This window comes from Durio zibethinus, chromosome 1, assembly GCF_047325235.1.
Source record: "Durio zibethinus cultivar Kanyao isolate XHJ-2024 chromosome 1, ASM4732523v1, whole genome shotgun sequence".
Classification (NCBI taxonomy): Eukaryota; Viridiplantae; Streptophyta; class Magnoliopsida; order Malvales; family Malvaceae; genus Durio; species Durio zibethinus.
In genome coordinates this window covers 7,840,592-7,946,357 of record NC_143162.1, presented here as the reverse complement: position 1 = coordinate 7,946,357, position 105,766 = coordinate 7,840,592, and the positions used below count along the sequence as shown (strand labels likewise).

The 105,766-nt window shown below is 29.5% G+C and overlaps 9 protein-coding genes, 1 non-coding gene and 2 pseudogenes across 15 annotated transcripts; 3 read left to right on the top strand and 9 right to left on the bottom strand.

Moving 5' to 3' along the window:
• The first annotated feature begins 12,261 nt into the window (after positions 1–12,261).
• On the top strand, positions 12,262–16,963 carry LOC111311983 (protein NRT1/ PTR FAMILY 5.6-like). Of its 2 annotated transcripts, XM_022911879.2 has the most exons (5): positions 12,262–12,380; positions 12,531–12,710; positions 14,576–14,793; positions 15,295–15,839; positions 15,914–16,963. In XM_022911879.2, the coding sequence occupies exons 2-5, from the start codon at positions 12,557–12,559 to the stop codon at positions 16,776–16,778; spliced, it is 1,782 nt and encodes a 593-aa protein (XP_022767614.1). In that variant the 5' UTR covers positions 12,262–12,380; positions 12,531–12,556; the 3' UTR covers positions 16,779–16,963. The 2 variants fall into 2 exon arrangements, with proteins under 2 accessions (XP_022767614.1, XP_022767613.1); XM_022911878.2 differs by lacking the exon at positions 12,262–12,380 and having other exon boundaries at positions 12,404–12,710.
• Positions 16,964–17,671: 708 nt separating this feature from the next.
• LOC111311104 (aldehyde oxidase GLOX-like) lies at positions 17,672–19,676 on the bottom strand. The gene has a single exon (XM_022910478.2). The coding sequence runs from the start codon at positions 19,451–19,453 to the stop codon at positions 17,828–17,830; it is 1,626 nt and encodes a 541-aa protein (XP_022766213.2). The 5' UTR covers positions 19,454–19,676; the 3' UTR covers positions 17,672–17,827.
• Positions 19,677–45,157: 25,481 nt separating this feature from the next.
• LOC111311982 (BEL1-like homeodomain protein 9) lies at positions 45,158–50,588 on the top strand. Its single transcript, XM_022911876.2, has 4 exons — positions 45,158–46,589; positions 49,146–49,513; positions 49,651–49,711; positions 49,831–50,588. Exons 1-4 carry the CDS (start codon positions 45,591–45,593, stop codon positions 50,362–50,364), a joined length of 1,962 nt encoding a protein of 653 aa, XP_022767611.2. The 5' UTR covers positions 45,158–45,590; the 3' UTR covers positions 50,365–50,588.
• A 4,878-nt stretch (positions 50,589–55,466) lies between these two features.
• LOC111311981 (uncharacterized) lies at positions 55,467–58,625 on the top strand. The gene is made up of 7 exons (XM_022911875.2): positions 55,467–56,021; positions 56,612–56,788; positions 56,874–57,017; positions 57,169–57,270; positions 57,355–57,425; positions 57,540–57,607; positions 57,958–58,625. The coding sequence occupies exons 1-7, from the start codon at positions 55,773–55,775 to the stop codon at positions 58,197–58,199; spliced, it is 1,053 nt and encodes a 350-aa protein (XP_022767610.2). The 5' UTR covers positions 55,467–55,772; the 3' UTR covers positions 58,200–58,625.
• A 2,304-nt stretch (positions 58,626–60,929) lies between these two features.
• On the bottom strand, positions 60,930–62,203 carry LOC111311103 (dynein light chain 1, cytoplasmic-like). The gene is made up of 2 exons (XM_022910477.2): positions 61,826–62,203; positions 60,930–61,168 (listed from the first exon to the last, which is right to left on the bottom strand). The coding sequence occupies exons 1-2, from the start codon at positions 61,961–61,963 to the stop codon at positions 60,965–60,967; spliced, it is 342 nt and encodes a 113-aa protein (XP_022766212.1). The 5' UTR covers positions 61,964–62,203; the 3' UTR covers positions 60,930–60,964.
• Positions 62,204–62,914: 711 nt separating this feature from the next.
• On the bottom strand, positions 62,915–64,190 carry LOC111311102 (protein MIZU-KUSSEI 1-like). The gene has a single exon (XM_022910476.2). It carries the CDS (start codon positions 64,077–64,079, stop codon positions 63,360–63,362), a length of 720 nt encoding a protein of 239 aa, XP_022766211.1. The 5' UTR covers positions 64,080–64,190; the 3' UTR covers positions 62,915–63,359.
• A 299-nt stretch (positions 64,191–64,489) lies between these two features.
• On the bottom strand, positions 64,490–67,048 carry LOC111310636 (protein NRT1/ PTR FAMILY 2.8-like; annotated as a pseudogene).
• Positions 67,049–68,234: 1,186 nt separating this feature from the next.
• On the bottom strand, positions 68,235–71,736 carry LOC111311980 (protein RETICULATA, chloroplastic-like). 5 transcript variants are annotated; one of them, XM_022911873.2, is made up of 8 exons: positions 71,585–71,735; positions 70,901–71,495; positions 70,616–70,714; positions 70,043–70,263; positions 69,817–69,886; positions 69,658–69,737; positions 68,857–68,921; positions 68,235–68,569 (listed from the first exon to the last, which is right to left on the bottom strand). In XM_022911873.2, exons 2-8 carry the CDS (start codon positions 71,450–71,452, stop codon positions 68,376–68,378), a joined length of 1,281 nt encoding a protein of 426 aa, XP_022767608.1. In that variant the 5' UTR covers positions 71,453–71,495; positions 71,585–71,735; the 3' UTR covers positions 68,235–68,375. The 5 variants fall into 5 exon arrangements, with proteins under 5 accessions (XP_022767608.1, XP_089618090.1, XP_089618083.1 ...); XM_089761960.1 differs by having other exon boundaries at positions 68,431–68,569; positions 68,831–68,921; positions 71,585–71,736; XM_089761964.1 differs by lacking the exon at positions 68,857–68,921 and having other exon boundaries at positions 71,585–71,736.
• Positions 71,737–72,408: 672 nt separating this feature from the next.
• On the bottom strand, positions 72,409–75,065 carry LOC111311101 (putative receptor protein kinase ZmPK1; annotated as a pseudogene).
• A 3,762-nt stretch (positions 75,066–78,827) lies between these two features.
• On the bottom strand, positions 78,828–81,530 carry LOC111310634 (putative receptor protein kinase ZmPK1). The gene has a single exon (XM_089761950.1). It carries the CDS (start codon positions 81,361–81,363, stop codon positions 78,928–78,930), a length of 2,436 nt encoding a protein of 811 aa, XP_089618076.1. The 5' UTR covers positions 81,364–81,530; the 3' UTR covers positions 78,828–78,927.
• A 4,271-nt stretch (positions 81,531–85,801) lies between these two features.
• Positions 85,802–85,908, bottom strand: LOC149520320 (small nucleolar RNA R71). The gene has a single exon (XR_016326698.1). It is a non-coding gene; the product is annotated as a small nucleolar RNA R71 (small nucleolar RNA).
• A 10,463-nt stretch (positions 85,909–96,371) lies between these two features.
• LOC111311979 (serine/threonine-protein kinase ATG1c-like) lies at positions 96,372–103,240 on the bottom strand. The gene is made up of 13 exons (XM_022911872.2): positions 102,707–103,240; positions 101,630–101,747; positions 101,487–101,545; positions 101,083–101,147; positions 100,343–100,436; positions 100,166–100,246; positions 99,895–100,003; positions 99,295–99,367; positions 98,832–99,205; positions 98,305–98,666; positions 97,438–97,732; positions 97,181–97,251; positions 96,372–96,805 (listed from the first exon to the last, which is right to left on the bottom strand). The coding sequence occupies exons 1-13, from the start codon at positions 102,947–102,949 to the stop codon at positions 96,575–96,577; spliced, it is 2,175 nt and encodes a 724-aa protein (XP_022767607.2). The 5' UTR covers positions 102,950–103,240; the 3' UTR covers positions 96,372–96,574.
• Positions 103,241–105,766: the final 2,526 nt, after the last annotated feature.

Here is a 105,766-nt window from a genome sequence, read left to right as displayed (position 1 = left end):
TATTAAGTTATTATTGATTAATTATTAAGTTATTAATAATTTATTACTATGTGATATTTATTTACTTTTAAGCATAGTTATCAAAACCAAACTGGACTGTTGGTTCAATCAATTGAATCAATGAGCCGATGCTAAATCGATTCGATGTTGTAATTAGACCAGTTTTACAATTAAACCGCTTTAAACCATTGTGAACCAACAGTTTACATAATAAACCAATAAATCAAGTGGTTTTTTTTAACTAAATTGGTTCGATACTAACTAATAAGTTTAGCTAAAATATGAAAAAAGCCCTTCAAATATTCAAAATAATTTAATTAAGCACTTATATTACTATTTCATCTAAATAAACCCCTTAACTCTTATTTTCTACTATCAAAGCTTTTATATCCTTACATTAATGATATGTTAGCATACTTTAAGGCATGTGAATAATGAGATTGCAAAAAAACTTACATATGTGTAAAAATAAGCAATTTTCAAAAAAGATGATCTAAAAAAATTTTATTAATTGATACCATAATTTAAAAAAATTATAAAATTAATAATATATAAATTTAATAAAAAATGAAATTTTAATAAAAATGGTTAATTATTTGACCATGATCGAAAATAATTAATAAAAGAAACGTATAAATTTAAAATTAATAAAAAAATTTACATTCATATTAAAAATATAAAAATGATTTTAATTCCCTTTTACTGATTTTCATATAAATATAAATATTTATTTTTTATTAATTATATATATTTCTTTTTTATTACATAAAGATTAATTATTATATATTAATAAATAATATTTATATTTTAATAAATATAAATAATAATAATTTATTATATTTATTAAAATATAAATATTATTTCTTACTATTAAAATATAAAATATGATTTTAATAAAATGTTACGTAATTTTATTTCTAACTAGTAATTAATTATTCTATGAATTTTATATTTTAAATTTTATAGTTTATGATATACCTTAAAATTTATAGTTTTATGGTTGAATTATTGAACTATAACTTGAGTTAAAATTTTGAATTTTAAAATTTTAAAATATTTATATTTTTTATAATTTTTTTATTGAACCGACAATTGATCCAATAATTGAATCATTAACCTGGTGATCCGAAACCTTAAACGATTTAATGTTTGATCTGGTTTTGATAACTATGCTTTTAAGTTTTCAATGATTAATTACTAAATTATCAATTATTTACTATTAAGTTATTATTAATTTAGGAATAAGTTATTTATGATTTACTTTTAACAATTAATTATTATTTAATCGAAACTGATTTATTATTAAATTATTACTAATTTATCATTAAGTTATCATGAATTTATTATTAAATTATTAATTTACTTTTAAATTTTTAATGATTAACTATTAAATTATCAATTATGTACTACTAAATTATCAATGATTTATCAGTAAATTATTTATGATTTACTATTAACAATTAATTACTATTTAACCATAATTGATTTATTATTAAATTATCACAAATTTACTCTTAAGTTATCATTTATTTATTACTAAGTTATTTGTTATCTTTTTATATGAGATGATGATCCAAGAAGGAGGTGAATTTGATATTTTTAAATTCTTCCCAAACAATGAATTTTAATATAATTGAATAAGGAATTAAAACAATACGCATTTTAATGAAAATATGATGCAATCAACAACAATTAATTAATGAACTTGAAGCAATTATAAACAATAATAAATGTAAGGAGATAGAGATAGAGAAATCAAACATAATAATTTATAGAGATTCAATCCTTATCCATAAGGCACCTACATCTTCTCTTCTTAGTTGTTCACACCAATGTTTCAATCTATTAATTGAAAAAAACTCTTGCAAAATATAAATCTATCATATACTAAATCCCTATATTTTTTCTTAAGGCTTAGATAGTGACTTCTATCTTTGTAATATCAAGAGAATACATCATCTCTTGCTTACTTACAAGATAGCCTAATTGATTTTTGCAAACTAAAATACTTCTCAAAGTTGAATGTTGCCTAATAAAGTACAAAGAAATTTGATGAATTAACAACAATAATGATTTGGAAACAACAAATATGAAGATATAGACTTTAAAGCTCTAAAACTCTTAATTTCTTTGAAAGAATAAATATATGACTTGTTTGATCTTACTCTCTTGATTCATCAACTTTTTGGTGTTTTGGAATGCCTAATTTATAGAGGAAAAATGAGGAAATAGCCATTAGGAATGCTTGGGAAATGAAAAACCATGTTTTCCTTCATTAAAATTAGCCATTATAGCTTGTTTAGGACAAAGGGATCGATTGGTTCTTGAATTTCACTCAAATTTTGATTGTTACAACTAAGAAGATCAATTGCTTTTGGTATCCAATCAATTGGGTTAGCCAAATTTTGGATATTGAATAATTCTTGATGAACAGTGCAACTAGTTGTCTTTTGTTTTGCACTTTACTCACTAATTTGATAATATCTTGAGTCAAACAACTCAAAATCAAAAACAATTTAAAGATTTAGAAACTAGACTTAAAAGGCTTTCTATCCATATAAAATTCATCATCTAATTCATTTTATTTGAATTATAGTGAATTTTCAAAGCTACCTCTTATGCAGTTTTAGATAACTACATAGTATCTAGTAAAAATTCAAAATCATTTCTTAAAAAATTTAGATTTTAGTTTGTTTAATCCATTAGAAAGAAGACTCAAAGAGCTTTTCAACCATATAAAATTTAAATATTAAAATTTTGTGAATTAATACAAAAAAAAAATTTAACATTGAAAAATTTTGTTCTTATAAAACAATTTTTTTTAAGTTAATCTATTTCTCAAAACCAATAATATCAAAATTTTATTGAATCCAAAATGAATAAATTCACTTTAAAAACAGTAATTGGACTTTTATCAAAGCTCAAATAAATAATATTAAATATTAAATATAGTTTTGATTTGAAAAATAAGAAAACATAAAGAAAGGCTTGTTTAAACTTTAAAAATCATACTATTTATTTAGTATAAATTTTTTTCAAAATCTTAATCAAGCTTTTTTTGCTTAATACTTTATCATTTCAAAATAAGGATCAATTCAAGGCTAACATTATTAATGATTAACTACTAAGTTATCACATATTTTTTATTAAAATATATTTGATTTACTACTATATTGTTAAGCATTTATAATTATATTATAATTGATTTAGTACTAAGTTATTATGTATTTATTATTATGTTATTATTGATTTGTTACTAAGTTATCAATTATTGACTACTAAATTATCATTCATTTACTATTAGTGATCACTATTTTATAAATAAATTATCTATAATTTACTATTAAGGTATCGATAATTATTATTAAGTTATACTGATTACTTTTAAGTTTTTAATGAATAATTATTAAGTTATCAATTATCTATTAATAGTTTATTATTGATTTGCATGTATTCAAAAAGAAAGCAGTCACAGTATATGTTAAATGATATAATTTTAAGATAGGAAAAATAAAAAAAAAATTTAAGCTTAGATGACTTGAAAAGTAATAATTAATGCTCTTAGTTTGTTATCTATACTTTAACACGTAATAATAAGTTAAAATTATAGCTTTTTATACTAATGCAAGTATCAAAACTAAATTAAATGAATATATACAATATATTTTAAGTCAATATTTTTAATATGTTCTTTAAATTTTTTAGTTCATAGTAAAATAGAATATATTAATATTAGTTTTATTAATGATTTAATTAAGTGGTTAGTGTATTTACATTTTTTATTTATGTTAGTGAAATACAATTTGCATATAAAATATTGAAATTTGAAGTATTTTATCAACAATGAAAATAATAAACTTTGCTTTATATTTTATATTTAAGTATATAATTTTTGGTAAAATTTTTATTATATACATGATAAAAGTAATGAAAAAAAATTTATTAAATAAAATTTATAAAAAATAAATAGAAAATAATTTTAAAAAATATTACGTTTACAATAATTACCTTATTATTCTTCCTAAACAAATTTTTCTACTAAACGAGAGGATAACATATTTCTAATTGTTGCCTTATTCTTATTACCACATTCAAAATTGCTTTCTTGATATTTTGATGTCTAATAATTTCTTCATTTGGAAAGAGTAAAGAATATTTCAATGGTCATAACAATCCAAATAATGCTCAACTATATATTATCTTCTTAAATAAGAATAAACTATAATATCTTTTTTAAATAAAATATTTGAGTTATTTATCTCAATCTATATAACAACAATTTGATAAGTAAATAAAAGATTATAAACTCATTGATATAAATTAAAATTTTTGCAATACAAATATCAAAATCCTTAAAAATATATATATCATTTAATCTCTATAAGACTTGAGTATATATATTTTTCTTTCATAATTATCATTAGTACCTCTATAACTTTTGCGTTTAAATTTTCATTGTGTTATGTTTTTATTTTTATTTTAAAGTTTATTATTGTATCATCAAAGCATAGTTAAAAAACAATATGAATTAATCAACTCAAATTTAAAATAATTTAAAAATCAAATCGAATATACATAAAATTTTTACTCATTTTAAATTTTAATTTAATTAAAAATTAATATAATACTCTTAATTATAAAAATAAACTAACTTAGACTCAATTTCAATTGACTTAAAAGATCAATAACTTAATAGTTATTTAAAATCCGAAATGATTAAATACAAATTTCAAATTGAAATAGTAACCAAATTAAAATCCAAAATTTTTTATTCATCTTTCATAGCAATTTAAAAGTTCTTTATTTAAGGTTTTTTCTTTCATATTAAAGATCTCATTTTTATTGTTTTTGTGGTTAAATTAATTAATTAATTTTTAAAAATATTTTTAAAGTGAAATTAGAATTATAAGTAATTGAATCTATTATTATTTTTATTTAGATTTAGGATGATTTGAATCATTTTTTTAAATAAAGATAAATATACATAAATTATTGAATCAAATTTATTAGGTGCTTAAGTGAATAATTAAGAATACTACGAATAAAAGTATATGATAAAACATGACTTAACCTAATTGTGCTTTGATCCTAAGTTTAAAATTTTACTTGAAATTAAAAAAATTCAAAATTTTAAATTATTAAAATATGAAATACACAATTAAAAAAACTTTACTAAATGAATTTTGTTAATAAATACCAAAACAAAAACATTATAAGTAAAAAAAGGCTATGAAGCAACAGAAAACGCATTTAATGAAAAGGAAGATTCATTGCCAATGCAACACTTTTTGTGAAAGTGAAGTTCACTGATTTTTATGATACGCATTGCTAAACTATTCTTGTTTGACTGTGGGATAAACTTCTATGGAAAATTAGGTTTTCCCTTTCTTTAGTTGTTGTTCCGTGTAATACTGAAATTGCAATCTAAATCCAGTGGAGCACAAAAAAAAAAAACAAAAATGGTAGTGGCTGATGGGACAGTGTTCTTGTCTGGAAATTTTGATGGATAAAGCCGCCCATATACCTTACAACTCTATGGATCAATCTTCTGATTAAAGGCATTGCCGACTCATCAAGCAATTTCTACTTCCTCTTTGACACCTTTTTGGTTATCATAGCGATTTAACAACAACAAGATTAAAGTAGCATTCTTCTTTGTTTGTAAGCAAATTTGCCAATTCCCCTTGATTGTTAATTGATTGCCAGATGATGTTCTCCAAGACATGTTAATCAAACTTTCTCTCAGACTTCCTTTACATTCTTTGAAGATTAAATACAAATATTATAATATTGTTCCTATGCCATAAATCAAATAACTTGTCAGATTTTATACATATATATATCTTAGTATGTGTTTAGGAAATTTAGACAAAATGAGTATATGATACGGACAATATATTTAATTTTAAAACAAAAATTCACATTTTTAAAAAGTTAGATTACTATACCATATCTGTATATTCATAATATATATATATATATATATATATATATATATATATATATACACACACACGCGTAAAATGATATTTTAAAAAAACGAAAAGCCGGAGCACATAAGTACAAAATTACTTGTCTACTCCTGATATTTAGTTTGACTTTGATATACAAATACCACATGTTTATTGCATGCATAAATAGAATTAAAAAGTCAACAAGTTAGTAAACTGTTTTATCAACATCATTTTGAAATCTAATCAACCATATGGATTAAAAAAACAAAAATGAGAAATGGTGATAATTGGAAATTCAATTGCCTGGCACCTTTCTTCCCAGAGATCATCTATTAAAAGTTGAAACTCGTGACAATGTAATCAAAAGCATGCAAGAATATCATATAGCAACACGTGAAGAATCGGAGATTCATATTTTGAAGATCATCCAACTTGATTATTAACTATAGACAAGGCTTGAAATAAATAAATAAATAAAAGAGAAAGAGATCCCGCATTCAGGGTGGCACCCTTTGGGCTGAACCACACTTTTATCAGATATCAGATTACAAAAGAGGCAAAGCAAACAAATCTGCTGAAGAGACTAGAAAAAGATGAAAGGCACTTTGGTTTCAAATCATGGCCATTAGGCATAAAGGAGACGCACATTTTAAAACAGGCAATCACGTTTTAGAAGTTGAATTGCATCCAACTGTTTCAATGATTATTCGTCTCGTTACAGGTTGATCCAGTTTCAAATTTTAGATTGAAGTGATCGGTTCAGAATTTAAACCTTGAATTAGATTGAATATATTGATACTCTCTATAATTTCATTGGAAATGTGAATGCGGCCATTGTTGAATCCCTTTTTTCCTGTGGTAAAGGACAAATTAAGTCTAGGAAGAGAGAGCAGAATCTCAACAATGGGTCCTATATTCCTTGTGAATTTTTCTTGTAGAAAGCAACATCATAAAGCAAGTGGTTCATGTGTAAAATTCTTCCATGCATATATTGAAAGAAATTAAGCCGAATATATCCCTGAAAAATGACATATCCACTTTCTTAAATTCTGTTTTTTTCTTCTTTTGGTATGAACGTGCATAATGTGTTACATACTAATGATCCTCAATCAGAGGTTGAAGTACAGCTAGAATGATCAAATAATGATCAGTTTGAACTTTGAATCGAAAATTTTGAAGACCGAAAGGTCGAGTTCATTTCCAGTTTAGATTGGAGGAAAGAATCTGAAAGAGAAAAGCATGATGATGACCTTCAAGAACTTACTCAAACAAAATTGAATCTGGCAGCTGGGCTAATTCCATTTTGTGCATGTCTATCACTTCTTCTCGTTAAGGGTAACTTTCTGGGGTTTGATTATGAAGTACTAGATAGGTGCCAACAGAAGAAGAGAACTATATCAAAGAGGATAAAAAGTAAATAAAAAATTAAAAAAAAAAAAAAACACGGTTCATTCCATAATAAAAGTTTGCTATAATAACACCCCCACCACCCTCTGCTTCAGTTGAATGAATGGTTCTGGAAAGGCAAAACCCACCAATCTGTGCCCTGAAAGCTTGCTAAATTAAGTTGAACCTTTTGTTCTTGTCAACATCTTTTAGTAGATAATGATTCACACAGTACTCTGTTGTTGTTTTAATCTCTTGATCGAGAATGTTGAGTTATGATGTTTCAATTGAGAGAGTGCTCAAACCACCATGAAAAAAAGTCATGCATTTTATCAACCACAACCACACAAACCCCTTATGCTAATGAGCTTGCTGTTGACTTCAGACTAGAATAAGCTTGTTTAATTCTATCGCCACTTGAGTTTAATTGCAGAGTTGAATCATCTGTCTGATCTTTTTCCCTCATCCTCTAATTTATATTTTCGTTTGTGATTTCTGGTGCCAAGTGTTTGTGATTTAGTATTGTTCCATTTACAGCCTAATGATTCCAGAGATGGATAAGATCACTAGAGCAAGAATATTCTTCTTTTGATTAGCAACATTTTTGGTGGCATGACTTGAGGACCACATTTTTTCTCAATAAAAAAATTGGGAAATGGCTATTCATTAATATTCACTTGTTAAACCTGTTAGAACTTGAATTGAACAAACTAAAACTCAAATTTTCAGTTTTAGAGAAAAATACAAAGTGACTCAAAAAAATTGAGCCTATCGAAAATAGTTTCTCTTCTTTTATGCCTTTAAGCTTAGTCCTTTTTTATAAATATAAATATTTATTAATATTAATTTTCACAAGTAATTTCTCCTTAAGGTGGCCTCCAAACGAATTTAAAATTTAATTAAATTATTTTATATAATTATTTTTTAAAAAAAATAACATTGAAAAAATTTAAAATTTAAATTCCAATATTTACATAATTTCTTTTTTATCTTAAACTGCGAGCTTTAAAAAAAAAAAAATGGCTTCCAAACAATACAACCACCCATTTGGGAGGACTGGGGCCACCAAGGGCATATTGAAATAGATGGATTATAAGGAAGCAATCCATGATCATGTCACTATTTCATTCGGTAGTTGAGAAAACTATTTTAATTAAATTTGGAGGAGAAAATGGACCACTAAGCTTTGGAAATGATCTTAGCTTTATCCTATTCTTTCATTAATGTCTTTTTACTATTTATTAAATAAAAAATATCTACGATCTTGTCAATAAAATTTTTAAATTTTAAAGGAGATTACTAGAATAATACATACTTTTTAAAGTATTTTTAAAAAATTAATAAAAAAGTATCAATCACTTAATTTTAACGGTGAAATTAAAAAATTTCACTGATAGTGATAAGAAAAATTATTTTATCCATTAAAAATAAAATTACTACTTAACACTAAATCAGTATAATTTTTTAATTTTATTTTATAATAATTGAATAAGATGTAACACCTGCTAACTTATGTTCCCAATCAACATTATTATTATAATCATGAATTTAAGACTAAGAATTAAATATTAATGGTCAAGTGAAAAGGGCATAAACTATTATAATAAAACAGACATTCTTTTAAAACAAGACAAAAACGCGTACAACTTTACTGTAACTTCCCACTTTAGACTGTCTATATTTTTGTCTTGAAAGTCACGTAAAGAAGAACGACATGTGACAGAATTAATGGTGGCTGCAAAACACCAAATGATTTTATTATTAGTTTAATAAACAAAAGACAGTGAAGATGCGGTGCCTTTTGTTGTCATTACTTTTGTAAATTAGATAGATAAAGCTCACTTTGTTATAGATTCGTATCAAGGGGAATAGCTATCCAATAAAACATGAATAATGTATTATTAATTTTTCTTTTTCAATTAATTTAAAGATTTCAATTTCAAGCCTTTTTATATATAAAAAGAGATGGATAAACCCGTAAAGGAATTAGAAAGAGTTACTGTTTTACTATATAATAATGTAGCTACTTAATTGAAATTTTTGAAAAAGTAAATTCGGTTGCCTACAAATTAAAAGACCCAAAAAAAAAAAATTGCTAGTATATTAATTCTTTTATAAATAAAAAATAATAATATTCTATTTTGCTCTTGACCTATTGCACATTTTTTAACGTCATATTTAAATAAAAAAATTTTTAATTAGATATTTAAATTATATTTTTATATGTTAATTTTTTTAATTTAAAATAGATAAATTATTTAATTTTTAAATCAAAATAAAATATATCATATTTGATAATTTAAAATAAATAATTACAGATAGTACATTCGAGATGATCTTAATAAATGACTATCAATAAAATTCGAATCTAATATCTCTTTATAAAAAAAAATAATTTTAATTAATTAAATCAATCACTTATTGATATATATTAATTTATTTTAATAATAAATAACAACACTAACTTTAAAAATTAATGTAATATAAATATTTAATAAAATATTTATATAAATTAAAAAAATAAAATTAATGTTGCATCATTATTAAAAAAATTTTCAAAAAGATTTTAAAAAGTTTTAAAATTTTTTGAAAAATTCTAAAAAGTTTTTAAATTTTATAAAAATTTTAAAAAATTTTAAAATTTTTTAAACTTTTTTAAAAATTTGAAGAACACCAAACCAAAAATATGAACACGCCCAGAAACCATCAAAGATCGCCGACATTATCGATCATCAGTTCGCCCACCGTTGGTCTTCTTCTTCCTCCTCCCTTGTTCTTCTCTTTATCCGAAGAACAAAACTCTCCCCTTCAATCCCAAATTAAAACGCAGCTGCAACCCAGAGAATAAAGAGCCCAGATCGCCACCGGAATCTGGCACCGTTCATCGTTTACTATCTTCATAAAAAAACCTAGCTTCCTATGGTTTCTAATTCTACCTTCAAAACCCGAGAACTTCAAAAAAGACGTAAACCGAAATTCACAACCTCGGTCGAAATATTGTGCTTGTCGATTGCTTCTTGTTACTCTAGGCTGTGAATTACTAAACTTGTTGCTATAAGTGCTCTTATGTATGCCCAATTGCTGTTGTTTACTTTTGGTGTAGGATTCACGTGATTACTTCTGGGTTGAGTGGGTTAGCAGGTACAAGGTTGGGTTTTCTGGGCATAGGTTTCTGGGTTTCTCACTGGGTAGCAACTTTTCGATTTTCTGGGATGGATCCCTGTTTCTGATTTTCAAAATGGTTTGCTGTGCTGGAGCTGTTTGTTGAGACTGTGAGTTTTGCTGATCACTCTGTTTTTGCTTCTTTGCCCAAGAATTCCTTGCTTTGCTTCTTCCTTGATTGCTTGATTTGCTTCTGTGTTTGCCAAATTCCTCTGTTCTGTTTGATTTTCTCATTTTTTGGTGGTTTGTTTGATTTTCTCTTGTTTTGTTGGTTCTTGTTTGGCCGAGAATTTTTAGAATTTTAAAAATTTTTAAAAATTATTTTAGACTTAAAAAATATTTTCTTCTAATACTAATATGACATTAATGATATAATATTAATTACTTTTTTTATATGTGTTAATATACTATTATATATTTATATTATGTCAATATATATGATTAACAGTTAAATAAATTAACATAAAAGAATGTAATTTAAATACTTAATTAAAATTTTTTTAAGCATAACATTAAAAATAATACAATAATTTAAATGTCATATGAAACATTATCCCATAAAAAAATGGTGAGGATTAGAACAAATGCATGTGCAAAAATTATCCACATCTTCTATTTTATGTCAATAGTTATTCTACATTTACCTACGTTAGCACGTGATTAATATTATATGTAAATATTATCATTTAAAATGAAATTTTAATTTAATAAAAAAAATATTAATTAAGAAAAGTTTACTTTAATAAAGATTTCAATGTAAATAAAAGAATTAATTAATATTTTAATTTAATAAAAATCATAATTAATAATAAAATAATTAATTTAATAAATTACAAAAAATATACATATCGTTCTCTATATGTACTTTTCAAATCAATGTTTTTTATATATAATATTATGTTGATAATATATACCTTCAATAAATATGACATTAAGTGATTAATTAATTTCAAGAATTGTTTGCTAAAAATGATTGATTAGGCTCGTATTTATTTTAAAGAAATAAACATTACCATTAAACTTCTGAAAAATGGTTGGATTTAACAATTATATCACGTAGCATATATCTTTTTCATTCAAATTATATATTATAATCATATCATTAAAAAGTTAATTATTTATTACACATCATATGTGATAATTAAATCATAAATATTAATTTTAATAAATTAATTAATTACATAATAATAAATAATTAAAAATTTTTAATTATAAAATTATATGATATGATTTGAATAAAAAATATATTTGTTGATACAACGCAATCTATTAAACTTATATATGTTATGGGCTCTTTCACACTATAGAATGAAAATGTATAAATATTAGTTATATAAAATTTCACTATGATTAATTGTTATATAAAAAAAAAAAAAAAGAAGGAAAAAAAGAATAAAGCAATTTCGTTATCCGGGAATGTGTGTATGGGATCCGTTTTCTGATCAAAATAAAAACAATATAATATTGTCAGCGTAAATTCACAAATCAAAAACATGTTATTCTCAATTTTACACCTCATATATGGTATAGCAAGCTAGTTTGGAGCATTCAATTGTGGAATATAAATTTGGAAATGGACCGTCACTAACTATATAGGCATTAGCTTTTTTTTTTTTGACATAATTTGGCACAACATAAAAAAGGAATTCTTCAAAGTTGGTATTGATGCCATTTCCATCTGTAAACATCAAATTTGACGTATTTCAGCTGAAAGGAACGAGTAAATTTCTCTCAAAACAATTATTACCAGAAACATGAACATATATGCTTTTAAAAAAAAATAAAAATTTGGGGGTGGGTGTCATTTTTATCCTGTTCTTCTTTTCTTTTCCCACCATAGTGAATCAAGAAAGCAAATATTTTCCCCTATAAAAAGAGGTACAAGGCTTAGCTCTTCTCCCACAAATCAACTCTTTCCTATATTACAACATACATAAACATAGTACTCTTTCAAATTTCTTATAATTATACATATATCCGTATCTTGTTTATATTATATCTTGCTTTGCTTTTCCTTTTGCTTTACAGCAAGAGATCAGCTATAAGCTGGGAAGATGACGATGGAGCAGACAAAAGGAAAAGAAATTAGCGATATCAATGTTCGTGATGATGAAGAGAAATGGGTTTATGATTCTTCTGTTGATCATAACGGAAGAGTTCCACTTCGAGCTTCCACTGGTGTTTGGAAAGCTTCCCTCTTTATTTTCGGTAAGGAATATATATTAAAAAATTTATCATAAATATTTCATGTCATAATTGATAAAACAAAGTTGAAAGCTAAATTGATTCTTGGAATCCACAATTTGGCTGCCATGAAAAGGGAGAGGAATTGAAAATCATTTGAGGAATTTCTTTTCTTTCTCTTTCATTTGGCTGTTGTTGCTGCTGCATGCTACTTCCTTACCTTACCCAACAACAATTTTCTTATGGCAAATTACACAAATCTAAGTCCTGTTTCTTTGTCACGATGATCACTTCATTTGGAAGAGAAAAGTCCGCCTTTTTTACTTTTACCATAAATTTTTGATACGCTTGGATTTAATGCATACCTTGCTCTGCTTACATGTAAAACCGGATTTTTTGGCAAGTACTTTAGATCACCTGGTGTCAGTTTTCAGAAGAGAATAACTCCAACAGCAGTGGCCGACACTAGTCAGTAGTCACCCCAACAAAGTAACTTTTTCTGATTCTTATTAAATATTCTAAAAAACTTTAGTCTCTAAAATGGAATGTAATAAGTCCAACTGCAGTTGATGACTCTAGGCCCACCAACACCAGAAAACAGAATGGAAAACAAGAAATGTGAAAAAAATATTTTCAACGTTAATGTGTAAAGTTGTATAAATATCAGCAATGTTCTTAAGAAAAAATATATTTCTTACAAAAAAATCTCAACGCTATCGTCTTTTAGACTCTTTTATCTTCAAATTATATAAATATCAGTAATGTTCTTAAAAAAATATATATTTCTTACATTAAATCTTAACATCTGCGATCGTTTTTTAAATTCTTTTATTTTCAAACTATCTCTTTTGTAAAAAAAAAAAATAATAATTTCATGTTGTATGTAGTAATTCATACTCTAATTAAGAAGTTTCCAAACAAATTAGAGAACATGCATGATAAACCATCAATTATAACATGAAATTAGAGATCAAATATATGTTCAAAATTTAGGTATATGGTACTAGCTAGGGTGGATAAATGGAATATAAAACAAAATATACAAGCCATTATTTATATTTAGAATATTAGTACAAGCTAGTAAGAAAGTCAATTTCACATAATTCTCATCCAATTAAGTGGTCCTTATTACAACTAAGAATACTTTTGCAAGTTTCAAATTGGAAAAAGGTAGCCACACATCAGCTTATGGAAAATAGTCTAAATTTAATATAGAAGTGTGTTTATAAGAGGTAATGGGATAATAAGGTTGAAGGTGGGTAGGAGACACTACAGGACTGAATAATTGAGTGCCGCTGTCTGCTTCCAATTCTAGTACGCTGCAGCTCTGCTTACCGCAGAAGCTAAGAAAAGCTAAGAAAAGCTTGCAAGAAATAACCATATCCGGATGATGAATGGAAGTACCACTATTTTTGACTTGCTGCTGCCTTCTCTAAGCAAACGGGTCTCCTGATTTTAACTGCTTTCATGAATTTGGGTTTGAAGAAACTTGTGCCTCAACTTGTGATTCTCTTTTTGTTTAAGCACAGTGCAATTTGATATAATGGTCTTCAGTCATGTCTATAAGTCGACATCAAGAAATCTCCATGATATTCTTTCAAGTATTATTAAAAGGGCCTACTGCTTTTTTGGAGTCAAAGGGTAGCCTTTATTGTAAAAACAACAACGGATGCCAAAGGTCCACAACAAAAGTGCATGTCATATCATTCATGTCCCGATTATCGGATTAGTCGTTACCACAATTATTTGCGTTCTGAATTCAACCCAAATAAACATTATTGTTCATTCATTGAAGCAAATAATAACCAATACCTTTCTTCCCTGATCGATCAACTCAATTATAATGGATGTCATTATTTTTCACTTTTGACTGTTTGATTCCTGGGCAGCAATTGAATTCAGTGAAAGGTTGAGTTACTTTGGGATAGCGACAAGTTTAATCATTTACCTGACCAAGGTGATTCACCAAGACCTCAAGACAGCAGCAAGGAGTGTCAACTACTGGGCTGGGGTCACTACGCTTATGCCACTATTCGGAGGATTCATTGCTGATGCTTACTTGGGCCGATTCTGTACGGTTCTTGCTTCAACCATCGTCTACCTTTTGGTAAATCCCTTCACAATTACATTACATTCCACGCCAAAAGAGCATTGCACAATTTTCTTTTGTCCTTTAAAACAAGAATACTACTTAGCTTCAAAGCCTCCAATCTTTTTCTTTTGACACAAAATTTTAAAAAATTTTGCACTTAGCCTAAACCCCAAAAATTAAAATTTACACCCAAACTCATTCTTTTTGGGCCAGAATGGCCTGGTTTTATTCTCACTTTTTGGGCAAATATATGACATAGTTTTAGTAGGCTCCGCTTAAACCCAAACTGAAACTGGGTTGATGGAGCAATGATTTATTTTTGCATCAATTCCATGAGGCCGAATCTATGCCTAGCCGATAGAAGATGATAGTCGAATAGTTAGTAAATCGCCTAGACAAACAATAACGTTTCTGTTTTTCTTTTTTTCTTTTTTTTCTTTTAGTTTTTCGATTTTCAATCATCATCAGATCTGTTTGAAGATTTGCTTACTACTACTCTTCCTTGGTAAAAAACAGGGCTTGCTTCTGTTGACAATGTCCTGGTTTGTCCCAAGCTTAAAGGCATGCGATGCTGATGTTTGTGCTGAGCCTAGGAAGGTTCATGAAGTGGCCTTCTTCCTTGCCATATACTTGATCTCCATTGGAACAGGAGGCCATAAACCTTCATTGGAGAGCTTTGGAGCTGACCAGTTTGACGATGATCACTCAGAAGAGAGAAAGAAGAAGATGTCCTTCTTCAACTGGTGGAACTTTGGCCTTTGCTGTGGACTTTTATTGGGCGTCACCGTAATTGTTTACGTCCAAGACCATGTGAATTGGGGGGTTGCAGATATTATTCTGACTATAGTCATGGCTTGGTCGTTGTTAATCTTCATCATTGGAAGGCCATATTACCGTTACAGGATGCCATCAGGAAGCCCCTTAACGCCAATGCTACAGGTTTTTGTAGCTGCCATTTCTAAAAGAAAACTGCCTTATCCCTCAAATCCTGCAGAACTGTATGAAGTTCCCAAATCAGAAAAGACTCAGGGGAGACTTTTGTGCCACACCAAGAAACTCAAGTAAGAATAAAAACTTTGTCTAATTGTCTTAATATTGATACTAGAATTGTTTTTCATAATGCTGTGCCTTTCAGTTTCCTTGACAGAGCTGCCATTGTTGAGGACAATGAAAATTCAATCGACAAACAGAGTCCCTGGAGACTTGCAACTGTGACCAAGGTTGAGGAGATGAAGCTTGTTCTCAACATGATTCCCATATGGCTAGCTTCCTTACCATTTGGAATTTGTGTAGCACAAGCTTCCACATTCTTCATCAAACAAGGGGCCACTATGAACCGAAACATTGGTAATTTCCAGCTTCCTCCAGCCTCAATCTACTCTCTAGCCGCCATTGGCATGATAATCTCCGTAATCATCTATGAAAAGGTCCTCGTACCAGTACTAAGGAAAGTAACAGGAAACGAACGAGGCATCAAAATACTACAGAGAATTGGCATTGGGATGCTTTTCTCAATTGCTACAATGATAGTTGCTGGCCTGGTCGAGAGAAAGAGATTAGCTACTCTCAGAAAGGACCCGGTAAATGGCTCCCTCTCCATGAGTGTGTTCTGGTTGGCACCACAGTTCATCATAATTGGTGCAGGAGATGGGTTCGCTCTGGTTGGCTTGCAAGAGTACTTTTATGATCAAGTTCCGGATTCCATGAGAAGCTTAGGCATTGCATTTTACCTGAGCGTGATCGGAGCTGCAAACTTTATTAGCAGCCTGCTGATAACACTAGTTGATGACATCACAGAGAAAGGAGGGAAGAGCTGGTTTGGCAAAGATTTGAACAGCAGCCGCTTAGACAATTTCTACTGGCTGTTAGCGATTATATCCATGGCTAACTTGTGCATCTATGTCTTCCTGGCAAAACGTTACTCTTACAAAAATGTCCAGAGCTTGGCTGTTGCTAATTGCAATGAAGAAGATGATGATGCTGCAGGATCAATGGCTTAACATTATATCTCACTGGTCTTATATAAATAAGAAATTGATGTAATCGTTTAGTGTTTCCTAGAGCAATTTAGTCTTTAATTAAGGAAAATTATGAAATTGTAGCCTATTAGTAAGCTCAATTTGTTGCTTGCTTCAGCTTCTGATATCTTTCTATAGTAAAACACCTTCAATTATATATTCTACCACAGCCACACTGAGATTGAAAACTAGAAGAAACTACTAGTGACCATTACTAAAAAGAATTCATTGAAGTATCAACATGACCAAACTGGGTTTAATCCTTTTTAATAACTATCAAATATAGCTTTAACAGCCAATCTTTATCTCTAGAAATTGTCTATGTTAAGCTATAAACGGCTTTTTTTACAACATTATTAGTGGCCAGCACCATGCTAAAAAACAAGTTGGGAGGCTGGGGTCTCTGCAGGACGTAGGCACAGCAGCGTTTACCATAACGGGGAAGAATTTAGCAGGTCCAGCCATTGATGAAAAGGGCATTTCCATTTTTTTTTTTTACTAAAAGTAACTCAAGCTTTTTATTCAGCCAAAAAAAAAAAAAAACAAACAAACAAACAAAAGGAAAAGAAGAAAGTAACTAAAAATCTAATCTTAATAATTGAGACAAGTGAGGCTCTGAATTGAACACTTGTGCTTGTCGCATGTTAATGAACTTCCATAAATTTAGTTTGACCCACCCTCTTCCCTCAAGTGTCAAATGCTTTAGTTTAACTCTTTTTTTGGTGCATTTAGTTTAAACTTCACTCTTTATTTTTCTATTTGATAAATAAAATTTTTACTTTTTTAATTAAAATTATCTAAAATCAAATTTAATTATTAAAATTAAACATCTAATATTTTATTAACAGATGAATTATAGTGTGACAATTAAAAAATATACAAGTTATTTCATTTTAATTTCAACGACAAAATAGTACATTTGCATATAAACAAATGAAGGTTTCAAAACGTGGAAAAGTTAATACAATTGCAAATCTCTTGCAATATTGGTTAATAATAAGTTTTTTCAAAAACAAAAGGCGTATAAAAATTTAAGGAACCAAATGAACCCAGTGTGCGACACTTGGCACGCCCTGGTTAACCGCAAAAGCCATATAATAACCTGGTGGAGCAACCGCTCCATTTGGCGGCGCCATACACTTAATCCTGTACCGACCGTTATCTGGCACCGACGGTGTAACGGAAAGTTTAACCAACCGTTGACCCTGTGAGAACGAATGCGTAGCAAAAGGCGCGCTCCCAAAATTAACCTCCACAATTCCCACAACCGGCAACGAAACGGATACGAAAACATCGAACCCCTCGCCGTAGCGTACCGTTTCGGGAATTCCCTCGATTACGGGTCGGATATTGGCCCGATCCGGAGATAAATATTCAGGCGAAAATGCTTCGAGCCTTAATTCCGTTGGAAACGCAGCAGCAAAATTATAAAAATAATGCGGGTTACTACCCGCTAATAAAACCCGGCCATCAGGTAACAAGTTGGCGGTTGAATGGTACATTCTGGGAACTGTTCCCGGGTTCAAAGTCATGAACCGTAAGCCAACCGGTTGATCGGGTCGATAAAGAACTGGGTTAAAACACGGGTTAGAAGCCATCTCGAAACCTTGGGTCCCTGCTTGAGCTCCATTGATGATCAAAGAATCACCAGTCGGAAGCATCACCATATCTCCCATGATCCGCCCGAATGGCATATCCTCCATTTCCCAACCCGGATTTGGATCAGTTGCTACAATGCGCCCACAGCTACCGTGCGCGGGCGTATCAGTATTCCTCTCGGTGAAAGCTCCGTATTGGGCTCCACCACATATAACAATCACAGCCGTTGAAAAATCACCTTCAAGTGCTAACATCACCGAAGATCCAGCTGATGGATAATTCCGTGGGCCCCCTGACAATGCTGGGTAATCTCTAATTACTCTATTGCCATCGTGATCGTACATCACTGCTTTGTTATTGGCGAAGATGAAAAGGTGACCGTTGGGGAGAAGGTGGACGTAAGGGTACAAATTGTCCATTTGATTATCTTCCACGTCAGCTAAGAATTTCAGTTCAACGGCGGCGTTTTTGTTTTTCCTTGGTGGATAATATTCAACAGTGTTCGTTCCTCTCCCTCCGACGATAATTACCGTTCCGTCCGGTAATATTTGGTTCGTTGCATACCATCTTCCATTAACTAACTCCACGTCTTTGAGCTCCACCCAATCGCAAAACCCGTCTGGTTCACAGGGTTCGAATTTCCGGATCTTTTTAAACCCGTCCAAGTCTCCTCCTGTTTGTAAAAGTGTCCCGTCGGGGAGGAACTGTCCCGATGAACACCAAGTATCGGTGAGGATCATCAGTGGTCGGATTTGATTCGTTTGTAGATCGAAAACAACGGAATGAGCGAAACAGTCCTTTTTTAGTACAACGTCGTTTCGGTCGTAACGACAGTGGCCTTTGGGTAGCATTTTGCGAGATGGTCCGATGTTGGTCCGGTCCAAAAGAACAACCGTGTTGAAACGAGTAACAGCCGTGTGCATGGAGGCTACGCCGGCATTTGGGACGAGGAGTTCCCAAGTCCCGGGGAGCTGAGCATGTACGGTTACCAGAGTCGTGAAAATCAAGATATTCAGAAGCCATCGAAGAGAAGAAGAAGAAGAAAAAGAGTTCTCCATTGCAAAGAAAAGAGAGACAGACAGTGAACGCTAAAGAGTAACAAAAAGACACTACTTTAAAGCAATTAAGCAAGGCCCGAGAGTATTAAGCGTGGGAAAGTTCATGATAAGCGAGTAAACTTGAGCCGTCGGATTATGAAAGAATCTAATGATCGTAGGGGAATTTATTGTGCAGGTGAGAAAATCAGAAAAAATGGTCGAAGCTTGGGAGTAATGGTTCACTGAATTCAACCGTAACGTTGTAAAAGTGGGTCCTTCAAAGCAGCCGTCGGAATCATATTCGTAGAGAAGGTGGGTGACGTACGCATTGAAATGTATGAATTTGGCAGGTTGGGGATAAGAACACGTGGTGGATCAACATCGATCCTCGAGTGTGATAGTTTCGTTGTGCAATAATACGTTGGTATGAAAACCATAGACGCAAGTGGCTGGCAAGAGCGTCGATTCTTTTGTGCTTCGTACGTAGGATTTTGACGGTGGTCACCACTTCAAAGTGGATAAGTAAATAATGTCAGCAATACTAAACTTTGGAACTCTTAAACTGAAGAAATTACTATATATCTAAAACCTTCGTTTCCCTATCACCACCTTTTAACTTGCTTTGGAAAGTTTAATAGATTGGCAAAGTGGCAGATTAATTTTCTCAAGGTCGATTCCTACCTTTTTCCATATAGTTTCATATTTTCATTTAATTACTTTACATTATGTTCAATTATTTGTTTGCGTTAATGGAATTAATGAATGTAACCAGAGTCATGTTATTTTTCCACCAACTTTGTTTTAAATTTTTGTAATTTGCGATATCTCACATAATTAATTAATTATCAGATAAATTTAAATGTGGAGTCTATTATTAATGCGTAAGACAATTAACTCATAAATGAAATATTACAATTAAACCAATAATTACATGTGTGAATACAAAATTTTATGACAAAGGTAGTGAAACAAATAGTATTTTTCATGCAATAGATTGTAATTTAAGATATTACATACGATAACGAATGATTGTCATTAATTTAGAAAAGAATCATAGAAAGAATTACTCCTAGATGGTAATCATATTTATGTCGACTTCATACCGTAATCATAATGCTTTATATCTCTAATTATAATTTATTACATTAACAGTTTGTCTGTTTAGTTGCTACTACACATTGAGAAATTAAGAAAAATTTTAAATTTGTTTATTTATTTGGTTTGAAATTTTTTTATACATCTTTGACTAAATCATTGATGTGTTCATAATTTTAACACTTGCCAGTTGCTATCAGACTATGCTCGCAATTTAATTTGCACGCTTGATCATAGTGAGTAGGTTTAATAGTTTATTTATATAGACTTTTTACCCTACTCATGGAAGTTATTTGACTTACAAGGCAGTGTAACGTAAAATTTCTTCATTATGATTAAATAACTGTTTTTGCATAATGGAAAAAACAAGTTCCAGGAGCACTTTCTGGAATTTTTTTTCTTAAGCTATAATTTGTAGCAGCATCAAAAGTTTTCTTCACCTGTGTTGGTGAAATCCAAATAAGTTGAATGTCTTTTCCATCAACTTGATTGATATATATTCACCACTTTTTCTAACGTTATCTTTTCGGCTAAGAAATTATAAGCTTCAAGTTATATTGTGTTAGCTCAAAGCGGCTGCTGAACCAACGATCGCCAATAGATATTGGGCTCTCGATGTCGTCATCATCATCATCAGTCAAGCATGGCCCGGAATGGAATTTCAATGAACTGCCAAATTTTGTCTTCTTCAATAATAGAGAGCGATGGCGACCACAGAGTTTTGTTTCCTGTTTTTTTCACATGGAGCTTCAAAACTTACAGAGAATGTTGTATGTATTTTGAGTATTAAAAGCTCTTTAAACAAGGGTAAGTACAAAGTTTATTGGCCTTTGTTTGATTCTTCTGGTCATTTTTTAGATGTTAAGTCCATAAAATTTTTCAAGAAAAGGACGCCCGAGGACAGCCTGGCTATTTTCTAGCCAAGTTACCATTTGGACTACATTATCTGTTCACGTGTATAAAAAAGGTGGGTTGTAGGTGACCTCTGTGTTTAGAATCCAGACCGAATTTAGTGAAATTAAAAATAATGGTAAAGTGAAATTAGTTATTATAATAGTAATATTAAAATTAATAGTAAGATATATATTTGGATATAAAATAATAATGGTATTAAGATAAATTATAGTAAAATGAAAAAAAATCATTAAGCACATTGATTAAAAATTAAATGTAATAAAATTTTAAATTATTTAATATTTACAAAATGAAAAATAATTTAAAAAATTAAATTATTTTTAAATTAAATAATAGTTTATTAATAAATAATTAAAATTTATTTATTCGTCTATTATATAATAAACTTTATTTATTTAATAATAATAATAATAATTTATTTTTATCTTAAATTAACAAAATTACTTTATAATTTTTAAATGAAAAATCAGATGAAAAAAACACAGGAAAAAAAGTTTAAGTTGTATTTTGAAATAGTGGACTGGAGCCTCCAACCTCCTATGGCTAATCAACGTAAATCACGGCACACCAAAATAAGATTTAGATTCACAAATAGATAAGTCAATTTAACCCAAAATCGACGGTTTCGACCCAATCAAACATTTTAGGGTTGATTTTATTTTTTGAAAATCGGATATCATATCGGGTCGGATCGGGTAATATAAAAAAAATTTTGGGTCGGATTTTAGACAAATCCAAACTCGACCTTACCCGACTTGATATATTTTTTTATTTTTTAATTAATTATTTAATTTTATATATTTATATATATTTAATTTTATATTTATATTAAAAAATAATATTTTATTAATTTTAGATTAGGTCAGATTGGATTCGGGTTTTGTATCTATAAAATTAGATTGTGTTCGGGATGACCAAAAACCTGTCCTGACCCGACCCGCTACCATCATTATTCGCAAACGACGATTGACACAATTTTTATAGCAACCACACTTTTACCGAAAGTGTATTGCAAAACCCAACGTAATTAGGTGTCCTTCACGGTTAGGTTTATAATGATCAACTAATTAAAACTTTAATTAATATTTTAGTTTCCTTAAATTATAAATTAAAATAGTATTATCTAACATATGTTAAATTGTATTAAAAATAATTTCAAAATATGAAAAGAATATGATTAAGTAAAGACTTAATTGAAAGAGAAATATATTAAACTATTGTAAAAAGGTTCTTTGTTGATGCAAGAAAACGTTGCAAACAAATAAAACAAAATGTGGTGGGAGACGGCGAAGAAAGGAAGATTAAAGCAAACCCTAAAATATTAAGTGTAACGGCAAATGATGGTCAGTGGTAAAAGACTAAGTAAAAAAGAGAATGAGATTGAAAAAAAGATTTAGAAAGAGAAAATAGTAAAGTAAACTAAGTAAGTTTGGCAAAAGTCTCAAAAATCCCCAGTGATCTATAAAAACTCCTATTTATAAGTCTTCAAGAATAGAAGTTACATATCTTGAATATTGAATAGGAATAATGGTGAATAATGAGAAATTGACCATTACAAAAGATATTAATGTACTGATTAATGAAGTCTAATTAGCTTTTAGTGATAGGTATAATAAACATATAAGTTTACTCTACATTCTGAAAGAAAATGAGAAGCACTCATATTTTAAGAAAAAATTAAGAGAAAACCTCTTAATTATCTCCATATCTGATCTACCAAGCCAAACTCTCTGAAACATCTTAATAGTGAAATTAACCCAAGAACCCTAACATATTCTTAAGTTATTTTCCTATCTTCTGTCAGTAAAGTAACATTTGGTGAAGTATCTTTTGTAGAATAACTTTTAGTGAAGTAACTTGTGCTTCAAAAGTTTTCGATAAAGGTGTTGCTTTTGTTCCTTGAAGAAGTTATTCCGAGAATAGTTGTCTCATAAAAGAGTTATTCTTTGAATAGTTGTTCTATAAGCAGCTTTTATGTTAAAAAGTTGCTCTATAAATAGTTGTTCCCTAAAATAACATTCATTGAAATAGTCTTATCACATGTTTCTTAAAATAACTTTTATTAGAACAGTCTTATCACTTGTTCCATAAAATAATCTTCACTGAAATAATCTTAACACATGTTCTATAAAATAACCTTCACACTGAAATAGTTTTATCACCTGTTTCATAAAATAATATTCACTGAAACATCTTAAATTAGTAACCAAAATCAACTATCTACATTTTGCCCCTACATGAGAATTCTTAGTATAAAAAGTTCTCGTGTACTAGTATAATGAAAGAGTAAAAGCAAAATATATGAAAATAAAATATATTTATTCTTATAATTTAAAGATATATGATATAAGTTTCATGAAAGAAAAAAATTATATATATATATATATATTTGTAATTGCATTCATTGCCCCCTATATGAAAATTGTGTGATGAAATCAAAAAATGTTTCATGCAGATAATAAGCAAATTTTAATATTGTAAATCAAAAAATTACTTGTTAAACAAGTAATGTATGAAAGTGTAGGCTATAACATTAGTGTTTCTCTAAAAAAAAAAAAGAATAAATAGTGAAAGTGATTTCTAGAAAAAATAAGAGAATAAGTAGTGGAAGTGTTTCTTTAAAAAAAAAGAAATAGGAGAATAAGTAATAAAAGTGTTTTCTTAAAAAATATGAGAACTATTAAATGGATTAAGTAAGAGAGTATTTCCCTAAAAAATATAAAAATATATTAAAAGAAATAGGTAATGGGAATATTTCTCAAAAAAATAGAAAATTTATTAAAATGAATAAACAAGGGAGTGTTTCCCAAAAAAAAATTTTATTAAAAATAATAGATAATAAAAATGTTTTTCAAAAGTAAAATAAAATAAAATAACAAATAATGAAGTTGTTTTATTTTATTCTTACACCATTTCCCTAAAAGAAAATCATGTGTAAAACAAATAAATCTTCACGATATATGAAAATGCTAAATCAATGTAGATAATTATTATATGTTTAAGTCAATATATGCCTCAACGTCAAAAATATATATTATATACGTTTTAATGTCCTAGTCAGGATGCTTTACATTGAAACAAAAAGAATAACGCCAATTTTAACTCATTAAGATTAGACTTGAATGGTGGGAATCTTTGACTTCTTTACTTTTATTTATTGTTATCATTATTATTACTTATAATTGATTTAGATTCAAAACTAAGAATATGGAGTATTATGTGAAATCTTAAGGCACATATTTTGAGAAAAAAATAAAATAATTAAAATAATTAAATAGATAATGAAGTGAATCTTATTCTTGAAAGGAATTTTTATTACAATATAGTAAATTATTGTATAAGATATCAAAAGGTGTTAAAAGTTTTTAAGAATAAAATCTAATGAAATTTGAAGAATAAAATTAAAATCTTAAAGATTTTATTAAAGATCTTTTTAAATAAAGAAAATAAATATTTGTTATTAAAAATAATTGATTCTCTTGACTCTATAAATTATATTGAGAAAATTTTCAATTCAAAGTTAAGTGAAAGTTTAATTCCTTTCAAAAAAATTTTGATCTTGTGAACAAGTTAGTATTCATCTTTTTTCTTTTTTTACTATTTGACTTTTTTTAGGCTATTTGATTTTTTATTTTTTTTAGAATAAATAAAAAATTTATTGTGTGTGTGTTTAAGAAAAACTTATATGAATTTTGTTACCAATTTTTTGTAAGTATTATTCACTCTCAATGCTAAGAATCAATTATAGCCAGTCTTCGACTGCTCGAGCTAACGTGAGGAAGAGAAAAAATAGTATTCCAGAAAAAATAGTATTCCAGAAAAAAAGTCTGTCTTCGCATTGGAAAGAATTGTGTATTTCCTTCTGTTCCTAAAGATTGGTTAGATAAAATCATTAAAAAAATGAGAAAAATATCATTTTTGGGAAAAATGCGCAAGACAAAATTTTTTTCTTATTAAATTGCTCATGTTGGCTATTCTTGGCAAAGTATTTGTTTTGAAGCATCGATTTGTAAAGCTTATATTTGAGGCTCCTCTATTCTGAAGTTCAAGTTTATGTATGGAGAATTTTCACTTTCTATTACTAAATTTAGTTTAAATTCGTAACCTGTTCAAGGTTGAAAAGATTAGGTGAACAAAGTAATTGATAAGCTTATTTATGCAAAAATTTTATCTTCAACAGAAGTGCTTAATGCTGTACAAGTTACATTTAAACTTTGTATTTGTAGGGAAGGTAGAATGGATATATGGCATGTTATTCTTGCTAGATGGAGTACTTTTTATCATACTATGATCACTACTCTGGAGAGTTCACTTTTACTCTTGAATATGTATGTGTTCTTCTTGAACTTCCTTATCTTGGAAGACATAATATTTGTACTATTGAATTGTCTGAAGATAAGGTGAAAATTCATAACTTCTTTTGTGATTTACTCCGAGTTTTAGAGGGAGAAATCAAAGGTAGCTCGATTCTCTAATTAGGTTGGACTCTTTTTTTACAAATTCAAACCAAAAAAAGGTGAAAGTAACTCTCTTGAATTTCTTGATATGGCATATCTCTGATTGCGCATGTTCATAAATTATGGTTCTTAAGGTATTGATTTTTCAAAATTCTTGTATGGTTGATTAGTAAAATTAGAAAATTTAGGAATATTAGATATTTAACTTTTTAATCGGATCTTGATTGATGTGTAATTGTGATATTTAACTAGCTATAAATTTTTTATGATTTTATATGCAAATTTTAACTTATGTTTAATTGATTTTAGGTTAGATCTTCATTTATTGTCAATTGATTTTAAATTAGATACTTAATATGATATCAAAATCTAAGTTATGCTTTGTATTTTTCTTAACTTTTACACATAATTCGCATGTAATTTTTTTTACACATGATGAAGACTTATTAAAGTAATAATATCTCATATATATTAAATTATAAGTTTTATATTATTTTATATTCAAGTTTGAAATCTCCACCTATATATTGTCAATTAATGCTTAACATTATAATATATATATATATATATATATATATTGATAGAGGGGAGGAATCAAATTACACTAAAAAGTTTTATATTTTTTTGTCTTTTTTTTTTCACTTGACTCTTTTATTTTTTGGATTTATTAAATTAATAATTAAAATATATAATTTTTTTTAATTTTATATTGGTATAAATTGATTTCTCTTCTATATATATTTTATGATAAATATGAAGTTTGGGGCTTGACCTTATAAATGTTCATTAAAGGAAAGAAAAAGGGGGTTGATGATACATTATTAAGGTCAGCCACAGATGATTTTGAGAGTAAGGTTTTGGTACATCATGTTTATGTAAGTAGGAAGATTGAATTTAAAAACATAATTTTGTATTGTCTCTTCCCGGCACATCCATTGTTTACTGTTTAAAAAACACAGGACTTTTATCCTAGAGCTCTTTTATCAAGTAACATTTCTTTTTCATCTTTTTCATGAACAAAGGTAAAGACAATATGATAAAGCTGAATTTTACTGGAATCGTGACAGGAAAGCGAAAATGATGGAGAATGAGGGCTATACCCTATAGAAGATGCTTTATGTCCAGGACGAATAAGAGCTACTATTTTACATATATATATATATATATATATACACACACACACACTTAACTAAAGTAAGAGCTAATTTAATTATCAGCTGCAGGAATCATATCTTTGACAGAGATGGGCATGTATATATATATATATATACACACACACACACACACACACACTTAACTAAAGTAAGAGCTAATTTAATTATCAGCTGCAGGAATCATATCTTTGACAGAGATGGGCATGAGTGGCCATGGTTTTGCTGGAAAAGGTTTAAAGAAGACATTATAGAACCCTAAGCTTTGGCCAAAAAGAGAAGCGCGGAAGTCCAGACATAATATAGAGTTATCCAGCTCAAACATAACTTTCCAGCCAGCCAGATGCTTGAGCAATGAGCATGCATGGGTGATGGGACATTGCTTTGGGTTCCCAAATCAAGCTATACATACATACATATATATATCTATATATATATATATATACACACACACACACACACACACTCATTTTCCATCCTTATTTGTAAAACCATTTGCGATTTATCATCTGTTTTAGCCATCTATTTTGGACCATGCACATAAAATCTTCAAAACTGGTGAGAACATCAGCAGGATTAAAATTGAACAAATTAAGCAGGTCGCTTTGATGAAAGAAAAGCTTTGGTAATTCAATAGCACTAGAGCAATATAACTCGCGGAATAAGAGGCAGCACCTTCATTTAAAGCCTTGCAAAAACTCTGCAATGAAGCCATTTTCCAATGTTTATGAGCAGTTTCCCTGTGTAACGTACGGGAGCGCATCGACCATAGCAACCTATTCGGTTCACATAATTTCTGGGTTGGATTGGCATTTCAAATAGATTTGGGCTTTGATAATAATGGCAGCCTGGCAGGCATGCTCTTATAACTAGTCATTTGACTTATAAAGCCTAGCTAATCCAAGGATGACAGTTTCTAGAGTCATATGGGTCAGTTGAAAACTCAACCCAAAAAAAACTAATTGTAGACCAAGTTCAAACCTACTTGGCCCAAACTACATAGACTGAGTTATGCAGATTTGTTGATGGCATTTTTCAACTGTCATTTTTCTTTTTTCTTTTTTTTTTTTTTGAAAATTTGTTAATCTATCCTTAAACCCATATCTTTATAGGAGCATTATGTGTATAAAATTTTTTAAATTCGCAACCTCTAAATGCTAACTCTAATATCATGTTACTGATCCAAAAATGGGTCAATTCATATGTTTCCTTTCCTAACATCAGTTATTAACCACCGAGCAGATAAAAAGGATATTTTAACTTGGAATTTCTTTTGGACAAAAAATGCACGTCTGGCTGCCAATTAGGCTATAGTTATACTTAATTTGAGAGGCTTAGAATTAATCACACCGTCGGTGAGGATAAAGCATTCAATTTTTTGTGTTTAAGAACTTCATTTATCATGATAATTGAAGATTGCAACACTTTTCCATAACACTTTGACTGGAAACAGTTTAAATGTTTATTCAAACAAAATTGAATTATAGTGCTTCCAGCTTGCACAACAATTATTTACTCTCTTTAACATATCCGAACCCCTCTTTTATGGGTCCATGTGAGAATTTTCTATTTGCCTTCTCAGATATAGCATGCAATAAATGACATACAACATGTTGTAATATTGTTGTCTATGCTATCTTCTCTTATTGTAGGTAGTTGAAGGATCAATCACTTTCTTTTAGTGGCTTCATCATCCACAAAAAAGTCCTTCATTATTGCATCTAAATGGTGTGTTTTATCTTCTTGATTTGATGCTAACCATTAACTAGAAGAAAAAATCCTCCTCACAGTGACGGATTTTCTTCTTCTTCAAGCCATTAGGGGCCCTGATTAACAGCCAATTAGCTAGACATCACTTTATCATTATTATTTGATATAATAACTAAAGAAATGTACTAGATTGTCTGATAATAAAGTATAAGTATAGGTACTTAAAGACTTCATCTTTTATTATATAATTCATCAACTCTTCTTTTTATGTAAATTTTTTTTATTTGATTAATTGGCTACCTAAAGATCAAAAACCTAGGATATTTAACGTCACAAATCCCATTAATTTACTGCTAATGTCAAAAACAATGAAACTCTCTTGAGAGACCAGAACTAACATGTCATGAAACAACGAAACTCTCTTGAGAGAGAAGATGACCCAGTTACCAAGCAGGACATATATATGTAGAGAAAGAGATATGATTGTAAAGAGAAATAATGCATGATTACAAGTTGCAAGGAACAGTAAAAGTAAAGTTCGAACTTTGAAGATTGAGGTACTGAGCTGGACAGCTGATTCAAATTACAGAAAAAGTTTGAAAGAATTACTGTATTCCGATCATAGTCATTATCACCACAAAAGTCCACAATGTTTTTTAAACTCTTCGAAGTTTCATGTTTTTTGCTGTGAAACCAACTAATGACTCCAAACTCCGAAGGCAAGTTCAATGTTTTCTGTCAAGAGGCTGCCACCCTATTTGGACACCAATGTTTAGTTGCTGCCAGGCGGTCCTTTTCAATGTAGTGAAACTCAGGTCCATTTGCTCTGCAAACAACCAAATATTGATTTCTAGCCTGTCTTTGCTTTGTGATAAATGAATTATTGTTGACAATTCAACTAGCTTGAATTTTAATGCTTTTCTTATATCTCAGGTAGTGTTTGTTAGAGGGAACCTATAAATTTTTCTTCCGAATCGTATCAATGCATATCTTATTTCAATGTTTGATTTAGAATAATCCGATTATGAAAAAAAGTGATAGATTTTCAACAATATTCAAAATTTCAAAATTAAAAAAAAAAATTTTTTATGATATTCTAAGATTTAGAGGTAAAATAATGATATTTTCAAATTTGACATAAATAAAAGATTATGAAATAATCGTTATCTTTTTAAAAAATATATTTGAAAGTGACTAAAATGCCTTAAATAATATTCTTCAAAAAATTAAAGGCGTTTTTTTTTTTTAAATACTTTAAATAATTCTTTTCAAAAAACAATGAAACACTAAAGGGAAAGATTGAACTTAATCTTATGATTAATAATCATACACTCTAACCAACTAAGCTACTTCATTTTTTTATATTTTATCTTATAAATCTTATAAGTAATGAAATAAATTATTAAGGTGTTTTTAATCAAAAACGCCTTAAATAAGGTGCTTCAAAAAATTAAAAGAAAAACACCTTAAATAATGTCTTTCAAAAAATTGAAAATGATTATTTAAGGCATTTCTGAACAAAAAATACCTTAAATAATCCTAATATATTTTAAAGAGGATTATTTAAAGCATTTTTAATTCAAAAATACCTCAAATAATCCTCTTATATTTTTTAAAGGGAATTATTTGAAAAAAACGGCTTAAATAATCTACACATATTTTAAAATGATATTTATTTAAGGTATTTTTAGATAAAAATACTTTAAATAATCTCTTTTAAAAAAATAAATAGGATTATTAGAGGTGTTTTTTAACTATAAACGTCTTAAATAATCTCAACATTTTTTATTTATGATATTTTATAAATAAAAATAACAATCAAATAAAATATTTATCATTTTTATTGTTAAAGATATCATTTATTATTTGAGTATTTATTATTAATAAAAATTAAAAAAAAAAGTTACCATCATATATGATAAAGAGATTATGATAATTATTTAAAAATAAATATATGTGAATTTTTTTTAATCAAATCAATAAATCTGAATACAAATATTTTAAAAATAAAAAAATCTCAAATATCACATTTTCTCAAATTTATTTTTTTTTAATTTAAAATTTCACAAACCAAACGTTCTTTAAAAAGTAAAGTCCAACGGAAGGAGGAAAACAATACTAAAGAAGGAAAAGATTGATTTCAACTGTTAGTTATAGAATTTTCTCGTGTGCCAATTACATGCTGGTGAAAGGAAGTCTCTTGCAGGTTTTCATTAAAGCCGACTGGAATAGGCTGAAAGCCCTAGAGTAATTTGCAAGGCATTGGTAAGTAGTTTTTTTATCTTGTAATTGTAGAGGGAAAGATAAGGGAGGAAGAGTCATGGATGGTAATTGGTAAATGGCTAAACGGGTAAATCTTTCTTTCCAGGAAATTATAATTGATGGTCCAAATTAGGGGTCTAAATGATTTGCAAGTTACATCAGTTCAAAAACATTTGAATTTAATTCGATTATTAATGATTTGAATTTAATTCAATTATTAACGAATCAAATTAAAACTCAAATAATTTAATTTATTAAACAAATTAAATTCAAGTATTTTAATGTCTTCAACCTTATGTTGCTCCGAAGCATAATCAAGTTTTTTTTTTATTTTAATATATATTTTTATTATTTTAATTAAAAATTATTATTTTACTTTTATATATGTCAATTTAAATTTAAATTTAAATACAAATAATTAAATTTAAAGTCAAATTTAAAAATCAAACTTATTTCTATTTAGTAAATAATTTTAATTTAATGAATTCGAATAATTCAATATTTATCTCGAAAAAAATTTAAATTTAAAAATTAAAATTTAATTGAATTCAAATTAAATTTTAAATAATAAATTTCATGTCAAATTTAAATTTTTTACTTTATAAACTCAATTCGATTCAATTACATCTATGATCTTAACTCCAAAAAGCCAAAAATAGTTTCTTTTCTCTATAAAATTGTACGAAAAACATAATCCACATGAAACCAAGACAAGATTTAGTACTAGTATTGTTTCTTGCATATTTACCAAATTTAACTGTATTAACACAATAATTCTAATACCTTTGCACATGTTCAGAGAGTAGGCCATGGTTCAAAATTTTAATATACAAAATACAAACAATTATTGTGCGATCTAGACATCAATCATTGATTAAAATTAAGTAGTTTTGTTATGAGTTTATGTACTATTTTTTTCTCTTCAATTTACCCCTTTGATTTTTTGGTTGAAAGGTTTGAATTCTTTTACCCAAAGTACAATAGGACCATTCAAGTTTGAAAATGGGTTTTGCCTACTCAGGAGTATTAAACTCACTACTGCCTCAGAAGAGTACAAAACGTGTTCTTACAAGCATTTTTGTTCTTTAATCTGGCAATCAGTTTCATACAAAAACGCAGCAGCTAAAGATGGTGTTTTGGGGGCAATGACTGACTGAGTTTAGAAGACGTAAGTAAGTAAGATGGCGAAAGAATCTAGCAAGCGTAGTCCTGCAGTCACAGCGGGGGGCTGCCAAACAGTAGATTCTGTGATAGTAACAGTGTTTGAACAGGACTCGTCGGCGGAACTCAGCCAGAGCCTTCTTTTTGTATTTAATTTATCTGAAACTTTGAACCAAGATTTTTATGGCTCCCACAGTGCTTTTGTCTATTTAAATAAAGATGTTTGGTGCTTGTCGCAATTCTAGAAGTAGAACTAGCAATACTGATCCTACACTTCACGCAACTGCTGACGTCATTACAGTCTTGAGACATTGAATGAAAAAAAAGTACCGAAAATGGTGGTGAGTTAAAGTTTTTTATTTGTAGAATTAATCAAGTGTACAGAGCTTATGAAAGCCTCTTGCTTTTTCTTTCTTTTTTTTTTTTTTTTCTCTCATAATATCAATCCCCTCGACTCAAGCAAAAGATTTTGTGGTTTTTATAACCAAATTAAACAAGGGAAAAAAAAAAGATTTTGTTTTATAAAAGCTCTTAAAAGATAACGTTAGCATGACGATTGCCACCTGAACAAGGAAACAGAAGAGAATGCTATCTATAAAACAAGAAGTAACTCTCAAAATAAGTAGTAGAAGCATAAAGCTTGTCAGAATATTTTTACTAAACCCTTTTCTTCTCATTATCATTGTTTTAATTATGTTTAATAAAAAAATTAATGAAAATATTGTGATTAGTAAAATTTTTATTTTTAATCTCAATGATTAAAATTTAAATAAAAAAGAAAAAAATTTACTTTTTATTTATATTTAGTTTAAAAAAGACTAAAAATAGAAGAGGTATATGTTATTGAAGATAAAGTTATAAAATAATCTTATCACTTATAATTTAAAATTATTTTATTTGATTAACGATTATTATTATTTAGTAATTTTAAATTATTATGTTTGATATTATTAAAAAATTAAAAATTATTTTATTTAAAAATATAAAAATATTTTTATATATTATAATAATTACACAAGTTAATAATTTGAATATTATTTTAAAATAATAATTTATAAAATATTAATAATACTTTATTTATTCTATAATAAAATTATTAAATTAATAACTATATTTTTTATAGATATATTAATTTTTATAATATAACTTATATAAAAAATTTTGAATTAAAAAATAAAATTAATCTATTAAATTTATAATAAAAGAAAACAATAAGTTATATTATATATAAAATCATTATAAAAAGAAAATTATTTTTGAATTTATTATAATGAATATTAGTTTTAAAATATAAAAATATAAAATATAAAATAATTAAAATCTTAAAAAAATAAAATTTTAATTTATATATAATATATTAAATAAATAATATTAATTATTATTAATTTTAAATATAATTTTACCTCACATAAAATACTTGAGTATTTATCAAATATAATAATTTAATCACTATTCATCATAATTTTAGAGTAATTATCCCATACCAAACATTAGCTAAGAGATTTTTATTTTTTTAAACACTTTTTTTTGAATCAATTTAAATAAATTTATTTATATTTAATTCAATAACTTTGTAAAAAAAATATTTTATAATTTTTTTAACAGATTCCAACTTAAAAAAGAAAATTTTATTCTTACTAGAATTAATGCTGTGTTTATTTTACTTTTTTATTTCATATCATTTTACAATAAGCACTGCATGTGGGTAATAACTTCTGTAGCATGATGTCAAAGACTCAAAATCATAATTTAATAATGATGTGTTCATTAGTTTATTCAATTAATTTCAAATTTAATTATTTAAAATTAAATTAAATAAATTATATTATTTTAATTTTATTAATCTAAATCGAATTTATTAATTTTAAAAATTAACCTATTAAATTTAATTTAATTGATTCGATTGATTTTTTTAATTAATCAAATAATAAATACATTTAAATTATATTATATTTTAAACTCTTAATTTTTTATATTTTAAATAAATTAAATAAAATTATTCAATGAAATATTTAAATATTAAAATATTATATTAAAAACTCTAACAACTTATAAAATAAAATGATTAATTTCATATATTTTATATTTAAATTATATTATTTCAATTAAAATTTCATTTAATATAATCAATTGATTCAAAAATCGAATTAATCAAAAATCAAAATTTTTTTAAAATAATTTGCATTAATTGATTAAAATTTATTCCATAATCCATCAATCAATAAAATTAAATCAATTCAATCAATTAATTCAATTAAACTTGAATTATGAATATTGCTAAGCAATAAGGTATAGGGATATAATCGATCAAGTTCAAGTCGACACAGTATGAAGCTCAAGTTCGAGCTCGATACTTCAAATCCGATGCTCGAAATTCGACTTAAACTCAATCGAATTTTATTTTTTTAATTCGAGCTTGACTCGAGATAAAAATCAAAATATTTAAACTCATTCGATTAGACTTGATTAACATATAAAAATAAATTCGATTCTTATATTCGATAAAAACTTCATTATTGTATTCGAGTTCAAACTCGAATTCAAAATATTTTATCAATTAAAATAATTAAAATATATTAAAATATAATAATTAAATTAAACTCGTAAACTACTTAAATCTGATATAAAAATATTTAATTTGATTCGATCGATAAATTAAATTATTTAAATTTAAATTTGATTTAATAATAATTAAATTAAATTTTAATAATTTATGAATATTAATATATTATTTATATCTGTAATAAATTCACGTCGGGATGTTTGTCGCCAGCTTTCATCGTTGGTGATGAAACATATTAAGAAAATTTTAAAGCTAGCATGAGTTTCCTTAAAAGAAATGGGAAGCTAAATCCTTTAATTTAATCTAAAATGGATAGGAGTACTCCTTCACCACAAGGAGAGTAGGTTGATTTGCCATTAATTTGTAAAATAAGTTGGTCCTTTCCTTTTGTCGGTTATAACAAAAAAAAAAAAAAAAAGGAAAAGACCAAATTTAATTTCTGCCACGGAAATTGCAGCGCATACGCTTCGAGTTCAACCAATCACCCCACCCAGCCAGTTGATGGGAAATTTTACGCTTTCCCTCTCCGTACGAACATCTACAGCACTTTCTTTTAATTTCGGCTCAGAGACACCATTGGCAATATATATGAACTTTGCCAGAAAGCTTTTAATTTTGTTCAGCGAACCCCTGCGGTCCCTGTTCATAGGATAAATGAAAAAGTGTACCCTCCCATGAGACTGCAGATGCGATTTTCAATCTTCAGTACTCTCAACAACTCTTTACTTAAAAAATCTCAAGTTTTTTGAATTCAGATTGATTTTTATTATGTACCCAAATTTTTTCTCTTTTAATTAAGCTTTTTAATTGGTATCAAACCTACCAAACTTATAGTAGAATTAATGTTAAATTTAAATTTAAATTTAATTAATTCATATAATTAATTTTAAATTTTTTTTATTCATTAAATTTAAATTTTAGTTATAATACTTAATACATTTTTTTCTATGTACAAACTAAAACCTTCTTCTTAAAAAAAATATATTAAATCTAACGTTTTAAATTAAAGAACGCCCGAGATTAGGGAGAGGAGTGAATTGTTATTTAGCAAAATATGAATTTACAAGTAACTAGAAACAACCATCCTGTTATGTTATGTTGGGATAAACCATTTCTCTGTTAAAATTTATTATTATTATTTATTAATTTTTTTACTTTCAATATATTATAACTATTTTAATATAAAAATAATAAATAATAAAATAAATAAAAATATTATAAAAGTATTATAATTAATATATATAGTATTTCATATATTGCAATTATAGTTTTTTTTTGTTTATTTTATACTATATTTTAAATGTTGTATTTTTATTAATCCTTTAATTAAATGTATGATTTTTAATTTATTTTAATTGACAAACTTTTTTCTAAAAATATTTAAAACAAAATAAAAAATAATTTCATTTTTTCTTATGTCTTTATATATTTATATTTATCACATTACTTTTTTAATTTTTATTTTCTTATAGTAATTTAATACGTAGTTAAGTTTTATGTAATTAATTTAATATATAATTTCATAAGGGTATTATGGTAATTTTCATAAAATACCACTATTAAATTATCATGAAGCGATTGTAATGGTGTTTTTGTAAGTTAATATATAGTTAATTTTATATTATATTAAAATTTAATATGCATTTTAATAGGGGCATTATGATAAATTTTAAACAGAATATCACATGTCAAATTTTTATGAACCAATGGGATGGAAATTTTAGTGATTTAATATGTAGTTAATTTTATATTATGTTAAAGTTTCATATATAATTTAATAGGAATATTATAATATTTTTTAAATAAAATATCACATCAAAATTTTATAAAGCAATGGCAACAGACTTTAGTAATTTAATATGTGGTTAGTGTTATATTATGTTAAAATTTCATATGTAATTTAATAAGAACTTCCTATGAATCACTAAAAAGGTCTCATATGAACAAAATGTCATATATGAACTGCCTATAAATTACTCATAAAGGTATTTTAGTAATTATAGTACGAGAGATATATAGTAATTTTGGTAAGTAATGATAAGAATGGCATTTTGTAATTATAATAAAAATGGTATTATAATAATTTTGATAAATTATGATAAGAGGTGCATTTTTATAGTTATGATAAAATGATAATATAATAATTTTGGTTAATTATGAGAAAATGAGTATTTCTATAATTATATTAGAATGGCATTGTAATAAATTTGAATATGTGTCCTCGTATTATCAAATAAATATAAAGTTGTTATAGTAATTTCAGTGATGATTGTTTTAATATATAGTTATGGATTTAAAAGGATTTTGCTAAATTGACATGTAAAGCCAAGGACAAATAATACTAGGTGAAATACACGTGTTGCCACCGGTCAAAATTTATTTGTTTTACCATATTTATTCACTAATTTTTTTTGTAAAATTTATCAAATTAGAAAAAAGATGAAAAGAAAAAACAAACTAAATAGAGATGATATGTGGATGCTTAAATTGACTTTCTATTCTCACAAAATATATATAATAAAAAAATAAAAAATAAAAAAAATTTATAAAAAATGAAAAAAAAAAGGTCATAAAAAGTGTCACTGGACACTCCAATTGAATTTAAAATATTAATTTTTTAAATTAAAATATCAAATAATAATTTTATGAATATAATACATATATATAAATATAAAATTAAAATAATCATAAAATATATGCTTTTATACTCCCATGAGACATTAGAAAAAAAAAAAGATAAAAGTTGAGTTACTACGGAACTAGAGATTACAAATAGGCTGTGTTAGGCCAGCACAAACCATTTAAATATTAGCCCAAATGTTTATGGATTGTGCCGACCTAGCATTATTTTTTAATGTGCCATGCTAACACGATTCATGAAGGATAAGGGTATGGTTCAGTAAAGTATATGGCTAGTAATTTTTATAGGTCATTTTCGTGCCAGGCACAATATTATTTTTCATACTGAGCTGGATCAAGTGTAGCCCATTAATACTTTTTTGGAATTTTAATTATTTTTAAAAAAAATTCATCTATTAGTATTAAAAATAACAAGCTAAAATTAATAAACACATAATGAAATAAAAATGATATATAATTTATGTGATTCGATAAAATGTCTACATTTACATAAATGGATAATAAAATCCACTAAATAAATATATTGAAATTATAATCCTAATTTAAAAGAAAAAAACACATGCATGTCATCTATCCAATGTCCTGTAATACACATATAATTAAGATTTTATCTATTGGTTCACTATCAAAAGTAAGTAAAATTCTAGAGGAAAATTTTTATAAATTAGATATTAAATTTTCTTTACAAGAAAATATATTTCAAAAGCATTTAATCTAAAAGTATTTTTTTTAATTGTTTTATAATTGGATAGCATATTATTTTAATAAATCATTAAAAACATTCATCATCTACAAAAATAAATAATTGTTTAAATTGTATTATAAATTTAACCAATTGATTACGCAAATTATCTTATGAAAAATAAAATGCACCTAAAAACCTATTAAGATACTGGCTAAGTATAATTTGTGTGGGATCATTAGAAACAGTAAATGTAGCCTCGCGTTTTTTCTTATGTCTTTTTAGATGACCATTCCATCATTTTTGTTTTATAAATTAAATCTTTTATATATATGTTATAAGTTTAAAAATTTTGATCATATAACTTTGAAAAAAAATATTAATTTATTCTTATACACATAAATTTAAATAAATAAAAATAAATCATATATCGAATGATTGGCAAACTATTTAGATATAATTTAGATATTAATAATTTAAATATTTAATAAGCAAATTTATTTAATATAATTTTATTATATAAATTGCCAAAAATAAATATAATTTCATTAGATTATAAAAAATAACATGAATACACTCAAATGTCGAAAGCTCATTTTAACAATTATGGACTAACATGGAATAACACATTTTGGCTTGTATATCGTGTCGTATTGGCCAACGTATCAAGTGCTGGTGTCATGGGGTGAGACTCAACCTCTAGGCTCGTGTGGTTTCAGGACCTGGACATGCACTCATTTGGCATCTCAGATCAGCCTACTTACCACAGCTTATACCCTTGTGAGATATTATCTATTCTGACCCCTCTAGCCTTATGGTTTTGTCTTACAAAAAATGTTTCATAAGAAAGAGGTAGTGTGAACCCTTTTATACTCTAGTGACCCTCATTTAATGTTCGATGTGAGATTAAAGTACCTCGCCTACTCTTTTAAGAGCGCTTAACGTGACATTCTTCCTCACCTAACCTCGTAACCCCATTGTCACAAAGGCTGATCACTCTACCTACTTCCCTTGAGACGTTTGGTATAGGTAGAATGATCTAGGACTTGCTCTGATGCCACTTGTCACAGGATCGAGACTTAACCTCCAAGCTCATGTGGCTTTAGAACCCAGACATGCACTCATCCAACATCTCAGATTAGCCTATCTGTTACGATTTTATATTTTTATGAGGTATTATCTGTTCTGACCCCTTTAGCCTCACGATTTTATCCTACAAAAGACGCATCATAAAAAAAAGGTAATGTGAACTTTTTTATACTTCAGTGACCCCCTTTTATGTCCGATGTGAGATTAGATTATCCTACCTACTTCTTTTTGAGTGCATAACGTGACATTGGCACTAACCCTTAATGAGTCGTGTCGTGTCAACGCATGGGTTTAAAAATTTCTAACCTAGTATAGCACACATATATGTATCGTGCTTAACCTAACTCGATTATTTAACAACAAGCCATGCCATACCATGCCGAATCATGTTGTGCCATTGGTTACCCAACCTATTTGATACTTTTATATGCAACATTAGCACTTATGAGCCTTTCTTAAGGAATTTATATAATTGATTTTAAAAAACTAAAAAATATATAAAAAAAATCAAATCTATATGTCATATCAATACCTTTTTAAAATTTTTAAAATTATTAATTTAAAAAAATAATAAAAATATATTTTTAATAATAATATCAAATGAATACATATTTTAAAAAATTAAAAAATTAAAATATTTAGTAAATATAAAAATATAAAAAAAATCAAATGTATAACCTTGATATTAAGTGAGTATCATAAAAATTTAAAATCTAAAAATTATTTGTTAAATATATAAAATTTTTAAAAAATATGTGATATATTTTTAGTACCAAATGGCTGCTACACAAAATTTTAAAATAAAAAAAGTTTATTAAATATTTAAAAAAAAAAAGCAAAAGATGGGTGAAAAAGAAAATTTTGGTATAAATAGGTTTCACACAAAAAAAATTTTAAAAACTATATTTATTTTTTGATATTTTTTAAAAATTAATTAAATATAAAAATTTTTTAAAAATAAAAGGCAAAGAAAATAAAACAAATAGAAAAAAAGGCAACAATGTGTCATATGCAACTTTTAGCTTGACCGTACATTGTCAAAATTTAATTATTAATATAAAAGAATTTGACAAAAAAGCAAAAAAGCAAAAAGACAAAAAAATATACAAAAATATAAAAATTTGAAAAAGTGAAAAACAAAAAAAGGCACCCAAGTTGGAGCATTATGCTTTTTTTTTAATTGATTACGTTAAGAATTTTTAGTTAAAAAAAAGAGAGAGATTTGATTTAAAAAGATATTTAATATTTTTTAAAATATTTTTAATTATTAAACTAAAGGCTTGGAAACGAGCATTATGTTTCGTACCTTACCAAGATTAATGTTATAGATTCGATAAGTGTCTGCGCGGTGCTACTGGTCAAATTTTTATTTTTTTTTTGCCATCCATATTTACTAGTTTTATTGTTGAAAAAGGTCGTCAATTTAAAAAAATATGAAAAATAGCAAAACGTACACAAAAATAAGTGAAAGTGACATCTGAACATTAAATTGGCATTTTATTTTGAATTGATTTGATATTATTTTGTTTTATTACATTTTTTTAATTTAAAAAGGATAAAATAAAAAAAGATAAAAAGGAAAAGCAAAAAAAAAATGATATAAGTGGGTCTAAAATATAAAAATAAAATATTTAAAAATATATTTTATAATTTGAAAACTATTTATTAAATAATTTAAAAGAAAAGTTTTTAAAAACCAAAAAAAGATAAAATAAAGAAAAAGGAAAAATGAAAAGACCTGAAAATGACACGTGATTGCCCATGAGTACAGTATTGTTAATTGTACATTACTCCGGTGTGCCATAAAAAACTTTCAAAAAATCTATTAAATACTTTTAAAAAAAGAAAAAGTAAAAAAAAATTATATAAGTGGGTTCAACACATAAAAAGTATAATATCTAAAAAATATATATTATTTATAATTTTAATAAAATAAAAAAATACATAATTTATAATTAGTATCAAGTGAGTTATAAAGAAATCTAAAAACTCTTTATTAAATATTTTTTAAATTTAAAATAAAAAAGTTAAAAATGGTAAAAAAAGGAAAAATAAAAAAAAGTTTGATATAAGTGAATCCTAAACATAAAAAATAAAATTTTTAAAAAAGACATATTTTTCTAATTTTTGAAAATATTTATTTAATAATTTAAAAGAAAAAAATAAAGAAACCCAAAAAAGGGCAAAAAAATAAAAAAATAAAAACCCTAAAACAATAATAAAAAAAAGGGCATGAAAATTATAATTAAGATTTTTTTATTTAAAAAAGGAAAAATAAAATAAGATAAAATAAGAAAAGCAAAGAAAAGTTTGGTATAAATGATCTCTCACATAAAAACACAATCTTTTAAAAAAATATGTTTTTTTTATAATTTTAAAAAGTTTTATTATTTTTTTAAAAGAAAAAGAAAAACGGAGCCAACAACTGCGTGGTGGGTGACGCTTTAAAAATCGACACTATGTGCCATAAATTTACCAAAATTGAAGTAATGGGTTACTTGTAACTGAATCCGGAAATCTGGATGAACAAAACAGGGATTGTAAAACAATAATTAGATAGTAGACCTAACTACCTAAGTCACCGAAACTTTTTGTTAGGTCTAACGAATTAAAGCTTGGGTGATAATTAACTAATGGAGTACTGAACTCAAGTTAATTATAAAGATTTTTACATAATAAATATTCAACTTAATTATAAATTAATGTCATAATGATGATATATACTTTGCATATTGTAGAAGGAGACAAATGCAAGTTGATATCTAACAATCAACTTTGCATATTCCAGTTTTTTAAAGAAAAAATTTTTTATTTCCGTAAATTTATATGGTGAAACATTTATATTAAAAAATTTGAATGCACAATAAATATGGTAATAAAAACTGAATAAATAGGTTCTATTGTTCTAACAATCAAGTCCAAATAGAATAAAACTTAATCATTCTCTCTAAAATTATACACTTCATTAGTACAATCACTACATTTTTTTACATTTTGATAAGACACTTGATTTTATATTGTGAAGTCGTTCATCACATACTTATTATCTTACTACTTTGATCAATTTTAACCCTTTTGAAAGAGATATCTGTCCATTTTATTTTTTTAGCCTTCAAAAAAAAAAAAAAATGGAACTCTAACTTAGTATCATTTGTTGCAAAATAAGAGAAATTCTTATCCTGTAATAATTATTAAAAATTGTCTTTTGTTTTGCGATTTAGTGATCATAGAAATTTTTAAAAATATATAAAGATTTGATTACGAATCAAGCCTCTCTCATTTTCTTTTAACAAAGACTTTGTACCCTTTGAAACAAAAATTAAAAAATAAAAATTTAATAAATAAAACGACATATATGAGCAGAGTTATCTTATCACAACAAAGAATTAACTCTTATTATTAATTTCATAAAATCACACCTTTTATTTTTTTTCTTTTATTACAAATCTCTCTTCTAGGAATTAATAGTAATTAGAATTAAATTCCTATTTCGTGAGATTATTTTTTATTTTTGAAGTTATGTTTTAAAAATGAAAGAAGTACAAATTTTTATATCAAAATTTACTAGATGATAATATATAGATAAGTAAAGTGTATTTATTTTTTAATATAAATTATAACTTAATTATATATAAATGTAATTTTTTATTATATTAAGATTTTCAATAATAATTTTTATTAATATAATACATATATATAAATATAAATTAAATAAATAATTAAATATATTATTTTATATATCCTAAGGAAAGTTAGGTAGAGCATTCTAAATCTAATTTCAACTTGACTCAAATTATTTGAAGAAGTAAAATTTAACTCAATTTTTATATATGTTGTTTTGTTATCCTTGCACCCATTAACCTTTTGTTTTTTTACAAAATTTACTAATAAATAAAATTTTAAAAAATAAAAAAAGACAAAAAAAAGCTGACACATGAATTTATTAAATTAAGATATTAAATAATATATTTTAATAATATATATATAAATATAAATTTACAAAAATAATAAAAAAATATTTGTATATATACTAAGATCGAGATTAATAACTAAAATCTTGTTTTTATATGAGTTCGATTTAAAAAAAAAACTCAACCTAATTATTTCAAATTAAAAAAAAAATATATCAATTAAATCGAGATGAATCAAAACTCATCGAATGTACATTATTCTGTCATCTCTATCTCCATTAATTTTTATATTATAAAATTTATTAGATTAAAAAGTAAAAATAACAAAAAAAGAAACTTGAAAAAGCAAAAGCTTAAAAAAATACAAAGCAAATGAAAAAACAAAAAGAGAGAGGTGTTACGTGGATACTAAAGATTGGACGGAGTACTTTAAATATATCTTCAACTTTACCCATTAAGAATAAAACCTCGACATGACCTTCATTTTTTTTAACTCACTTTTATTTGATCATTTAGAATCAACAACCAATTAGATTTGAATTGTTTTATTATCCTTACCTCCATTAAATTTTTTTACAAAATTTATATAATAAAAAAATAAAATAAAAAAAATAAAAATTTTAAAAATAAAATAATAAAATAAAATAAAAAAGTAAAGAATGGAGGAAAGATGGGTGTGACATCCTATCCTTCATTCTTTACAAAATTAAAATTTATCAAATATAAATTATTTTATCATCCATATATTTATTAACTTATCTTTACAAAATTTATCTAATAAATAAAATTTTAAAAAACAAAAAATGACAAAAAAAACCAAATAAAATGATAAAAAAATTTATTAAATTAAGATATTAAATAATATTTTTTAATGTACATATATAAATTTAAAATTAAATAAATAATAAAATATAATTTTTTTATATACTAAGGCCAATGAGTAACACCCAAAATCTTCCTCTAATATCCTTTTAATTTAAAAAAAATTAAAAGAAAGTGCACCAATTAGATTCGATATTATCGGGTTATTTTGTCTCAATTGATTTTTAGTTATAAAATTTATTTAATAAAAAACAAAAATAAAAAAAAATTTAAAATAAAAAAGCAAAAGCTTTAACAAATAAAGAAACTAAAAAAAGAGGGCGATGCCTTATGGACACCAAAATGGGGTGAAACACCTTAAATTGTTCTCTAACTCCACCTAATTAAAAAAAAATCTCAATCATTTGTTTAAAAAATGAACTTATATTAGATTATTATAAATTAAAACTAAACAGATATAGATTATTTATTATCTTTATTTCTATTAGCTTTTTTTTATAAAATTTATTTAATAAAAAATTAAATTAAAAAATAAAAAATAACATAAAAATAAAATAAAAATATAAAACAAAAAAGTCGAAAAATAAAAAATGAAGAAAGGATGAACTGCATGACATACTTTCATTTTTTGTTTTTTACAAGATTAAGTACGTAAATAAGTATAGCAATAAAAAAAGGTAACATTTGATGTATTGTAGTGTATATATTTTTATATATTATTAATGAATCAAATATATTATTTTTTAATAAAAAATATTAATTTTAAAAATAAATACAAAAAAATAATTTTTTAAAAAAATTTATTTGTAACATTTTTAATTTACGAAGTAATACTATTTATTTTGTTAATAATATATAAAATTTATATAAAAACAATATATCAAATATAAATCTTAAAAAAAATTAACTTTTAAAAGAAGAGACCTCGAAAAGCCAGTAAATAGGTAGTACATATAATAGACTTTATATTATAAAAAAATGTTTGTTTTTTTTGGCTATAAATATATGTATAGAATATAGCATAAGTAACGATAATAAAAGCAGGGCATAAAAGACCAAAAGATTTTTGATAAAACGACAAAACACCTCCCAAACCTTTGTCAGAGAAATATCTTCAACACAGTTGCGTTAGTTCAATTATTACCGGGAATAGCCGGTCATCCACCGGTTTCTCGAACCCCCATGATCACCAGACAGACTTTCTCAATGGCCACAGGGAGAAAGAAAAAAAAATCAATAAATAAAAAGAAAGAGAAACTGTAACAATGATTTTGTTTGAGTGTTTTGAGTTTGAGGGTGAGCGACAAATATTAGATTGAGTTTTATTTGGTTTGTCTGAGAGATAAAAGATGCGTGAGGTGCTGCAGCCCATACCCAAAATCTCAGTTTCTTGAACGCATCACCGCTAAAATGCGCCAGCACTCTCTTCTCTGCCATGTTTTCAGCTTCAGAAGAAGATCATGATAACCTTTCATTTCATCATTTACAATAGCCCGCACCTCTGTCTTTCACTGTTTTTTCTCTAAATCAAAATCTTTTTTAATATAACCTTTAGAAAATCTTCTTTAAAATTTTTTTTGTTGCTGTTTCTCTTGCTGTACTCTTTGAACTCGTTTGTATTTTATTTTATTTTTGTTTGGGTTTCTTGAACTCTGTCGGTCTCTCTCCTAGAGAGGTGTTTTTATTGTTTTTGTGTGGCTATGGCGGAGGGTTATGAGCCCTACCATGTCCCACAACAAAGCAGAAGAGATAAGCTAAGAATTGTGGCTCAAAACCACCCAGCTTGTGTTGAATCAACGACTGTTACTCTTTCAGGTTGCTCAGGTTTACTTCCTTTGTACGACCCTTCTTTTTTTTCTTCCGATTTGTTAACTTGCGCTACTGCCAACGCTAGTGCTACTCCAGGTAGCCATGACTTTCACAACCAGACGACCAACCAGGTTTCGGCTTTGGCTTCTGGTAAAAACAGTCCCGTTTGTGTTGTTAAAGAAGAAGGTGTGAATTTTGTAGGTTTTGTTGGCGGGATTGTTAACGGTTCTTCTTCTTCTTCAACTTCTCATCACCCTTATTTGGATCCACAATCGTCTTTACCGTTGAACCCTAGCTCGATTCAAGATATGACTAACAACCCGTTTCTTTATACCCCGCAAAACCTTCAAAACCTAAGAGATTTTGACCAGTCTTATAATAATGGTGATGGTGAAGTTGTGGTTTATAAACCTGAACCTTTGTCTTTGAATCATGAGTCAAGTACCAATGGTCAAGGCTTATCTCTTTCTTTATCTTCTCATAATACCCACCAAAACAATCTTCCTTTGGAGCTAAATCTACAAAGATACGAGTCTGCTATCTACAGTGATAAGGTTACTGCCAGTGGATACGTGGTTCCAAGCATTATTGGTGCTAGTTCTTCTACTTCGAATGAGGTTTCCAGGAGCTCAGTCCCTCTCGGGCCTTTTACGGGTTATGCTTCGATTTTGAAGGGATCGAGGTTTTTGAGACCTGCACAACAGTTATTAGAAGAGCTTTGTGATGTGGGTAGGGGAATTTACGCTGAAAAAATTACTCCTGATGCTTCATTGATGGAGACTGCATTGCAGAATTTGAGTGCTACTGGAATTATTGATGATCCTCTTGGTGGGGGAGATGGTGGTGAGAATAGAAGAAAAAAGTCAAGGCTAATTTCAGTGCTTGACGAGGTTTGCTTCTCTAATTTGAAACTATTTGTTTCTCATTTGCATTTCTTCTGAATTGGACTTTGATATGATTGATACTGGAGTTTTGCTTCCGACATGCAATTGATGTTTGATATACTACTTTTTTTTTTCTGGGTTTCTTGGTTTGCTGTGCCTGATTTTCTTTATATTGAAGTGGAGTATTTGGATCCGTGTCCTAATCCCCTTTAAATCTTCCTTGGAGATGGTTCGTTGTGAATCCGAGCATTTCTGCCACTGTAGAAGTTATCAGTTCATTGGCTATTATTAAAATATAAAGTGTCAGATACTCTTTAATGGCGTTAGGTTTAGTCAATTCTTGGACCAACATGCAAATTTGCGGTGTTGCATGCATAATTGGCAATAAATTATACCATCTTCTGCGGCTATGTAAAACGAAAGTTTTCTCGGTAGTTAAAAGCTTTCCTCGATTTGTATACCATGTGAATTAGATTCTTGTATTTGATGAATGGCCTTGATGATCACAAAATTAATCTTTTTATGAAAAGGTAATAGGAGGGAATATATGCACGAAGATTGGTGTTATAAAGTGCCTGACAACCACAGAAAGAGTACTAATAAGTGACAATGTCGCCAAGTTTGGGGCTTAATGTGCTTTTAAAGTGATTGAAGGAATCCATTTGAAAAGATTTATACTCCAAAAAAGTTTGTGGGAAGCATAATTGGTTATTATTCCAAGCCTACAGAAGACAAGATGAGTAGATCACAAGGTGTCTGAACTTTTTGTTGGATAGGGCTTAGCTGAATTTAATTATTATAATAATACTAATACTAGCAAACAGGTGAATATCGTGTTTGCTGCCAAGATGAGTAGATGGACTAATTCCTCTATGTTTTAGGTTCTCCATATTTTATCTTGGAGTTAAAAATCAATGGAATTGGATAAATTATTTAGTTTCCTGAGGTTAATGCTTATTGTAGTGAAAGACATGGCAAATCAAACACCTAGAAATATAGAATTTGCTACTTGATCTGGAATTATACACGATTGTGTTACTTTGAATGTTTTTGTGCTACTTTGCAAAATAAGAAATGGTCATCTCATAATTTAGAGAGATTTATATTGGTCGGGCCCAAAGAGAAAATTTTCATTGAGCTTAATGTGATATAAAACAGAAGGTGATTATTTTTGAGCTTTGCTTGTTGAATAGGTTTTCATGATTTATAATATGAAAATCATTGAGAATGATCTTTCTCTAATGTGATAAGTTGTGAATTATGGGATTAATGATTGGCTGGTCTCCTTTTTTGGTCGGTGATTGGCTTGTCTTATAGCTACTAACTATTGTCTTTGTGTATTTTGGCTTGTTGTAATTTCCCCTATCATCCTAGTCTTTCCTTCGAGGATGTGTTTGTTCTCCCAACCTAATTCCTGAGTTGAATTTTCTGAAGCTAATCAAGCTGTACCCTTACTGGTCTCCTGGTTGGATTGTAGAAAGAATAGACAGGTGATTGCACGTTTTAAATGTGGGGACAAATTTCAGTCTGAATAAATGTCCATCCCTTACAACATCATGCTAATCTGGAAAGATTATTTTCCTGCTTTTTAAAGGAGAGAGGGAGGAATAATTAGGGTTTTAAAAAGGATGCACTACATCTTCCTTCCTGGTGTCTACCATAAAAAGGTTCAGCCATGAATTCCACATGGGGCACTATGTTGGGTTATAATGTCCTTTGAATTATTGTCCTCTAAAGCTTTAGAGGACAAACTTGAACCAATGTGCTTGTGAGATGGTAAACTTTGTTTCCATAGATTTAAAAAAAAAATTATTTCAATAACAGTGGCATGGGTGAAACATTTGATTTCTCTTTCCAATGCATATGTTGCGTGGTTTCATTCTTAGATCATAACACCAAATTAATAGGTGCCCGTCAGTTCTGATTGCCTATTACAAGTAGCCAATAAAACAATATGATATGACGAAAGGAGACGATGAATAAGGTCTGTTCTTCCCATCTTATCTCTGCAATATTTGGCGCTTCATGGCGGAAATGACACAAATAATGATCGAATAAGTGGAGTATTTATAGTTTCTAGTAGTCTCCTACATATTACTCTTCACTACTTAAAAAAATTGGTTGGGTAGTTGACCATGTGACAAAAGAAGGTAACATCAAAGTGAGGATTATGATTTTATCATGGCCTTAATATTTGTCCTTCCAAAGCCATGCTGTTGTCTGTACTAGGTTCATTGACTTGCTGCTTGTTTGTAATTTGCAATTGTTTAGGTGTATGATCCAGAATTTACAGTATTCTCTTTTCCATTAGGTGCTTTATTGAAGGTTCAATTTCCTACACTGTATGTATATCTCTAGAGGAGATATTTTTTGTAATTTATCAACTGTATTGATAGAGGAAAGTTAATTTGAGTCTTTTACTGAATGCTAATATCCAAGTTGTATCAGTTTTTTTATCTGAAAATTCTTGAACCAGAGCTTATAATGTATTACAGTGATTCTAGTGTCAGTTTGTTATAATGCATATGGTTGCAACTTGCTAACCATCTTTATCATTATTAGGTTTACAGGAGGTACAAGCAATACTATCAACAGATGCAAGCTGTAGTTGCATCGTTTGAATATGTTGCTGGACTGGGCAATGCAGCTCCATATGCAAACTTGGCTTTGAAAGCCATGTCTAAACATTTCAGGTGCTTGAAGACTGCAATCACTGACCAGCTTCAGTTCACTAATAAAGCTCATGGTCTGATAAGCGCCAGAAAAGATGAAGGTCCAAGGTTTGGAAGCACTGACAGATGCCTTTATAACCGACCTGTTCATAACTCTGGGTTCCTTGAGCACCAACCGGTTTGGCGCCCTCAACGAGGCCTTCCTGAACGCGCTGTAACTGTACTTAGAGCATGGCTATTTGAACACTTTCTACACCCGTAAGTACTTTAAATATTGCATATAGATAAAACTTTACTTGGGATTCATTTTCTTTTTAATTTGTAGTTCTGTTTCATTGATTATCTCATATATATATGTATATGCGATAGTGCATTAACAGTTTTCTATATTTCAGTTATCCAACTGACACAGACAAGCTAATGTTGGCAAAACAAACTGGTCTATCACGTAGCCAGGTCTGCCCTTTATCATCATTTCTGTATTCTTTTATAGTATCATTATGCAAAATGTTTTCTGTAAAATTAGTAATTGGGATGTGTTCAATTTAGCATGAAAACATACTCTTGTGAACCAGGTGTCAAATTGGTTTATCAATGCAAGAGTTAGGCTTTGGAAACCAATGGTGGAAGAAATACACATGCTAGAAACACGACAAGCTCAAAAAGCTTCGCAAAAGGAGGACAGAAATGCCAACAAGTCAAGTGATCATTTGTCGTCAGCAAACACACTTGCGTCTGAAAATCCATCCAGCTCCACCCAAAGGGTTCAAGATACCCCGTGCAAGCGCACTAGAAGTGAACTTCCTGATATACCCGAGGGAAGTGAACCACTTAACTTATCGACGTACAACGGCTTGTCAAGCCATCCGCATGTTGGTATTGGCGTTAGCATGGCAGGTGGAAGTGGTGGTGTTTCCTTAACACTGGGTCTTCATCAGAATAATGGTATTGGATTATCAGAGCCCTTTCCTATAAATGCAGCTCAGCGTTTTGGCCTTGGCCTTGAGGTAAGCAGTGAGGGGTATGTTATTGGTGGTTTTGAAGCACAGAATCGGCATTTTGGGAGGGATGTTATCGGAGGGCAGCTTTTACATGATTTTGTGGGTTGAAAAATGTTCAGAGAAAAAGCTTTCTGGTCATATTATTTGATTGGATAGTATATTATACTAACAAAGTTTCACGTAGATGAGCCAATATTTATTACCAGAATGCAAGCTGAAACAAGATTAGTCAAAATGATTGTCCTCTTTTACGGTGTATTTATATTTTCTTTTAGAGAATGTCTCCGACATAGATTATTGGTGTAAAATTCTTCTGTAAAATTTAATTTACATGATAAAATATTATACATTTTGAGGCCATCAAATGGAGGCTGGCCTTAGAATGTGCCTAATATTCAAAATGCACCATTTCACCATTTTGACGTTGAATCTTTCTTATTTGTCAATCACTGCACCAGCCCCAATGTATCATTGGCATTTCACCATTAATGTACATAATAGTAAATGAGTTCCTAAATTGTATTTGATGACATCTCCAATTTGGATGTAGATGATGTATTGCTTCATCAAAAAGAGTACTCTGCCTTTAAGAGAACGACTAACAGGCATATCTCATCCAGTTATCTTAAATGGCTTATGCCAAGGCACCTAATAATGTAGGTTGAAGCCTTTCTGTTGTTTTGTCATTTTCATGCTTAACCAGAAAACCAAGAAAAAGGAAAAAAAAAAGGAGACAAAGTTGGCTGAGTTGTTGGAGTTTGCTCAAATACCTTATTCCTCACCAGCGGCCTCTAAATTGATGGTTACTGGTCAGGTACTTACCTCTTGACAGATAAGCCGTTCCATGCCAAATATTCCATTGCATTACAAACTTCCCATCCAATTAGCCCCCTCAAGCTTGCCGCATTTGAATCAAGTAAATTTCAGGTTTATACAAAAGAATTAACTGCCTAAAATTTGCTTTTAAATAGAATTGTGGATTGACGGAAGGAAAGACGACATACTGCTTAGACGCGGTCAAAGAAAGACTGAGCATGTAATGTAATGTGATGCAACAAAGTTTTGGGAATTGGGTTTAAATGATTAAGAGTTGTGTTTCTATATAAACACAATCTAGTTGCATGCATGGTAGGTGGGTCTCCTGGTGACAATTTGCTTTTCCAAATTATTTTCTTTTCAATATCTTTCCTTATTTTTATTATAATTCTACAATGCTAAGCTATTGTTTTTTGTTTACGTTGAGGGCAGACAGGCCTCGATATTCCCTTTGGGGCCCCCGAAAGAGGCGGAGGAGAGAGGGTGAGGTGGAGGGTTACTTTGTACGTTTGCTTTGGTTCAGAGTTCAGAAGTTGAGAGAGAAAAAGAAGAGTGTGGTCCACTGGTAGATCGGTGAAAGCTGTGAAGTGGAAAGATCAGAGCAAGTGCAACTCTGCGAGGCGCATGCTTTTTGCAAAAATTTTGCTATTGTGGCTGCGGGTCGATGTTTGAGCTTAAAAATCAAATCAAAAGGAGCACTTTTTTTTTTATTATTTAATTTTATATATACGATGATGAAAGTAGCAGATTGCAAATCCAGCAGTTAGGTTAGGCATCTTATCATATGTTTATTTATGCAATTAATCTAGGTTGGTAAAGGGAGAAAAGTAAATTCTCCAGACAAAAGTGGACTTGAAAAGCTGGCGGGTGATTCGAGGTAGGCTCCAAGCCAGCATCAAAGAAGCCTTTTGCTAAATTGTGCGGTCTTTTGAAAAATTTTGTGTCCTTCGTTTTGGTAAACATTGTTTTTCTACGGATCAACATATATCTAACACTATATTTGGTTGGGGGAATTACAATTTTATTTTTTTAAATTTTTTTTAATGATTCTTTTATTTCATTGTTTGATTCATATTTTAATAAAGAATAGTTATTCCAATTCCTTAAAATTAAGAAAAAATCAATTTTTATTCTCCCCCAAGAATTGCAATTCCTTACCTTTCAGTAATTGAAAATAATATTTATGGATATTTTTTTTTATATATTCAATTAATTTCAATTTTATTCTTACATATTTAATTTCATAATTAATTAATATTAGTTTCATTTGATAAAATTATAATGTATAATTAATTAAATAATATTCAAATAATATTAAAACATTAAAATAATATTTCATATATAGTATTATTAAAATAATATTCTAATATAATAATATTATTAAAATAATATTTAACAGTAAATTGTTATTAACTTACTATTATAATGTTAATAAATTATTAAATTAATATTAAATATTGAAATAATATTAAAAAAATAAAAATGAAATATGATAACATTATTTACATAATATTAAAATAATATTAAAAAAATATAATACTATTAAAATCATATATAATATTTAATATTATTAACATACATTTTAAAAATAATATTGATATTTTAAAATATTATTCAGTTTTAAAAAATTAATAATTTCACTTGTAATTTTAAAATAACATTAAAATATTATAAAATTCATTAAATAATATTAAAATATTAATAAAAGAAATTTACTACTGAAATAATATTAAATATTTTAAAATTAGTATTTAATACTAAAATATTTTTTAAATAAATATTTAATACTTAATATTAAAATATTATTAAAATAGTATTCTATATTAATATATTATTATAAAATATTACAACATATTTAATATTATTTAATTAATTTTTAATATTATTAAATTTAATATTTAATATGATCAAATTAATATATAATATTGTTCAATAATATTTAATATTATTAAATAATGTTAATAATATTAAATTAATAATGAATAATATTTAGTATTAAAAAATTATTCAAATAATATTAGGATTTTATAAAATAATATTTAATATGAAAATATGAAAATAAAATTAAAATATTATACAATTATTTAAATTATATTATGCAATTATTTAAATAATATTAAGATACCATTCAATTAATATTTAATATTAAAATATTATAAAAATAATATTTTACATTAAATATTGTTAAATTAATATTTAATATTAAACTATTATTAACAATTAATACTTAATAAAAATAATATTAAAATAAGATTAAATATTAAAATATTATTAAATTAATATTTAGTATAAAATATTATTAAAATGTTGAATATTATTAAATTAATATTTAATAATATTAACTTAATATTAGTTATATTAAATTATTATTTATTTTATTAATTAATAATTTTGATAATAAATTATAAGAGTAAAATAATCTTTTAAACTAATTCCATTTATATTTTTTTTTAACTAAACAAACATATTAATATTAATTCCTTGTCAATTCTATTCTAATAAACCAAACTCCATATTACATATTCTATTCCATTCCATTTATTTTCTATTTTCATATAATATCAATTTCATTCCCCTTTTATTTTATTTTGGGAACCAAATGTCTCATAAATAGTAACTTATTTCTCTTTCTTATAGGAGTTGTAGGCAAATGACAATCTAACTCATCTAATACATTAATTTTTTAGTATATTATGTATTTATTTATGAGTTTATATTTCATAATCAGAATTTGATATTAAATTTTTGACTTCAATTATCAAAATTCAATAGTTGATAATTTGAGTTGTCAGCAATTTTATTATATATTTATAGAATGTTAACTCTTAATTTTAATTGCAAGGAGATTTAAAAACATCATTATGATTCTGAATATCATGGTGTTTTTTTCGAGAATAGAATATCTTCATCTTTAATTCTTGCTATCTTACTTTATCATCAGTAACCTTCCAGCATATTTAGCTATAGGAATTTACCAAATTTCTTGTTCAAAGATCCCCTTAACAATATCTGCATTTTGAGGCTTTTAAAATTTGGATATATACACTATGAATCACTCTTTCTTTTTTTTAAACTAAAATATTCTAATATGAATTATTAAAAAATACATATGAAAGTTAACGTGTAATTTATGATCATTACGTACCATTAAGCCCAAGCCATGAGCAACTTGTCATAAGGCTTGTCGAAGCCACATGAAGATGTGGATTGATGCAAGGACTCCTTTTCGAAGCCCATGATGATATACATTAGGGCCACAGTCCTTTTTCTTGAGGGGGTAATTTATGAGAAAGCCCAAGCCCACGTGAGCTCCTAAGGTGTTAGGTTTTGCCCTTTGCTTCCAAGGGATCAGGCTGATTGCCCTTGGCTATGGAACTTAAGACATCCAATGGTTTGTATAAACAAATTTTAAAAAGAAAAACGCATCGACTTCTTCACGAGTTTTCAAAATTCATACAACTTTTAGTTGATTTCAAAGTTTTAATATTCATTCATTCTTTCGTTCATAAAGTTTCATGAAATTAAGCTAACTTATTTTATAATCTGTAAATGCGGTTTGCAATTACCTTTTTATTTTGCTTTCTTGGTTTTATTTTTTAGATAAATGTATATAAAATTTATACCATTTTTTTACTTGTTGGTGTAATTTTTGTGGGGATGTTAATTTCTTTTTCTGTATCATCTCAATATTATCGGATGTTCCCAAGGGATTTCTTACATATATATATGTTTATAAATGTATTTGGTTGAATGTTATTTTCATGATATATTAGGAAGATGAACTACATCTAATACCCCTATTTTCTAGTATGTCTACTTCAATCCTTCAATGAAATAAATCTTTGACAACCACTACGAATTACCATCTAAGATTTTTCATTTAAAAAAAGAAAAAGATAATCCGATGAGATTATTTAGTTGCTTACCATTTTTATAAAAATTAAAATTTATTTTATCTCGGCTATGAAAAATAAATTTTTTAATATATAAGAGATAAAAATTAAAGAAAAAATAAAAAATTATACTATTCACTTTAAAGATGAGACATAATCAATTGAGCTATTAAAAAAAAGTATTTCATATATCATATAAACTCAACTAGTTTTTTTTTTTTTTTTTTTTTTTGGGTTGTGTAAGCAATATTAATGGTTTATTTAAAAATTTAATTTCCACTAACATATAAATCCAATTGCAATTGGCCATTGAAAAAGTAAAAAGTTTGTGAGGGGGCAATCCCAACTTGGCAAGGATTAGTATAAAGTACAATAAATACAGGAAGAAAAAAGGAATTTTCAATATAATAATTAATAATTGAGATAAAAAGGTCCGTAGAAGGAAAAATGAAGGAAAACAAAGGGCATTAATAATAATAAAAAGAAAAAGGTATTTGTGTATTGAAAATTTTTTCGTCGAAAAAACGCAGAGGAAAGCATATTCCAAAGTACCAAAGCGAGACCAAACTCCCAAAAGTCTGTTAAACCACCAAAAACCCCTTCTACTTCTGTCCCCATTAGGGTTTTTTAGGGTTTCTCCGTTTCCTTTTTCCTTCAAACTTCACCAAATGACTTCCGTGTTTTCCTTTCCTTGGTTTTTTTGACTTCCTTCTTTAAAACCCATGTAACACACAAACCCAAAAACTCCGAAACCCCAAATTTTTTTTTTTTATTATTTTTGAAAAAAGGTGACAACTTTGAGATATTATGAATATGGAGGCGAGAGTTGGAGTGGTGGTTGAAGGAGGCCAAAGGGTTTTGAATTCAGCCCACGGAGCTGTCGTAGATGCAGGGACCAGAAAGTTTTTACAGCAACAACAGCAACATGGGCATTCTTCAATGCAGGGTTTGAATCCGCAGATTGGGACTATTCAACAGCTTCTTGCTGGTGGTATTGCTGGTGCTTTTAGCAAGACCTGTACAGCTCCTCTTGCTCGTCTCACCATCTTGTTTCAGGTCTGGTTTACAGCTGCTTTTTTTTTCTTTTTTATCGTTAATGTTGATTCTTTTTTTGATTTTTACTGGTAATTTTGATCTGGGTATGTCGTAGTTTGTTGGTTTTTTTCATTTAACTGGAGCTGGGGTTTGGGAAATTGGGTTTCTTTGTCACGAGTTACTTCTTGAGATTTTTTAAAGGAAAATTGTAGCTTTGATAAAGTGGTTCTGGTTTCAATTTAAAAAAAAGAAGAAGTAAAAGATGGAGAGGATTGTTCATATCTGTTAGATGGCATGGGAAGTTGAATTTCTTGTCTATTTACTGGGTTTTCTTTTGTTGGAAATAGATTAATAACAACAAGCATTTTTTTTTCACAAGAATGTTAATTTTTGTGGATTTCAATGAAGGGATTAAAACTATGCTCACTAAGGCATTAGGGTCACATTTAGCATGAAATAGCAGACTAATAGTGGCCGCTTAATGGTTTTGAATAATATATTTCTAAATGTTTGTCACGAATTTACACACTGCTTACTGTTACATTAAGTGTGGGAATATGTTCTACGCTTCTACCTTAATGGGACTGCTGAATGATCTCTTATTTTCTCAGGTGCAAGGAATGCAATCCGATGTATCAACATTGAGCAAGGCTAGCATATGGCGTGAGGCTTCACGAATTATTAATGAAGAAGGGTTCAGAGCATTTTGGAAAGGCAATCTCGTTACTATTGCTCATCGTCTTCCCTATTCTTCAGTCAACTTCTATGCCTATGAACGCTACAAGAGTGTATGTTCTGAATTTTTTAATAATAGCTTTTTGATTTTTCTCAACCATAATTTTCGATTCATTCATTCCTTTGTTTTTCTTGCAGTTCTTGCAATCCATTATCAGCCTGGAAAATCGAAATGCCAGTGCTGATCTCTGTGTGCGCTTTGTAGGGGGTGGGTTGGCTGGAATGACTGCTGCCTCTGCTACATATCCACTGGATCTCGTAAGGACTCGACTTGCAGCACAGGTAATATGAGTAATACCTGAGTGAATAAGGCACTTGCATTTGCCATTGCCTACCCTTTGACCAAGATTTTAGAAGTCCTATTGCTTCCCTTTTCTTATACACCATATTTCTGTTCTTTTTTCTACCTTCCAAATTCTTCTGAACTTTGCAGAGAAATGAAATATACTACAGAGGTATTTGGCATGCATTTCATACCATTTGCAGGGAAGAGGGATTTTTTGGCTTGTATAAAGGACTTGGAGCAACATTATTGGTATACTTACTGCTATTCTTTAATTATTTATTTTCCCATCTCATTGTCTATAATTGTGGCAGCAATGCTGTGTGTGTGATGCAGGGTGTTGGACCAAGTATAGCAATAAGTTTTTCAGTATATGAGTCTTTGAGATCTTATTGGCAGTTGCAAAGGTAAATATGCTATCGGTTTAGAATGATCAATAGCATTTGTTCTTTTATGTTGGTTGTTTCTGCTTGGTGCGCTCAAGCTGCAACTTATTTGAAATTTCTTTGATTTTACATTAGGCCCAATGATTCCACCATTATGGTTAGTCTTGCCTGTGGCAGTCTCTCAGGCATTGCCTCATCAACTGGTTAGTAATCTGCAACCCTACCCTTTGGTTTGACTCTCCTCACTCTACTATTGTATGGTTGGGTTAAGGGGTTTCTTTTCCCTCAGCTGAGTGGAATCGGTTGACATACCCAAATGGCTTTAGGGCCACTCTAAACATTAGTACGGTTCTTTTTTTCTCAAGTTGACACACCCAATTAGAACTTAGGGTTTTCAGCTTAGAGATCTCAAGTTCATACGTTAGGAATGGGGGGAGGGGATGGCTTATAAGATTTTACTTTCCTTTTATAGGCCAAAGCCCAAATAGTTACTTTCCTTTATAGCTATTTCTGATCTCTGCATGGCTTTCTTTTCTTCACTGATAATTTGCAGCAACATTTCCTATTGATCTTGTGAGGAGGCGAATGCAATTGGAAGGGGCTGCCGGACGAGCCCGTGTTTATAAAACTGGGTTGTTTGGGACTTGCAGGCATATTATCCAGTCTGAAGGCCTTTGCGGAATGTATAGAGGGATTCTGCCTGAGTACTACAAGGTGGTTCCTGGTGTAGGCATTGTCTTCATGACCTACGAGACATTGAAGATGCTTCTATCGAGCATCCCTACCAGTTATTAGCATCATTTCAGACTCCTTTTTTGGCATACATTTTGTCTGTTGCAATTTGTTAGTCATTCAGTTCTCAAGATGACAAGGAAACCCAAAAAGAATAGGGTAAAACAAAGTAAGCAGTTGCTCTTTCTTTGGTATTAGTTGGGAAATGGTGGTAAATTTTGCGGTTGCTGCCATGGGTATTTTTTTTTTAATGTATAGGTGATTAACACTGTGAGAGTGACGAAAAGCGTATCAACTATCTAGTTCCAATATACTTAGGCCGTGATCACCGTTTTGTACGTTAATTGTTTATCGATGATAAAGTCATCAACACAGTTTTCCGCGACTTGTTTTATTACCTGCCTCTGTGCAGGACAGGCTGGCTGCCAGTGTTCAATTCTTTTGTATCTGAAGCGACATTAAATTGAAAATGTTGGTTATTTGTGAAAAGCTATGCGTGATTAATTTCTATGGATAGAAAATAAATGAAGTAAAGTTTGCGGGTATCAACTTTTTGTTAATAGCAGAGATCGATGTCAATCAGTTTTACGCAAAGCCATTGCTATAAGATCACAAAGTTGATATTGTATCACTAAAATATTTGCAATCTAATAACAATTTGCATTTCTCATGGCACAAATAGAACAAGGGGAAAAGAGAAAATGAATAAAAAGGAGAAAGATAACCGATCTTCATGCAACAACGAACTCATGTTAAGACTTTGTATGTTATCCTGTTTCAATTATATGGCTATTGGGATAAAGGAAAGGTATGCAGGGGATGGCTCATTACTTCTCGAAAATATAAAGCGATCATCATTTCTCTCGATTAATACATTCAAATTTCTCAGCAATAGAAGCCATGGTTTATATTCTTTTTTTCCTGGTCCCTGATTGGAGGGCCTGACATGAACAAGGGGGACCACCAGATCACATTGTAGCAAGTGTTGGGGTGAAGTTGTTAGCATAAGATGCATGCCGGTGGAAAGTAACCATGGAATTTATTCTCAGCTCAGAAGTTGCTTTGCTTCTTTCAGCATATTAGCTGAAAAAAGAATGTTCAAGGCTTCTACTGGTTATGTTTTTTCAGGAAAAAAAAAAGAACAGATGAACTTCAGACACATGCTCCATTTCTTTGTCCACCAGCGTGACATTGATCTATCACATGATGATTGATGACTGCTTATGACATCCGAAATGACATAATATTCTCGAGGGAAGGAAAGTCTGGTGAAGGCAGCAATAGATTGTGTCTGGTTTGGTTGCACACCATAAGTTGTGAACTGTGAAGCTATCAATTGGCGTGGCATTCAATTTTGGATGGTTTCAGAGGAGAGGGCAATTCCATCTGTTTAAATTCACTAACGACAATTGCAGATTTTAGGTAGTTAAGCAAACATGTAATTAACCCTTCTTCGCTATTGCTCATAAACAATCTGCAACATGACAAGGAAACTATTGATCATTAACATCCTTCACATTTCTTTCTAGCCAAACAAGCCCTTTGTGAGATGGGGACAGTGTAAGGTGCCTTTCAATGGCCAAGAGAATAGAATATGCTTCGCACATAAAAGCCGATGGAGACCATGAAACCAGATACTAAATGTAAATGTGGCATTCCTTTTCTTTTCAACAGTTTATTATGTTCGATGGAGAGAGCTATAGAGCCCCAAATTAGAAGATATGTTCATAAAGCTCAAGATTCTTCAAGTGGAATTGTATGCTTCAAGCAGACTAAAACCCTTGTTTAGTACCGTTAGGTTTTGGCAAAAGAATTTTCATTTTCCTCAGTATTTTCTATAGTGTTATATAAATTGAGGAGAACCTTTTCAAAGTTGCCAGGGAAGATCTCTAGTCATGAGGAAAAAGCAGTCAATATCACCACACCATCATTGTCTATGGAAAGTAAGGCCATCATTGGCTTGAGAAGAACAGAATCAACATGATGATTCGCATTAGAGAATCTTATCCCCCTTTATTCTTTAACAGTTTTACCCCTCAATTTATGGAATAAATTTTCATGTTAGCTTTAGGAGCCACTATAAATTTCTGTATTCATGCATGAAGGCCTCAACTTCTGCCTTGTGTTTTTCCTTTCAATTCTTTAATCTTCCTTCGACATTTATTTTCTTTGCAGAGTTCATATTGGTGAGGACTGGGTAATCTGCATCCTGAGGTTTGGATCGACATGCTTGTTTCCTTGTTGTATCTAGTCCTTGGGATGCAGATTACCTCTTCCTTACTGGCAATACAAAACTTGTCACCCAACCCTATGTAGTTAACTACTTGAGGTAGTTGCACTACAAAGAACTCATGCATGGTAATCTACTTTATTTTGCTTGCCAAAAACTGTTTGTTCTTGCATTTGCATATAATTTTTCCTCATTCTCTGGCAGTTCATGCATCAGTTGTACTGAAATTTCTTATTGGTTTTTATTTAATGGCATGATTTTGCAGGTTCAAGCTCTCAAGCAATAACCTAGTAGCCTATATACTAGTAATGTGACCAACAGTACTGAGGACTAACAAAACATCTTTTCCTTCTTATGTCGATCATTCTAGTTCAAAACCATTTTATTTCCTTCAAAACTTGAGCTTCCTTACATGCTTTGAAGATCCTGCAAGGAATATTCTTGACAAGTTTCCTATTTTAGTTGCAGAGGTTCTAAATAAGATATCAATGAAGAATAATACTAATACATAAACCAGCCTTTGCGTATATGGTAGAATTCTGTTGATCCGAAAAGATGTTAGGTGAAATCCGAAAAGACATTAACATTCGTACCGTTCTTACAAATCATTTTTCATGGTTTTCTGCAGCACTCCTATTGCCTCTTCCTTCGTTTCACTGAAGTCATTGCCATCCTTGAAGATGAGAAACTCCATCTTTTCCACATGGAAGAATATAAAAGTTCCACACAAATGCGAAATGCAAGATCCGAAGTCTTTCCCAACCACACAATGCCATGCTGTCCCATAAGCTTCATCAAACTTCTGTTTAGGAGGTTGAATGTTGGCTTAGAAATTAAAATTATTTTCAAAAGCTTCATGGATACTACTTCCTTAACATTCTTCACACATAGTAGAACTTAAGGCAAATATTTGTTTCAAGTTCTTCAACTAAAGTCACTGGATTCTCTTAGATGTAATAGTTGAAAACAGAATATTAAGCTGCATATCATGATCACATAAAAAATCATTTGAACCATATTAAGCAAGGCAGGTAACATCCTAAAGGACTATTCCAAGGATTAGATTAGAGAATAAGTTAAAGGTGAATGACTTAAAGGTCTAGTGATTGGACAGAAGGGTGAAGCTTTGAATCTACAGCAAAGTGAAAGCTTTGAATCTACAGCAAAGTGAAAGCTCTGAATCTATCTTCAAGAATTACTATATATATATATATATAAAAAAAAAAAAAACGGCTTTCTAGTTTGCGTTCGTCATGATATTTTTGAAATTTTGATCCACTAAACACAAGTTTATCCTTCGATTGCTTGTACCAGAAAAAGATTATATGATACATTCATGTGTTTATGGTGGCGAATTTTATATTTGTTTAATAAAGAAAAGGATTAAGGAATCCACTATAAATATTCATTTAAAGCTTTATGCTACTTCTAATAGAATGCTCCAGGGTTGAGAATAGACCTGTTTGATGTAATGAGCAATGGATTGACAGTCGGAAACCTCATGGAGATCAAGAGCCTGATATGCTAACTCCATTACACGGCTCTGCATCTCCTCTGGCATATCAGTTTCGCGCACTACAGCTTTCCCTTCCAGCATCCTCTATGAACAAACTGGTATATCACTCCCAATTAGTTCTAACTCTACTGCTTTTTTTTTTTTTTGGGTGAGAACTTCTAACTATAGTGATGAATGGGAGAAGCTTCCAAGCTAATTACTTTATAGAGTGCAAAGTAAAAGAGAATTCTTTAGCAAAGAAAAAGAATGAGAGGTAGAAATTGGGAGTTCAAGGGTGACATTTTTCTGCACGAGTACTGAAATTTTGTATGCATTAGAAGTGCTACGATCAAAAACAGTTGGCGTAACAGAAGGGCAAAAAAAAAAAAAAAAATCAAACAAGATGCAACAAAAAAATCTGTTCGGGGAGGGACTTTGCAAAGTATCAAAGTTACAAGTCCCCACCATCCAATTTGGAACTCCAAAAACATATGGCTGTAATGATTAGTATTTTTCCTTTTTTTTTTTTTTGTGGGTAGTATTGATTTGGAACCAGGACCATTCATCGAATCAGAAAGAGCTACATGTAATTGGGCCAAATCATTTTAACTTGAGGATTTTAAAAGAAAAATGGTTTTAGATAGCTTGATTAAAGAGTTCCATTTTTTTTTATAAATCAACTTACTGTTGTAGAAAACCGATACAGTGCAGTCATACTGATATCAGCCAGGAGTAAACCAACATGCTCTAACCAAAACCAGCAGGGCCGTGAATCGAATTTGTATGATCAAAACTGATGGGGACTTTGAAAGAAGATCTAACAATGCTACGAGTTCTTGCGCTCGAGAATATTGATTAAAAGTAATGATGTGACATTGATTGTAAGCAAGTTAGAGCAATCAAATTAACAAGTTTCCGATGAGTGATTGTAGTAGCAATGAAAAATGAAAAGCACTCTCGAAGAAAAATCATAATATTCGATATCTTGACACGCGGAAGTGGCAATTATATTAATACTTTTCCATGCCATAATGAAAGACTACAAAGGCGAAGTGTAACAAAATTGAGCAATTCCATGTTCATCTATTACATATGACTATGAGGCTAATGCAATGTGCAGAATTTAACTACTAAAAGCTAGAACTGAAGAAGAAGAAAAAGCCTGTAGAACTTGACTTATGAAGCTGCTATTTCTTTACCAGCCTCCCTAAACTGATCTGTCTATTTCAAGAAAAGAAAAAATTGTAAAATAAAATTACACGTGAAACGAAAATTCACCAAGATCAAACCCCTATCTCCCACCCATTTCCAAAAGCAAAATCCAACTAATTCCTGATAAAGAAGACTTGAAAAAACCCCAAGAAAAAAAAAAAAAAACAAATTTGAGAAAGTTCCGAGAGGGTAAGAGAAAACCCATTTCTTCTTATTAAACAAAGAAACCAACAAAATGCACTAAAAAAGACCCATAAAATTAACCTCTGTCCTCTGTTTAGCCTTTTCACCTTGATCTCATCAGGAACACGCTTAGTTCTTGGCCAGCGCACTCATCCGGGTTCACAAGGTGAAACGACTCAGAGTCAGAGTTAGCAACAACATGCTCATAATTAGCCCTCATGTACATGATCTCCTCCGAACCTGACGACCCTAAACCAGCAGGTATCACCCCGGCTCCAACTGTTGTAGATTGCATCGTCTTTAACATCAGATGGTTATCGTGATTGGCTTTTCTTTTTGTAGCAAATCCAATATTTCGACCATTGCAGTACATGGTCCAAATAGGGACCGAGTGGAGAGGACAAGAGCTGAGTTCGGAACGATCACACTCGAGAGCAATGCGTACGATGCCACTGCGCATTACTTGGACAAATTGGTGAGTTGGGATGGAGAGTTCGAGGAGGAGAGAGGGTTTTGTGGAGAGACGGTCGTGTTGGATGCAAAACCAGACGTGGCCTTTCCGTTGACCGAAGATGGTGCCTATCACCATGGACCTAGAAGGGCGTGCAGGACCTGACGTGGTCGTTTCAAATTCCGTTGTGGTAGTGGAATCTTGAGAGTCTTTGTCTTGGTCTTGGTTCTGAGAGTCTTGGTTTGGAATGGTGATGGGGTCGTTAAAGTCGTCCCTGAGGGAGGTGCTTAGGCGCTTCTTGCTGGGGGCAAAGGTGGCGTTGGTGGGGGAGAGACAAGGGAGTAGTCGACGGAGGCCGTCGAGCTTGGTCATTGGTTTCTCGAATCAAAGAAGAGAGATAAAATCAAGGGCTCAAGAGACTCTGTTGGGTTGATGGGGTGCGAGGTGGGAGAGGTTACTTCGGCTATGGACATTGGGACATATATATATATATATATATATATATATATATATATAGAGAGAGAGAGAGAGAGAGAGAGAGAGAGAGAGAGCGGGAAATGGATATGGCCGTTATCAATTGGCCATGTCCCCCTGGTAAAAAGGTTGACCAGTGCATATAGGCCAAGTGGCAAAAACCATGACCACTCAGGTTACTATCAGGTAATATTTATTTATGGATTTACTTATTTGTTTGGCCCCTAGTTAACAGTTAATTTAGACATTAATTGGATGCGGTAGAACTTACATTGTCATCGTTTTCAGAGTAGAAAGAAGTATAAACAGATAAACATTTCAAGAAGCGTGAATTTTCTGCAAATGAATTCATTAAGCAAAGCAACAGGAACAAGGAGGAAGGAGAAAGAACCTATACAATTGGGATTAATAGAACATCATGATCCTCTCTAGTTTCGTTCTCTCTATACTCAATCAGTATATATAATTCAGAGCAAGAGATTCAAATTTGGATCCTCCTTTTGAAAGAATCGCCATATTATGACAATCACTAGACTATCTAGTCCCATCTTTTTTTTTATGCTGCTTCCAATGTTTGATCTTCATTGTTCTGCTGACCCTCTGATCTTTTTCATCAGTACGAGCATTAGTCATGAAACGCCTTGCAAAGAGATTGAAATAAAGGAAATTCAGGGTTCCTATGCCAGCCACGAGGTAATAGAAATTTTCAAGCTTATCCTTGTTAAGGTCGTGACCACCTAACCATGGTGATTTTCCGCCTTTTCTAGTTAATTTGTAGACGATATTGACAAGAATGGAGTTCAAGTAGCTTGCAAGAGATAAGCTTACAAAGAAGGTTGCTCCAGCAACAGTTCTTATGGACTCTGTCAATTGCGTGGTCAGAAATTCCATTAGGGCCACTGCAGCAAATGCTTCAACTAAACCTGATAAGGCAAACTATGGCAGGAGCAATAAAATGCTTATAGGCGACTCGAAGGAACCTTGTTTCAAGGCTGCCTCCGGCGTTGCTTCTCAACAACGGAAGCCACTAACGAGCACGCAATAGCAATCACCAGACCAATATTAATCCTCTGCGTCATTGACAATCTTTTAGCTTTCCCTGTTCTTCTCCGTGTCTGAGGTACCCAAATTTGCTCATAAATGAAGATCCATATTGCAAGGACAATCGTTGATGAGAGTCCCATCCAGCCTGGGGGGACCTGGAAACTAGATCCAAGGGTTTTCGTTGTCTGAATTGCTTGAAGAATTCCAATTGTACCCTGCTGGTCCATGGTTATGAAACAACCAATTCCCGATATCCAAACAGGCATCATTCCAAACAACCTTTTCAGATTTTCCACCTGTTGAATACTGCATAATCTCCAATCATTCTTGGGCTTGCCTTGGTCGTCCAACTCACTTTGATCAGCAATTATAGGAGCCTTGTCAAGGCAACTTAACCTTTTGGTGCGTGAGAGTTTTGATCCTGATTCATGAAGGTCTGGGTCATAAAGGAGTGCCCAGAAGCAGTCAAGTTATGCTTTATAGTGGCTGCTGTGATCACCTTAACCATGTCAACAAAAAAACACTTCCTTGTGGCTTCATTATTATGTAGGCATGGTGTCCAATTACGAAAATTACAATGGAAAGAACAAGGCAGGCAGTTGGAATTGCAAAACCAATAATTCAACTGATATTGGTCTGAATATAGACAACTCCTGTTAGAGCTATGAGCTATCACAAGGGCCAAGGTGAATGTGAAGTACCACCAGTTGAAGAAGCTCTCTAGTTGTGCTCTTCCCTTCTTTGTTGTGGTGTCAAACTGATCAGCCCCAAAGGCAATATTGCAGGGTCTGATGCCTCCGGCTCCAATGGCCATAAGTGCAAGACCAGCAAAAACAATGCCCATCTGCCACAACTTGGGTTCTATGCAATTGATTACGTCAATGCAGGTTGGAGGTCTTAATTTAGGCACAGCTGCAGTAAGGGTCATGGTCGCCAGCCCCTGATTGACCAGGAATTTTAGAACAAAATATGCATTCTGTATATGCAAAATGGCAATCAGATCTCATCCAAATCATGACATGATTGGAGAAGAATTCTCTCACTTATGTTTCAGCATTTTAAAATGAAATCTCTAAATACACACCAAAAGTAAATACAAGTATCCACATGACAGACAACATTAATTTGAATCTTTCATGTTGGATATCATAAACTATACTTGGAAGGAATATCCAACGCATGGTATTGAACATCAAAGGTCCAAAATTGAAAAAAAAAAAAAAGGTTCTGGGGATGCAATAATAATCAAATGCAATTTCTTGCACTTCAAGATCTTTCATTCTCCTACATCTTTCATCATTTTCTATATCTATATTAAGGAATTAGAGAAAGCATACTGATTTACCAGTAACGAGGAGATTGAACCAAAGAGCAGAGTAAGGAACCGTCCCAGAAATGTATCAGAAACCAAAGCACCGGCTATTGATGTGATGTTGGAGCAACCGGACTAAATATTAATCACGTTAACCACAAGTATCCCATCCATGTTGTATTTGGTTTTCAAATAAACAGTCATGTTGGCAATCAAACTCAATAGAAGCACGTTTCTCGAAGGTCTCGTTCCCTAGAAAAGGAAAAAACAAAAGAAACCCAAACACGATCAGGAAGTCTGCACCCTATCCATTTAAATTTATGAACAAACATTGAAGGGGAAAACAGGAAATGGCATAAAAAATTGAATGCGATTTTTAGTTCTGCAATGGATCACCAATAATGTATTTGACAGCCCTCCATCCTCCAGGTGCCTTTTTAGACGAAGTCGAAGGTTATGGAAGGGATTGTGAGTTTTGTTCTACTAAGAAAGAACTGGATCCATCAGCCATATCTTTCTCTGTCAAGTGCTTTCCCTTTCTTCCTTTCCTTTTGCCTTGTTTTTTGCTGTGAAACCAAAGGAATGTATATGTGTTCTCCAATTTTGTGCTCAAAGTCTGTTGCTCAACAGCCCATTCCTTTGTTTTTCCCACGTTGGAAGAGTTTTCTATTTTTATGGAAACCAAGACAATTTTTTTCTTTTTTTACCATTTTACAAGGTCAACCAAAAATTTGTCATAACTGACTGATTACTTTGTTATGACAAATTGCTTGTCATGGAAAAATGTGAAGCTTTTGTCTAGGTTAGCTCTTCACAAGCATTGTTGTTGTTAATCTGACATTATTTACGTTATTTTTTGTCCCAAAATGTGACCGTGAATTTCCAGGAACATATGCATACTCTTATCGCAAACAAGAAGAAATTGAGAGTTTAATATATTTTTTAAAAAGATTAACTTCCCAATTAATGATTAAGATTTAATACGTCTACGAGGAAAGATATGACAAAAAATAAACATGATAGTTTAATACACTACACATTGACACAATATAAAAATGACATGAAAAAAATTATGTATAAATTTAATATAATTATGTTTCGTATTTTAATCGTGTTGATACAGTTAAGATACGATATTATTTGTGTCAAATAATAATAATACGTTTAAGATATAATATTATTTATAACATAAAAAAATTTTAAAATTATTTTAATTTATTTAAAAAATAAATTAATAATTATATTTATCATATCATTTTTATGTTTAAATAAATTATAAATATTTAACTTTTAAATAATATTTTATTTAAATAATAATTTAATTGATATTTTTTGTTTAAATAAATAGATTAATCGTATCAAATCATGTTATTCATATATAATCGTATCTTATCATATCGTATTATTTGAGTAATTAATTATGTTTAATTATATTATTCGTATATAATTATATTAATCATATCATATTAATTATGTATAAATTAATTTTAAATATATTAATTATATCATATTATGTATAATACATATAATAAATGTGTTATGTTTCTGTTTTAAGTTATTCATGTCATTCGTGTATTCGTGTTAAGATTATTTATGTTGTATTTGAAATCAACTAAATGATATGAATTACTAGGTCAAAGGAAGATAGCCATCTGCCTGCATTCTTAGCTTTTCAACCTCGCAAGCAACAATTCATCTGATTCAAAAGATTTGTGGCTATCACATTGATGTTTAGCATCCAAAACTCACAATTATTGAAATTTATAACTCTACCCCCAAATGAAATGGTCAGGGAAGGCTATTTCTAACCAAATATATGAAAAAAAATACATGTGCAGTTATTGCACTCCGCTCCATCTAGCCCAGTCCACGAACTGCATCCCGCCATAAATGTTGTTGGCAAATCGCACACCAACCGTGAAAGCCATTGCGACTGGTGGAACCTGCTTAGCCAAAGGTGATGCCTCCACCAACTGTTCCAATCCATTGATGATCTGATATCGAGTATTGGAAGAAACTGCAAGAAAAACACCTGCCAGATGGGAGGAGTTGCATCTAATTAGTATACACGTATCAAACGCAGGATGCTCGGAGCTTGGGGAAATCTCCATGCCAACCAATAAACACTCTACAGGTTTATTCGATTAATTTTTGATAGATCATATGCACTAAGGCAAACTTAACTGATGAATCACAATAAAGGAAACAGTGAACAGCAAATTTATATCAGGTCATTAACACCATAATTTTTCAGATCATATTATTGCAATGGTTCTATGATTTATAAGATTACCATTCAAGAAGTGAAGGCATACGTACCCCAGAGAGCTGCACTCTTCAGAAGAGGTGGCACAGGTATGTCCTCTTCTGACTTCTTCATGCTCCTGAGGGATGGAAAATATATGGTAGGAAATGAGAAAATTCAAGAAAATGATATCCTTAAAAAGTTATTAGTTGCTTCATAATAACAGCTCAATTTCAATAAATAAATCAATATCAGATTAAATTTTATCCAAAGCATATAATTAGAAGAGGTGGTTTGAAGAAACATATAAGAACCATAATTTGTTTAATGAGAAAACACCTTTTTGCCATGAAGTCTAGATCTCATACACAGCATGTTTAGACTTTATTTTAATCCTTAAGATCTCTGTAAGAAAAGTAGAAAAAGACTGTTTCCACATAAGATCATTTTATAAACCAGACATTGTCCACTAAAAGATACTTGGCTTCCGGATGGAGCTTAAATAACCCTGCCTCAATACCCTCAACCCCAGAACACGAAAAGATCAATAGCATATGGAAGATTTGTGCTTGTGGAAAAGTAAAATCGTTGCTCAATTTTCCAAAACTGACAGAATGGAATTGTGACTAGTTCCAAGTAATAAACTAGACAAAAGTTTCATGGATGGAGCACCAAGAATAAATATGCTGCATCATCATTCAAAGCAGGAAGAAGAGACAAAATTTTTTCTTGTGGCTATTAAAATATATTATTGACATTTCACAAAAATAAAGAATGCTGAATGGTTGATGTAGATGATATAGAGAAAATGAACACCAAAAAAAGAATATGCGAAGTGGAAGTCAGCATGTGATAAAAATAAGGGAAGCATTTACCTCTTTGCAGTCATTATCAAATTTGCAATTCCTTGGCCTATAACACCACATGCAAATCCAACTGATCCATACAGGACTCCCTAAAAAATATTTGATAATTAATATCAATCCACCGAAGATGACACTATAATTCAGTTGACATATATATGTAAGTTTTACCTTATAAAAGTATGTAGCAATTCTCTGTTTTACTGTAAACCTACAACCTGGCCTTTCAGCTTCGAACACACTATATAAGATGATAAACAAAAAGACTCAATAAAGAAACTTTTTATACTATCAAAGCTGCAGATGACATAACACAAGACAAGATGCATAAAGAAGCAAAATAAAAGCACTATGATGCATCTGTATCAAGCAATTATTTGTTGCATCTTATGATAACCTGCTAGGGAGAGATCCATAAGCATTTTGCATGCGCCCAAGGAACCCTTTCGATATAGATGGTTGCCCAATACGTGCATATGGTGCCAACATACCAACTAAAGCAATGTTCACCACCACTCCAACCAAAAGATCAGCAACATACAGCTCAAATTCTGCCCAGAAGTCCTTGCCTCTCTTTTGAACTTCCGCAAGGGTAGCACAACAAGAATCAATGACTATCTGCATTATGATAAAGCAATGATGGTAACCCATTTATACGAAAATTGGCAATGCAAACACCACATTAAAGGTACTCATAAACTTTAGCTTCCCATGGAGCCTATAATAAACTCAAACTATTTCTTCAAGTTTCAGCTTATTAACTCATCTTTGGCAATTGACCATGAAAATGGAGCCCAAGAGTTGTTATTTTCCAATCTGAACAATTAACACATCCTGAACAGTTAATATGAAAGTCATCATGTGAATACATAGTCAAGAGTATTTTATCTAGTATAACTGTATTTTTCAATGTAAGCACACATACAACTTGCATAAGTATTACAAAAAACAAGATGAACATTAAACAAACCTCTGTTCCAATTTTAAAAAGAAAAGATGGGTCAGCCAACATCCGGTTCCGAAGCATCCCCCATGATCTCATTGCAAATCCCATAGGCCAACTAGATCCCTAGAATAATAACAGCATCAAATACACTCCAATCACAAAATCATTCAAACTCTACGCAAAAATTGAACCTTTTTCCTATCAGTCACCCAACTATCTCTTCTAAAACATGCTTAATTTGTTTTTATATCAATAGAATCCTCTTTTTCTACAAAAAAAAAAAAATCAGTAAACTTTTACTAACATTACCTGCAAATCCAAATATCTAAGGAGAAGCAATTTACGAATCCCAACACTTTTTGCTGCCTCCAACATGTCTGAAGGAAGAGTAGCCCCTCTAGCCTCTGTCTCCTTCATAACTTCCTCAAATTTCATAACTGGTCCAAACTCCTCCTCTTCCGGATCTCTCTTTTCACCATCACCATCACCGCCAGCGCCTCCGCCATCACCTCCTCCACCACCACCATTATTAACTTTGCCATTTCCAGAATTTCCATTGAAAAATCCCCCACTATTTCCGTCATCGATTTTCGCTCCCACATCACTCCCCAAAATCCTAACTTCTTTTCTTATACTACTTTCACCACTTTCCTTAGTTACTATACTCGTTGCCACACCAGATTGAGGCTCTGCCTCTGGTTGTTGAGACAAGCTTAAAGTTACTAGCCTTTGTTTCTTCTTCACTGGAAAAACGAACCTTGAACTACTATTTTTATCAAAGCTCAAATCTTGAATCCATAACTTCCTTAAAACGACTTCGTTCTTAACATTCACCAAATGTGACAATCCAAAACCTGACATTTTTTTGTGTCGACAAATAGAGGAAACTGCAAAATGCTGTAACCTGATTAAAACCCAAAGACAGCTTAGCTTAGAATAGAAAAAAAAGTTCGAATAAAAGAAAAGTTAAACTGATTTTAAGAAGGAACAAACCCTTTGTTTGGTGGCTGTAAAAATGAATAATTTGGAGATTTTTTTTTTTAGTGTCAAAAGAGGAGGCGGAGACGCGACAGAGTGATAATTTGAGTGGTAGGTTTATAAAAGAGGCCGTATTTTTCTTTTTCTTTTACAACTTTTTGGTTTTTGTTTGTTCTTTCTTTGTTGTTTCCCCAACGTTGTTGAAGAGCCACTGGCGTTTTGCACGTGAGGTTGGATGTTAAGACACGTGTGAGAGCCCTAATATGTCTAGGGTTTGGTAACTTAGCACATGTGGGGAGTTTAGCTTCAAAGTGCGAGAAAGGTCAAGCTGTCCACATATTGTGAAAGCGGTTGGTCAAACTGGATTAATATTGAATTAGCTTTGTTTTCTTTTTCGTTGTGATTTTTTGTGACAAATTTTATGTAAGTGCTTAGGCCATCAAATGCTTTTTCCAATTTGCATTTTGCAAGTTGAACGTTGGCTTTTCTGATCACGTTCAATGGTCCAATGGAAGAATTCTTTTGTTTGTTATTCTCATCATTATTGATGATGAAGATGACATCCTTTTTTTTTTTTGTTATTCTGTTCTTTTCTAATCAACAACTTAAATTCTTTGACGGATATAGATTTGTCTTCTTCTGAGTTTTTTAATAATTTCATTTTATTCTGGAACGGGCCAGAGCCAGATAATTGAATGCCATGGCAAGCGCGGCAAAGCTCAAATCTGGAGCTGCTCCCGTTCCTGGAAATGTTTTGATTTCCCACGACTTTCTGAAAAAGCTGGTTAGTCAGCTGAAAAAGCTTTCTGGGCGTGCTGATAGCTTTCATAGTTTGGAAACTAAGACTATAAGTATGAAACTTTATTGCTTCTGTTTAAACAATTTGAAATTACAGCAATTGATCTAATTTTCTGGTTCAAAGCAGTATAGAACCCTAGTCTAAGGACCCTAGTCTAAGGCTTTAAACTTTGGAATTGAATCATTGTAAAAAAAGAGAAAAAAGACTTTGGATTTCAAGCCTAATTAATCAGTTAATATCTTCAATGTCTTCATCCGGTTTTCATTTTTCACTCATTATTTCCAATTAGCAGCTCGATTACTTTACTCATAGCTGGCGTTGTATTGCGATCGTCTTTGATACAGAGCAGAACAACTTCAACCATTCTTTTGAGTTGCTCCTTGTTGTATTTATCCTTCAGTTTAGGATCAATTATTTTCTCAAGCTCTTCTTGTCTTATCCTTTCAGTGACCAACTCTACCAGGTCGCTACTTTCTTTATCTAGCGAAGCAGCTGATTGAAGACCAGATGCACTCTTTCCTGTCAATAGTTCCAACAGGACTAACCCATAGCTGTAAACATCTGCCTTTGTATAGATTTTCAGGTTCATCATCCACTCTGGAGCCAAGTATCCCCTTGTTCCCCGGACCTTAAAAAACCCTCTATCATTACCATCTTTGAAAAGCATTGACATACCAAAATCTGCCACTTTAGGTTCAAAATGGCTATCTATTAGTATGTTTTGAGGCTTTATATCACAGTGGAGTACCCACTCGAGACACTCCACATGGAGATATGACAAACCATTTGCTGTCCCTACTGCAATATTATACCTCTGATCCCATCCTAAAATCCTGGGTGAATCTAAGAACAAGATTTTATCCAATGATCCATTCTCCACATATTCATAAACCAGTATTTTGTGCTCATTTTCAGCACAGAAGCCCCAAAGCTTCACCAAGTTCCTGTGATTTATTTTTCCTATGATGCTCACCTCAGACCAAAATTGTCTCTCCTTGCACAACACCTTCTAGTCTCTTTACAGCTACAATTCTTTCATCGTCTAAAGCCCCTTTGTAGACTTTGCCAAAGCCTCCCTTTCCTATCTCTTCTTTGAAGTTTCTTGTTGCCCTTCTCAACTCCAAATACGTGAAACGTTTAAATCCCAAGGCTAGTGCAATGTAACCTGTATCTACTAATTTCTCATTATCAGCATGGTTTCGGAACACATACCACCACCGTAAACCAATGCAGATCATTTCAATGCCTGCAAGAGAAGCTGCAAAGGTAATTAGATATGTCATGTACCTGTTTTTCTTAGTTTTGCCTTCTTCAGCGCTGTTATTCTCGAGAACAAGTTGTCTAGTTGAACAATTCAAAGCATTTGTTGTCACCGCCCCTGGCTCTTCAGTAGACTTCACCATTTCTTTGGGAACCTTGATGTGCATAATGATACGAGTACTTGGCTAACGGTAACCATTTCGAAGAGCAACTTTTGGGAAGCACTGACCCTGTCCATCCAGCGCATAACCAAAGCCCTTGCATCTGCAATCATTTAGCCACTTATCCCTGCATGTCTTCAGCGTAATGCCAGTTTCGGAGGTGTCTAAATCATATCCATAGTAATCCGTCTTACGAAGCTCCACGAAGTCCACTTCAGCTGGATTACATGTCAGATTAAACAGAGGAGAGCATCCCTTTGACCAATCTGAAGGATCATTTCTCTTGAAACCTCTGGGGCATATGCAAGTTGGCAGTGGATTGTAGCTGCAAATTCCATTGACCCCACACAACCCTTGAACCATACAAGCATCTAAGCCACCAGGCCTCAATGAGAGTTTCCATGATCCAGTTGACTCATCTAAGCTATACAATCTTATTCCATCATAATCCAATGTTAAACGTCTTTTTGGACCGACTCCATAATCCGATGCATTGAATAAAAAATTATCACTTGATATGAAACTACCAATTTCATTTATAACTGCTATTCTTGAACTATTGTAAGGTGTTCTACCATAATAGAATATGGTTGAAACGGAATCTGGCCAATAGACTCTTGAAAGCAGAGGACCATTAAAAAGGAGATCTAATACGTTATTATCATCAAACTTCAAGTTATAGAATCCCGATAGATATGTACCTTTACTTCTCATGGAGACCAACGTCGTGTTCCTGGTAAACCGTTGGGATGCAAGGAGTGTATCCGTGGGAAAATCAAAGCTCTCCCAGATTACATTCTTTTCAGGGTTGATTAGGGCCAGATTTCCAGTTTCAAGAAGCCGTATTTCTACAGCTGCATGTGATACTGTGCTGGTTGACCACACAATTGAACCGTCTGCATCAAGTAAGACCAGGTTGCCATTTTCGTGGAGGATTAGCCCGGATTGCTTTCCATTAACTGGTCTGTTCCTATTGGCCATCGAAACGACGGTCTTGCCAATAGAATTGGTGAACCAAATGGAAAAGCAATAGGCGTTGGGGCCAACTTTGTAAAATCCACAGGTAAATGTTCTATTTGGTGAAACCAAATACCTATTCTCGTTCTCAACATCCAAGGAGTTTCCGGGGCTTAAGGTTGACAACCCTTGTAGCCCTGTCAAAGCACAAGCCAGAAAAGACGCCACAAGGAGGAGAATGTGTAAGAGAGGTATTTCCATGGCGCTTTAGAAAAAGGTTCAGAATATTGTTATCAAATATGAGAGTTTATTTCCCATAAGAAGGACATATATCTAATGCATATGGTAGTTTTACAATTCACATTTTCCCTTGACCAACTATGAAATATCCAGAAATTGTTTAAATTATTATCAATAATTTTCAATATTTCTTCATATAATCAAAGTTGGCTTTGACCAGCTATCAAATATATATATATATATATATATATATATATATATATATATATATATAAACAAAGTCGACTTTAACACTTATTGCACTATTGGATGGGGAGTTATGGCCCTATTTTTGGCCTAACAGAAATTTCAATTGTTGACAAAGTTATTGGACCAAATTGATTAGGCCTAGGGAAGGCAAAAGCACCCGAACTCGTCGGATTTCGACCCGATCCGACAGCTTAGGATCAGTTTTTTTTTTTTGAAAATCGGATATCGGTTCGGGTCGGGGTTGGGTAGGGTAAAAAATTTTCGGGGTCGGCTCGGGGTTGAGTTTTAAGCAAACCTGACCCTATCCGACCCGATATATATAAAAAAATTATTTTTTTAATTTTATATTTAATTATATATATTTTTATATATATATAATTTTATATTTATATTTAAAATAATATTTTATTAATTTCGGGTCAGGTCGGATTTGATTTTATATAATGTCGAGTCGGGTCGGGTTTGGGTATTAAAAATAAAAAACTTATCGGGTCGGGTGCGGATTCGAGTATTATATATTTAAAATCGAGTCGGGTTCGGGGCGAGGAAAAACTCGCTCCGCCCCGACCCATTGCCATCACTAATTAGGCCACAATCTCTAGGGACGACCATGCTTGAGATATGAAATGGATATAATATTTTTTTTATTTTATTTTTAAATTTTATATTATATTTAATTTTATATCTATTAAAAGTATTTTAAATTTATTTTATTTTTATGGATATTTAATAGATATAGATAATCTTTGTATCAGTATTTTTTAACAAATAAAAAATAATTTTTTTTTAGCTTTTTAATTTTTTATCTTATACATTTATGTAATTTTTTTAATAAATATATATTAATATATTTTTTATATAAAATATATTAATTCTAATTAATCTAAAATAAAATTTTATATTATTTAATAAAATATAAAATTTTATTTATTAAATATAATATATATATATATATAATATGAGTACATGACGGATACCATATTATTCATCTCTGTCTTTATATTTGATAAAAAATTTAAAATAATATTTATTCTCATCACCACTAGAAATTTAATATCCATCCCATTTCTATTCGGGTAAATAGTCAAATTAGCATTGAGTAAGATTAACATTCATAATTAGCCAAATTATACCAAAGATCCTTATATTTTATGAAAATTTAAAATTTACTCATTGTACTATAATTAATATAAATTTAATCTACATACTATTTTAATTTGATGATCTTAGTCCAATAAAAAACTTTATTAAATTTTTTTGTTAAAATGCTGATGTGATAGTTGACTTATTGATATAGTTGTTAACTTTGCTGGTGTGATAATTTGGATGGATTAAATCAATTGTTAAATTATAAAAATAGTCCCATACTCATTGAATTTGAAATTTAGTCCCTATACTTGTATGAATTTTGAAATTTAGTTCTTTTAATATAAAAAAATTTTTTAATTTTGTTATAAATTTTCTAGTTTTTTAAAATATTAAATCAATTTTTTAATTTTTTTAAATTTTATTTTTGAAAGTTTTTGTATTTTTTAAACTCAACATCGAAATATTTAATCTTATTATTTTTTATTTTCTTGGAATTTTTATAAAGTTTTCCATTTTTTTTAAAATTTTTATGATTTTTAGAAAAATTTTATAATATTTTATGTTTTAAAAAAGAGTTTATAAATTTTTTAAAAAATTTACATTTTTTTTATCTTATTTAAGTGAAAAATAAATCGAAATTTAAAACTTTTCGTGTTTTGCTATTTCCCTATTTTACCCAAATTCTTATACTATTCTTTCTCAAATAAATCAAATAGAATAATTCTAAAAACCTGTTTCTTTTTATAGTTTATTTATTTATTTTTATTTAAATATTAAAAAATATCAAAAATTTCTAAAAAACATAAAAAAATAGAAAATTTTATAAAAATTCTAAAAATTTAACAAAAAAATAATATTTTGATTAAATAAAATGTTAAAATTTAAAAACATAACAAATTCAAAAAATGAATTTTGTTTAAAAATTTGAAATATCGGAAAAAGTAAATGTAATATTTTTAAAATTTAGAAAGTTTCTAAAAAAAATTCAAAATATTGAAAATTTTTAAATTTTAAAATTAAAAAAATACAAAATACAAAAACTTTCAAGAAAATGAAATTAAGATATTAAAATATTAAAAATATTAAATTTAATATTTTTAGAAAACTAGAAAGCATTTTAAAATTTTAAAATATTTTTTATAATAAAGAAACTAAATTCAAATTTTGTGCGAATATAGAGACTAAAATTCAAATTTTATGTAAATACATAAATTATTTGTATAATTTAACAATTAATTTAATCTAAGTGCCATGTCTACAAGTTAATGTTATGACAACAAATTCTATACCACATCATTAAAATTAACGCCAACATCAAGTTAATACTTACTTTAGCAAATCAACAATCATGTCAGTATTTTTAACCATAGAAAATTGATGAAATTAATAATTAAATCAAAATTATTAAATCAAAATAGAGTATGAAGATTAAATTTATATAATTTATTATATATAGACTAAATTCTAATTTTTTACAAAAAAATAAAAACCTTTAACATAATTTTACCTCCCTAATCTAATTGAATCAAATCAACTAAATTATAATAAACTATTGAATGTGAACCTAATTAGATTAAATATAACTTATTATTATCACCATTTAAAACTTAACTCCTTGAATTTCATTCTCTTAAGAATGACAAGGTAAAAGTAAAAATATTATTTACATTAATAAAATTGTTTATAAATTGAGTTCTGGAATTAACTTGAATTGAACATTAACAAATCCAATTTGATTAGAATTATTAATTGATTTTCACTTGATTGAGATGCCCAAATTGGATATCTTGACCCTTTTGCTAGCTTCATGGTATCAATTATAATTTTCAACTACAATCAAATAATGCATCTAAGAAAGAAATTAATAAAAACACAACTCGAGCTATTAAAAAAAAAAAAAAAAACAGCTGGAGAATGTAATTTTGTCATTGCCAAGCTAGTGTCATTATCTATTTTCCACTTTGGTGGCTTATTTTTGTTCATACATTGCAGTCTACTTGCGTGGTGTAATTGATGTTATAACATGATAAGACATAAACGGCTGTTAACTTTTTTTCTTTTAAATTCCTAATCTTATAGCTAAACTCAAGGGGGAAATAAAATGATAGGGATACAAAGAATGCATATCAATCAGTTCTATAAAAACATATATATCTTCAATCAGGTTGACCTTGCTGCAAATGTGCCTGCATGTTCATGTGTGAAAGGCAACTGCTTTACAGTTCAGTAAGTTTATCCCTTGGGCAGTTGCTTTTTGAGATGTTTGAAGGGCAAGTCAACTGATGGATCTCATTTTCTGTCTATGTTTGAAGGAACAGGTTCTACCTCAGTGATAAAAGTCTGGATTCGTGCTGAAAAATGGTGTCCTTTTTACCAACTAAACTTACCCTCAAAGTCATAAGATCCGAGTAAGCTGAGTCCTGGGCACGGACAGGGTGGTGAAATTGAAAATTTTGGACTGTCAGATTCTATTAATATGATCCTGGTTAACTAAGCCTGCCTATAGTTGAAAGAAAGCATTTTTATTGACTTCGGGTTACAATTTGCAAATTTAAACACTAGATTCCTTGAAAATAAAACTGAGCAGAAAAGAAATTTATTGCTCAAGTTCTGCCACGATTCTCAGAAGTGATCGGGACCTTAACTTCATCTTCACATTCCATTAGAGCTTGGACTATGGAATCCATTGTTGGTCTCTTGCTTCTATCTTCATCTACACAAGAAATTCCAATTTCAACCATTTTCTCTGCTTGGATTCTGCTGAATTGTCCATTCAATCTTATGTCCACGGCATCCTCTATCCAGGCAGCCTCTTCACAGTGAATTTTTCTTTTGACTACCCTGACAAACCTCGTCAATTCAGTTTCCTGCTCCTCGCCATCCTCCAACACCCAACTGGAGAGCCGTATACCTTTCACCAACTCCAGAATCACGACCCCATAACTGTACACATCTACTTTTGCTGTGATTGGAAGGTTTAATGCCCACTCAGGAGCCATGTAACCTTTTGTTCCTCGAATTCTGGAGAATTCAGAATTATTGCTGCCCCTTTGAGACAGCTTTGCTAGTCCAAAATCTGAAATTTTGGGTTCGAATTCACCATCTAGAAGTATATTTTCAGGCTTCACGTCACAGTGTGTAACCCATTCTAGGCACTCATGGTGAAGATAGGCCAAACCTTTAGATGACCCTAAGGCAACTTTAAACCTCTCTTTCCACCCAAGCACATTTCCTGAGAAAAGATGTTTGTCCAAAGACTGATTTTCCACGTACTCATAGACCAAGAGTCTATGTCTAGATTCTGAACAAAATCCCCACATTCTCACTAGGTTCATGTGGTTGATCTTTCCAATTGTGCTCACTTCTGCCCAAAAAACTTCCTCTATTTGATACGCATCTTCCAATTTCTTTACAGCAACCACCCTTTCATCTGCCAGGACCCCCTTATATACAGTTCCGGAGGCTCCTTTACCCAGTTCTTCTTTGAAATTATTGGTTGCCTTCTTGAGTTCGACATAAGTGAATTTCCTGAATTGACTAGATATCACACGGTATCCCTCTTCCGCCACTTCTGGCACTCCATGTTTTCTGAAAAGAAGCCACCAACCTGACACTATGAAGAGCATTTCAATTGCACCAATAACAGAGGCAAATGAGTATAGATAAACCCATCTCACCCTTTTGCCTCTTGTTTCATACATAGAAGAAGACCTTATTATTGTTGTAGATTCAGTTGGATTGCATGTTTGATTAGTGCCATTGAGAATGATGGCTTCTGATGTTTCTATACTCAAAGGCAATTTTAAATATATGGCACCAGGGAAATTTGGAGACTTGTAGCCATTGAAAAGTTCAGCTTTAGTGTAGCATCTTCCTTCCCCAGATAGCCTATAGCTAAAAGCTTGACACTGACAATCTTCCAAGCATTTCATCTTGCAAGATTCTAATGATATCCGTTCATTGTAAGAGGAATCAAATCCATAGAAGTCCACATGTTGAATCTTCAAGAATTTCACCTGCCGGGACTGTGAACAGGTTCTACTAAACCTAGGCGTGCAACCTTTGTTCCAATTACTTGGATCGGCCATCTCATATCCAGGAGGGCATGAGCACTTTGGTTCTGGTGAATAAACACAGATCCCATTCTTCCCACAAAGCCCATGCACTGAACAAAGTTGCATAATAGCTTCCCATGTAATGGTCCATAATCCTGACCCATTATTCAGGCTATAGAGCCTGAGGTTACCATCGTAATCAATTGTCAACCTCCTCTTGACCCCAAAACCCGAGTCGAAAGCACTGAAATCCAACCCATCACTTGATAAAAACCTTCCCATGTCATCTAAAACAGCAATTCTGCTACTATTATAGTTTGTTCTCCCATTTTGGAACACATCAAGATCAATATTAGGCCAATACACGCTTGATATATCAGGCCCATCATACATCAATCTCAAGACATTGTCATTGTCAAAAATAAAGTTGAAATATCCAGCAGCATAATTTCCTCTTCCTAACCTGGAAATCAACTTCTTAGTTTTGGTAAAGGGTTGGTGAGGAAGAAGTGTATCCGTCGGGAAATCAAAGCTTTGCCAAAGAATTTTACCGGAGGAGTCCTTAAGAACAAGATTCCCACTATTCAAAAGCTCTGCCCTTTGAACATCTGTGGTGCTGGTGTTGGTCTCCCACGTGGTCGAACCATCGACATCTGTCAGGACAAAGGAACCATCTCCCAGAAGAGAAATTCTGGAGCCCTTTCCATTGACGGGTTGGTCGCGGTTAGCCATCCAAACAATCGTTTTCTCCTTAGAGTTGGTGAACCAAATTGAGAAGTAGTAAGCATTTTCACCGACACTGTAGAAGCCACAGCTAAAAGTGTTGTCTGGAGAAGTTAACACGTCCGCGTCATCTTCGACAGACAGAGAAGAGCCTGTCTTCAGCAAGTTGTTAGGATTTCTTGAACTTGACAAAGAGAAGCACATAGAGATAACAAAGAGAAAAATAATTGAACTGAAGGATGTTATGGTTTGGAATTTCATGGCTACTGGGTTTAGTTTCAGAACTTATGAGAGTTGCCTTAAAGGAAACCAAAAATAATTATGCAAAAGAAAATTCCAATGAAGCATGGAATTTTGTAAACTTAAATCATGGTCTTTTGTCAATACAAGTCTTAGCAATCCAGGGCCCTTCTAGTTATATTTTCGACTTTAGGCAGGTATTACAGATAAGGATTTATTTTTATGCATTGTTAATATATATATTTTATATTATTAATGAATAAAATGATATTATTTTATTAATGAAATAAATTAAATGATATTATTTTATTAATGAATATATTTTTTTTAAAATATTAATTTATATTTATTTATTTTAAAAATTAATATTTATTTATTGATAAAATAATATTATTTAATTTATTAATAATATTTAAAATTTATTAATTAATAATATATTAAATATAAACTCTGAAATGCAGTCACATTGCATCAAGCACGTAGATAGATTTGTTTGTCTCAATTGCAGGCCAACGGATCTCTTTGCGGTCTGTGGATGCAATTTGTTTTAGGTAGACTTTTACTATTCTCATCTAGGATTTTTCTTTGTCCGCCACTTCTTTTTTTTTAAATTTTAAATTTGTAATATATTAAAAAAATATTTTAAATAATAAAAGTTAAAATTAAAAAATTTTTTGAGAAGAAAAAAGGTCACAGGGACAATTTTCTTAAAATGGAAGTACCTACAAAATTGACTTCCATTTTCCACACGACATTGACTTCCATTTTGCACACGACATTGACTTCCCTGTTTCACACGACATTGATGGCCGTGTTCCTTACCCACGGAATTGCACATATAACTGCTGCAGAAGCACGGATTAATAGGTTTTTGCCCGTGTCACGTGTCGCAGGTTCATTGGTTCCTCTTTTTTCTTTTTTAGTTTTTATTCCTTTTCTGTTTGAAAGCAAATGTACGGACTGACATTATCGAAAGCACGTGTTTTTATTTTATTGATTTATTTTGAAATGTAATTGATCGAGTTCGGATCGATATAATATTAAATTTGAGATCGAAATAGATTTAAAATTTGAGATTTAAAATTCGAATCGAATTTAAGTGAAATTTTTTTAGCTCGAGATAAAAATTGAATTATTGAACTCTTTCGATTAAACTCGATTAATATGTAAAAATAAACTTAATTTTTATATTCGATAAAAACTTAATTATTTGTACTCGAACTAGAATTTGATATATTTTATTAATTAAGATAATACAAATATATTTAAATATAAAAATTCGGTTAGACTCGTAAACTACTTAAATCGGATATAAGAATATTAAAACTCGACTTAATCGATAAGTCGAGTTACTCGTATTCGAACTCGACTCGATAATAATAAAAATGAATTCAAATTTAATTCAAATTAAATCCGAATAACTTGCGAGTACTAATATATCATTTACACATTTAGGTTCATCTATATTTTTCATTTTTTGCTTTTTTAATTTTTTACTTTTTTTCTTTTAAAAAAATTAATAAATTTTTTAAAAAATCATAATATATATATATATATTTGCAAAGATTGTATTTTTGTGTATAAGCCTACTAAATCTAAGTTTTTTTTTTTTTTTTCTTTTTTTATCTTTTTCAAATTTTCTTTTTTTAAATATTATTTAATTTTTTTAGTTTTTTTTTAACATATTTGAATGATATGCGGTTTACAGTTCCCTTTTTGTTTTAACTATTATATATCATTTTTTGAGTTTTACTTTTTTTTTCTTTAAAATTATTTAATAAATGCTTTTAAAAGTTAAAAATTATCGTTTTTAATAATTTTTTGTTTAAGACTTGTTTATATAAAATTTTTTTATCATAATTATGAAAATATCTTTAATATTATATTTGACTAAAATTATTATAATACCTTTTAATCATAATTACAAAAAATACTCTTTTGATTGGTTCATACAATGCTTCTTCTAACATAATTATGAAAATATCTCTCATTTTATAATTAACTGAAATTACTATAATATCCTCAAAGCATAATTATAAAAATATATTTTTTATTATTTCATAATTATTCATTGAATTTTAACATTCGTACAATTATATGAAATCAATCACTTTTGAGAAAATCATAAGGTCCTTTCAATTACTTCACAATTGAATTATATGGATCCAAATTGATTGTGCTATTTATTTTTATATAATTAACTACAATTATTATAATACTCCTTTTAAGATAATTATTAAATACCATTTTAACATAAGTAGTTAAAGGCTATGATGCCCCTATAACCATGATTATGAAAATACCCTTTAATCATAATTTACCAAAATTACTATAATGCCTTTCTTATCATAATTACAAAAATATCCCTAATATTATAATTAGGCAAAATTATTAAATATCTTTTGATCATAATTACAGAAATACTTCTCATATTATAATTTATCAAAATTACTATAATACCTTTAACCATAATTACAAAAATGCTACATTACTATATGATAGCTTTTAAAAATACAATGTTTTTACATGTTAAAATTGGTGATAAAATTTAAAATTTGGTTAATTTTTGGTGGTTTAATGTTATTTTCTTACTTTTTAGGGTTTAAAGCCATTAAATGAGGAAAACATGCAATCTACGCATGCAAGCATGCAAAGTGCACATTCAACCATACAAGAAAGCTAATAGCCGAACCTTATTAATTCATCATCACTAATTCATGTGGCTAAATGAGAAGTTTACATGTACAAATACTCTTTTATGTTCCATCATATTCAGCTATATTCATTTCAAGAGGATTTTATGTAAGTTTAAACTCATATGGACACTAAGACATCCGACCAAAGGAATTTTCATCCAAGAAGGACTTTTTAGCTTATCCAATGAAGAGTTGTGATAAAAAAAGAATTCTTACCATTTGAATTAAAGAAGTTTAGATGAAATTCAATTATCTTATTTTGAAAATCCTGCATTAGTTGAACATATGAAGAATATTGCATCAAGATAGACTCTCAACGAGGTCACACAACCAAGATTGTTTCCCAAAAGCCTCTATTCAGCTATGACTCTTCAAGTATGAAGAGTCCCATTCGACCAAGCTCCTTTGAAAATCAAGAAAGCCACATCCTTGAGCATTTGAGTAAGGTACAAATTCTTGTAATCTTATCCCCATCATCTAACTGAATCTATGCTTATAATAGGCTAGGCTTATTCACTTGTAAATCATCTCATGTCTCACCATTCTTCTACCTTTTTTCTCTTCAAACTTTTCTGTTAGTTTTCTTTTATTATTGGCTTAAGTGACAGATTTGTCAATAACTAAATATCTTTTATAATTCTTTTTTTTTAATAAAAGCATTCTTCATTCAAGTTTTTTTTTTCTTAAAAGCTTTATTTCTTTTGTGTGACAACATTGTTTGATACTTTATAAATTTTAGCAATCTTACTTTATTTCTTTCTAAGTTTTAGTTCATGTAATTTTTTGCTTTCAAGTCTTTCTTTTATGCAATATAATTTTGATAACTTTATCCTTTTTTTTACAAATTTTTGAGAGTTTCAAAGTTATTTTCTTAGATCTAGCTTTGGCTATTGTCTTATGTTTATCAAGTGACAGTTGGTAAAGTAAAATCAAAGACTACATTGCTTTCAAATTTTTTTTTGCAAATCATCTTAAAATTTCATTTGTTTAGATATAAGAGTTTAGGATTTCATCTTTGGTACTTGAATCCACCCAACATTATAATCTATAATCTTATGGAAGATGATATTTAAATACTAATCACTTTATTATTTGATCGATCTGTGTACTTACAGTTATTGCAAAAATAGGCTATCAAGTTTTTGGCATTATTGCTGGGGATTATAGCTGTGTTTTTTATTCAATATCAATAAAGATTTTCTCACTTTTTGTAATCTAAACCCTTACTTTTTCTTTGCTTTATTTTGTTTTGATCTTTTTTTGTTTGTATGACAGTTTGAAAAGTCTAGAACTAGTTCTAATTGATTAAAAAATTGAAAGAACATTCAGACGAAGAAAGAAAAAGCAAGCTACAACACATGTACCTGTCTAATAGCAAACACAAACAATGAAGCTCGAAAAACCTTGAGAGATTATGTAGTCTTCAATGCCAATGGTTTCCAATCATCGATTTAAAAGTTAGCTATTCAAGTAATTAACTTCGAGATCAAGCCTTCGATTATCTAAGTGGTCCAACCTTTTATACAGTTTAAAGGGCTATCAAGCAATGATCCTAACCTCTATCTATCTAATTTCTTAGAATTATGTGATATTTTTAAATGTAATGGTATTTTTGACAACGCAATCCGACTAAGACTTTTTTTTTTTTCTCTTAGGAACAAGATGAAAAGTTGTTGTCTTTACTACCATCAGTCTCAATTACAACTTGAGATAACTTAGTACAAAAATTTCTTACAAAGTTCTTTCCACCAACTAAGATAACCAAGTTGATAAATGAGATCACCACATTCATGCAAGTAGATGACGAAAATCTATATGATGCTTAGGAAAAATTTAAGGAATTATTAAGGAAATGCCTACATCACGGTCTACTTTAATGGTTTTAAATCAAAATTTTTTACAATGGTCTTACATCACATGTGAGAACAACTTTACAGAATCTATCATGAGTAAGACTATTGAAGAGGCTTATAAGTTGATTGTTGAGATGGCCACTAATAACTATCAATGGGGTATAGAAAGAAAAGTAAACAAGAAATTTACTAATTTTTTTGAGATTAATGTTATTACTTCATAAACTTTTAATTGGCTATTTTAACCTAAAAGATAGAAGCTTTAGGATCCTAATATCAAGCCAACCTTGTCAATACAATCTAGAACCCTTTTGTTTCATGTAATATTTGTGAAAGACCTCATTTCAGTGATAAGTGTCAATTTAAAATAGAACCAGTTCAATATGCCCAACAGTCCAAACCCACATATAACCTTTATAGCAATACTTACAACCCAGGCTGGCGAAACCATCTCAACTTTTTTTGAAATCAATATAATCACCAATCCACAAACCAAAACAACAAAATTTACCTTAATCTACAACTATTTAACTTGTCTTAAGAAAAAAAGATCCAATTTTAAGGATATATTGACTTAATTGATGTAAGTCAAGAATGCCAACATTCAAAGCCAAGCTACATCAATAAAAAATCTTGAAAATCAAATAAGTCAACTAGCCCAAGTCATAGCTAACCGCTTTATAGGAACATTGCTCAACAATACTAAGTCCAACCTTAAAAGATAAAGGTAAGAAAACATACAATGCTATCTATTTCTTTGTGGATGATAAGATGAATGAATATGATGATGAAGATATAATTGATAGCCTGTGGTGATAAACCTTCCCAATTTTGTAAAACATCCAGAGGCATACTCAATCAAGAAAGAGTTGTTAATATTGGAAAGAAAAACTTTAGACAATTTTAAACCAATAAAATTAGAAACCTTTGAAGATATTAAACCTTATGAGGAGGAAAAAGTTTTGAGATGGTGTATGAAGAAGAGCTTGAAGAATACATTAAAGGATCTACTAAAGAAAAAGTAATGTTTGTACAAGTTAGGAAACATTGTTAGAAAGCATCCAACTTGAAACTGAATAGGAAGTTCAAGAAGAGAAGATTCAACAAAAAAGAGATTCAAAAAGTAAAACGGATAAGAATGACCCCATGAATGTTTACCAATAGATAATTTTTTGATATAACACCATTTACACCAAAGTTGATTTCAATGGAGATACTTAAGGAGTTGAAAAGTGCCCTATTTGTGAAAAATTATAGTTTTAAACTTTAGCAACTCTTTCCTTAAAAGCAAATGATCTAAGGGGTTTCATTATTTCTTACAAAATTAGTCACTTAAATTTTGATAATGCTTTTTATGATTTAGGATCTAGCATTAATCTTATACCTTTAATCGTTTTTATGTAGCAAGGATATGGAAAGCTGAAACTCATGACTTGCATTCTAAAGTTTATCGATAGATCTACTAAAAAGCCACAAGGGATTTTAAAGAATGCATTGGTGAAAGTTAGTAAGTATGCTTTCCTATAGATTTCATAATTTTAAATATAGAAGAAGATGAAGCCTTTTTATTATTAGGTATATATTTTTTTTTAACTTTAAAAGCCTAAATTGATATATATAACTGTGACTTTACCCATAGATTTAAAGATAAAAAAATGTAATTTGTATATGAGGGGTATGCTATCATTAGGGAAGAAGATGATGTACATTTAATAACAAAAATAAAGGAAAAAAAAAACCTTAGGGATTCTAAGATGATTGCCAAACCTCTTAATCTAGACAACCTAGTAAGATTCATAACCTTTAGTCTTAGAAATGTTAAACCTGTGATGAATTCCAATCTAGTCTATGTTGTCTTAGTTAGGAGAAATAGGACGCATCATAATTCTAGCTCTATGTATGCAATTCCTTAAAGAAGAAAGCAATAAGGTAAACTCTCTTTTGAAAGGATAAGATAATTTATTAGATTTAGGAATGGTCAAGCTTGACCTAACTTAGCACTACTTAAGAAGCAATTCAAGTTTTATTTTAATTGTTCATTACTTTTTTTATGTTTATTTTTATTTTTATAGGTATGCTTTGATCTTTTTTAGTGTTTTTAGAGTTTTGTAAGGATGAAAGAAATGTAATGAGATGCTTCATACAAAAGATGATTAAGCTTTCAAGCAAAATTGAGGAGTATTTCTTTTCCTTTAATTGATTTATGGTTTAAAGTAAGTGTTAGGGGGAAAGAATGCTTTGTGAACTTAAATATGCCTTTGAAAATTTTGACGTATTTTTGCTTTCAAACCAAATTGACATACTAGATCTCATTATTATGCAAACCTAGTCCATTTTTCATGAATTTTCAAAAAGTGGCTTGAGTATGATATGAAGTTAGTTATGAACATGTTAAAGCTTGGAATAAATTCGTAAGCATGGTTTTCTTTAGGCATGATTTTTATGCATATGTTTTTTTCTCTTTCAATGAAATGTTATGATTCTTATGAAGAGTTTGTGAGATATTAAGTTACATGGAAGTTTAAATATATAAATATAACTCTAGAATTTACCTACTCAACCCTCGAGGTAAAATCCTAAATTATATTTTACTTAAGAGATGATTTAGGTATTTTTTTTTAGAGCTTTTGAGCTTTTTGAACTCACCATTTTTATGCATCCCTAATACTCTTTATTTTGAGATTTTTTATATATTTCTTTTTCTTTGTTTATTTAGCCACATAATAAGCTAATGCCTTTTTCTTTGATATTATCCTTTCTTTTTGTTTTACCCTAACCCAAAATGAGCTTACTTAAGTTTGGATATTTTTATATATTTGAGAGGAAGAGAGGTGTCAGGAATGGAAAAAAATTGGCAAAAAGAAAAGTTAAGCTAAGCCTTAATAAAGCCAAAAATGGCTATGTGAAAAAAAAAAAAAGACAAAAATTGCAGTGAATAAAAAATGATGACTCAAAGTTCAAAAGTTTAAAAAATTTCTCAACTTTCACTGAGTTCAAGAAATTGCGAAAAAGTAAGCTAAAAGGATATTAAGTCTAAAATTTTTTTTTCCTATCTTAACCGAAGTCTTACATTACAAGTCTAAAAGACTTTTTGATCTTGAGTCAAGTATGTAAGTTTAACATTAATAGAAAGAGAAAGAGAAAGTGAACCTATAAATTTTATTTTGTCTTTAAGTTGAAGTGTGATGAAATGTTTTACATTTTTTTTATTTAAGTTACATTTATAAATTAAAGATGGAGTAATTTCATGTATGTGGATGATCATAAGATATTAAGAGCTTGTTTTTAAAGGAATTTCTTGTGAATCTATATTTATGGTTAACTTTGTATTATGTGATGTGTAGGAATGAAAGTTAATGTAATTTTTTACTTTATGAGCGTGTATAATAATGTTTAGTTTTGTTGATTTGAGTGATCTAAGTATAAAATATAGTTTTATAATTTTAAAAAAAATTATAAATATTTAAAAAAAGAAAAAGTAAAAAAAAAACAAAAAAAAAAAGCAAGAAAATGAGATTTTCTCCACACCTCAAATCTACAAGATTTATGTATTACATTAGAAGGATACCTCATGTTGCTACGGGTCAACCTTTTTGTTTGGTTATCCTTATTTATCAATTTTTTTTTGTTACAAATTTAGCTAATTAAAAAAAGGTAAAAAAAAAAACCAATTGGAGCCAACACGTGGATACTTCAATTGGTCTTTTTTTTTTTTTGTGCAAAAATTTTCTAAATAAAAAATAAAAATAAGAGAACTCAAAAAGTGAAAAAGACAAACAGAAAAATAAAAATGAGAAAAAAAAATCAAAAGGGTGACATTTGGACATCCTTATTGAACTTAAAATATTAATTTCTTAAACTAAGGTATCAAATAATAATTTTATTAATATAATAGATAAATATAAAATTAAATTAATAATAAAATATATACTTTTATATATACCTTGAAATGGGTTATGATAGAATACCCTAAAAATGTTTTAGCCTCGATCTCATTTTTCTGAAAAAAAGCTCGATCCATCCTTACTCAATCTCAATTTTAAAAAATCACCTTCTCAAATTAGTATGAATCAAAATTCGTCGAATATGAATTATTTTGGCATATCTATCAATTAACTCCTTTTGTTACAAAATTTATCTAATTAAAAAATACAAAAAATATAAAAAAAAAAGTCAAATGGGATTGCTACGCGGACACTTTTTATGGCCTTTTTTTTTACAAAATTATTTTAACTAAAAAGACATAAAAAAAACAAAAAAACAAAAATTAAAATTAAAATTAAAAACAAAAACAAAAACAACAAAAAGAGAAAAAAAAAAAGAAGGAAAATAAGGCCCGTTGGGATACTATATGGACATTCAAATTGAACTTAAAATATTAATTTCTTAAATTAAGATATCAATAATAACTTTATTAATTTAAAGTAAAAAAAATTAAACAAAGAAAAAAAGGAATAGAGAGATAATGGGAGTGCCATGTGGACATCCAAATTGAGTTTAAAACGGTAAATGGTAATATATTAAATTAAGGTATAAAATAATAAATTTATTAATATAATACATATTTATAAATATAAAATTAATTAAATAATAAAATATATACTTTTATATATACTACGAAATAGCTTGAAACAAAGCACCGTAATCTATTTTTGACCCATTTTCATATTCATAAATAAAGAATAAATCCAACTTGACTCGATTTTTTTTTTTTTTTACAAAAAACTCTCACATTGAATCAAGATAAATTAAAATTCATCAAATACTGATTGTTTTGTCATTCTTATCAATCTATTCATTTTGTAGTAAAATAAAAATTTTTTTACAAAATTTATGTAATTAAAAAAAATAAAAAACTTTAAAAAAAAAGTGGCAAAAAAGAAAAAAAGAGCCAAATAAAAATATCATGTAGATTTATTAAGTTAAGGTATTAAATAATAACTATATTAATATAATAGATAAATATAAAATTAAATAAATAATAAAGTATATATTTATATATGTCCAAAAAGGGCAAAATACTCTAAACTCGTATTTGATATGATCTTAATTTAAAAAAAAAAATACTTAATTAGATCAAAATTAAAAAAAAGTATATATTAAATTTAGACGAATTGAAATCCATTGAATACATACAATATGCATAAACGAAAAAATTAAGAAAAAAATATATGTTTAATTAATAATATTAAGTAGATACCACACAAAAATTTTTAAAATAAAAATATTTATTAAATATTAAAAAATAAAATATAGAAAAAAAATGCAAGGAAATGTTACACGGCATCCCATGGAACCTCCGTACATATACAAAATTCATTGTATAGATAGATAAATATGGTTCTCATCACCGACAATTCATTTGTTTTTTACATTAAAGATTGATAAGTTTTTGAGAAAAATAGAGCAAGTGACGCATCAATGCTTAAGCTACAAATAAACAATCATGATATCATTTTTTTATTGATTACTTTTAGCAAAGAAAAGAAATAGGAAAAAGAAAGACAAAAAGGGCTTAAGGACAGGTGGTTTATTTTTTTTATTATTGATTTGACGTTATTTGTATAAAAGAAAAGAAAAAGAATCTTTTTCTTTAAAAATTATCAAATTAAAAAAAAATTACATATTTTAAATAATAATAATATCAAATAGACTTCATATTTAAGAAATTTAATATTTTTAAAAATATTTATTAAATATTTAAATAGGAAACAACGAAAAAGTAAATAAAGAAAATAATAAAAACGGAAAGTGAAAAAATAATCAAATTATCTGACATGTATCATATCTTTGATATTTAGTTGGTCTCACAAAAAAATTAAAATATAAAAAATTATTTATTAGTTATATAAAAAATAAAAGAAAAAAAAGTAAAAAAAAAATACGTGATGTACTTTTATTATCCAGATGGTTTCACATAACAAAAAAAATTAAAAATATTTATTAAATATTTTTTTTAAAAGTGAAAAAAGAAAAAAAAAAGGAGTTTAAAAAAGGTTAAAAAAGAAAAAGGACAAAAGGAAAGTTTGTTAAGTCTCACACACAAAAATAAGATCTTTAAATTATATATTTTTTTATAATTTTTTAAAATTATTAAATATTTACAAAATGAAAAAAGGTCAAAAAAAAAAAAAAAAGAAAAGCAAGAAATGACATTTGTACTCCAACTGTAACTTCAATCTTGCAAGATTTATATATTAGACTAAATTAATACTAGTTATTGTTGCGGGTTTATATTTTTTGTTTTGTTATCTTTATTTGTCGATTTTTTTTACAAAATTTAGTTAATTACAAAAAAGTAAAAAAAAAAAAATCAAGTGACATGTGGATACCTTAATTGATCTTTTTTATTTCACAAAATTTATCTAATTAAAAAAAAAGAATCAAAAAATTGAAAAAGGAAAAAAAACAAAAAATAAAAAAAATTAATAAAGGGTGACACTTTGACAATCTAATTAAGTCTAAAATATTAATTTTTTAAATTAAGGTATCAATTAATAATTTGGCTAATATAATATATAAATATAAACTAAAAGTTAATAATATATATATATATTTCTTTATACACCTTAAAACAAGTAAGGATATAGCACCTCTAAACAAGTTTTAGCCTCAATCTCATTTTTCTAAAAAAAAACTTAATTTATCCTAACTCGATCTTGATTTTAAAAAATTACCTTCAATCAAATTGAAATGGATTGAAAATTGTTAGATATGAATTATTTTAACATATCTATTTATTAACATCTTTTATTACAAAATTTATATAACTAAAAATACAAAAAATATGAAAAGAAATAACCAAATGGAGTGCTACGTGGCCATTTTCATGGGCCTTTTTTTTAAAAAAAAAATAATTTAAATAAAAAAAAATTAAAACCAAAACAGATAAAAAAACAAAAAAAAAAAAACAAAGATTAAAACAAAAAAGAGAAAAAAATAAAGGAAAATATGACTTATAAAGGTACTAAACATTTAAATTGAGTTTAAAATATTAGTCTTTTAATTTAAGGTATTAAATGATAACTTTATTAAATAAAGAAATAAAAAAACAATAAAAGGGAAAAAGGAGAAATAAACAAATAAAAAAAAGGAAAGAGAGATAATGGGGTGCCAAGTAGACATCTAAATTAAATTTAAAATAGTTATATCTTAAATTAAGATATAAAATAATAATTTTATTAATATAATACATATCTATAAATATAAAATTAAATAAATAATAAAAAATACTTTTATATATATTACGAAATGATTTGGGATATAGCACCTTAAATCCATTTTTGATTTATTACTGCTATTCTAAATAAAGAACAAACCCAACTTGAATTAATACTATTTTTTACAAAAAAAAAATGTTCATATCGAATCAAGACGAATTAAAACTCATCATATACTAATTATTTTGTTGTTCCTATCAATCAATTCATTTTGTTGTAAAATATAATTTTTTTTTACAAAATTTATCTAATTAAAAAATAAAAAATGAAAGAAATGACCAAAAAAAAAAAAGAACCAAATGAGAATGCCACATGAATTTATTAAATTAAAATATTAAATAATAAATTTTTAATATAATATATAAATATAAATTAAATAAATAATAAAATATATATATTTATATATGTTCGTGAAATACTTTAAACTTGTATTCGATTTGATTTCAATTTTTGAAAAAATTTAATCTGATCTCAAATTAAAAAAAAAAATACACTTAATTGAATTCGAACGAATCAAAATCTATCTAATTCAGATGACATGCATAAAAAAACAAAAAAAGAAAAAATTGTTTAATTAATAGTATCAAATAAATATCATATAAAAATTTTAAAAACAAAAAATATTTATTAAATATTAAAAAAGAAAAAATAAATAAAAAAGAAAAATGCTATGTGGCACCCCCATGAAATCTCTGTAAATATGTAAAATTAATTATATAGATAGATAAATATGCATCGTATCATCACCAACTTCTCTTTTACACTAAAAATTGATAGATTTTAAAAAATTGACGCGAGAGACATGTCAATGCTTAAGTTGACAATAGACAGCCCTGATACGATTTTTTTTTTTTTTTTTTGTATTGATTACTTTTAAAAAAGAAAAGAAATAGAAAAAAAATAATAGGAGAAGAAATAGAAAAGGGGAAAAGGATGGTAGTTGATTTTTTTATTTATTTTTGATTTGATGTTTTTTGTAAAAAGTAAAGAAAAAGAAAAAAAAATTTATATATATATATATATATATATATGAAAGATGAAAGATGAAAGATGAAAGACGAAAAGTCAAAAGCTATCCATCCATAATATTCTAATAAGAAAATTCCAAGTACAATTACAAAAAAAAAAAAAAACGAAATGAGATGATGTAATATAAATATTTATTATTTTGTATCACAATATCATATAATTAGTAAAATATATAATATTTATTATATTTTATATTATAATAAAATTAATTAATTAAAAATTTTTAATATAAAAATAATAAAAATATGTATTATTAATTTGATAATTACAAATTGATAAAAGTTCAAACTTTCATGTTTATTAATAAATATAAGAAAAAAATATTTAAATGGATGAACTATCAAACACAATTTTTAAATATACATATTTACCTTTGTTTCTTAAGATTATTCACGTCCATATATTATAAAATAGCTTTATATAATTTTTATTAAATATAAGTATTTTGTATATTCATATTTTAATTTTATATTCAATTATTTATATTCAATTAAATGTAAGGGATTTAATATACATATAATATGTTTTCGTAAATATTATAAATTTCAATAAAATATTGGGGTAAAAAACAATTATATTTTTATTAATTTAAAAGATAGACAATTTTAATTAATTATTTTTTAAATATAAATTAATAAATTATTTTTTTATTTATTTAAAATATTGACATTTTTAATTAATTATTTTTTGTTATCTCTATTAATAAATAAATTTATTTTGATACCTTATTTTTTATTATTATTTCTTTTTATAAATATGCATATAATATTTTTTTGTACACATTATAATTTTGTAAGGTAGTTTTATGTTTTTTTATTAAATATACATATAATATGTTTTTTTTGTAAATATTATAATTTTATATTTAATTAAATATTGGGGTAAAAAGCAATAATACATATAAAGATTGACAGTTTTTACCTTTTTTTTGTTATAATATCAATTAATAAATACTTTTATTTAATTTATTTAAAAGATTGACATTTTTATTAATTATTTTTTTATCTCAATTAATAAATAAATTTATTTTAACACCTTATTTTGTTATTTTTCTTAAAGGAGAACCTAACGTTATCCTTTATGTTTTATGTTTAAAAAAATAAAAAAAAAGTTTAAATATTTAATTTAAAAAATAAAAAAAATACAAAAAGTAAAGGGCAACGTGAATACGTTGGTTCTTCTTCCTAAATAAGAAAAACTAATGTATTGGATGTTTAAATATAAATATTTATTTTAATTTATTTGAGTTATTAAAGTGCATATATTATAAGGTATTTTTATTTTTTTTATAAATATACATGTAATATCTTTGACATATTATCATTTTAAATTTAATTAAATATTAAAATTAAAAGTAATTATATTTTTTATTAATTTAAAAATTGATATTTTTATTAATTATTTTTTGTCATAACATTAATTAATAAATAATATATTTGAATATACTATTTTGTAATTTTTGCAGGAGAAGTATCTATGATGTCATGATCTTTATGTTAATAAAAATAAAAAAGGTTGAAGAGATTAATGACGAGTGGATAGGTTACAAAGTTGTCAAATCTAGATTAAAATAAGTAAAATCAATAATATGGATTTTGATAAACAATGTGAAAGGTAGAGGAAAATATCAAAAGAAATAGAAAAACAGTTGAATTCGGGGATGTTAAGGTTTGGGATGTCATGGCGACTGGGTTTAGTTTCAGAACTTCTGAGGTTGCCTTAAGATTCCTATGAAGCTTGGATATAATGTAACTAGCACAACTTCCAAGGACCACCCCAAGTCCGCACACATCAGCGACCGCTGCTGAGTTTGAAGAATCCATGAAAACCATTGAATTTCTATCACATCGCATCAACAGCAAAGACCGTTTTGTTTGTCACATCGCGTCAAGTCAAAATTAGTTCCGTCCCAGGTCCCGCCGTCCCACTATCGAAGGCTAGCGAGCTCTCTCCATTCTCTGTCCCGAGACGACTTTTCCTTCAGTGTTTTACAAGACATTCAACCATATCGCCTCTTGCCTGCCAAAAACTTCCACTGTTCAACTGTTTCACACCGTATTATATGCAACAAAATGATGATATATGTATTCTGTTAAAAAAAAAATGTTTTGAATCTCCTATGCTTCAAATCCAATCCATTGAACTGTAACAATATGTATTCACCATATGGATCAAACAGTAGCCATCAAACTGTTGCATATTAAGGGAACTGAAAACAAAAGCATACCAAGTGGAAAAAGATGGCACTTCTAACCATTTATCATTCTTTAATCGCAGAAATAAGAATATTACACCATCTAAACAGGATACAGTTGACCCATGTTAACACCCCAATTCCCTGTTACTCAAAAGAATAACTGTACAAATAAATATTTTTACACAATGAAACAGCGTAAGTCATCACGAACACGAGTTAAAAAAAAATTGTTCGACTCTATGGCCGATCCTTGCACTTGAGAACAGCCATCCCCTGAGATCTGGCGTAAACTTGCCTGTTTCTAAGAAAATCAATGTAAGTTCGAAGTCTGTCCCGATCTGAGTTTGTGAGCGAAAATGGGGGATTGAGAATGAGAGAAGGTGCTTCGACTAGAAGGAAGACTAATAAACGCACTGCCTTTGAATACAAAAAAGCTGCCCTTTCCATATTACCCATGAGCTCATCAACCTGCAAAGACACATGCAGAACACTTATTCAGCAAATGTGTTTGCTTGAATTCTTATCTTCTATCACCTTAATTCAAGAAAACTTCAATGATATTCATTGAATATATAAATAACTTCATTTCTTATTATAGAAGATCTTTGCTTGATGTATTCTCCTCTTCTATCACCTTAATTCAAGAAAACTTCAATGATATTCATCCAATTTATAAATAACTTCATTTCTTATTATAGAAGATCTTTGCTTGATGTATTCTCCTATTTTTTGTTTTCTTCACCTTATACAAATGGTATAAACCAATGCCCAGTCAATTAGATAGATAGATGAATACAATACAGGCTTATTGAATTGATATCAAGGTGAGAATCAAAGACTCACCCCTCCATGTCTTCCCAAAGCAAGGGCAGCCTGAAATATTGTCTCCATTGCATCAGGCATCTTTGTACTTCCTGCAATCATGATGACAAATGCTAATTTAGAATCTTATAATCTATAGAATTAAGACAAGTGGCATGACTTTTGTTTCCTTACACATCAGCAATAATTGTCACATGCACCTAGTTGCTTTCTTATTGCTAATTTCAAAGTGGAACAACAAATGTTGATAGAGGGAGTAGTAATTATCAAAGGCATACCAGGCTCAATAACCTTTGCGAGTTCCTCAGCATGCTCAACTTCCCGGAGAAATTCCCTCTCTATCTCAGAGGATATATCTTCTGGCCCTTTGGGGCTGACAACATCCTGACATTCCTCTGTATCAGATGTTCCATGCTTCTTGCTGGCACTCCTCCTCAATCTGCTTATCTCTTGGCTTGGACTTCCTTCCATAAATGATGCAGCCTGTGTATGGCAAATATCCAATGCTTGCTTCCAAATTGCAAGAATCACAAGCTGGATTGAGAATGCTTCAAGTTGTCTATCTGCCTCAATCTATCAAAGAACCATGATAGTATTACAAATAAAATAACCTCAATAAACCTTGGGATAGCAATGAAAATACCAAGAGAACCTAGCTAGCGACATGTGCTACACAGGTAACAGTTATAATCATTGAGAGTGGAAGAGAGTCGTATCATTTAAAAGATTCTACCTCTAGAAGAACCTTACTGACCCAAAAGTAACAGTAAGGAGCAGCAGAAAAACAGCAGTAGGTAGAAAATCTAAATATTAAAGCTGTATACACTGGTTACTTAATCATGCAAAATTTGCTGAATGATATGGCCCAGAAAGATGGAGTGAGATTGCTCATCTGCTAATTTCCTTGGGTGAGCATATAAGATCATCAACATATATTAGTAGACCATACTAAGGTCCATCCAAGAGAGCCAATCAAATGTTCCAGAGTCCAGACATCCTAGATGAGTACAAATGAGACCAGTCATTGGTTAAATGGCAGTTAACCATGCAAGCATGGGGGAAAAGCAGAGGGGAAGAGAGGGAACCAGTCATGCTATTGCAATACTCTACCTAATGCACTTACAATAGGTTTATTATGGACTAACCTTTTCATGCACTAGTTCTGTAATTGAAGATGCACATTGCTGTAATGACTTTATCCTTGTCATGCGATGAGATAATGGTTGCTCCAGAGCATCTCCAATATCCATGGATCCTTGTGAAGTCCCAGGAGCAGAGCTCTGACTTTCCAAGCTTCCTACATGACAGATGTTAACATTGCTGGCACCAATGATAGGCATGGGGGCAGTTGATGCATTGTTATTGGTAAAGGGGATTAGAGGTGGACTCTCTGATTTGTATAGAATATGGTTAGGCTTGGAAGTGCTAGCTGAAGAAGATGACACATCCATGGGAGGTCCACACACAAGAACATAATCTTGGTCAATCAACTCCAGTGATTCTCCAACTGAGGAAACAATGGAAGAGTGACAGTTAAACCAGACATGTTTTAGAAAGACATCTTATTCAAAGGATGACAGTTGCTCAGAACGTATACACTTAGCAAGACGTGTTGGGAACTAGAATCATATGTAATTAAATTGAGAAATGGAACATATAAGATTGCTGGTACCTCTTGAACGAGTATTCAGAGATCTTTGATCCATGGATTTGTGGGGTTCATGTAGAGTTTGACCTGAAACCTTGTGGCTTTCAAGTCTAAAACTAGTATTTTCCGATTTATGTCTTGTAAAACTGTATTTGGATGTAAAATCCACTTTATTCAAAGGATTAGATGCTGCTTCTCTGTTATCTTTTGCATCGGGAGAAAATCCATGAGCAGATTTCATTGAGGACCTCTTCTTTGCAAAGGAAGGGCTCCCTTCAGGACCAGTAGAATCGTCATCCAGAAAGAAAGGAAGGCAGTCCTCCTGAAAGCTTTCCTCAGTATTCCTTACGGTACTGCTTTCAGAAAAAGGATAAGCAGCTCTTAAAAATCTCTGACTCCTGCATATACCGCAAAGTTTCATTATTTAGGGAACTGAAAGACAATGTATCAAAGGCAAGATGAAGAGAACAATCACTTCCTCATTTACCTCAATGATTCGTCTGGTTGGCCCTGAGAAAGAAACGGGTGGTTAAAGAACTCTTCAAATGTTAAACGTTCCACTGCAAATACAAGGATAAAGAGCACACCAAGAATGAGGGCAAGAATATAAATAAAAATTGCTCAGCACTCAGAATACATTGATAGCATTGCTGAATGAAACATGACTCTTATGGTTCTCTTTGCTCATTGTCTTGACAAATCAGCTAAAGCTTTATCCTAGCATCATTCTCCTTGCATGGTCTAGCATGTAGAGAGTATTACTTACATTATAATAATTCTTCGAAGCTCAATTAACAAATAGGTGGCTAAAGTCATTTGTGATTAAAACAGCAAAGTGCAAAATTGCAAGCCAAAAGTAAGGGATAAGAACAGTAGTTACAAACTAAACAATTCTGATTGAGGTTGAAGCCAAGGAATTAGGGTGTTCTTTCATGTACCTATAATTTTGGCAATCCTCATTGTCCTAGAATCAAGTAGCAACTAACAGTGATATGGTTGTTTTGGTCTCTAATATGTCAGCAAATGATTGTATATGCCAAAACTAGAAGTAGCCAAGTTGGTAATTTAATCTAAATTTGTGGAATACCTGGATTACGGCGCAGCAATTTTTGACATAAATCTTTGCAATCAGCAGTCAAATAATTGTTTTCTACAGGGAAATGCAACTCAGTTGATTTCACAATGTTCTGGAGTAACTGCAAACACATGAAAAAAAAAAAAAAGATCAAGGGAACTGCAAAGGCTCCAAAATATTCACTTGGTTCAACTGAGGTGACTAATTGCAAGTCCAAAAGTTAGAACTTACGAGAACCCTAGGACCTCCTCAGATATACAAAAAAGTTAAAAGTTCATTAAACCTGTATTTGATTGTTTCCAGTGAATGGAGTTCTCCCAGTAACAAGCTGAAACAAAATAGCACCAACACTCCAGAGATCTGCCTGCGTATTAAGGTCAAGGTTAGTAGGCTACTAGGCAGTAATTTAAGGTATGAATTAGAAGAGGAAAAGGAGTATTGCTTGGGGAGTAACTATCACCTTTGCATCATACTTCTGCAGTTGCATTATCTCTGGAGCCATGTAAAGTGGTGAACCACATAATGTTTCTGCAAGCCCCCTAGGTTGCAGAGATCTGCCAAAACAGAACTGTAATGTTCTATCTATTGACTATGAGTGAAATATTCATTGGAAAAGCATATGTGCATAGAACAGTTAGGAGTTATATCTCTTTCATCTTATTTCCCTCTGTCGATAATTAATGGGATTGCAAATGGAAAAGATTTTCCATTTTAAACAGAACTCCAATAGAGAAAGGATAGTAGACAATAATTATGAATAACTTCATTGACTAATATCAGAAATTAAAAATCAATTATGCTGGACCATTGCAGCCACGGTTGTTTCAGCTATTATTTCCAAACATATTATGTTTTTCAGAAGCCTCAGTTTCCATTCTTCACTATGTTGAGCACCAATCTATGCAGTGATTATAACCTCTTTTAAATTTGAGAAATGAAACTATTCTCAGATCATCTAAGCTAGATAAGCACATAGTACAGATTATCAAAGAAGACAGGTGGCCTCAAGTTATAGTATAAACAACCCAAAGAATTACTTGCAATTTTGCATCAAGTAGCCAAATTCAACAGCCAAGGATAGGCCCAGGACTAGGAGAATAGAAGTGCACTTTTTACTCACCGGGATTCCTTAAAAAATGGAAAGAAAGAAAGGGAAAAAGAAAAACACCCTATAGGTAGATGGGTCAATTGATCATTTACCTTGCAAATCCAAAGTCAGCAATCCTTAAAACTGCATTGCCATCATTTGTTGAGAGAAGAAGATTCTGTTCAAAGAACAATAACATTACAAAGACAATATATTCAAAGAAAACTTAACATGGACAGGACTGATATATATCAAAGGATGTCTTTCAACTTCACAAACCTATTTTTGAATGTAAATCTAACAATATATACAACTTCATCACATTCCATAACGTGGTTCAAAAGCAAACCCAATTTAGAGGGAAAAAAGGTATCATCTCTTACATGTAAGTCCTATTTGATTACAATTAGAAAGAAAATAGTACGACTTTTCAAAGGCTTGTTTCTTTCCTTAAAGGCATAAGTAGCCATAAAATTATATCAAAATTCGAATTTGAACCACATAGAATGAACTGAACCTGAGGCTTTAGATCCCGATGTATAAGATTATTGTCACGAAGAACTTGTAGGCCAGCCGCTGCAAGAAGATGGTTGTAGCAGTTTTGAGTTACCAGAATTCAATGGATAAGGAAAACCAACAACCAGACAGTTTTCAGCATACCTAGCTGCTGCATGAAATGCTTTGCTGTTGCCTCAGGGACACTTCCATGGCGTGTAATATACATAGAAAGATCACCGCCCTTGCAGTACTCCAATACAAGATGTATCTTTCCAGGAACCTGAAAATATGCATGTAAATCAAAACTAAAACTATGATTAAGATTTATACTATATGATTGCTCATATAACAAGTGAAAGTAAAAAAATATTTTACACAGCATATCAGCATTGTCTCAAACAACTTTAATTTCAAATCAAAAGCATATATTGAGTGACATTATTCAGATTACCTCAGCTTACAAAAGATCTAATGAGAAAAAACACAATGCCGCTCCAACACATAAAGTAAAATTGCAACTAAGAAACCCATTGCTCCATTCCAAGAAGTCCATGGAATGAAGGGGCATAGCATATAACAACTTCAGCTGGAAGAAAATATTTTTGATATACTCAAAAACAGCACGAAGCTTCATAAACACGTAAATGAAAAATAACTTTCCAATTTAGTTTCTCCTGACCAAGGCAAATTTAGCAAAAATTTTTCAATGTTCTCAAAGCCTCCAACTTAATATTAGTTGCTGTGGAGCAAAGAGAAAACAAAGTAAAATTTTAAGTCAATTTTTAGTCTTCCAAATTGGGAACTCTCAAAGCAATAGAGCCTTATGTAAACACATTACTGGCTGAAAATTCTACTCTCATTCATCCTCTGCTTCTATCGAGTACAAGTCCAACTTTGACCAAAAAATTCCTTTTTCAATGGAAAGTGCGCATAATTTTTCAATCAAAATAGATTCTTCTCATTTTCGCTGGCGTATCTAAACATATTTTCAGTAAAAAAAAAAAAAAAATCCAATTCTCTGTTCTTTTAATATTTTCCTTTGAAAAAAAAAAAAAAAACCCTTCACATCAATAAACGGCACCTCGAGTTTCAGTCCCTACCTTACTTAACCAGCTCAATTTCTAAGAATAAATTCAAACAGTTCTATTTCCGCCAATCTTTCCTCTACTTTCTCAGCATCCAAACAACTCCTAGAAAACTGATAGTAAAAGGAAACAATTTAAGGAAGAAGAAACGAACCTCAATAATATCATGCAGTCGAATAATATTAGGATGATTAATTCTCTTCAAAATAAAGATCTCCGACATCAAACTATCCTGCAACTTCTTATTGAGCCGACCCATTACGATCTCCTTTATCGCCACCTCGGTTCCATGAACTCGATGCCTCGCATGCCAAACAATCGAGAACGAACCCGATCCGATTTGCCGGCCAACTAAATAGTCCCCTACCACTCTTCCCCTCCCAGACGCTTGAGCCATTACAGACGAACCTGGAAAACAAAAGAGAGACCAAAACCCAAGGATCCGACACGTGAATTTGAAGCTTAAATATTATAGTATCGGATACTGGAAATTGGATTCTTTCGAAGATTCGACCCGTATTTTAAAAGGATTTCGGATTGGCCGCGCAAAGATAACAATATGATGATGACGAACGGATGGGAAGAGAAAGGAAGGGTGAGATTAAATTTTTAAAGGAGCTTTGATTTTATGGTTTTTAAAATTTAGAATCTGATAAGCAGTTCAATTATTGAGATTTCAATTGTGACTAGTGAACGTGATCGCGGATTAACGTTTTTGTGATTTACTGTACGGTTGTTTCTACTGTTGCAACCTTGGAATCACTGAGCTGGCTGGTTTTGATTGGGTGGTTACGTGAACCAGATTTGGGGTAGTTGACGAGGGAAAAGTCAGCAATGTCGGCTTTTGAGTACGTGTCGCCGATACATTGGTTGGATAATTCTAAACAGACTTTTCCGCTTGGGATTCCAAATCCAAATAAGTTATTGTCTATTTTCCTCGTTGTGCTTGAAAGGAAAGAAACCCGACAAAAGATGAAAAGATGTACGTTTTTCCTTTTACTTGTAAATATCTTTTCCATCATTTAATTTGAAGGAGATATAAAAATCTTGGCTTCTTTCCTTGATCAAATTATCAACAATGAGTACAGGGAAAATTTCTAATGACTCTGCCATTCAAGTTTATGAATAAAATTTTGATTCATATGATAATTGATTAAACATGTAAGGCAATTATCCACCTGGTAGATATTAGTATAGTTTATAATTATAAATATTTTTTTCTAGTTTTATCATTTTATAATATTTATCATGGTTGATATTAGTTCATCTTTTTATAATCTTTTATTTTTAAATTATTCAAAAAACTTTTAAACTAACAACTTTTTATTTGGAATTTAAATGCAAGTGTAATCAAATCAATACGAGTCAAACACTATCATCCTCAAGTTCAATTCAAGTAAAAAATTTGATATTTAAAATTCAACTTAAGCTTAATGAATTTCATTTTTAATGATTGAGCTTAATTTATAATTTATTTAAATTACTTGAACTCAGATAAAAAATATTATAAATATAACTATTAAATATTATATTTTCGTCGTTTATTTATATATATTAAAATATATTACAAAAGAATTGATTATGTTCAAAATTTATTTGAATTAAATATTAAAATATTTAAATTTAACTCGACTCATTATATGAATAATTTAAATTCAATTTGATAATAAATAAGTCAACTCAAGTATTTATCTAATCAATACCCAAATTTAACTTGTTTATGCTTTAGGTAATTTAGGTAAATTGCATTTATAGTTCCCAAACTTCCCATCTCCCACATTTGTTTTTTTTTTTTTTTTACTTCCCTTCCCAAGAGATTTGAAATAGAAGGCATCCGTAGTCCATCCTATCCTGATAATCTGCATGACTATATTTTTTATTAAAAAATCTTTTTAATAGTGACAATTTGTCTTCCTTGACAAAAGCATCCCAACACAATCAAATTTGATCAGAGAATTTATTCAGCAGAATACTATAATAAAATCATTCCACCGGCATTAGGAAAAATGAAGTGATGATCTTCTTGAAGACCAACATAATCAGGCAAGAATTCTGTAACAGTACAATAGATTACAATGATCGAGGGCAGTCCAAATATTTTAGTAAACCTTAGCTTACCCAATATAAATTCAAATATAAATACTCATTTAGTTCACTAATAATGTGAGGCCAATGACTCAATTATTTGATCGTTGGTGAACATATTGCACTGCAGACTACAAAGTGCAATCATATTAAAGTCCCATTGAAGATTAATTCAAACCATAGCAATTATTCCGTTTTGGATAGGCTTTGTTGCAATGTCATTGTCCTTTAACACCAACCGCTGGTGAGCAATTAAGAAACCGTGTGGCTGCGTTACAAATAGCAAACGGTAACATCAAACATCATACTTCTATCAACCAAGCTGTAAAATTAAGCATCATATTTCCACATTTCACCAGGCTGCAATGCTCCGAAAATGAGATTTCCAGTGAGTTTTACCTCAGCTTCAATTTTACCTTCCCCTAACAACTACCCATCATTGAAATTTTAAGTAACATAACTTTCAAAATGAGGGAAAATTCACCATTAAAAGCTGAAGAAGATTGCAACAGACCATTAGATAGGGCTTAAAAGGATATATGACTAGCATATAAGCATCCCTCATTCTATAGACAATCCAATGTTTAAAATTTGAAAAGAAAGGACTGAAGTATTCCTAATGTTGACACCCAAGAAACATGCCTTGTTACCAGGAGCGGACCTCACATGTAGTTAAGAAGAGGAATTAGTTTATTAGAAGTCAGAAGAAAGACAAGTATAATGGCCAATTCATGCAAAGTAAGCAAACAAAATTCTGGCAGACACCGAATTGCCCGATAGAAATGCCACAAAAACCTATACTTAGTTCTCCAATCTTGATGCTTCCATAATATCCCATGATCCTCTTCATGCAAACAAACACAAATGAAAGATCTAATAATTGAAGAAATCTTCCAATTATTAAATGATTAGATCAGTCTTGAAAATTTATGCTCCGATGTAGCAGGCTTATTAAAAAATGAAGATGAATAAAACATAAAAATCCATATCCAATCTTGATTTTGGGTAAAACCCACAATGATGGATCCGAACCTTCAATGCTTACAACCACATATTCTCAACTAGCTTTACACTAACAGCAGCTGCGGCGACAGTTGAAGGAGGCAACAAAATGGAAGAGGTGGCAGCT

What these genes read in the sequence shown, in the direction of transcription:
- LOC111311983 (XM_022911879.2), top strand. Translation starts at nt 12,557, where the DNA reads ATGACGATGGAGCAGACAAAAGGAAAAGAAATTAGCGATATCAATGTT. An exon ending in AGCTTCCCTCTTTATTTTCG is followed by an intron (nt 12,711 to 14,575) that starts GTAAGGAATATA and finishes ATTCCTGGGCAG; the next exon opens with CAATTGAATTCAGTGAAAGG. An exon ending in TGCCACACCAAGAAACTCAA is followed by an intron (nt 15,840 to 15,913) that starts GTAAGAATAAAA and finishes TGTGCCTTTCAG; the next exon opens with TTTCCTTGACAGAGCTGCCA.
- LOC111311104 (XM_022910478.2), bottom strand. Translation starts at nt 19,453, where the DNA reads ATGGAGAACTCTTTTTCTTCTTCTTCTTCTCTTCGATGGCTTCTGAAT.
- LOC111311982 (XM_022911876.2), top strand. Translation starts at nt 45,591, where the DNA reads ATGGCGGAGGGTTATGAGCCCTACCATGTCCCACAACAAAGCAGAAGA. An exon ending in TTTGAACACTTTCTACACCC is followed by an intron (nt 49,514 to 49,650) that starts GTAAGTACTTTA and finishes TCTATATTTCAG; the next exon opens with TTATCCAACTGACACAGACA. An exon ending in CTGGTCTATCACGTAGCCAG is followed by an intron (nt 49,712 to 49,830) that starts GTCTGCCCTTTA and finishes CTTGTGAACCAG; the next exon opens with GTGTCAAATTGGTTTATCAA.
- LOC111311981 (XM_022911875.2), top strand. Translation starts at nt 55,773, where the DNA reads ATGAATATGGAGGCGAGAGTTGGAGTGGTGGTTGAAGGAGGCCAAAGG. An exon ending in CCTATGAACGCTACAAGAGT is followed by an intron (nt 56,789 to 56,873) that starts GTATGTTCTGAA and finishes TTTTTCTTGCAG; the next exon opens with TTCTTGCAATCCATTATCAG. An exon ending in TCTTATTGGCAGTTGCAAAG is followed by an intron (nt 57,426 to 57,539) that starts GTAAATATGCTA and finishes ATTTTACATTAG; the next exon opens with GCCCAATGATTCCACCATTA.
- LOC111311103 (XM_022910477.2), bottom strand. Translation starts at nt 61,963, where the DNA reads ATGCTGGAAGGGAAAGCTGTAGTGCGCGAAACTGATATGCCAGAGGAG. An exon ending in TTGCTCATTACATCAAACAG is followed by an intron (nt 61,169 to 61,825) that starts GTCTATTCTCAA and finishes CCTCCTAAACAG; the next exon opens with AAGTTTGATGAAGCTTATGG.
- LOC111311102 (XM_022910476.2), bottom strand. Translation starts at nt 64,079, where the DNA reads ATGACCAAGCTCGACGGCCTCCGTCGACTACTCCCTTGTCTCTCCCCC.
- LOC111311980 (XM_022911873.2), bottom strand. Translation starts at nt 71,452, where the DNA reads ATGTCAGGTTTTGGATTGTCACATTTGGTGAATGTTAAGAACGAAGTC. An exon ending in TTTTTAAAATTGGAACAGAG is followed by an intron (nt 70,264 to 70,615) that starts GTTTGTTTAATG and finishes ATCATAATGCAG; the next exon opens with ATAGTCATTGATTCTTGTTG. An exon ending in TATGGATCTCTCCCTAGCAG is followed by an intron (nt 69,887 to 70,042) that starts GTTATCATAAGA and finishes CATCTTATATAG; the next exon opens with TGTGTTCGAAGCTGAAAGGC.
- LOC111310634 (XM_089761950.1), bottom strand. Translation starts at nt 81,363, where the DNA reads ATGAAATTCCAAACCATAACATCCTTCAGTTCAATTATTTTTCTCTTT.
- LOC111311979 (XM_022911872.2), bottom strand. Translation starts at nt 102,949, where the DNA reads ATGGCTCAAGCGTCTGGGAGGGGAAGAGTGGTAGGGGACTATTTAGTT. An exon ending in GCATTTCATGCAGCAGCTAG is followed by an intron (nt 101,546 to 101,629) that starts GTATGCTGAAAA and finishes ATCTTCTTGCAG; the next exon opens with CGGCTGGCCTACAAGTTCTT. An exon ending in TCTGAATACTCGTTCAAGAG is followed by an intron (nt 98,667 to 98,831) that starts GTACCAGCAATC and finishes TTGTTTCCTCAG; the next exon opens with TTGGAGAATCACTGGAGTTG.